This window comes from Mus musculus (genome assembly GCF_000001635.26).
Source record: "Mus musculus strain C57BL/6J chromosome 1 unlocalized genomic contig, GRCm38.p6 C57BL/6J MMCHR1_RANDOM_CTG3".
NCBI lineage: Eukaryota > Metazoa > Chordata > Mammalia > Rodentia > Muridae > Mus > Mus musculus.
Window position 1 is genome coordinate 4195 of NT_166282.1, and position 112411 is coordinate 116605.

The window sequence follows — 112411 nt, forward strand, 5'->3', positions numbered from 1 at the left end:
CTCTTCCTCATAGTCACCCAGAAGAAATCCTATCTTCCTGCTCCCTCTGTGTTCCACACCCATAGGTACCACCTTAAATAAGTATTGCTTTCACATGGAAATCCCCCCCAACTCCCAGCCCTCCTCCCCCCCCCTCCTCCCCCCTTCTCACCCCTCCCCCTCCACCCGCACCCCCACCTGCCCCAGTCCAGGGGCAGGAGCATAGATAGGTCTCTGGATGTGGCTTGCCCCAGGGACTTCTCTTCAAGGCTCTTTCAGACTTTTGGTCAATTGTCTGTGTGCCTTCTGTTTACTTTGTGGGTGGCACTGGAGGTCAGAAGTGGATCAGTCTTGTTTTCTGTTTTGTGTCTGGCTACCTTGTGCCTCTGTTTATACCTAAACAACTAACAAATCAGGACAGTGGCCAGGACACGATGAATGCCCATACCAGGGCCTATGCTTCCCTCTGCTGGACGGTCCTTGTACTGCGCATTGCGTGGATTGTTTCTCTGGGACCTTATGCAGAGGCTTGATTGGACTGGGTAAATCCATGCCCTTGCCCATCATGCTGTCATTTGATTGTCATGATGGAACTCAAGAAAAAGGTAAAAGACTCAGAGGAGCTAAAATCCACTTAGGTGCTTCTGAATGCTTTTTTTTTCCCTTTACAATGAAAAAGCGAATATTCCCAGATGCCTCTTTAGTCTTTTTTTATGAAACACTTAAGGAAGCAGGAGCCCAGATCCATGCTGACTGTTGTCGTCCTACAGCTTCCCCTGACTTCCAGCACATGCCCCTCCCATATTCATATCTCAGTGAATCCAGTTGATTCTGGGTGTGGAGCCATCTGCTGGAGCACGGGCAACCTAGGAGGTACCATACACCCCATCAGCTGGCAAGTTCCTCCTGCAGAGACGATACAGAGATAGCTCTGATCTGTCTGCATCCCAGGGCCAGCTCCCTGTCACTGTAAGGGTTCCTCACTCTCCCCATGTCTGAGCCACTCACTCCATCTATTAAGTGGATGATGCTTGCCTTCTTTTTGTTGGAATGAATGATGCAATTCTTGATGGTCTTGATCTGTCTGGGACGTCTCCAGCCACCCTACTTCAGCCCTTCCCCCTCACCCAGGCCCTTGGTCCACCGGTCATCCCTGGACATGCCACCTTCTCAGGTGTAGCCATCACCTTAGCATTTCCCCCTGTATTCTGGAAGCATCCACAAGCTGCTCTTTGGATTGCTAATTAGGTTTTTTCCATCCCATCTCTCCCCTTCCTTATCAGGCTTCCTCCATAGAAGCTCCTTCACATCAGGAAATTGTTTTTTATCTTTAATTGCTTACTTACAGGCTCCCGGTTGTTTGCTCACGCTAATGAGGGGCTACACCAGCTGTTGCAGCTCCTTAGACTAGGGCTTGATTAGCCCTGGCCCTCCAGCTCTGTTGCCCGAAGCCATTGTAGTTCCTCTCGTGGGCCATTTCCACCCAGTGACTGCAGCTTGCCTTGGCAAACTTCCTGGATTTCTGATCTCCATTGTAATATAGGCTTCACCTTACAGCTTCATGCACAGCAGACTCGGATATCCCATGAAGAGAATATGGCCTGGTGTTAGTGTGTAAAGGAATGTGCTAGGGGTTTCTTTTTTTTTTAATTTTTATTAGGTATTTTCCTCATTTACATTTCCAATGCTATCCCAAAAGTCCCCCATACCCTCCCCCCCCACACACTCCCCTACCCACCCACTCGCAATTTTTGGCCCTGGCATTCCCCTGCATATAAAGTTTGCAAGTCCAATGGGCTGCTCTTTCCATTGATGGCGACTAGGCCATCTTTTGATACATATGCAGATAGAGTCAAGTGCTCTGGGGTACTGGTTTGTTCCTAATGTTGTTAGGGGTTTCTGTTGTCATGGTTGTTGTTGTTTTCAGATTGTGTCTTGCCTTCTGGAGGGTGAGAGGTAGGTTTTGGGTTTTGGTTTGTTTGGATTTTTTAAGACAGGGTTTCTTTATGTGGCCTTAGTTGTCCTGGAACTTGCTCTGTAGACCAGGCTGGCCTCGAACTCAGAGACCCACTGGTGCTGGGATGAAAGGTGTTCACCTCACTGCCGGGCTGAGAGACTTCTTTTTACAAGAGGCTTGAGATTCTGTTTGCAGATGTAGGATGACTCTGCCTGGCTGGAAGTATGAACAGCACCATCTGCTTAACCCTGACTACACAACACAGATGATAAATTACTTACTCCTGGGTATAGAGAAGGTCCTCTCTATAAACTTGTTAGAGTGAACTGGGACTATATGTAGATTCCTATAAGCAAATTAAAATCATATCAGAAAAACCAAACCAAAGATACCAGTCTGAGAAAGCACGTGGCTCCCTCATCTATGCCCTTTAAAGAGAACACCTGGCACTGTGATGGTGATGGTCCCCACCAACCTATCATCTGACCACTCCGTAGGTGCATCGAGGGTCTAATGGGTGAAGAATTCCTGAAGTCCCAATGCCTTCGATTCAGCCTGGTCCCCAGTTTGCCACAGATTACTCAAGTTGCCATCTACCATCCTCTTATTGATCCATCTTGCGCTGCCATCCAGTGCAATTGCTCATCCATTCATCTGGACCCAGTCTTGCCTTTTAGACTCTGCAGTGGAACTCAACTCTACAGCTCAAACATGACCCTGCAGTCAAATCCAACCATGACTTCAGTGCCTGTCCAGAGGGCTCAGGGTCCTTTGTTATCTCACCCTACAGACTCCTATGACTTTCCAGCTGTCTCCCAACTCTGGCTTGTCAAGTGTTTGCCACCTTAACTCTTGGTAGCTAGCCTGTAATATATAGATATAGGGATAGAGGTAGATAGAGACATGTTACATATGACTTATGTTGTTAGTAAGTTATAAACTTATGTTTAATGTATCAGCTAAGAGTTACTAATTATGTTGGAATGGCCTGTTTGCCTTGGTCATTAAGGAAAGCAGAGCTATCTGACAGATGACTACCAGTGAAACCACTGCTTGTGGATTTGTTATTATTCAATAAAATGTTTTAGAAAGACATAAATACGTTTACCTCTGTTTGTGACACAGCACGCTCACGACACCCTGCTACGCATTGCTTGGCTCCAGTGGCCTCCTGGAACCGTGTTGCAAGCTTTCATGACTCCCTCACTCTGGCATTTTGAACCTTGCAACATCAGTACCATGCAGATGGTACCCAGCTGCTGTCAGCTCAAGATGCGGCCTGTCCCCCTTGAACAACTACCACAGCCTTTCTGTGACTTCATAACTGAACTAAAAAGACACTTACTTAGTTAAGCAGCCATTTTTCAACAGGGCTCCCTTGAGGCTCTGTCATTGTTAGACGCGCTCTCATTGCAAATGAATTTACACTGCTATATTCTGGAGCTTTCCATGAGTGGGTTCTTGCCCTCAAAGCACCTTTCCTGTTGTTCTTGTGCAAAGTCGGAGGTTATCTCTTTAATGTTGCTAATCTTTTAACAATTGCATGTACTTTACCTACACCTACTCTGTCCCCAACGTTAACAAGCGTCGGGGCCCTTTGCTCATCAAACTTCATATTAGTGTCACAACTTCAACCAGTTTATAGTCCTTCTCTCCAAATTACACATTTTGCCTGTCTTCTCACCTTCCCTCACTGTAAATCTGGGTAAATACAGTAGGCAGTAACCATTCTATAGCCCAGGTGATACACTGCCTTGAAATTTTCCTCACTAAACAAATTATTTTATTTTTATATTTTAAATATTTTAAATTTAAATTAAATGTAAATATTTTAACATTCAGTCTCACTCAAATTTTTAGAATGCAGGCAGACTCTATGCCAACTGTAACATAATTGACCACTACCCCAGTTCCTGTTAGAGTCTTTCTGAAACTTCATGAACCTGGTTGACAGTCTCAACCTTAAATCTCCCACTAGAACAGCCCATTGAACTTTAGGGCTGCTCTAGCCTACAAGGCCAACTCTTTCTATTTCTCCCACAGAGCTCTTCCTAATGTCTATAAACCACCTGTCAAGTAATGACATCAGGGACTCACTTCCTAGTGTCTGGTTTCTGTGGTGACACACCTGACAAGAAGCAGTGTAAAGGACACACATTTGCTTTGCCTCTTGGTTTGAGGGTACAGTGCATCACGGCAGGGTGGGCATGGCCTAGGGGCAGCTCATCACTGTAAATACTTTTTTACATCTCGGTGAATCAGGAAGTAATATTAAACTACAAACTGTAAGGTCCTGTGACCTGAAGTTAAAGCTGCACCTGTGTTAAGGATTCTATAATGGTGACTGACTGGTAGAATCTTCATGGGAATGAAGAGCTGGAATGTTTCAAGTCTAGGAAAAACTTATCTTAGACTATTTTATGCCCTTTTCAGAGCCAAACATCACCTACCTCTGTGGTTGACCTAGTAGCCCATGACTATAAGATTAAAACCCTTTCAGAATATACTAATAGTCCCCTGGCTTCCACCAACCCAAAGGGTAAGATTATCATCAGATAGAGGGGTCCCCCCACTTTGCTATAGCCACCTATCCAGCATTCCCACCAATGTATTAGAAAATTGCCTTAATTTATGATTTTATTTTCTTACCATAGAAATCATGAAACTGTTGCCACATTGGTACATGGCTTTTGGGGTAACCTAAGTCTGTGCTCCCAGGTTGTTCAATCATATTTTGCTCCAGACTAAACTATCTGATATTCCTCTTGAGATGAAAGGTGTGCTTTTTGCAACCAGCACCCTTCTCCCAGTGACTATTTCCCTCAGTCAGATCCACATCTCAGGGGTTACACAATACCCCACCAACTAGCATCCAAGTATTCCAGTACATGAGCCTGCAGGGAATACTAAATCTCTTGTCTATGGGGAATAATGCTTCAGTGGAGAGTTTGCTGAGATTTCTTTAATGTTCTGCTTCTGACTCTTTTGGATCTAGGTCCAGAAGTGAAATTGCTAAATCATTTTGGCAGTTCTAAGATTTATTTATTTATTTATTTATTTATTTATTTATTTATTTATTTATACACTGTAGCTGTCTTCAGACACTCCAGACGAGGGCATCAGATTTTTGTTACAGATGGTTGTGAGCTACCATGTGGTTGCTGGGATTTGAACTCGGGACCTTAGGAAGAGTAGTAGGTGCTCTTACCTGGCAAGCCATCTCACCAGCCCGAAAAACTATCTAGCGTACTACAATGGTTCCACTGGGGCACGATAATTTTTGGTTTTGGTTGGTTTTGGTTTTGGTTTTGGTTTTGGTTTTGGTTTTGGTTTTGGTTTTGGTTTTGGTTTTTTCGAGACAGGGTTTCTCTGTGTAGCCCTGGCTGTCCTGCAACTCACTCTGTAGACCAGGCTGGCCTTGAACTCAGAAATCTGCCTGCCTCTGCCTCCCAAGTGCTGGGATTAAAGGCATGTGCCACCATGCCCGGCTCAAGTTTTTAAAGGAAACTCCGTGCTTCTTTCTATATTCTCACACATTTTACAATGCTACTAACAATGGACCAATGCTCCATTTTCTCTAAAACTTTGCCAACATGTTGTCTTCTATTTGGTTTGTTGGTTTTGGTAGTAGTCAACCTGATGGATATAATGTGATATCTTTGTGTCTAGTCACTCTCCAATAACACAAAGTCTTTTGGTCGTTTTCACCTCTAAAGAACAATCTCAGGGGGTGGCACATGGTCCCCTGAGCTACATTGTCTAGCTCTGGACTCACTCTTCGGTCCAGAGGAGTCTTGTGGGAAACCAAGAGAATCCTACTTCCTCGTGGAAACCTTCAAGAACCCCAAAACTTGGAACCCTGCCCAACCAATCCCATTCCAGTAAGAGTTGCCCACTATCCCAATTGATCCATCTGGGACAGCCTAAAGAGGTGAGTTGTGCGCAGCTATCCTTCTACAACAAACCCTGGATATCCTAATGAAACTGAAGCACAAGAAGAGGATTTTAAATTCAATCTAATAAAGCTAATAAGAGCCTTTAAAGAAGAAATGAATAAATTTCTTAAGGAAATACATGAAAATACATTCAAGCAAGCAAAAGCATTAATGAGGAAGCAAATAAACATAAAGAAATACAAGAAAATATAGTCAAACAGGTGAAGGATATGAATAAAACTGTCTCATAGACTGAGTTTGGCAACATGAGTTCAATATATTCTCAACTATGCAAAATATAAGGATGCAGTATGAATTACATGAAGGGGGCTTCATGGACCTAAAAAACAGAGGCTGCTGCAGTGTGAGCCACCTTGTCAGAAAGATATTAAGGAAGGAAATAACAAGATTTAGAGAGTGGTGATTTCATGGCAAGATCCCTCCAGCTAAGTTTATTGTTTGCACTATTCAGGCAGATTCCTGAATTCAAGGTTATCCTGGGACAGAGCTAGTTGAAGCCCAGGAGTGGTGGGGATCCCACCCAGCTAGCTTATTGTCTTTACTTATAGCAAGCAGATATCTGAATTCATTTGCCATGTTTTGTTTTATTTTGTTTTTTAAGAATTTGCTGTTCTTTTCTTAGAATCAAGTTGCTACAGTCATAAAATGCTGACTCGTGGGATAACCAAAAAAGAACCTCAAGAAAATGACTGAATTGATATGCAAATGAAAGACTGGGCTTTGGTCTGCAAGAGCTAAACAACCTGGATGAGCTGTCTGGAGAGAAAACAGAGTTCTTTTAGAATTTTTTTCTAGCAGCTACCCAGAGAGAACTGCTTGGAGAGCAAATACAGGTCTTTTACAATCTTTTTCCTGCAAGAGAGCAAAAGAGAGCTGTCTGAGGCAGAGGAAACTGTCTCATGCAGAAAGCTGTCTTGAGCAGAAAGCTATCTTGAGCATACTACAGATCCAAGAGCTATCTAGAGAGAGCTGCTTAGGGAGCCATCTTGAGCAGATTACAAGGCTAATCAGCTTGTACCCATGATTTGACTTTTAGTCATTTTTTTGGTTGGTGGTGAACACTCTCCTTCCTCAGAACCCTCTCCAAGCTGAGGTTGATCCTTAGCAGAACTCAAGAAGTTAGATACCAATAATCCAAATAACCCAATTAAAAAATGAGGTACAGAGCTAAATAGAGAGTTTTCAACAAAGGAATATTGAATGGCTGAAAAACACCTAAAGAAATGTTCAACATCCTTAGTCATCAGGGAAATGCAAATCAAAACAACTCTGAGATTCCACCTTACACCTATCAGAATGGCTAAGATCAAAAACTCAAAGAACAACACATGCTGACAAGGTTGGGGAGCAAGAGAAATACTCCTACACTGCTGGGGGAGGACAATCTTGTACAACCACTCTGGAAGTCAACTTGGCAGTTGCTCAGAAAATTGGGAATATTTCTACCTCAAGACCCAGCTATACCACACCTGAGCATGTACCCAGAAGATGTGCCACCATCCCACAAGGACATTTGCTCAACTATGCTCAGCAGTTTTATTCATAATAAACAGAAACTGGAAACAACCCAGATTCCCTCAACTAAAGAATGGAGACAGAAAATGTGGCTCATTTACACGCGGACTACTACTCACCCATTAAAAACAAGAATATCAAGAATTTCTCATGCAAATGGATAGAACTTTAAAATATCATCCTAAGTGAGGTAACCCAGACACAAAAGGACATGCGTAATATGTACTCTCTTATAAGTGGATGTTAGCCATAGAGTACAGGATAACCATGCTATCTATAACCAACAGACCCAAAGAAGTCAAATAACAAGGAGGGTCCAAGGAAGGATGGTTGAATCTTTCGCAGAAGGGGAAACAAAATAGATATTGGACATTAATGGAAGGAGGGAACTGGTTGGAAAAGGGGATGGGAAGGGGAGAGGGCTGGTAGGTGGAGATCATACATGAGGAGAGCAGGGGAGAGAGAAGGAGATCAGAAATGGGAGTGGCCAATCTTTAGAACATGCCAGAGACCTGGGATAGGGGGCAACCCCAGAGGGTCTAATGGATGCAACTCTAGTTGAGAATTCTAGCAGTGAGGGATATGGATCCTGAAGTGGTCACTTCCTATAGCCAGGCAGGACTCCCACTGGAGAGATAAGGATAGCCACCCACCCAAAAGCCTTCGACTCAAAATGTGTCCTGCCTACAAAATATGCAGGGACAAAGATGGAGCAGAGACTGCAGGAATGTCCAACAATAACTGGCCCAACATGAGACCCATCCCATGAGCAAGAACCAGTCCCTCACACTATTAATGATACTTTGTTATGCTTGCAGACAGGAAGCTAGTATAACTGTCCTCTGAGAGGCTTCACACAGCCAACAATGGAAAAAGATGTAGAGACTCATACCCAAACATGAGATGGAGCTCAGGGAGGCTTATGGAAGATTTAAGAGAAGGATTGAGGGATCCAAAGAATACAGGGACTCCACAGGAAGACAAACAGAGTCAACTAACCTGTACCTTCAGGGACTCCCAGAGACTGAACCACCAACCAAAGAGCAAGCACAGGCTGGACTTTGGCCCCTGCACATATATAGTAGATGAACAGCTTGATCTTCATACAGGTCCCCCAAAACTGGAACAAAGGCTGTCCTTGAGTCTGTTGCCTGCCTGCCTGTGGATCCCGTGCCCCTAAATGAATGCCTTGTCTGGCCTCAGTGGGAGAGGATCCACCTAGTCACTCAGTGGCTTGATATGGGTGGGGGGGGGGGTTACACCTTCCTCTTCTCAAAAGATAAGGAGAAGGTAGAATGAAATGGGGGAGGGAGGACTTGTGTGATGTGGTCCTGGGAGGACAGAAAGGGCGATATTAGTTTGTAAAATGAATAAATTTAAAAAAAAAGAAGAAGAATCTCAGTTTAGTAAATATGAGAGATAGGATAATATCCCACACTCCCCAAAATATGTCCTTTTTATAACAGTCAGAACTTAGGATTTATGACTTTCTTTTGATTTCTTACTACAAAAAAAGTCTTGAACTAGTAGTTGTTTGTTTGTTTGCTTGCTTGCTTTGGTAGTGCTTGAAGTCAAATCTAGGGCCCTAAGCATGCAAGGCAAGTCTATCTGTGTTCTCAGCTCATGAGCATGTTACATGGCTATGTCAGCTATGTTAGGATAATTACATTATTAAGATTGCAGATGGTATTAAGTTTGCTAGCAGGTTTATTTCTCGTTATATTAGGTTGGTTTCATCATAGCATCTTGATACCTATCCTAGCTTATTGGGATAATATTTTTTTCACATTGTGTAATGGTGTGTCTCTGTGTTTTCAATTGTTAATTCTGTAGGGCAAAGGACTAAATGCTGGCAGGATATTGGTTTTGTCATTTCTATGGCCCATCACCAGCCTTATATTTGTAAATACTTGTCCTTCCACACCTGCTCAGATAGCTGAAGTTCAGACAGCTCTCTATGCCTAGAGGCAATCTAGAAATGTACCAGAGATTGTCTCGATGCTGATTAGTCGCAATAAAGATCTGACAGCCAGTAGTCAGAGAAGAAAATGGAGGGCAGAACTTGCAGGCAGAGAATGATTTAAGGGGAGATTCAAGCAGAGGTGGGAGATTCAAGAAGGACATGGAGGGAGCAGAGAAACGTATAGAGCTGGCCATATGGTGGGTCACTGGCTAGTTAGGTTAAGTTTAGAGTAGCCAGGAGACTGTCCAAGTCAAAGGCCTGAGCTTTCAACTATTATAGAAGCCTCCTTGTCATTATTTATCCCTCCTAGCAAGTCCCCATATACTGGCTATTTTTATGTCAACTTGACACAAGCTCGAATCTTCAGAGAGGAGAAAACCTCATTTGAGAAAATGCCTCCATAAGATCAGGCTGCAGGTAAGTCTGTAGGGTATTTTCTTAATTAGTCATTGAAACTGAAAAGCCCAGCCCATTGTAGGTGGTGCCATCCCTGGTCTGGTGGTTTTGGGTTCTATGAGAAAAGACTGAGCAAAGCTAAGAGGAGCAAGCCAGAAAGCAGCACCCCTCCATGCCACCTCCCCTGTATCCTCATAGCCTTTCTTTTCCACTACCTCTGGTGGGTGGAGGGCTAGAAGAGGGAGTTAAAGTATTTAAGAACCCATTTTAAAAGTAAGGTTTTGAAAAAAATTCTAAGCTACACATTTGTGTGTTGGGTAGGAAAATTGGTGCTTACTCATTCTTTCTTACAGAACTCAGTCAGAGTTCACCTCTCTGGTGAGTTCTCCAGGGTTGGAAGGTGAGAAAAGACTGTCCATAGCAAAGGCCAGGGTTTGTGGAGACTTACGGTTTTTCAGGAAAGTCAGTTATATTACAGGATGTTTTCCTGAAACAGACATGGGTGAAAGGATGTTTTGCTAAAGCAAGCACGTGAATGGATTTTTGATGAAAAACACTTTACTAAATGACACCCATGTATTGGCTCATCTGACAGTGTGTTACTGAGCTCTGTTTGTTGTGACTCCAATGACAGAAATGCACCAAAAAACTTCTGCTTCTTGTCACTTCCTCGGACTCAGGCTGATGGGCATAGTGATGTCATCTGATACAGACTCACATGGAGTTTTGCTAAACAGACTCACATGGTGAGTCTCATCTGTGTAAGGACTTGTGTTTGCTATCCTGACACCACTGAGCTGGACTGCTACTATATTCGTGAAGTGTTTTCAAGTGGATGGAGCAGCCTCTGCTGATTCCTGTGAACTGAACTGCTGAGTTCCTGACAACACAGATGGGATTTGCTCCAAATAACTATTTCTAAACATGTCCAACTCCCCTGTATTCTCATAACCTTTCTTTTCCACTACCTCTGGTGGGTGGAGGGCTAGAAGGGGGAGTTAAAGTATTTAAGAACCCATTTTAAAAATAAGGTTTTGAAAAAATAAAGTCTGAGCTACACGTTTGTGTGTTGGGTAGGAAAATTGGTGCTTACTCATTCTTTCTTACAGAACTCAATCAGAGTTCACCTCTCTGGATGCTTGCCTCTGGTAGATGGTTCTTACTCCACCTCCACCCTCTCCTTCAGCAGCGCCCTCTATAGTATCCTCCAACCTTTTATCAGAGAGCTCCTCACTTGGAGGCAGGAAGCCTTATGGCTCAGTCTTTTCCAATGTCCTCAAGGCCAGACCCGTCATCACATGGTCCTCTTATCCCTTAGAAATACGCTGGTGGTACAGGAGAGATACCTCAGTGATTAAGAGCACTGGCTATTCTTACAGAGAACCCAGGTTCAATTCCCAGCATCTACAGTACAACCATATATAACTGCAGTCCTATGGGATCCAATGTCCTCTCCTGGTCTCCTGGGTTACTGCACACACATGATGCATATATGCATGCAGCAAAATCACACACTAAATAATAAAAATAATTTTTTAAATAATTTCTCTCCACCAGTGTAAGTACATGTCATTACTTAGATACCCAGCAGACATTCCCAGCCATAATCTTTGACCTTCTCAGAGGAAAAGAATAATTCAGGTTTCTAACTGTGGTTTGAATTTCTGAAACTTCTAAATGGCCAGAATTCACTCAGTATTCTCTTACAAGGATAAAAATGTCAACTTTTTCCCTCTTGCTTTTAAAGAGTTTCCAAGTTTGGTCTGACTTCAGCCAGTGTCTGTTCCCAAGCTAAACAGAGTCAGCAAAGTCCCACACAATAGTGACATGGCTGCAGTTAGGGTAAATGGAACATGCATATGAGGTCGGGAATTTTTAGGTAAGTTGCATTTTCTTTCTTGAGTGACTTAATTTCTTAGGGATATTTGCAGTCCAACTTCTCTGACTATTTGTCCAACTTCCCACGCTTTCTGTCTCATTAACAGCACATCATGTGGGAAGGGTAGGTTTTACAGGGAACCCGGTTAGTTACAAGTGACTTTAACCACCACTTCCTCCCTCTCCTTCCTCTGTATCTTATCCGAGCTTAAATTTGGAGTATGAAGGATTTCACAACTCTCCCTATTTTCCCTCTCCCCCTCTCCCTCCCTCCTTTCTCTTTTCCCCTTCTCTGTCTTCCTGTTTGCATGGCAATTTCCTTGGCCTCCTTCCTTGGGGCCAATGAACTTGCCAAGGTAAACCTGCCCTTTTCAACTCTTAATTCGGTTTGAATTGGCTTATTCCATCTAAGGAGAAAACCTATTTTTTGAAACTGTAAACAAGCCCCAATTAAATGTTTTCTTTTGTAAGAGTTGTCAGGGTCATAGTGTCTCCTCATAGCAATATAGTACTGACTAATACATTCACATACATGTACGTATGTATATGTCCATGTATACATATATGAATGTATATGTTCAAATACATTTAAATACAGTTTGCTGAGTCTTTATTGTTTGTGTGTATATGGTTTCAAGACTGACCTATTTGTTTGTTTGTTTATTTGTTTATTTTATTTTTTATTGATTTAGCTTTTCAAGACAGGATTTTTCTGTGTAAAAAGCCCTGGCTGTTCTAGAACTCACTTTGTAGACCAGGTTGACCCAGAGATATACAGGTTGTCTCTGTATTATAATAATGCTGATTTCTGAACTGGCAGAGATCCAGTTACAGGTGGGACTTTGAAATTGTTAAGCATCTCCTGTCTCAGTGTTTTGTAAATACTCCCTCTCTCACCTTCTGATTGTGTTATTAAAAAGCTGACCGACAAGATATGGAGAGGTGGACCAGTGTTTAACAGCACTGACTACTCTTCCAGAAGTCCTGAATTCAATTTCCAGCAACCAAATGGTGACTCCCAACTACCTGTAATGGGATCTGATGCCCTCTTCTGGTGTGTCTGAAGACAGTGTCAGTGTACTCATATACATAAAATAAATAATTCTTTTTAAAAAAAGAAAAAGGAAAAAAAGCTTGTGGCCTATAGCAAAGGCAGAAAGTAGAAGGAAGAACTTCTGGGAAGAGATAAGAACTCTGAGAGAGAGAAAACCGGCCACCTTCCTGGTGAGAGCACAGGGGTCCGCCCAGCCCGAGAGGTTTCTGCCTCAGGCTCCGGCAGGAGCCACCTTGGCTCCGGGACTCCGAGGAGGGCAGGCTGCACGGGTGAGGGTGTGGAATACAGAGGCCAGCAGTTTCTGGAACAGGCGAGAGCCACAGAGCTTCTGAGGCGGCGCCATCTTCACCTCCAGACAACCGGCCACCTTCCTGGCCAAAGCAACACAGCTTCTGGGAAAGATCCTGTTTTGGGCCTTCATCTTCGGCCAGGAGGAGGTCCAAACACCAGATAACTGTGCACCTTCCCTGAAAGAGGAGAGCTTGCCTGCAGAGACTGTGCTGACCACTGAAACTCAGAGGAGAGAGCTAATCTCCCACGTCTGCTGCTAGAGGGTAACAAAATCACCAGAGGAACAATCCCTAAACAAAGAAAACTATAACAACTAACTCCAGAAATTGCCAGATGGCGAAAGGTAAACGTAAGAATCCTACTAACAGAAACCAGGACCACTCACCATCATCAGAACCCAGAACGCCCACTTCGCCCAGTCCAGGGCACCCTAACACACCTGAAAAGGTAGACCTGGATTTAAAAGCATATCTCATGATGATGGTAGAGGACATAAAGAAGGAATTTAATAACTCACTTAAAGAAATACAGGAGAACACTGCTAAAGAGTTACAAGTCCTTAAAGAAAAACAGGAAAACAAACCAAACAGGTAGAAGCCCTTATAGATAAACAGGAAAACAAATCCAAACAGGTGATGGAAATGAACAAAACCATACTAGTCCTAAAAAGGGAAGTAGAAACAATAAATAAAACCCAAAGTGAGGCAACGCTGAAGATAGAAACCCTAGGAAAGAAATCTGGAACCATAGATGCCAGCATCAGCAACAGAATACAAGAGATGGAAGAGAGAATCTCAGGTGCAGAAGATTCCATAGAGAACATCGGCACAACAATCAAAGAAAATGGAAAATGCAAAAAGATCCTAACTCAAAACATTCAGGAAATCCAGGACACAATGAGAAGACCAAACCTACGGATAATAGGAGTGGATGAGAATGAAGATTTTCAACTCAAAGGACCAGCAAACATCTTCAACAAAATTATTGAAGAAAACTTCCCAAATCTAAAGAAAGAGATGCCCATGAACATACAAGAAGCCTACAGAACTCCAAATAGACTGGAACAGAAAAGAAATTCCTCCCGACACATAATAATCAGAACATCAAATGCACTAAATAAAGATAGAATACTAAAAGCAGTAAGTGAAAAAGGTCAAGTAACATATAAATGCAAGCCTATCAGAATTACACCAGATTTTTCACCAGAGACTATGAAAGCCAGAAGAGCCTGGACAGATCTTATACAGACACTAAGAGAACACAAATTCCAGCCCAGGCTACTATACCCAGCCAAACTCTCAATTACCATAGATGGAGAAACCAAAGTATTCCATGACAAAACTAAATTCACCCATTATCTCTCCACGAATCCAGCCCTTCAAAGGATAATAACAGAAAAAAACCAATACAAGGACGGGAACCACACCCTAGAAAAAACAAGAAGATAATCCCTCAACAAAACTAAAAGAAGACAGCCACAAGAACAGAATGCCAACTTTAACAACAAAAATAACAGGAAGCAACAATTACTTTTCCTTAATATCTCTTAATATCAATGGTCTCAACTCCCCAATAAAAAGACATAGTCTAACAAACTGGCTATACAAACAAGACCCAACATTTTGCTGCTTACAGGAAACTCATCTCAGAGAAAAAGACACTACCTCAAAATGAAAGGCTGGAAAACAATTTTCCAAGCAAATGGTATGAAGAAACAAGCTGGAGTAGCCATCCTAATATCTGATAAGATTGACTTCCAACCCAAAGTCATCAAAAAAGACAAGGAGGGGCACTTCATACTCATCAAAGGTAAAATTCTCCAAGAGGAACTCTCAATTCTGAATATCTATGCTCCAAATACAAGGGCAGCCACATTCATTAAAGAAACTTTAGTAAAGCTCAAAGCACACATTGCACCTCACACAATAATAGTGAGAGACTTCAACACACCACTTTCACCAATGGACAGATCATGGAAACAGAAACTAAACAGGGACACAGTGAAACTAACAGAAGTGATGAAACAAATGGACTTAACAGATATCTACAGAACATTTTATCCTAAAACAAAAGGATATACCTTCTTCTCAGCACCTCATGGTACCTTCTCTAAAATTGACCACATAATTGGTCACAAAACAAGCCTCAACATACACAAAAATATTGAAATTGTCCCATGCATCCTATCAGATCACCATGGACTAAGGCTGATCTTCAATAACATAATAAATAATAGAAAGCCAACATTCACATGGAAACTGAACAACACTCTTCTTAATGATACCTTGGTCAAGGAAGGAATAAAGAAAGAAATTAAGGACTTTTTGGAGTTTAATGAAAATGAAGCCACAACATTCCCAAACCTATGGGACACAATGAAAGCATTCCTAAGAGGAAAACTCATAGCTCTGAGTGCCTCCAAAAAGAAACTAGAGAGAGCACACATTAGCAGCTTGACAACACACCTAAAAGGTCTAGAAGAAAAGGAAGCAAATTCACCCAAGAGGAGTAGAAGGCAGGAAATAATCAAACTCAGGGGTGAAATCAACCAAGTGGAAACAAGAAGAACTATTCAAAGAATCAACCAATCAAGGAGCTGGTTCTTTGAGAAAATCAACAAGATAGATAAACCCTTAGCCAGACTCATTAGAGGGCACAGGGAAAGCATCCTAATTAACAAAATCAGAAATGAAAAGGGAGACATAACAACAGATCCTGAAGAAATCCAAAACATCATCAGATCCTTCTACAAAAGGCTATACTCAACAAAACTGGAAAACCTGGATGAAATGGACAAGTTTCTAGACAGGTACCGGGTACCAAAGCTAAATCAAGATCGGGTTAAAGATCTCAACAGTCCTATAACCCCTAAAGAAATAGAAGCAGTCATTAATAGTCTCCCAGCCAATAAAAGCCCAGGACCAGACAGGTTTAGTGCAGAGTTCTATCAGACCTTCAAAGAAGACCCAATTCCAGTTCTTCACAAACTATTCCACAAAATAGAAACGGAAGGTACTCTACCCAACTCATTCTATGAAGGCACATTTACTCTGATACCTAAACCACAAAAAGACCCAACAAAGATAGAGAACTTCAGACCAAGTTCCCTTATGAATATCGATGCAAAAATCCTCAATAAAGTTCTTGCTAACCGAATCCAAGAACACATCAAAACAATCATCCATCCTGACCAAGTAGGTTTCATCCCAGGGATGCAGGGATGGTTCAATGTATGGAAATCCATCAATGTAATCCAGTATATAAACAAACTCAAAGACAAAAACCACATGATCGTCTCGTTAGATGCTGAGAAAGCATTTGACAAAATCCAACATCCATTCATGATAAAAGTCTTGGAAAGATCAGGAATTCAAGGCCCATACCTAAACATGATAAAAGCAATCTACAGCAAACCAATAGCCAAAATCAAAGTAAATGGTGAGAAGCTGGAAGCAATCCCACTAAAATCAGGGACTAGACAAGGCTGTCCACTCTCGCCCTATCTATTCAACATTGTACTTGAAGTCCTAGCCAGAGCAATTAGACAACAAAAGGAGATCAAGGGGATACAAATTGGAAAGGAAAAAGTCAAAATATCACTTTTTGCAGATGATATGATAGTATATATAAGTGACCCTAAAAATTCCACCAGAGAACTCCTAAGCCTGATAAACAGCTTCAATAAAGTAGCTGGATATAAAATTAACTCAAACAAGTCAATGGCCTTTCTGTACACAAAGGATAAACAGGCTGAGAAAGAAATTAGGGAAACAATACCCTTCTCAATAGTCACAAATAATATAAAATACCTTGGTGTGACTCTAACTAAGGAAGTGAAAGATCTGTATGATAAGAACTTCAAGTCTCTAAAGAAAGAAATTAAAGAGGATCTCAGAAGATGGAAAGATCTCCCATGCTCATGGATTGGCAGGATCAACATTGTAAAAATGGCCATCTTGCCAAAAGCAATCTACAGATTCAATGCAATCCCCATCAAAATTCCAACTCAATTCTTCAACGAATTAGAAAGGGCAATCGGCAGATTCATCTGGAATAACAAAAAACCGAGGATAGCAAAAACTCTTCTCAAGGTTAAAAGAACATCTGGTGGAATCACCATGCCGGACCTAAAACTGTACTACAGAGCAATTGTGATCAAAACTGCATGGTACTGGTATAGTGACAGACAAGTAGACCAATGGAACAGAATTGAAGACCCAGAGATGAATCCACACACCTATGGTCACTTGATCTTTGACAAAGGAGCTAAAACCATCCAGTGGAAAAAAGACAGCATTTTCAACAAATGGTGCTGGCACAACTGGCGGTTATCATGTAGAAGAATGCGAATTGATCCATTTCTATCTCCTTATACTAAGGTCAAATCTAAGTGGATTCAGGAACTCCACATAAAACCAGAGACACTGAAACTTATAGAGGAGAAAGTAGGGAAAAGCCTCGAAGATATGGGTACAGGGGAAAAATTCCTGAATAGAACAGCAATGGCTTGTGCTGTAAGATCAAGAATCGATAAATGGGACCTCATAAAATTGCAAAGCTTCTACAAAGCAAAAGACACCGTCAATAAGACAAAAAGGCCACCAAAAGATTGGGAAAGGATCTTTACCTATCCCAAATCGGATAGGGGACTAATATCCAATATATATATAAAGAACTCAAGAAGGTGGACTCCAGAAAATCAAATAACCCCATTAAAAAATGGGGCTCAGAGTCCACAGTGCAATCTTTTTTTACCGTCAGTTTTTCTCAGAAGGTGTCTAACTGTGACTGGTAGCCAGTATAACTGCAGATCTCAGCTGGTAAACTAAGTGCTTTTATATTTGAAGTTGACTTCAGAAAGCCAATAATCAGTCCTCCTGTGAGATAGAGGCCTGGGGCTGCAGGTGGACCTCGGTTAACAGAGTGCTCACCTAGTACATACAAAGTCCTAGGTTTGATCCCAGCACGGCACACGCACCGGGGCTCACCATAGCTGGGGATACCCCATTCTCTGTATTTGATCCTACTTGCCACCCTTCATTTTACCTAGAATCCCAGACAGTCCCCCAAATTTCCTCCATCCCTACTCAGCAGACCTCTCTGTCCCTGCCTGGGGTATCCCATAATGGGCACACACCTGCTCCATTCCCTGTGAGCCAAGCAGTCAGTCATGATCAGGGCTCTAGTCAAGTGTGTTCCAAGACTCCAAGCCCAGTCACTGTACACTCCATAGAATGAAATTCTAAAGAGCGGTTCTTCCACGCCCTGCCCAAATGAAGGCAGTTGCAGCTGCTGTCAGGACTGAGCTGCCCATCTCCCCACCCCTAATCCAAAATAGCTTCTGGGAAATTGTTGGTGAGACCAAGTGGTGGCAGGTTTCTTCACTTGTCTGATACGTTTAGCGCATGAATCAACAGGACGAACTGTTTTGTCATTGTTCCCAACCGGCCTTTACTGAGCACAGACACAAACAATGCCTAATCCTGCACAGTGCAGGGGACAGATGGTAAAACAGTCACTGGGCCAACAGAAACTTATTGTTCAATGGCTGATGCAGATTTCAGTTTAATCAAATAATGAGGTACCAAAGGCACCGTGTGTAGCTTTATTTATTTACTCAATCAGAAAGATAATCAGGTGCAGCGTGGGAAATCAAAGCAAGCTGCCCTGATTGGCTGCAGTCAGAGAACACTTCTGGACTTGAAGGGGGGCTTGAATGGAGCCTCTCAAGATGTCGCGAGTGACGCAGGGTAGTAGGGTGGGCAAACCAGGGAAAACAATGCGGTTCCAAGCAACATGGGAACATGGGAACAGCTGTGTGGACCCCACTGCCCGAGCAACTACTTAGCACACTTCAGGCGATTGGAGTTCGAAATCTGCAGCAGAAAGGAAGGAAGGCTTTATTGCTCTTCCTATGAGGGGGGGGGGAGATGGTGGACCCCGCCTTGATTTGCATACCTTCTCCGAGGTACATTTGCATATCAAGAGCTCTGGCAACCAGGCCCAAATAAATAATCAGCTTCATCTTTTAACCTTAGAGCAGGTCTTAGGGCTTTGTCATTTTTCTGAAATTTTAAAATAAGGAACACCTGCTGTCTTCCAGCCCAAAGCTTCAGTTTTGAAATAAGCCTTTGGAGCTAAAAGATGAACGAATTCTTATAGCTACAAATTCCCTGACTAAATCAGAACCAGTCACTCTTCTGCAAAAAAACCCACTGAACATCTGGCCACAGATGTCTGTCTGTCCAGACTATAATAAAGAACTGAAAGGGGGGCTGGTGAGATGGCTCAGTGGGTAAGAGCACTGACTGCTCTTCTGAAGGTCCTGAGTTCAAACCCCAGCAAGCACATGGTGGCTCACAACCACCTGTAATGAGATCTGGTGCCCTCTTCTGAAGACAGCTACAGTGTACTTACATATAGTAATAAATAAATCTTTGGGCTGAACCGGAGCAAGTGGGGCCAACTAGAGTGAGCAGAGGACCTAAATTCAATTCCCAACAACCACATGAAGGTCCACAACCATATGAACAGCTACAGTGTACTCATATACATAAAATAAATAAATAAATATTTTTTAAAAAAGAAGAAGAACTGAAAGACTGAGTGTGTAGTTCAGTTAGTAGAGCTGAGTCTGCCGGGTAGGCACAAAATCCTGGGCTCCATCCCTGTGCTAGATAAAACCCATTTGACATGTAATTGTAACCCCAGCACCTAGGAGATAAGAGGCAGGAAGTTCTTATGTTCAAGGTTGTCCTCAGCTATACAGTAAGTTGGAAGCCAACCTGGGTTACATAAAATTCTGCCTCAAAAAAAAAAAAAAAAAAAAAAAAAAGAAAAAGAAAAAGAAAAGAAAACAAGCAAATATAGCTGCAAATGGCCCCTATGTCAGCAGCATATGGCAGAGATGCCTGAGCCCCTGTGTTTATTGCACCATGACTTGAAGCAGCTAAGTTAAGACATTGGATGGAGAGGAGTATGGATTCCCTCTAAGGAGCATCCTAGGGATGTGACTCAGAGCACCTGTCCTGGGACAGAGCAACCAGCACCCTCAACCTTAGGTGCCCATCACCTAAGGAATGGATAAAGAGAGAGATGCATAGATGACACAGGTCCTTCCTTCACAGACAGCAGCCACTGCCTTCTTCTTCTCATAGGCCCTGGACATTGAGCTGAGAGGATTCCCCAATTCTCTGACCTCTGAGCAGACAGCTAGTCCCCACCTCAGCCATGCATGACAGTGCACACCTGTAACTCAAGCCATGCATGACAGCACACCTGCAACCTCAGCCATGTATGACAGTGCACACCTGTAACTCAAGCCATGCATGACAGCGCACACCTGTAGCTTCAGCCCTGGGAGGTAGGGGAAGGGAAGAGTGGCCAGATGCAGGTGAGTTCTAGGCTAGCTTGATTTTCACCTTGAGAGTTCCAGGCCAGCATGGGCTACATAGTGAGGTTCTATCTCAAAGCAAATAGAAAATTAATTAATTAATTAATTAATTGCAATTTCCACAACTATACAGTCTTCCAGGGAAGGGGTTGGAGAGAAGAGGGAAAGCATCAATGTAGTGGGTGCCTCTCAACTCAAGTGCTTCGAAACCTCAGCAGAGGGACCTAATCTTCTAAGAGAGTCAGAAGAGAATTCCTGCTGGGAAGGCAGCACGAGCTTGGGTGGTACAGTGCTTGCCTACCGTGTGCAAAATTGTGGGGTCAATAACTGGCAGCATATAAAAACAGACAGGGTAGGACAAGTCTGTAATCTCAGCAGGCTGATGATTGGGGGTTCAAGGTCATCCTCAGCTGCACGATAAGTTCAAGGCCAACGTGGGCTACCTGAACCCCTGTCTCAAATAAATAAAATGAAACAACAAAAAAAGGGATGTAGGATGGCTCAGTAGGTGGAGGCACTGGCTGCCATGCCTGACAGCCAGGCCCACTTGGTAAAAGGAAAGGACTGATTCGCAAACACTATAGCACAGACAGATAGATAAATATAAGAATTACTTTCTTAAAAATTTTAAAGAAATCCCAAGAATGTGACCCTAGGAAACGATAAGGATTTATTTATCCAGCTAGCTAGCCTTCTGTTTATCAAGTATATGAATACTTTTGACTATTTTTTTTTTATTTTGATTTAGCTTGGTTCAGTTTTCAAGACAGGGTTTCTCTGTGTAGCCCTGGCTGTCCTGGACCTCACGTGGTAGACCAGGCTGGCCTCGAACTCAGAGACCTGCATGTCTCTGCCTCTGCCAAGTGCTGGGATTAAAAATGTATACTACCAGTGCCCGGCACTTTTGACTATTTTGGATGCTACAAATACAGTATCTAACGAGGCTGGCAAGGTCTTTGCTCTGGTGGGATTTCCACTTGGGGGTGGTGGATACGTTAACAGGAAACATAAAATGATCCTTTGTCTTTTGCCTTATTTCCTCCCCAACATGGATTTCCCCCTGACACCAGTGTGCCTTAACTGTTCAGCTCAGAGTATTCCAATCCTTTTGGTAAGTATGACTTTCAAAATGACAGTAAAATGTCAGTTCATCTCAGCGAGATGACTGCAAAAGGGTCTGGTCAGCTCTGAACATCTTAGAGCTGAGACTCAGAAATCAGACTAAGACATCCAGGACAGGTCAGACAGGAGACACCTTACCTTGCCAACAGAGATCCTTTCTGATCCAACCACCAGTGAGTGAGTGTGTTTTCTAGGAAGAGGTATTGGAAATGGTAGCAAGTCCTAGGAAGAGCCCCTGATGGCCAGTGCCTCACAGCTGGAACCAAGTTCCCTGAGCCATCAAACTCAGGAGCTACTTCCACGGGTCTGCAGCCAGTGTCACACAGAGGCATCTGAGAAAGCAAAGAACACTCAGCACCTTCTGCCCAAAGAAGTGGAGGACCAAGCCGCTCCTTCACTTCTGCATTCGTGTCCCTCTGATGATGCGCATGGTCTCAGTCTCCTTTCCAGGCTCCCGACACACACTGTGGTCTATAAAGAGGACTAAGACAGGTATCTCTGGAGAAAGCAGAAATGACTTCCCCACACTAGTACAGGGGAAATATAACAGAGATGATGTAACAGGGGCACAAGAGAGGCAGTTCTGAGCTTCTGTAAAGCTTGGCCAGTACTTCCCGTTTGCCACCACCTCTACTTGAAACCCACAAGCATTTGTTACCAGCTTTCGCTCAGAGCCATAGCCTTTCTCTTTGAAGTTGTTCAAGTAACAGGCTGTTGTCCAAAAAGAAAATGTAAAATACAGATGATAAGTATTTTTTAAAGAAAAGAATTTCTGGCCGGGCGGTGGTGGCGCACGCCTTTAATCCCAGCACTTGGGGGGCAGAGGCAGGTGGATTTCTGAGTTTGAGGCCAGCCTGGTCTACAAAGTGAGTTCCAGGACAGCCAGGGCTACACAGAGAAACCCTGTCTCAAAAAAAACAAAAAAAACAAAAAAAACAAAAGAAAAAAAAAAAAAAAAGGATTTCCCCTTAGAGTCCCCATTTGTCAATGAGCACTGAGGACAAGTGAGATAACATCCTGTGGTACTTGCTCTCTCTCTCTCTCTCTCTCTCTCTCTCTCTCTCTCTCTCTCTCTCTCTCTCTTTCTCTCTCTCTCTCTCTCTCTCTCAGATAAGCAAATAAGAGTCTCAGCATCCTTTGCATCCTACCCCATCAGGAATCTTGCTATAATTTTCCCATCCCCATCCCCAGTAAAGGATACAGTAAAGAAATGTTGTTTGTTTGGGGGACCAGAATGCACTAGACCTAAGCCAATCTATAAATGATGTTAAAACACACATGATTAACCAGCTACAGTCATGTAATCGATAATCCTAGGAGTCTGAGCAATAATGTAAGGAATCATGGAACTGGCCTGGTCTAGTCCACTTGAGGTACAAGCGTCATAAGTTGTTCAGGTTGAAGTCTGTACCTCCTGGGGCACTGTGTGGCTTTCAGTTCCTGAAACAGGGGCATTTCCTCAAACAGTGATGTATTCAGGCCACCTCGGTTTCTCTATTGTGCTGGTTTGATCAAGTGGTATGACTAATAGGTTTGAATGCTTGGCCCATAGGAAGTGACATTACTAGGAGGTGTGGCCTGGTTGGAGTATGTGTGGCCTCGTTGGAGGAAGTATGTCACTGTTGGGGGGGTGGTCTTTGAGGTCTCCCATACTCTAGCTATGCCCAGTGTGGCACAAAGACTCTCCTGCAGATTAAGATATAGAACTCTCAGCTCTATCTCCAGCACCATGTCTGCCTGCACATTGCTGCTTCCTGACATGATGAAAATGGACTGAGCCTCTGAAACTGTGAGCCAGCCCCCAATGACTTGCCATAGTCATGGTGTCTCTTCATAGCAACACAACCCAAACTAAGATATTTGTGTTCCTTAGAAGTCAATGAAGCATATAGACCAATTGGCAGGGCAATTGGTCTCAGATACTAATCTCTTGTGCCCTGTATAGTTTGAAAATGTTATTGTTTCTTAGCAACTACCTTTGTATTCTGCCTCTCAGCTGCCATTATATTTTGTTTCTGATAACAGTATAAAGAGTCTGATTACTTGTAATAAACTTGTCACAGCCTCGGTCTTGCTGTGACTCCCCCAACCTGTGCCTAGTCAAGATTCATTTCTCACTGGCCATATCAGGCAACATTGGCCTGGTAAGTAAGCACTGGTGCTCATACAAGAGGATCATAAATTCAAGGTCAGCCTGATCTAAGCTGTACGGTGTGATTCTGACTCAAATAAGAAAGAGGAAGAGCCGGTGGCGGTGGCACAGGCCTTTAATCCCAGTACTCGGGAGGCAAAAGCCAGCCTGGTGGTCTACAGAGAGAGAGAGAGTTCCAGGACAGTCAGGATTACACAAAGAAAATCCTGTCTCAACACACACACACACATACACAAGGAAAAAGGAAGAAGGAAGGAGAGGCTGGAGAGGGGAGGGACCTGACTCTAAGAATTAGCTTTCATAATGACTGGGTTTGATCCCAAATTCAGTAAAACAAGCAAGCACATGACCAAGGTGGTCATATCAGAGGACTTGCTGGATGAGGACAGCCATCCCTCTAGGTCTGGAAAAGACTGTCCTCAACACTATTGGTCAGCATCTTGCCACCACTGAGGAACTAGCTTTAGGCAGTAAGGGAGAGAGGAAGAGAAGAAGAGAGGGAAGGAAGGAGGGAGGGAGAGAGAGAGAGAGAGAGAGAGAGAGAGAGAGAGAGAGAGAGAGAGAGAGAGAGAGAGAGGTTGAGAGAGAGAGAGAAGATGGAATTAAGACCTTAAGAAACATTCTTAAGGGGGCTGGAGAGATGTCTCCATTGATAAGAACACTGGCTGCTGTTCTAGAGGATTCAGGTTTGATTTCCAATGCCTACATGACAGCACGTCTGTTATTCTAGTTCCAGGGCATTCAGCCCTGTCTTCTCCAGTACTGCACATTCAAGAAGCACATACATATATGCAGACAAAACACTCATACACATGAAATAAAAATAAATAAATCTAAAACAAGGGGAAGGGAGTATTTTCTCCAGCTAGGCACAGTGGCACATATCTGAGCATCTCAAGAAGCTGAAGCAGCAGAATCATCCGCTCGAAGCAAGTGTAAGCCAATAAGAAGACTCTGTCTCAGAAGAAACTGAAACGAAGAGAGACAAAAACAACTTCTGGGGCTGAAGAGATGGCTCAGCAATTAAAAGCCCATTCTGCTCACTCAGAGGCCCTCTGTGAGCTGTCTCCAGATGTTTAACAAGCACAGCTAACATTTGGCATGCACACACACACATGCAAGCCTGTATACACACATGTGAACCTTCACACATACTGGGCGGGCAAACGTTATGTTTTAAGTTTACATTAATGTGGTTAAAAGATCTATAAAACGGGCTGGAGAGATGGCTCAGCGGTTAAGGGCACTGACTGCTCTTCTGAAGGTCCTGAGTTCAAATCCCAGCAACCACATGGTGGCTCACAACCATCTATAACAAGATCTGGTGCCCTCTTCTGGGGTGTCTGAAGACAGCTACAGTGTACTTTCATAAAATAAATAAATAAATAAATAAATAAATAAATAAATCTTTAAAAAAAAAAAAAAAGATCTATAAAACAGAAATGCCTCTAACCTGTTAGCCCCACTTGCCTGGGGACAGATAACTCCCTGGAATGCTGGGAGCCATTGTTCGTGTGAGGTAACAAGCCGCATGTTTTCACTTCTGTAAACAAGGTTGGTTGCACAAACTGCACAGGCTGTGCTTGATCACACATAGGCAGGAAATATGTCGGAACATATGCCTGCCCCCTACTGGATGAAGGCAGAAAGTATGGACCCTTGTGGGCTGTGCCTTTATAAGCACCTAACTAATGTAATTCTTGGCCATTCTGTGGGAATCCTGAGTATGGACCTGGCCACTATCCTTCTTCCTAGTCAATATTTAATAACGCTTGCATCGAATTTGGCTAAAAAATGGTGGTAGTCATTTTAGTCTCATTCTGTGGGATTAACTGTATAAGCTATGGCACAAAGAGACTACCAAACTATAATGCTTGTGTGGGGGTGGGGATCAAACTGCCAAGGTCTCCTCAGGGGAGGTGGTGGGTGGGAGTAGGCAGAAAGAAGAGCAAATGAGAGAAAAGCAAGCAGATTTTACATGGCTGTCAGGAGGGTGGGGATCTGAGTGGATGCAGGCTGTCCAGACTGACTGAGAACTCGGTGCCCTGACCTAAGGTAGCTGAGCTTTGAGGGAAGGAGGATTAGGGATGCTTCCTGGCAAACAGAAACCCACTTTAGGAAACTTGCTTTTCTGATAAACAGAAACCAGCCTTTAGGATTATGTACCAATCAAAATCCTTCTGTTTACCTGGCTGAAGTCTTTCTATTTCCCACCAACACTGCCGTGTGGGGCTGGGAGAAGAGCTTTGGAACTAACAGTGTAATTGGCTGATACAAATCAGATTCCATGGGGGTTTTGTGGGGTAGGTATGTTGAGGGGTTAAGATAGAAAAAGAACAATAAGTTGGGTAAGTAGGGAGGCCGGGAAGGAGTTGGGAAATGGGAAAGAATATGATCAAAATAGTATGAAAACATCTTTAAAAAGAAAGAAAGCAGGGAGGGAGGGAGGGAGGAGAAAGGAGAGAGAAGATAGGGTGATCGGCAGGTAAAGGCACTGGCTGCCAAGCCTGAAGACCTGAGTGCCACATGATAGGAGAGAACCAAGTGTTGGAAATTATCCTCTGACCTCCACATGGATACAGTGACACATGTGTGAACATGAGTTTGGCATACATGCACACACACACACACACACACACACACACACACACACACATCAGCAAATAATGCAATCTTATAAAGAAAAGAAGATAAAGGGGAAGGGAGGGAGGGAGAGAGGGAGGGAGGGAGGGAGGGAGGGAGGGAGGGAGGGAAGAGAGAGGGGTTGGGAAGCAGGGACTGAGCTCCAGAGCTCTTGGAAACTAAACCCGTCCAGCCTCATTGGCTAGAATGAGCACAGCCTTTTTCTGAGCCAGCCATGGCAGGAGATAAAGGAGCTAGCACATTTGACTTAAACCAAAGTGTCAACTATGAGGGGGAAGAAAAAAAAAACCTAGGAACTAAGCCAAACAATTGTGTGGGTTTAGTCTTCTACACTGACTTCACAACTGTTACCAGGTTTATAATTATTGATCTACTGATTGCTTTCAAACCAACTACTGAAAGACTGTGAAAAGCCCTGGTAAGCATAGATAGATAGATAGATAGATAGATAGATAGATAGATAGATAGATAGATAGATAGATAGATAGATAGATGATAGGTAGATAGATGGATAGAAAGAGAGAGAAAGAGAGAGAGATGTATATATACACGTATATATAACCCTGATAACTTTGCCTTCACTATGTATGTGACGAAGAGAGTTGATCTATTTTTAGACTTTAAATAAAGAAGTCCAAGATCATTTTTTTAAAAAATTGGAAGCAAGAAATGCTAGGCTCCTGCACAGCTGCAGATCAAACATCAGGAGCTTGCTGCTCACTTTGTCTTGGTGGCAATGAATCAACCTTCAGAAAGGCTGTTGGTCAGCCAGGCAGTCACAGGAAGCTGAGACAGGAGTGGCACGAATTTAAGGCTAGGCTCAGCTATATAGTAACAAGCTAAGTTGGGTTACAGAGTAAGATTCTGTCAATAATAATTATTATTATAATCATAAATGACATGAAGTTCAAGATGAAAAACTGGAATAATGAGAAGTGTGTTTTGAGTTTTAAGTGGATCACCTGAGCATGTGGCTTACGCCTTTAGTCCCAGCACTCAGAAGGCAGAGGCAGGCAGATCTGGAGCTGGAGGCTAGCCTGGTCTATACAATGAGTTCCAGGATAGCCAAAGTCGCATAGAGAAACCCTGTCTCAAAAAAGGGGGGAGGGGGAGTCAGAAGACATCCCTCACCTCCCTAGCTGGGGAGACAAGAGCACTCTCACCATGTAAGAATGCCCACTGAGAGACACAACAGTGCTACCCTACTGACAATCAGCACTTCTAATCCTACCCTCTTCTACATAGCCTGATGATGGTATGCCTCCTATTGTCCTGAGAGCCTAAATGCCCAGCGGCAGAGCTCGGGAGGGTGTCAGCCATTAGTCATAAGTTTTCATATGATTCATGACACAGTAGTCTTGTTAACTGTTATATCCTCAATTGCTCTGCATGATATATGGCACATGATAAAAGCTTAATATACATTTGTTGACAACAAAAAGGACTGTGCTCTCAAGGAGCGATATAAAACCCAATACCACATTCAAAGCTTCTACGAATGAGATTCAAATTGGGGTACTTCTCCATGTTGACCTCATTGAACAATTCGCACAGTACCGTCATGTCAAATTTCTTCTCCAGTTCCTCCAGGGCTCTGTAGATCACTTTGTCCACAGGGACCAGCGATCTACAGGAATCTAGCAAATCCTTAAATAAAAATATTGAATAGAGAAAATTTCAGTGCAGGCTTCCATGTCACAGAAGAGCCCTAGAAAAATAATTATAGTTAGGGTACCTCAATCCCCTCCAAACATATCTTCTAAGGGGAAGCTTTATATTTGCATGACTACTTCATGAAACAAGTAAATATTGTCTTTTGAAAGTAATCACTGGTGACTTTGGGATACCATACTCATTTATATTACATGTAAGAAGGGCCAACTTTGAAAGGGAAATATGGGCTAAAGGTCAACTATGGGGCTATCTCTCAGTGGGTGGAGGCACTTGCCATTAATCCTGGTAGTCTGAGTTCCATCCCTGGGACTCAGATCATCATCTGAATCTGAAGAAGAAACCAACTAGCCACATTTGGTCTCTTACTTCTCCATATGCACAGCACCTGACTCATACAAATATGCCCACACAATACAAAGATACACACACAGCTCATAAGTAGATAAACAACATATTTAATTGTTTTTAGATGTGTAGAGGGGCTGAAGAGATGGCTCGGTGGGGTGAGAGTGCTTGCTACTCTGGCAGAGGACCCAAGTTCAGTTCCCAGCACCAACGCAAGAGCTCACGAACATCTGTAACTCCAGTTCCATGTGATGATTCAGTGTTCCTTTCTGGCCTCCATGGGCACCAGACACACAAGTGCTATGCACACAGAGATGCAGGCAGAATAGGTGAACACAAAAGAATAAAAATAAATATGTTCTTTTTAAAAGACTTATGTATTTATTTTATGTATGTGAGCACACTGTAGCTGTACAGGTGGCTGTGAGTCTTCATGTGGTTGTTGGGAATTGAATTTAGGACTTCTGCTCGCTACGGTTGGCCCCACTCACTCCAGTCAACCCTGCTCAGTCCCTGCTCGATCTGGCCCAAAGATTTATTTATTATTATAAATAGGTATACTGTAGCTGTCTTCAGACGCTCCAGAAGAGGGTGTCAGATCTCATTATGGGTGGTTGTGAGCCACAGTGTGGTTGCTGGGATTTGAACTCAGGACCTTTGGAAGAACAGTCAGTGCTCTTACCCGCTGAGCCATCTCACCAGCCCACTTTTTTTTAAAGGAAGGTAAACTGATATATATCTCATAGCAAGACTACTTTTGAAATAGACTTGGCAATCTATTTTGTTGTTGTTGTTGTTGTTGTTTGTTTGTTTTTTGGTTTTCGAGACAAGGTTTCTCTGTATAGCCCTGGCTGTCCTGGAACTCACTTTGTAGACCAGGCTGGCCTCGAACTCAGAAATCTGCCTGCCTCTGCCTCCTGAGTGCTGGGATTAAAGGCGTGCACCACCATGCCCGGCTGGCAGTCTATTTTATTAACAGGACTCGTTCTGGCCTCCTGGTTAACCCTGATTTGTCATGAAGGAAATAAGAGGTCCATTCCCTCTAATTTCGAACCCTACTGGAGAGTGGCATATTCATAAGGCAAAAGAAACACTAGAGGGGCTAGAGAGATGACTTAGTGATTAAGAGCAGTGGCTGCTCTTCCAGAGGTCCTGAGTTTGATTCCCAGTACCCATATGGTGGTTCATAACCATTTGTATAACTATAGTCCAGAGGATCTGGTGCATTCTCTTTTGATTGCCAAAGGCACCAGGGGCACAAGTGGTACACAGATATACATGCAGACAAAACACTTACACCTGTAAAATAAAAACAGTGTTTTTAAAATTTTTGTCTGAATTAAACACTCTGTACGTCTTATTGTTCTCAAAGCTAGGTTTTTAAAATAAACATTTACTAAACTAAAATGTACTAACTGAAATCTCATGAAGTCAGTTTGATAAAATAATTGGACAGTTCATTAAAATCACCTTTGATTTTTAGTTTATTTCTTTAGTTTAGATTGATTTAGTTTTAATTGCATATATTACATGGTATGAAATGCATGAGACATTGCTCATCCATGGAGAACCCCTATTCTGACCTAGCTCATCTTCAGCAATATTCACTGATGGCAGAAGTTGACATGGAACGCCATTCCCTCAGATAGAAGCAGTACCATCTCCTGAGGCCTTGGCTTCTCATCTCCCTTAATCCCTAGAGAGAACACTTCCAGAAATATCTTCATGATAAGTATCAGTTATAGGAAACCCAGATTTTAATTTTAATTCATAGTTGATGAATTTATTATTGTAACTGATACCTCTACAAAATGCTATGAAAATCCATGAGCTTTCTTGGTCAAAATTTAGTCCGGGGGCTGGAGAGATGGCTAAGTGTTTCAGAGCATGTGTAGCTCTTGCAGAGGACCTGGATTCCATTCCTAGCACCCACATCAGGTGGCTCACAACTACCTGTAACTCCAGTTCCAGGGAATCTGGAGCCCTTTTCAGGGCTCTGTGGGTATCAGCTCCTATGTAAACATGCACACATGCACACATGCACACACACACACACACACAGGAACACATAAACACACACATGCATGTAAGAAACGAAATCTTTTTTAAAAATTAAGTCCAACCTTAAAACGGTGTCCGTCATCTGATTTGAAGTTTGAATTGGGATATCAAAGTGTAACTTAATTTGGAGCTTGTTTACCAGGTTATGATGAAGTAAATTTACTTACTTCATACATTTTACCAGTGATGAATTCACGGTCTCGGAGGCTCTCAAGAAAAGGAAATGTACTTCTTATCGCATTAGAAATGGCCACTTTCTGTGTCTTGAAGTGCTTTAACATACATTCAATGAGATGCATCTCTGTGTTCTCCTGTTCAGTGGACATCCTAGAGGAGAAAATACCATGGGAAAATGGTTGTCAGTACAATAGATGATTGTGGAAACTATAAGGTTTTATATATGAAAGAAAGACTTCAAAGAACAAACATACATAAGATAAATGTCTTGAATTAACCCCAATGCATCAACAGCTGAACTGGAAGCTATGGGTTCAATCGAGGGAGACCCTGCCTCAATGTACAAGATGGAGACCGATGGAAGAGGAAGCTCTGCATGGACCTCTGACTTCCTCACACATGTGTACACACATATATGTGCATCTGCACAGACATGAGCTCTCACACACGTGAATGTTTGTATATACATGCATATATACTGCAGACCACAGACATACAAAAAATAAAGTTAAACACAAAGATAATTATGATTTTAAAATTCTACTACTTGTTGTCCTCATATAGAATTAGTGAAAAGTAATATTCCCACCGAAATATATAGAAATATTTCTGGAGGTATTGTTGATAGCTGAAAAATAGAAGCCATTGAAATGGCCTTTAATTGGTGAGTAGAAAAATAATAGTAGACAATTTATGCAATGAAATATTATGGAATAAAAAGGGACAAAATGCTAATACATTCTACAATGTGGATGAATTTCAAAAACATTTATTCCTTAATGAAAGAAAACAAACACAGAAGGCTAAATAATGTATAATTCCATTTGCAAGAAACGCCAATAAATGAAATCTATGCAGAAAGATGTATTAGTGGTTGCTTGACTTAGGGGAACAAGAATGGACTGCACATAGCTGCAAGGGATTCTTTTAGGGATGGGGGAGGTCTACATCCTAAACTAATACTGTGGTGCTGGGTGTACAGCTCTGTAGAAAGTCATTGCATTTATATTCAAATACATAAAATGAAAGTGGACACTCAAAATGCTGCACAGAGTGAGAAAGGCTGCACTGTTTTCTCTGGTGTACAAGCAAAAGAGGAAATATGACTAACACACAGTATGTCCTGTTTAGTTTGGATTATTAAATTGCGTTTGTTTGGTTTTTGTCAACTTGACACAAGCTAAAGTTCTTTGAAAAGAGGAACTTCAATTGAAAAAGAATACCTCCATAATGGTTGCCTGTTAGGCATGTCTGTGTGGCATTTTCTTGATTGATGATTGATGTGAGTGGGCACAGCTAACTGTAGGCACCACCACCTCAGGACAGGTTGTTCTGGGATATGTAAGAAAGCAAGTTGACCAAACCAGTAAGCTATGCCACGGTGTCTGCTTCAATTCCTGCCTCCAGGATTCTGCTTGAGTTCCTGCCCTGACTTCCATGATGGACTATGATGTGGAACTATAAGCCAGTTAAACCCTTTCCTTCCCAAATTGTATTTAGTCAGAGTGTTGTATCACTGCCACAGAAACCACGCTAAGAGACTACCTGAGTGATGTTTCCACAGTCTGACTAGGAATGCCAGGAAGTGACAGACAGCATTAAGTAGAACAAAACAACAACAACAACAACAAATCTTGTTGATGTCAGGATGTCTATGACTAAGTCCCCAATACAGAATGACCAACCAGCAACTACCACCCACCCACAATCAAATACAACAACTGGAAGATGAAACTAACCTTACCCACAGGCCACCAAAGCCATGTGTGAAGGGCAAGAGAAGCATTGGCTTTGGCTGCATTGTCCCTCCTCAGTCTCCTCCTTAGCCTTACCAAGATTGTGACCCTGGACCTAAGGTCTCTCTATACTGGGAACCAGTATAGAAACAAACATAGAGCTCCCCAGAACTCTGTCCCTGTGGATGTCTCCATCTGTCTTGCTCAATGAACACTGAATGGCTCAATAGACCACTGGAAAACAACAAACAGAGCAGAATGATAAGATGGGGGGGGGGTAGTTTTGCAGCTGTGTCTCCACTATCAGTGGCACTCTTGGTGGGAGAGCCCAGTCAGCTGTTCTGCTCTGCCAAGGCAGCCCATCTGTCCAAGGAACATACTTACCATTCCTGCCTAGCCAGCAGGTCAGTCTGGACACACTGCATGTCTGCCTGTCTACTCCCCAAGACAGTGTGTTGTCTCTATCTCATAGCAGAGTGTTATTTGGCTCTACCTAACTAAGCAGCAAGTAACCCCATCTGGCTCAGAGCCTACCTATGGCCTCAGCTAGCAAATAGCCAAACAGGCAACCTGGCTAACTTCATAGCATAGCTTCTAGACTTAGTAGACCAAGGATCCCAAGTAATCACCAATTCCAGGCTCAGAAGAAGCCAGCTGGTGTCAGAGATATAATGGGTAACACAACTGACAGCCTTTCCTTCCGGTGAAGGATAGCTTTTGGCACTTGTGTCTAAGGAGCATAAACTATCAACTTGTCTGGCTACTGAGCCTCCTTTATATAATTCATGAACAGAAAACCAAGCCAGAAGACATTCCACAAGTGTCAGGTACTTCCTGTCACTCCATGTCTTAGTCAGGGTTTGTATTCTTGCACAAAACATCATGACCATGTAGCAAGTTGGGGAGGAAAGGGTATATTCAGCTTCTACTTCCACATAGGCCTTAATCACCAAAGGAAGTCAAGACAGGAACTCACACTGGAGGAACTCACACATGGAGGGATGCTGCTTACTGGCTTGTTTCCCCTGGCTTTCTCAGCTTGCTTTCTTATAGAACCCAGTACTACCAGCCCAGGGATGGCACCACTCACAATGGGCCCTTCCCCCTTGATCACTAATTGAGAAAATGCCTTACAGCTGGATCTCATGGAGGTATTTCCTCAAGGGAGGTTCCTTTCTCTGTGATAACTCTAGCTTGTGTTAAGTTGACACACAAAATCAGGCTTTACACCCCCACTTAGGTGAAGCAAAGCAAAAATTTCAACATTTGCAAATGGATAACTGGAGTACATCTCATGAATAGAATGCAGGACATATCACCCCCAAAGGACGCAGAAAAAGCTTTTGGCAAACTCAGGATGCTTTCATGATAGAAATCAACCTCACAAAAGGTTTTGTTTTAATTCATCCCATTTAGACTTTCCTAAGTTTAGGAGCTGATGTCATTTATCCATTTGAAAAATCCCATTAACTTTTCTTTACAAATTACTCTTCTGTTCCTTCTATTTCTATGTCTTTGTTTCTCCTTTCCTCCATCCTTCTTCCTTCCTTCCTTCCTTCCTTCCTTCCTTCCTTCCTTGTATTGCAGAACATCTGGTTTCTTTTCTTCTAAAAAAGACATTGTTTTTCATTTATGTATATGAATATAATAACTGCATGTATATTAGTGTACTACATGTGTGCTTGGTGTCCATGGATGTCAGATTTTCCTGGAACTTCAGTTATAGGTCTCTGCAAACTACCATGTTGGTGCCTGAAATTCAACCAGCATCCACTTAACCGCTAAACTATCTCTCTAGCCCGGAGAGTAATAGACTTCCTTGGCATAGGCAGACAGATCTCTGGGTTCAAGAGTAGCCTGGTCTATAGAGCAGGTTCCAGTATAGCCAGGGATACACAGAGAAACCCTTTCTTGCCAATTCCTCTACCCCACAAATAAAACAAGAAGAGGAAATAAAAATACAATAGATGACAAAGGGACTGGAGACGGGGTAACATAAGACTTAAGGGTCAAGACATTTGAGTCAGGGGCTGTTGAGATGGCTCCATGCAGAGGGCGTGGGTTGGACTCCCATTACTCACATGGTGGTTCATAACCACACATAACTTCTGTTGCTGGGCATCTGATGCCCTCTTCTGACATCTATGGGCAACAAGCATATATGGTGTACACTGCACATAAGTGATGCACAAATGCAGGCAAAACACTAATACAGAAAACCAAAATTAATAAATCTCATTTTAAAACACACTTTATACTTTTAAAAGAAATAAAAGATGAGCCATTTTCAGGGCCAGAAACTTGAGTCTAACCACTTTTACAGATATTTGGGACAGAAACCAGCAACCACACAGGGTGACAGTCAACAGGAGTCCAGTCCTACCACACTCAGAGACCACATACCATCTTCACAATGAACAAGAGGAAGGGACAGACCCATGCTGGAAATGCTCCAAGCTTAGGTCTGTGCTTTCCTCTATGTTATGTGAGCTCTGCCTGTTTTGAATTGTTCTGTGCTGCTGTAGCTTGGGAACAGCAAATGAGGTCTCACAAATACAGTGTGTCTCGGTTAGTGTTCTCTTGCTGTGATGACATACCATGACCGTAGCAACTCTTAAAAAAGAACGTATTTAATTGTGGCTTGCTTACAGTTTCAGAGGTTTAATTTGACTTGTCAATTTGAATTGTCATCAGGTCAGAGAGCATGGCCAGATGTAGAAAGATATGGTGATGGAGAAGTAGCTGAGAGTTCTAGATCTGGACCAGCTGGAAGCAGGAAGAGGGAGACTCTGGGATTAGAATGGGCTTTTTGAAACCTCTAAGCCAACTCCCAGTGACACACTTTCTCCAACATGACTATACCTCCTAATCCTTACAAGTAGTACCACTCCCTGGTGACTAAATATTCAAATCTGTGGCCCTATGGGAGCCATTCTCATCCAAACCCATTCACACAGTGCATTCACTGATCAGGACCCACTGTGATGACACCTCAGGCTTTATGGCAGAGGGGCCACCATAGCCAATGGCAGAGAAGAGAGTGCCCAGAACCAAAGGAATATAGGATCCCTTGGTGATTGATTGATCAATGATGTCCTTAGAAACTGACCTCAGATAGAAAACAAAAACAACACCCAGGTTACACCTTGTGGTAATCTAAGTGTGGTGTGAGCAGCCCAATGTCCAACCATAGTGATGGGGTATAACCACAGCAACCATATAATAAACAAAGGACAGTGGAATGGAAGACCCCGTCTAGAAGAATGATCCAGAAGCTATAAGGAAAGTCTTCTCAAAGCACTTAGCAGAGCAGAAGAACCAATGTAGACACATGGTGAAGATGGGCAGGGAGTTAACAAGGTTGCAGAGATGTAGGTTACAGAGGAGCTTACAAAACCATGGAGATGAGCTAGGACCCCTTGTAAAATTTATATTATCCTTCACCACAATGTATTTCTTTAAAAATTAGAAATTAGGAGACGGAGAGATTGCTCAGTGGTTAAGAACACTGGCTGCCTTTCCAGAGGACCCAGATTCAGTTCCCAGCACCCACATGGTAGGTCACACCTGTCTGGAACTCCTGGGAATCTAATACACTCTTCTGACTTCCTGGGACACCAGACATGATATGCTGCACAGACATGAATGCAGGCAAAGCCCTCATACACATAAAACAATGAAATAATATTTAAGATTCAGTTAGAAATCAGGACTAGCTAGGTGGCTCAGTGACTTGATCCCCAAGTGTACAGACTTGAGCTCAGCTTCCCAGAATTCACATAAACGCTGGATGCTACAGCAGATGCCTGAAGTTCCAGCACACCTGCAGCTCCATAGGTGGTGGAGGCAGGGGACTCCCTGGGAACCTCAACTTCCAACTAACCTAGTGGACACAGGCAAACAGGAGACCCTGCCTCAAACTCAAACAAGGTGCAAGGGGAGCACGATTCCCCACATTGTCCTCTGATCTCCACACATGTGATATATAGATATATATATACACACACATATATAGTGTGTGTATGTATATGTATATATTGCGTTAATACACAGATACACACACATAATATATATATGTATATATATGTGAATATATATATATATATATATATATATATATATATATATATATTGGGTTAATACACAGATACACACAGACACACATATCCCGAGCTTATCCCCGTCCCGCGGGAAATAAACACAGGACACACCAGATTCTTCCAAGGTTAACTTTTACTTCTATATCATATTGAGGTAGACAAAGAAAGCTCAGAAAGTGTGTGGCTTAAATACTTTTGGTGACGTGTCTAAACTAGGACTGGTAGCAACACCCATGATCCTCATGCACCCTGGGGATAGGTTAAAGCCCCCAGAGGTTGGGCAAAAGCCCCGGAGATGGACTGGTGACTTTGGCTGGCTGTGCTCTCGCAGCTGCGCACAAAGAGGTTTAGCACCATCTAGTGGCGGCACATATATTGCAGCCCTTTACACACACACACTGCATTCACACACACACATACTCACATATACCCAACACCCATACACATACACATAGACTGCATCCACACACGCACATATAAACAACATTCACACACATACACATACAGTGCATTTATATACATATACATACACCCACATACTCACTGTCTTAGTTAGGATTTTACTGCTGTGAACAGACACCATAACCAAGGCAAGTCTTATTAAAAAAACAACATTTACTTGGGGCTGGCTTACAGGTTCAGAGGTTCAGTCCATTATCATCAAGGTGGGAGCATGGCAATATCCAGGAAGGCATGGCGCAGGCAGAGCTGAGAGTTCTATGTCTTCATCCAAAGGCTGCTAGTGGAAGACTGACTTCCAGGCAACTAAGGTGAGGATCTTATGCCCACACCCACAGTGACACACCTACTTCAACAAGGCCACACCTCCAAAGGGTGCTACTCCCTGGTCCAAGAATATACAAACCATCACACTCACACACTGCATTTACACACACATGCTCATGTAAGCACAGTATTCACACACACACACACACACACACACACACACACACACACACACACACACACACACACATACACAATACTGCATTCGCACACACTCGCTCACACAAACACACACTACATTCACACACAGAGATTTTTTTTAAGCTGTAAAGGAAAGAAACCAAGCTACTAAACATTAAGTCATTGTCATGGGGGAAGACCAGGAGACAGCCTTACACATAAAAAGATTAAAATCCTAACAAAGATAGCACAGGAGCAGTGAGAACTGGGGGGCTAATGTGTCTCCAGGGTAGAATCCTTTTGTCTAAAAAAAGAGACAGACGAAAAGAAACAAACTTTCCCTGAATAAAGATAGATTCCCACATGTTACCTGAAGAACACAGAACTGTGATCCAAACAAAACAAACAAAAACTCATGCCAGGCCAGTTAGGGCAGGCCTTTAAGCCGAAGGACTCAGGAAGCTGAAACAGGAAAATTACAGTTTCAAGGCTATCCTGGGCAACTGAATGAGATTGTGTCTCAAATCAAAAAGTAAAGGGAGGGCTGGAGATATAGTTCAGAGGTAGAGAACTTGCTCGGCAAGCACAAAGCTCTAGGTTCAAAGGCAGCCACGGCAAGCAGAAACACAAAAGCCCCAACACCCCAAGGGTGCTTGATTTTCTCAGTGGCTTCCATTATCACTTTATTTATGGATGTGTCTTTCTTACAAGATCAATACTACAATTCAAATTTAACTTTGTATAAGAGGAAACCCACTATACACAGTGCCAAAAGACAAGGGAGAATATAGCTACGGTTTCTCAAGACATTTAGCCAGTGCATAGAAGAAGTGCATATAAAAACCACATAGGGGTTTTTATACAAGAAAAATAAATGAATTAAATCTGTTAAAAAATAAATGAACACCTGACTAAAGATATCGAAAACAGACCAGTGCTGGAGAGGGAGCTGAAGGGCCAGTGCATAAGAAACGCAACCCATTTCCTGCTTAATAGAGAGACTGCAAAACAGCACACATCTCTATTGCCTTTGTGTACTTGGGCTGAGAGAGGAAGACGCCTCATCTCAGTAGCTACTGGCATGGAAATGCATAGACTTTGCCTCCTCAGCAGCCCTTTGGCAGCGTCTATAAAGCAAGTAACGCCCTTTGTCTCGGTAGTCCCCTGATTATATCTTTGATTCAAGACAAAATACTAGTCAATAAGCATAATGCATTATATGGCCAACGTTCCCACAGCTTGTGGGTGACAGTCAACAATGGTAGTGAGCGAAAGTTCATCAAAAGGAGACTGGTTTAAACTGGTTTAAAACTCGTGGAAAGGACTGGCAAGCTGGCACAGTGGAAAAGGAGCCAGCAACCCAGCCTGATGACTTGGCTCAGATCCCAGAAGCCACACGGAAGAAGGGAGGTACCACCTCCTCTATTTTGCCCCCTGACTCCATGACACACGCAAAGCTGCCGCACGTGTGCACACATAAATAAGCATTACATTGAATGATACATTTCTTGGTTCATATACAAGTGCTCTGAACGGCAGGGAGCTGTGAAAAAGAGTAAAGTAAGTGTACCCTCATTACATGGAGGACCTCGCCAAGGCTTCTACTCTTTAAAACAGGCTAAGGCTGAAAACACCGCACACCATTACAAAATGAAAATACGCATTAACGAAAACAAATTATACATGAAATGCATTGGGAAAGATAAAGGGGCTGGAGAGATAGGTCAGCAGTTAAGAGCAATGATTGTTCTTCAAAAGGACTGGAGTTCAGCTCCCAGTCTGTCAGCTCATAGCCATCTATAACTCCAACTACAGGGGACCTGACATCCTCTTCTGTCCTCCAAAGGCACATTCCCTAATAGTGTACACACTCTTCTCTCTCTCTCTCTCTTACACACACACACACACACACACACACACACACACACACACACACACACGCACACATGCACGCGCCCAATAAATATTTTGTAGACAATAAGAAAGACCCAGGTATGGTATTGTACACCTTTAATCCCTGTACTTGGGAGGCAGAGGCAGATGGATCTCTATTGTAAGTCCAAGTCCAGGCAGGTTTACATAGCAAGTTTCAGGTCAGCCTGGACAACATAATAAAAAAGACCAAGAGACCATGCCTTAAAATTAAAAATAAATAATATAAGGAAGATTGAGCCCAAGGAGTGGGCTAAGTATATGGGGGCAGCTGAGGGGTCTTATCCTTTCTATATTTCCACAAGTTTGAAAGCTTATAAACCACATTTTATTATGAAATGGTCCTGGTGGTCTAGGCCTGTAACCTCAGTCACTCAGAGGCTCACAAGTTCAAGGTCAGCCTAACCTATACACTGAGTTCCACACTGGTGTGAGTAACTTAGCAAAACCTTGAGTCAAAGTTCTAAAAAATAAATAGAGATATATAATCAGGCATATTCAAAGCCCGAGGTTCATCTGCAGTACTGAAAAAAAATGTATTACTTCCTTTGTACTAACAAAAACACTGCCCAACATTATTTATGCATAGTAGCGCATCTGAGTTACTGGAGCAAACAGAATTCTACTGTTTCCTGCCAGAGCTAACATCCACCTAGAACAGAAAACTAAAGGGAAATAGAAATATGTGGCTTGCCCTGACCTTTGCAATCAAGGCCCTTTCTTGTCTTTTGTCTTCCTTGGATCGAGGTCTGACAGTAAGAGCTTAAACTATGAGTGAGCCTGGGCACAGCTTTCTTGGTGACAAGTCCTGCCAGACAGGTAAGAGAAACAGGGCAGCGGGTGCCAACTGTTTACCCAGCATCGTCTGCTATTTGGACTTCTTCCCTGAGGTGACTTTCCTGCAGGAGTCCTGCTCTAATGCAGAGAGAGGCAGAGGGACTGAGACCGCTTGGGTCACAAGATAATAACAGAACCATGCCACAGGAGTCCCTGTCAGCTGTGGCCAAAGTCTCCCTCTGACAGCTGAGCAGTGGTCATAAAGACAGTTATGACTTGTGTACAATCTGGCAAGCTTGTCTCTCTCGGCAGCGGATATCAAACTCAAGTGTTCAGGTATGCTGATGTTCTCTCTCTTTCTCTCTCTGTGTCTGTCTGTCTGTCTGTCTGTCTGTCTGTCTGTCTGTCTCTGTCTCTGTCTCTCACTCTGCCTCTCTCTCTGTCTCTCTCTCTGTCTCTGTCTCTGTCTCTCTCTCTTTCTCTCTCTCTCTCTCTCTCTCTCTCTCTCTCTCTCTCTCTCTCTCTCTCTCTGTCTGACTCTTCGCCTCATCACCCCCAAATCTATCCCCTCTCATTATAGGCCAAAGCTACTTCATGTCAGGCGGTTTGGACTGACTGAAGCTTGGGTCACTAATTCAAGACATAAAATCAACAGTGTTGTCAGAGGGAAAGGTTACAGAGGGAAAAAGACCCACCTGGGGCTGCCCTTGCTCCCTTCCATCTTCCACAGCTGCCTGGGGCCTGGGACAGTGAGCTCTGATCCCTTGGTGTCTGCACAGGCTTCTGTGTGTTTGCTGTGGGCCACAGCTGAGAGCAGGAAGTGAGCCCAAGCACTAAGAAACCAGAGAGGGCTCCGCCCTGATGGGGAAAAGAAAAACGAAAGTAATTCTCTAATCTCAAGGGTGCTGCTGTGAGATCCTGTCCCATCCATCATTTTTGGAATGTTGTAGCAGGGAGGAGAAAGGGGACCTAGAGGATTGCAGAAGGGTACACCAGGACAAGCTGAGCCAGTTCCTGACAGTGCCTTCTTTATGGAAAGATGGGACAAACAAACAAAACAAAACAATTCAAAGCCCTCCACAGAAACTCAAACTGTTCTCTCTTGCTCCTGTGTCTAGGAGGGGAGCAGGGATCCCCCCAGGGTTGGTTGTCATGTCCCTGGCTGAAGTGAATTGGGTAAGGAGACAGCAGGGAAGGAGGATCAAACACTTGCAAGGTATCTCTCAGGCCAGCAGGAGACCCAGGAATGTGGCCAGGACAAGATTTCTCAGACCCAGGATTGAGGACATCCCCCAACTCCATAGACATTGGGTCAGAGCAAGACTTGGGTCTCTGAAGACTTGTCATCCCAGCCTAGAAGTCAAAGGCAGGAGGAAGCTGCAGCAGTGGCCACCAGGGCATGAGGACAAAGATGTGGTCCTCCCTTCTGAGGTGCAGATATGATAAGTAGTGATGAGCTGTCACCTCCAGTGAGTCTTTCTAGGAGGCCCCTCATGGATCATTAGGATATATCAAGTTCTCTCTGTTCCTCCTTCTGGGAGCACTTTCTCTGAGGGACTTGGTGACCTGAGGTGAGCCTGTACCCTGACAGGTCTCCCAGCAGAGAGTCTGCTTGCCTCTTTCTCATCCTTTAGTTCACATGCACAGGGATAGGCTGGTATGAAGCTGGGGTGGGTATGACTCACAAGAGTAGTGTGAGGCCATGCCTGAGGTTAGCCTTTGGGGTCTTTTAGTGCCCCACATTTTAGCCATGTCTCCATTTCTACTTCGATCTAGAATAAGAAACTTTGGGATGATTTTACAGGACTCTAAGTAACAAGACTTTGCAGAAGCACCTCAAAGCTAATGTGTGCATGGGAATCCAATGTCTATATGTTGCTGGTTCAGTTCCTTCTTGGAGACCCAGAGGAGTGCACACAGGGAGAGCTGAACTATCACTATACTGTCCAGTGTCTGACTGGCACTCCTGAGACCTGAAGGCCCAGCTCTACAGTCAAGTGTAACTCTTGGGAGGTGAGGTGCACAGGGAACAGAACGTTGCTACACCTACTTACCCCAAAGCAGCTCTGGAAGAATGCTATTAAAGGGTACCCCCTTCCCTGAATACTCCGCACCCCAGTTTCCAGCTATAATATTGGCAGAATTGTTCATACAGAAATCTAGAACATTCTGGCCTTGTGTTACTCTACCTGGGTGAGAATAAGATGGCTATCATAACTTTGAATCAAATTGGAAGCAAGCTTTGATACTGTCAGGATGAACTCTGGCCAGGTCTATTCCTGGATGCACAAAAGAATGGCAAATTTCACAGAAGCTTAAATGAGTAGCCCCATAAGGCCACCATATTTCCCTTTGTGTCCAATCAGGGGGAATTATGCTTCCTGATATAATTCCTGCCTGCATCCAATCAGGCAAGCATACATGTTGACATGTTTCCCACATACGTACCTCCTGCCTACATGTGAACAAGCACATCCTATGTAGTTGGGGCAAACAAATCTGTGTAGGGAAGTGAAAACATGTGTCTTGTTTCACAGAGGCATTCTTGTTTCACAGATCTCTTTGACACAGTAATTAAAATTCAAAGCATAACTTTGGCTGTCATGCTTTGGAAAACCACACAACACGGCTTCAAAACAAGGTAGAATAAAGGTTTCAGGAGGGGAAACTTCAGTTTTCAGGCCATCCTGGAAGAGGTTGCATGTCAGATGAAAGACTGAAGATACTTACAGAAACATCATGGGACACATGGTTTGGAAGGCACTTGGCAAAGTAAAAGGGTTCTTGGGTTCTGAGGGCCCATTCTTGTACAAGAGTGATTGGAGTGGCAGCTACCGACCAACTCCTGCTTAGGCCAGAATTTAGGCTTTTGTTGCAGCAGAGGGGACATATGATTGTAATGGCTCAGATTGCAAGCAATCTGTTTATGAAAGGCAACGCTCAGCTTTCAGTTCAGAGAGCATTAGACAAGCCCTGGACTTTCATTTTTTGGAGATCTGCTCTTCACTCTCCAGACCCTGGTTGTTTTGTGTTTTGTTTTTTTGTTTTTTCATAACTATACTCACCACAGAGCCTCCTGCCAAAGGTTTTGTTTTGTTTTTTCCTGCCCTAATCAGGGCGGTGTTTGCTCCCAAGTTCAAACAAAGGGAAGCAGGAAGTTAATTCTGGGCTAGCTGCCTCCCAACTTTTGACATCTCTCCCAAATCCTGTCTGAGTTCATCCTTTTGTAGAAACCTCAGGTTGTTTGGGGTTTTTGCTTCCAAAGTCACTGCCTGAGTAACAGTTTGTAGGCAGGAGCTTCTTCACCAACAGTTAAGACAAGCTTCTTTATTTCTCACCAAATAGCAGCAAAGGAGTTCTGGTCACTCCCGTAGCCAGCTTGACTCTGGAGGCACGAGAGGATCCAGACAAAGCCCCCTGAGCTTTCTACCCACTCAGAAGGTGGCATGGTCCTTACTGATCAGCACAGCCATGAAGAATGCCTTTTAAAAGAGAGACACAGCTCAAAACCACACACTCCTGTGCTTTTCCTGCTCACAGGAATGAGCCAGTTCCAGCAAAGACACACCTGTGGCAAACACACGGCTGTTCTACACATTCTGCTGGAGTTAGTTGCAGCCTTATTGACAGGAATGATGTAGGCGATGTTCTAAGAAGCCTGAAAATCCCTTTTCTTTGCTGAAGGAGGTGGAGGGATAGCATCAGATCTGGGTTTTGTTTTAGACACTTGTTAAGTAGTCTTTACTTTCTAAGGGACTCTGGTTACAGCCCTCCCTCTACCTCTGGCTTTTAATAGGATAGCTGACTTCCACCATGTGCCCTCTTTGCCCACCACTCTTTTGATAGGTATAAAGCAGTAACTTTATAGGTTGCCCTGTTGTCCTGCCTTCAGTAGCATTAGGTCTCTACCTGTCTCTCTACAGAAAGCACTTAGTCTGGCTGCGACAGTTGAGTGATTCTGGTTATCTGGAACCGAATCTTTCTATTGTTACTATAGAAATAGGAATTGAGAGATGGTCTCACCATTGTTCCATCCTTCAGAGAGCAGCCAGTGCTGAGCTGATCAAGGATGCTCATAATCCCAGCAGTGTTCCTGATCACCTCATTAAGTTCATGTCTCTGAGTGACCCTAAGGAACACGGTCATCTATCTCATGGGCTATTCTCCAGTACTAGAGAGTAGAGTCATCTCACTACTTCAGTTAGATTTGTAACCCTGAGTCTGTGGTCATGGTTCCAATAATGAAGCAGCACTTCATCAATGTGTGCTGAAAATAGGAGGAGCATACAGGAGCTGCCCAGGGACAGCCTAGACCGATGACCCTTGCCATCACCAGACTGATTAGCTTCTACAGCACAGAAGAACACTTAAGTGTTGATAACTCATGGGTGCCAGGCTAACCAACTCAGCTACCACCAGGCCCAGATACAGGGCTTTGACCTGACCAACCCCATCATCTACCCCAGCTATGAACTGCTGGAGCAGGTGAATGGATCAGTGCTGCTCTTCCAAAGCTGCAGGATCTCCATGACACAAGGCAACAACAGGATATCTGAGATGCATCCTGGGGAGGATCCAGTATTGATGGTAGAGCAGAGCCAGAGGCTACGAATCAAACCAATGACCAAATGTTCATTGCAATGAACATTTGCAAGAAGAGCTGTTTGGATAGTGTGTAAACTGTGTGACACACTGCAGCTTTCATGGCAAGATTGTTTTTGTTGTCATTGTTTTCTTTTCTTTGGGGGCGGGGGAGGTTGCCAGGGTAGAGGGGGATAGGACAGGACTGGAAGATGAGTGGGAATTGTAGTGCATGATGGGAAATTCACCAAGAATCAGTTTTTTTAAAAATTTAAACTATTGATAACTCTGTCAGCCAGTTTAGTTTTCCAGCTTTCTTTATCCAGTATCTAAACCCAAACACAATCTCCATGCCTCTCCTGTAGGTTGGGCTTGTCACTCCTTTAATGTGAGGCCCCTTTCACATGGCTTCCAGCCCTAACCTTGGTTTGTCTACTGAGCTATGCTGGGAATCCCCTGTGTAGTCTTTATTCAAGCTAGATGGGGGACATAGATGGCTCTTCATTGCAAGGAAGAGTAAAGGGATCCTCTCATAGACAAATAGGTTCAGGGAAACAGGTTCAAAGTCCTCACTCTGATTCTCAGGACCCTGACATTGGCACAAGACACTTCCTGAACCTAGAATGCAGTCTTCTTGGGAGTTCTGACTTTGTGAACACAAGGGCCCAGCACATACATGCTTTTGCTGCAGTCTGACTTATGGCTGCAGATATGAGTGACTCTTTCCTCATGATTACTTGGGATTGCTCGATCTAAGGAACTCATATCCATCTATTAGTGCAATGCAGCAAGTGTCACCAGACCCCATCTTTCTTACAGTGACCTTTTCTCCATCCACTATCAAATATGCCACTTTGTGTCAAATATGCCACTTTATGTGTAGCTCACATAGTCTGTAATGCCTTTCTGCAGGTTAAAATTTGGCCCCAGTGCTGGTTTAACACCTGAGAACCTTTGGTTAGACAGTGACATACCTTGAGAACCCCACCCGAAGGCTTTGCCTCTGGGACATTATCTTATAGTGAGTCTTCCTAGACACAGGCCCTGAGTTGAGAGCCTTTTTCTGTCTTATTTGATGAGTGGTTTGTTTTTTCCAGAAACCTTTATAAGCCAGGGTAGCTGAGAGTCACTATGTAGCCCAGGCTCGCATTGCATTTGCAGCTATCCTCCTGCCTCAGCCTCTCAAGGATTGAAGCTACAGGAATGAGCCACCACATGGTTTGAAGTCTTGGAAGCTTATGGTTTATTGTGGATTGCTCTCAGGAGAGTAAGAGACAAGAAAAGCAACATATATGTGGGGGGAGGGGTTGCAGTGGTGGTGGAGCAAAGCCAGCTGGAGACAGGCTCCAGCCTAGACCCTTGAAGACCAGAGAGCAGCAATGCACCATACTCTTGATTTCATGGGGAGAAAAGGGGATGGACCCCCAGGCCAGGAGGTGTAACTCCTAGCTGCACCTGTTTCCATATGACCAAGAGTAATCATCCGGGAATGATAGAGTCTATAAAGAACACTCATTGCTGCTGCAGGTGAGCCAGACATGGCCAGGTGACACCAGCCATGTCTCTGATTTCAGTCAACTCTTTTCATTTGTTTCCTGAATAGCAAACACTTCCTTGAAACCCTTCTCAAATTTGGACTCCAGTCTAAGTCCCATTTCGCCAAACTTAGGGTCCTAAAAAAAAAAAAAAAAAAAAAAAAAAAAAAAAAAAAAAAAAAAAAAAAAAAAAACATAATGTAGACAAGAATGATGGTACTCATTATCAGTGACAGAAACACATCCTCCCTCTTGGTACTTCTATTCTCTGAGGGACTCCATTAGGTGCATGGTTCATTCACATGTAAAGGACCTTAGAGTTTGGTATTTCTGAGAATCTTGCCTACGGGGAGTAAGAAGCAATCTCGGGCTGGGGAGTTGCCTCAGTGGGTCAGTGTTTGCCACACAAGTGAGAGGACTTGAGTTCAGATCCCCTCAAGCCTGTGGAAAGCTACATGCACTCCACTCTGGTCGACAGTTGCCTTGTCTCAAAGAAGCTGAGATGGAAAAAAAACACACATGGTTGCCCTCTACTTTGACTTTCGTGAATATTATGACACACACATCTGAATTCTCACATAAACATGCACACACTCATGAGTACATACACATCACATATATTCATATACTCACACAAAGATTTAAGCTAGGATCTAGAGAGATGGAGTGGTGATTAAGAGCATATAGTACTCTTGCTAAAGACCCAATTCAATTAACTGTACTGATGCCTCTGGACTCCACAGACTTCTACACTCAAATGCACACACACTGTGTCTTCCCCCAAACACACACACACACACATGGGGGGGGCGGTTCCAGATAGGATTTCTCTGTGTAGTCCTGGATATCCTTGAACTTGCTCTATATATAGACTGGGCTAGCCTCAGACTCAGAGATCTGCCTACATCTGCCTCCCATATGCTGGGTTTAAAATCCTGTGCCACCATGCCCACCTTTGACATACATATATTTTAAAAATTATTCTCCTGTGTGTGTGTGTGTGTGTGTGTGTGTGTGTGTGTGTGTGTGTGTGTGTGTGTTGGGGGTGTTGGCTTAATTTTCCTCTTTGTGGCCCAATAGCTTTGTAGACCAGGAAAGAAGTTAGGTCTCTTGTGCTGGGAACCTTCCTGTTAGTGAAACACATTCTAGATCTTAAACCAAAAAGAAAATCCACTTCCAAATCTCTTTTTCTTTTTTGAGATAAAGTCTCATACCAGGAAGGCTTTGAACACAAGACATTCTTCCTCCATCGGCCTTTTTTTTTTCCATTTTTTATTAGGTATTTAGCTCATTTACATTTCCAATGCTATACCAAAAGTCCCCCATATCCACCCACCCCCACTCCCCTGCCCACCCACTCCCCCTTTTTGGCCCTGGTGTTCCCCTGTACTGGGGCATATAAAGTTTGCAAGTCCAATGGGCCTCTCTTTCCAGTGATGGCCGACTAGGCCATCTTTTGATATATATGTAGCTAGAGTCAAGAGCTCCGGGGTACTGGTTAGTTCATAATGTTGTTCCATCTATAGGGTTGCAGATCCCTTTAGCTCCTTGGCTACTTTCTCTAGCTCCTCCATTGGGAGCCCTATGATCCATCCATTAGCTGACTGTGAGCATCCACTTTTGTGTTTGCTAGGCCCCGACATAGTCTCACAAGAGACAGCTACATCTGGGTCCTTTCAATAAAATCTTGCTAGTGTATGCAATGGTGTCAGCGTTTGGATGCTGATTATGGGGTGGATCCCTGGATATGGCAGTCTCTACATGGTCCATCCTTTCATCTCAGCTCCAAACTTTGTCTCTGTAACTCCTTCCATGGGTGTTTGGTTCCCAAATCTAAAGAGGGGCATAGTGTCCACACTTCAGTCTTCATTCTTCTTGAGTTTCATGTGTTTAGCAAATTGTACCTTATATCTTGGGAATCCTAGGTTTGGGGCTAATATCCACTTATCAGTGAGTACATATTGTGTGAGTTCCTTTGTGAATGTGTTACCTCACCAGGATGATGCCCTCCAGGTCCATCCATTTGGCTAGGAATTTCATAAATTCATTCTTTTTAATAGCTGAGTAGTACTCCATTGTGTAGATGTACCACATTTTCTGTATCCATTCCTCTGTTGAGGGGCATCTGGGTTCTTTCCAGCTTCTGGCTATTATAAATAAGGCTGCTATGAACATAGTGGAGCATGTGTCCTTCTTACCAGTTGGGGCATCTTCTGGATATATGCCCAGGAGAGGTATTGCTGGATCCTCTGCTAGTACTATGTCCAATTTTCTGAGGAAACGCCAGACTGATTTCCAGAGTGGTTGTACAAGCCTGCAATCCCACCAACAATGGAGGAGTGTTCCTCTTTCTCCACATCCACGCCAGCATCTGCTGTCACCTGAATTTTTGAACTTAGCCATTCTGACTGGTGTGAGGTGGAATCTCAGGGTTGTTTTGATTTGCATTTCCCTGATGATTAAGGATGTTGAACATTTTTTCAGGTGCTTCTCTGCCATTCGGTATTCCTCAGGTGAGAATTCTTTGTTCAGTTCTGAGCCCCATTTTTTAATGGGGTTATTTGATTTTCTGAAGTCCACCTTCTTGAGTTCTTTATATATGTTGGATATTAGTCCCCTATCTGATTTAGGATAGGTAAAGATCCTTTCCCAATCTGTTGGTGGTCTTTTTGTCTTATTGACGGTGTCTTTTGCCTTGCAGAAACTTTGGAGTTTCATTAGGTCCCATTTGTCAATTCTCGATCTTACAGCACATGCCATTGCTGTTCTGTTCAGGAATTTTTCCCCTGTGCCCATATCTTCAAGGCTTTTCCCCACTTTCTCCTCTATAAGTTTCAGTGTCTCTGGTTTTATGTGAAGTTCCTTGATCCACTTAGATTTGACCTTAGTACAAGGAGATAAGTATGGATCAATTCGCATTCTTCTACACGATAACAACCAGTTGTGCCAGCACCAATTGTTGAAAATGCTGTCTTTCTTCCACTGGATGGTTTTAGCTCCCTTGTCAAAGATCAAGTGACCATAGGTGTGTGGGTTCATTTCTGGGTCTTCAATTCTATTCCATTGACTACTTGTCTGTCTCTATACCAGCACCATGCAGTTTTTATCACAATTGCTCTGTAGTACAGTTTTAGGTCTGGCATGGTGATTCCGCCAGAAGTTCTTTTATCCTTGAGAAGACTTTTTGCTATCCTAGGTTTTTTGTTATTCTAGACAAATTTGCAAATTGCTCCCTCTAATTCGTTGAAGAATTGAGTTGGAATTTTGATGGGGATTGCATTGAATCTGTAGATTGCTTTTGGCAAGATAGCCATTTTTACAATGTTGATCCTGCCAATCCATGAACATGGGAGATCTTTCCATCTTCTGAGATCTTCTTTAATTTCTTTCTTCAGAGATTTGAAGTTTTATCATACAGATCTTTCACTTCCTTAATTAGAGTCACGCCGAGATATTTTATACTATTTGTGACTATTGACAAGGGCGTTGTTTCCCTAATTTCTTTCTCAGCCTGTTTATTCTTTGTATAGAGAAAGGCCATTGACTTGTTTGAGTTTATTTTATATCCAGCTACTTCACCGAAGCTGTTTATCAGGTTTAGGGGTTCTCTGGTAGAATTTTTAGGATCACTTATATATACTATCATATCATCTGCAAAAAGTGATATTTTGACTTCCTCTTTTCCAATTTGTATCCCCTTGATCTCCTTTTGTTGTCGAATTGCTCTGGCTAATACTTCAAGTACTATGTTGAAAAGGTAGGGAGAAAGTGGGCAGCCTTGTCTACTCCCTGATTTTAGTGGGATTGCTTCCAGCTTCTCTCCATTTACTTTGATGTTGGCTCCTGGTTTGCTGTATATTGCTTTTATCATGTTTAGGTATGGGCCTTGAATTCCTGATCTTTCCAAAACTTTTATCATGAATGGGTGTTGGATCTTGTCAAATGCTTTTTCTGCATCTAACGAGATGATCATGTGGTTTTTGTCTTTGAGTTTGTTTATATAATGGATTACATTGATGGATTTTCGTATATTAAACCATCCCAGCATCCCTGGAATAAAACCTACTTGGTCAGGATGGATGATTGCTTTAATGTGTTCTTGGATTCGGTTAGCGAGAATTTTATTGAGGATTTTTGCATCGATATTCATAAGAGAAATTGGTCTGAAGTTCTCTATCTTTGTTGGGTCTTTCTGTGGTTTAGGTATCAGAGTAATAGTGGCTTCATAAAATGAGTTGGGTAGAGTACCTTCTACTTCTATTTTGTGAAATAGTTTGTGCAGAACTGGAATTAGATCTTCTTTGAAGGTCTGATAGAACTCTGCACTAAACCCATCTGGTCCTGGGCTTTCTTTGGTTGGGAGACTATTAATAACTGCTTCTATTTCTTTAGGTGATATGGGACTGTTTAGATGGTCAACTTGATCCTGATTCAACTTTGGTACCTGGTATCTGTCCAGAAATTTGTCCATTTAGTCCAGGTTTTCCAGTTTTGTTGAGTATAGCCTTTTGTAGAAGGATCTGATGGTGTTTTGGATTTCTTCAGGATCTGTTGTTATGTCTCCCTTTTCATTTCTGATTTTGTTAATTAGGATTTTGTCCCTGTGCCCTTTAGTGAGTCTAGCTAAGGGTTTATCTATCTTGTTGATTTTCTCAAAGAACCAACTCCTCGTTTGGTTAATTCTTTGAATAGTTCTTCTTGTTTCCACTTGGTTGATTTCACCCCTGAGTTTGATTATTTCCTGCCGTCTACTCCTCTTGGGTGAATTTGCTTCCTTTTTTTCTAGGGCTTTTAGATGTGTTGTCAAGCTGCTAGTATGTGCTTTCTCCCGTTTCATCTGGGAGGCACTCAGAGCTATGAGTTTCCCTCTTAGAAATGCTTTCATTGTGTCCCATAGGTTTGGGTACCTTGTGGCTTCATTTTCATTAAACTCTAAAAAGTCTTTAATTTCTTTCTTTATTCCTTCCTTGACCAAGGTATCATTGAGAAGAGTGTTATTCAGTTTCCACGTGAATGTTGGCTTTCCATTATTTATGTTTTTATTGAAGATCAGTCTTAGGCCATGGTGGTCTGATAGGATACATGGGACAATTTCAATATTTTTGTATATATTGAGGCCTGTTTTGTGACCAATTATATGGTCAATTTTGGAGAAGGTCCAGTGAGGTGCTGAGAAGAAGGTATATCCTTTTGTTTTAGGATAAAATGTTCTGTAGATATCTGTTAGGTCCATTTGTTTCATCACTTCTGTTAGTTTCACTGTGTCCCTGTTTAGTTTCTGTTTCCACGATCTGTCCATTGAAGAAAGTGGTGTGTTGACGTCTCCCACTATTATTGTGTGAGGTGCAATGTATGCTTTGAGCTTTACTAACGTGTCTCTAATGAATGTGGCTGCCCTTGCATTTGGTGCATAGATATTCAGAATTGAGAGTTCCTCTTGGAGGATTTTACCTTTGATGAGTATGAAGTGTCCCTCCTTGTCCTTTTTGATAACTTTGGGTTGGAAGTCGATTTTATCCGATATTAAAATGGCTACTCCAGCTTGTTTCTTCAGTCCATTTGCTTGGAAAATTGTTTTCCAGCCTTTCACTCTGAAGTAGTGTCTGTCTTTTTCCCTGAGATGGGTTTCCCGTAAGCAGCAGAATGTTGGGTCCTGTTTGTGTAGCCAGTCTGTTAGTCTATGTCTTTTTATTGGGGAATTGAGTCCATTGATATTAAGAGATATTAAGGAAAAGTAATTGTTGCTTCCTTTTATTTTTGTTGTTAGAGTTGGCATTCTGTTCTTGTGGCTGTCTTCTTGTTGGTTTGTTGAATGATTACTTTCTTGGTTGTTCTAGGGCGTGATTTCTGTCCTTGTATTGCTTCTTTTCTGTTATTATCCTTTGAAGGGCTGGATTCGTGGAAAGATATTGTGTGAATTTGTTTTTGTCGTGGAATACTTTGGTTTCTCCATCTATGGTAATTGAGAGTTTGGCCAGGTAGAGTAGCCTAGGCTGGCATTTGTGTTCTCTTAGTGTCTGTATAACATCTGTCCAGGCTCTTCTGGCTTTCATAGTCTCTGGTGAAAAGTCTGGTGTAATTCTGATAGGCCTTCCTTTATATGTTACTTGACCTTTCTCCCTTACTGCTTTTAATATTCTATCTTTATTTAGTGCATTTGTTGTTCTGATTATTATGTGTCGGGAGGAATTTTTTTTCTGGTCCAGTCTATTTGGAGTTCTGTAGGCTTCTTGTATGATCATGGGCATCTCTTTCTTTATGTTTGGGAAGTTTTCTTCAATTATTTTGTTGAAGATATTAGCTGGCCCTTTAAGTTGAAAATCTTCATTCTCATCAATTCCTATTATCCGTAGGTTTGGTTTTCTCATTGTGTCCTGGATTACCTGGATGTTTTGAGTTAGGATCCTTTTGCATTTTGTATTTTCTTTGACTGTTGTGTCGATGTTCTCTATGGAATCTTCTGCACCTGAGATTCTCTCTTCCATTTCTTGTATTCTGTTGCTGATGCTCGCATCTATGGTTCCAGATCTCTTTCCTAGGGTTTCTATCTCCAGCGTTGCCTCGCTTTGGGTTTTCTTTATTGTGTCTACTTCCCCTTTTAGTTCTAGTATGGTTTTGTTCATTTCCATCACCTGTTTGGCTGTGTTTTCCTGCTTTTCTTTAAGGGCCTGCAACTCTTTAGCAGTGCTCTCCTGTATTTCTTTAAGTGACTTATGAAAGTCCTTCTTGATGTCCTCTATCATCATCATGAGAAATGTTTTTAAATCTGTGTCTAGATTTTCGGTTGTGTTGGGGTGCCCAGGACTAGGTGGGGTGGGAGTGCTGCGTTCTGATGATGGTGAGTGGTCTTGATTTCTGTTAGTAGGATTCTTACGTTTGCCTTTCGCCATCTGGTAATCTCGGAAGCTTGCTGTTTTAGTTGTCACTGTTAAGAGCTTGTTCTTCAGGTGACTCTGTTAGCCTCTATAAGCAGACCTGGAGGGTAGCACTCTCCTTAGTTTCAGTGGGCAGAGTATTCTCTGCAGGCAAGCTCTCTTCTTGCAGGGCAGCTACCCAGATATCTGGTGTTCGAACCAGACTCCTGGCAGAAGTTGTGTTCCACTCACTAGAGGTCTTAGGATCCCATGTGGAATCCTGTGTGGGCCCTTGCGGGTGTCAGGCGACTCTGCTGGCAAGGTAGCCCGGGACTCGAGTGGAGCGGAAGGGGCTAGTGCCCCAGATCAGGCCCGGGTAGCCTGCTTCCCTATATACCGCAGTCTCAGGTTCCGCGCGATTGGATTGGGGCAGGTGCTGTGTTCCACTCACCAGAGGTCTTAGGATCCCTTGGGGAGACCTGTGTGGGCCCTTGCGGGTGTTGGGCAAGATTCTGCTGGCAAGGTAGCCCGGGGCTCGAGTGGAGCGGAAGGGCTCCATCGGCCTTTTGAATGCTACCATCCCATGCTTGTATCACTGTGTCTGGCGCTTCCAGATCTCTTATTTATTGATCCTTATTACAGGAAGATGTATGACACTAAACTTTCCAGCATGCAGAAAATGGGTGCAGAGTAACCCTGAAGATGAGATGCAGGCACAAAGGGATGCTGACCTTGAACGTGATTTTGTGATTCTGGAAGATGAGCCTCATGTCTTGCACAAAGTCTTCTACTTGGCAGTAAGCCTGGTCACTCAGCCTTTTCTTGATTATGTCCAACCACATAGGCTCTTGCACACCCACAGTCATCTCTCTAAACTGGTGAGGGAAATAGCCACAGAAGAGTGAATGCCACGGTTCTGCATTTACCTTCCATCGGGTCCCAGAAAGTCTACAGAAACAACAGAGCCTGTGCCCCTCAGGGATTAAGATCACAAATCCCACAATGGCCCTCTCAGTCATGAGACATCAGGAAGCCAGGGATCAGGGGTTCACCACCGTTACTTACATAATAATAATATGGCATCTTGGAAAAAAAAAGGAGCTCTCAGAACAGCAATAGACTCTCAAGAGAACATACTCACACTTCTGCAAGAAAAAGGGACTCAGTCAAAGTGACTTAGAAAGGCAGAGTCTATACATGTACCCAGGGGGAAGGCGCCGCTCAAACCCATCTGCAAATCTGCCCAACATGAGTGCCTCTTGGTTATAAACTTGTTTGACTGAGTTTTTATACCAAGGAGTTATGCTGCGACAGCTCTATGATGGAGTGCGGCTTGGGAGAGCAGGCTCTCTGTGAATGCTATTCTTCTGGCTCCAAGCCTGTCTGTCCTTATCCAGGAAAAAGGAGAAAAGATTGGTTCACAGTGACTCACCAACTGTTCCTGGGGAGCCATCTCCCTCTGCAGTATCTCAGATTCTGGAAGACTCGGTTGACTTCCTAAGGACTGCATTCTACAAAAGATGCAACTCCATGGTGTTCTGAAAGGTTGGACAGGAAGTGAGCAGAGGACATGACCAGTGAAAACAGCCACTGATCCTATGCCTGCTATTATGCTTTCGTGAATGGCTGACAGTCTATCTGGGGCAAGGGTTCTCAGACACTGAAGGACCCCACTTAGAATCTTAGGTTGCCAGCCCCCTGTCAATGTCATGGCAGGAGGCAGCCCTTGGAAAGTGGGCTTTGTAATGAGTGGTAGGTCCCCATTTCCTGACAGAGGTTGCTGGGAGCACAAGGAAACTAGGCACAGTAAAATGGTCTTCAAAAAAATTCTGGGAATCTTGAACTTCCAAGAGTCCATTGCAAGGTGGTGAAATGTGGGAAGTAGTCAGTCATGCTTATTTTTCTTTCATAAGTACATAGAAAGCAAAAGTAGTGTATTCTACCCCCAATCTTTTGGACAAGAGGCTTTAGTATACAACTTTGAGAAAAGGCAGTAGTGGTGTGTAGGCAAAGGACCCAGCCTTTATATCAGGAGAGATGGCTCCCTAACAGAGAGAACATTAACCTTTTGCTGACAGCATCTTGAGACAGCTCTCTGGGTCTTCCTGTTTGGTATCTGTTAAGAGCCCTTGTTTTTCCCACCTCAAGACCCACACTACCACTCCATAAGGATGATGCATATGACAAGGCGGGGGTACTAGGAGACAGAGAAGGGATCCCATCCCACTCACATCTCAGCTTCCACTGTTGGGATATGACAGTCCTCATGGAAGGCTCTGAAACAAGTATCACAGCAGAAGAGTGTTCCTCCATCCCGGCACACCTCACATTCATCTGAGTTCTGAATCTAGAAAATAGAACATCTTCACCATTGGCAATCCTCCACAAGGTGGCCTTTGCACGAATCTATAAGGAAATTGATGCTTCTGCCTGGTAGATTTAGGAAAAACATGGAACACAATTTGCAAAACAAGGCTTCCTGGTCTTCAGTGAAGTCTGGGAGAAGGGAGGCATGAACCAGACCCCATCTTCCCTGTGAAACCAAAGATCCTGACCCCCAATCTTAGGGTGCTGGTTTGAATAAAAATGGCCCCCATAGGGAGTGGTGCTATTAGGAGTTGTGGCCTTGTTGAAACCAGCATGACTTTGTTGGAGGAATTCCATCACTAGGGGGCAGACTTTGAGGTCTAGGTAGTTCAAACCAGACCTAGAGGTTCACAGTCAACTTTCTGCTGCCTTCTAATCCAGTTGTAAAACTCTCAGCTACTGCTCCAGCACCATGTCAGCCAGCATGCTGCCATGCTTCCTGCCATGATGATAATGGACTAGACCTCTGAACCGTAAGCCAGACCCAATGAAAACAAATTTTTTTTATAAGAGTTGCCCTGGTCATGTTATATCTTCCCAGCAATAAAACCCTAACTAAGACAACTAGCCATAAAACAAGATTTTTACATAATCTGACTAATATTCCTAGCATGTAGATAAAAGAAGTTCCTGAAATAAAATATTTAGTCCACTTGCCTCTATAACAATAATGACATTGACTCATCTAAGGGATAATGTAGTAGGGATTGAATTGAATTGAATAAACTAAGAGAATGCCACATCCTGTAAATTAAGCAGTGAGCATACCATGAACTGAAGAATCTGGAGAGATTTCTGTCTAGAGGGCCCAGAGCCTGTGGTAGGGCCTCTGAAATGGCAGGATATGACTACAGATGACCAGGCAAGTGGGTTCATGGAAGAAAACAAAAAACAAAAAATAATCTGTAGCTTTTGGAACCCTGTAGAAAATCCCACAAGACCAAAGAGATGGTGTCTTAGTCAGGGTTTCTATTCCTGCACAAACATCATGACCAAGAAGCAAGTTGGGGAGGAAAGGGTTTATTCGGCTTACACTTCCATACTGCTGTTCATCACCAAGGAAGCCAGGACTGGAACTCAAGCAGGTCAGGAAGCAGGAGCTGATGCAGAGGCCATGGAGGGATGTCCTTTACTGGCTTGCCTCCCCTGGCTTGCTCAGCCTGCTCTCTTTTAAAACCCAAGACTACCAGCCCAGAGATGGTCCCACCCACAAGGGGCCTTTCCCCCTTGATCACTAATTGAGAAAATGCCTTAGAGTTGGATCTCATGGAGGCATTTCCTCAACTGAAGCTCCTTTCTCTGTGATAACCCCAGCTGTGTCAAGTTGACACAAAACTAACCAGTACAATTGACCCCTTGTCAACTTGACACACAAAAACATCACTAGTAAGCCTCAACCCTTACAATCTTATTCATTCCCATTCTAAATAACTTTAAAAGTCCCACAGTCTTTACATATTCTTAAATTTTCAATCTCTTTAAAATATCCATCTCTTTTAAAATCTAAAGTCTTTTTTACAATTAAAAGTCTCTTAACTGTGGGCTCCACTAAAACAGTTTCTTCCTTCAAGAGGGAAAATATCAGGGCACAGTCACAATCAAAAGCAAAAGTCAATCTCCAACCATCCAATGTCTGGGATCCAACTCACGATCTTCTGGGTTCCTCCAAGGGCTTGGGTCACTTCTCCAGCCATGCCCTTTGTAGCACACGCATCATCCTCTAGGCTCCAGATGCCTGTACTCCACTACTGCTGCTGCTCTTGGTGGTCATCTCATGGTACTGGCATCTCCAAAACACTACATGACCCCTTCAGTCCTGGGCCATCAATTGCAACTGAGGCTGCACTTTCACCAATGGCCTTCCATGGCCTCTCACAGTGCCAAGCCTCAGCTGCTCTGCTCAACTCCTTCATGCCTTCAAAACCAGTACCACCTGGGTGACCCTTACACATTACCAAGTCCAGCCACAGCACAATGTACAACTTTGGCTATATCTGGAACACAGCCACTGTGCTCTCAGAAAACACTTCCCAGAAGATGTCACCTCAATGATGCTGGTCTCTTCTTAATCACCGCTAATTTCTTAGCTCCAGCTAACCAGCATCAATAGTCCCAGTAATGCAAAGTTTTTGCTTTAGTAGTTCTGGTATCTTGTTAATCACAGCTGATTCTTCAGCCCCAGCTAACCAGAACTACAGAATCTTCACAATCAAAACAGGAATGGCCCTGAAAAGAGTCTTTAATTTTCCCTCTGAAATTTCACAAACCAGACCTCCATCTTCTGCAGTGTTCTCAACATTATCTTCCAAGCTCCTACACAACATCCGACAGAGCTCTTAACAATGGATGGATCTTCAAGCCCAAAGTTCCAAAGTCCTTCCACAGTCCTCCCCAAAACATGGTCAGATTGTCACAGGAATACCCCACTCTGCTGGTACCAATTTGTCTTAGTCAGGGTTTCTATTCCTGCACAAACATCATGACCAAGAAGCAAGTTGGGGAGGAAAGGGTTTATTCGGCTTACACTTCCATACTGCTGTTCATCACCAAGGAAGCCAGGACTGGAACTCAAGCAGGTCAGGAAGCAGGAGCTGATGCAGAGGCCATGGAGGGATGTTCTTTACTGGCTTGCCTCCCCTGGCTTGCTCAGCCTGCTCTCTTTTAAAACCCAAGACTACCAGCCCAGAGATGGTCCCACCCACAAGGGGCCTTTCCCCCTTGATCACTAATTGAGAAAATGCCTTAGAGTTGGATCTCATGGAGGCATTTCCTCAACTGAAGCTCCTTTCTCTGTGATAACCCCAGCTGTGTCAAGTTGACACAAAACTAACCAGTACAGATGGGCATGTTGAGACATGAGTCACTGTCACTAAAATCCAAGGACTGTAGTCATGTCAGTCACTCAGGGTTGGAGATTGGTATGGTAAGTTTATTCTTGAACTTGATATAATCTAGAATTGTAGGGGTTTGAGTAGATATGGCTCTCCATAGGCTAATAATGTGTTTGAATGCTTGGCTCATAGGAAGTAGCACTATTAGGAGATGTGACCTTGTTGGAGTGGGTATGGCCTTGTTGGAGGTGGGGTTTTATTGTGAAGATGGATTTTGAGGTTATACATGCTCAAGCTACACCCACTATGACACATAAGCTCCTTCTGCTGCCTGCACATCAAGATGTAGAACTCTCAGCTTCTTCTCCAGCACCATATCTGCCTGGATGCTGCCATGCTTCCCACTATGATGATAAAGGACTAATCTGCTGAAACTGTAAGCCAGCCCCAATTAAATGTTTTCTTTATAAGAGTTGCTTTAGTCATGGTGTCTCTTCACAGCAATAAAACCCCAACAGAAGAATCATCTGAGAAGAGAACCTCTTCAGATGTGTATTCTAGGTTGGGGGCATTATAGTTAGACCCAGCCACTGTGGCTTCCTGGGTATGAGAGCAGAGAAAGTAAGAGGAGCATGAACATGCATTTGTTGATGCATTGCTCTCTGCAGGCATAAAAGATACTTTGTACTATGAAAGGGAAAAGAATCCCTCAAGTCAACAGAGGTTTGAACATCTTACCAAGACTAACACAGACTGCCTGGAGTCAAAGTTAATTTCCATCTAGAAAAGCTAATCTTTGACATTATTTGTTCTTTGTTACTATAGAGTAAGATCTATTTATCAAAACCAATGTACAAATACATGTGTGTTCAAGGGGCAGCAGAAGTGGACTATGACCAAACCGCTGCTGCATGTGGGAAGCCTGGCATAACACCAAAATTAAGGCTCAATGTTATATACTGCCTAAACATCTGGAAAAGTCAAAAACGGGGTGGGTACACGGATTAAGGCACCCCACTGAGGAGATTAAGGCAGTACAGTCATGGTTTTGAAAACAGCTTGAAGCCTTGTAACAACAACAACAATGAAACACACACACACACACACACACACACACACACACACACACACACACACAGACAAAAACCATAAAGAGAGAGAGAGAGCCTAGGATGGTCTATTAGTTTCCTGCCCCACTCTGTCCTCATGGGAGAGTTTTAGTGGGTTTTGTTTCTGCCATTCAGAAAGGTATTCAAATGAGTTCCTCACAACCTCCCTTGGTATGTTGCTGGGGTTTCCTATGACTACTGTTAACACGGGAACCAGGAAGAATCAGAATAACATGTGGAGAGGAACACATGCATTCCTGGTCCCAACTTCAAGGAGAATGGTGACAGTTTGAGAAATGAGAGGTGGTTCTATAGGAACACAGAAAAATCACAATTCAGGTATGGTGGCACATAGTAGGAAAGTCAAGACAGGAAGGTCAGGACCCTTGGCTACATAGTGAGTTTGTGGTTATTTTGGTCTACATGAGACCCTATCTCAAAAATATCAGGGAAAGAAGAGAGGAAGAGAAGGAAGAAGATATGGTGTAAAAGAGGGGAAGAAACACCTCTACGTAGTCCATGGGCTGTTGGAAATTTTCTACTTTCCTGTGATTGTCTAAGGGACAAATACAAGCGTGGCTTGAGGTCTGGGCCACCACTGGGTGAGTGAGTGGGAGAAGGGAAGTAGCCAAGGTGACAGGGCCAACCATTCTGTGACCAGGGCCATCTCTGCCCTCAGGAGAAGTTGGTCCTTCTGCATCAGTCTTGGTGGTTTGCGCTATCACCTGACTGCTGGACCACTTTCCTTCCCTGGTCCTTCTCTTCCTCCACATGCAAAGGATGGAATTCCCCAGTTTTCCATCCTTATCTACAGTCTGTCCAGATGATCAGAGTCACTCTCCTGCTGCAGTTTCCACCTGTGTCCTCAGCTTCATGGTGTCTCATCTCTCCTCAGCTCCTTGTGTTTTAATGCCCAGCCATGTCTCTTCTAGGGCTCCCTGGATGCAGCTCAAACTCATCCTGCTAAACTCTGGGCCATGTTCCTACTGTACCCTGATCTTTTCTTTGTCTCTACCATTTATAACATGCTCCATACATGACAAACCTATCCTGCTTCAAACCTCTCACTTCCCAAATGCACCCAGCTCTTTGTCTTCTGAACACTAACTTTTAAGCTTATTTAAAATGTTTCTTTGTTCTAGCAAGATCCACAAAGTCCAAGGATACTGGCAAACAGAGAATGGACAGGACCTTAGGTGTTAGGATGGTTTGCCTATGCCCAAACACCAGCCAAGCGGACACAGAAAAAACAGTGATTTGCTCAGTGTGATGGTTTTGCTTCCGATCAGCAGTGAACCCCCATGGCTCTCTTCAGACTGGTCCCAGGGTTTCTGTGAAAACCCATTCAGTCTGTAGGCAACTTTCTGCAGGACAAGGAGAGGCCCAGACCTAAAACTTACACAGGAGGCCTGGCATTCTGAGTTCTACCTGAAAACTGGATACATGCTAGGATGTTTTCATTCCATACACTGCCCTTTGCAAATGCTGTCTCCTCCTGTATTTGCTCTTACCCTTCATCCAAAGCCAGCCAGGCCCACTGCCATGTCAGGTTTTGTACCAGGGACCCCAGTGATCTAAAACTCTATCTCCCACCTCTAGGGTAAATGAGGATATGAGAACCCATGCTGGCCATGTAGTAGGATGTTTCTGACCCAAACACCCAGTGTGGCTCCTCCTGCCTTGGTTGTGGGACAGGTCTGGTAATGATGGCACTTCACCCATACAGCATACCTAAATTGAGAGTTGAGTCTCTTTAAGGGAGAGGCAACCAAGTCACAGGCAAAGAACCAATGAGACGGGGCCTTTCAGGGATTGTAGCTAGGAGTCAGTACTTACACTAGGGTCAGCTGGGGAACGATGCAAGTTCTGTGTTCTCTGCTGAAAGAGAAGATTTGAGTGAGTATAAGATCTGATTATTCATTCAAACAGTCAAATGACAGTTGCTTAAATTTGTTTTATCATCACCAGCATTAATCTTACTTCTGAGATATATCTCACTTTAGCCCAGGCTAGCCTTGGACTCCCTATATAGCCAAGGCTGAACTTGAACTCCTGATCCTTCTGCTTCTGCATTCCATGTGCTAAGATTCCAGCCTTGCGTCATCTTGCCTATAAAATTTGCTTAATTATTTAGAGGCTCTTAGGTAGGAACAGCTCAAGTGTTGAGCTTGTTTAGTTCCCATCTAAACAAATTAGAGGATAAAGCAAACAAGATCAAAAGAGACACTGTAGTCACATAAAGCCTCTCCCTAATCTCTCACTAGGGATTTTCCATCCTGACCAGTCACACGTGTTTCTCAATCTTACGTTGACCCAAATCTGTAGAAGTTGTGGCCTCGTGCACCTTCAGGGGGTTCCCAGGAACTGTTAACAGAGTGTATTCACTCTTGAACTCATTGATTGAAAATACTGGTTTAATTCATTCTACCTAAAGTGTTTCTCTTAAAGTAGCTACTCCCCACATCTATTTTTATGGACTTGTGCATCTACTAGGAGAAAAAGAGGATCATCAAACTATTGTTTGAATTAAAGCAAGGTCCCCTTGCTGGCTTTAGTCCCCAAGGAGCCTTTGTGAAGCCATGCAAGGAAGCAGGGTCTGGTTTCTAAATGAATAATTCTACTTAGCCTCGAACATTCAAGGCTCTAGGCTATTTTCTTTCTCTTTGCCATCCCAGGATGTGTCCACCATGGCCAACAGCCCCCCGCTACAGAGTAGCTGCCATGAGAATGAGGCTGAAGATGTGCCAATCATAGTCAAGGACCCATAAGGCTCAGAATCCTAGAGTCCAAGTAACCCCAGAGAGAAAAATCCATCACCTCTATAGCTCCTCCTGAAAATCAAATAAAACCAAGGCTCCCAGGTCCCTCCTCTGTATTCAAAACTCAAAGGGATGCCATGCTGGCTGCAATGTTAAGAGGCAACAGTAGAATTCACATTGCTTAGCTCATCTGCTGTAGTGACTTTTCATCCTTCCCTTCTGTGATACAGGGAGTCACAGCTCTTACTTAACTCTAGTCCTGAGCTGAGAGCTAGAGACAAGCATGACGTAAGATATACTCACCTGAGAGGTGGTCCTGCTACTGCCTACTGTGCTAGAATTCCCTACTTCACCCTATTGGTCAATGTTTAATGTAGATAGCAACTTTGACAAAATACTTGGGGTCAGTCAGGGCTACTGTTACAATCTTCTCTTCCAGTCATTGGGCATTCTGTGTATACTTTGTAATTAAGCATCACACAGAGGAGAAAATAAGGCTTTGCTTGGGAAAAGAGACTCTGGGTATCTCAATGCAGACGTGATGGTTGTAATGAGAATCCAAGACTTTCTGACACAAACCAGTCATCACCAGCAAGTTTAAACAGTCCTATCATAAGTTGAGAAGCTGGCATGTGATGCTGACTGTGACACAGAAATTTCCAGAGTCCACACTTCTGAGCAGATGAAGCTGGGAGTCTTGTAAAAATGGAAATGGATCTTGGATTCTGTTTCTCTGGGAATTCTGTTCTTACAAACAGAAACACAAAATAAGAGTCAACTGCCTCTTGTTGCTATGAAATACTGCACCCAAGAATTAAGGATGGTTTCATCGGCTGAACAGTTCTAGCTTGTTTGAGAGACCCAGACTGAGATGCTCTTAGCATGCTGGGGAAGGTAGAGGTACAGGCCTTTAAAGTAATTGTTGGACAGGTTATATCGTAGCTTCCTTCTAGAAAATGCAGTGGGCAAAACATCCTGGGGATTCAGAATTCAAGCAAGCTAGACAATAATGCCAAGGACAAATTATACGATAGCCTGGAGTTCAGATTTTTAGTGAGCTTTGAAGCCAGAGTTCAGTGATATGTGGCCTGTTGAAGTCTATGCTAATAGCATACTAACTTCTCCAACTTAAAGCAGTCAACATTCAAGAAGGATGTAGCTCTACACACAATACAAGAGCATGGGGGAAGGAAGACACAGGCTGAAAACCAGAAAAGAAGGCAGTAGAGGAGGAAATGAGAGGTGACATTAAGGATAACAACCCAATTTAGGTGCCATCAGTAAGATACTGTGTGTAACACTCACATTGTGAGCACTCACCTCTTTTCTTTTGTGATGTATCCGTGGAGGATTGGGTAGAAAATTTCTCTGCAAGATAAAAGGACCTGAGCATGTAGGTATCCGTATTTCAGTGGTATGAGTCTTGCATTTCCAACCTCCTTCCAAAAGTTCTGCCTGGTTCAGACCCAGGTTGTCTGACTCCATTTCCCTCTTGTTACCTATGGACTCTAGCCTGTGACAGCTAGAAAGATCCACCTTATATCCATCTTTCTCTGCTGCATCTTCCTTAAGTCCTGAGAATGTTTTCCTACAATCACTGATTCAACCTTTAAATCAGTCTGACCCACTTCAGCTTGACTTTCCACCAGGACTAGCCAGTCAACAGCCAGTCGTTGCTTGCTTATAGAGTGTCACAGACTCTGATGAATTTAGAGCACACAAAGACAAAAAACCTGGTTTAGGAAGGGGGATGAGGAAAAAGCTCGTGAAAGAAAAAGGATCTCTTTCCTTGTCTCCTCCTCCTCTTCCTCCTCCTCTTTCTTCTTCTTCCTTCTTCCTCCTTCTCTTCCTCCTCCTCCTTCTTCTCCTCTCCTGTCCTTCTTCTTCCTCCTTCTCCTCCTCCTCCTCCTTCTCCTTCCTCCTTCTCCTCCTCCCTCCTCCTCTCCTCCTCCTCCTCCTCCTCCTCCTTTATTTCCTGCTCCTGTATCCTGGCCATTTTACTGTAGAGGTCTTGAACTCAGAGATTCACCTCCGTCTGCCTCAGAAATGTTTGGATTAAAGGCATGTGCTGTGGTTGCCAGCATATAGAACCAATCTCATACAGTTTAAGAAGGATCTCTGGGAGCTGAGGGACTAGGACAGTCAGGGAGGGAAGAGATATTTGAGCTAAGAATTCTAGAATAAATACTCAGGCTTGCTAAATAGACAGATGATAAAATCATGTCTGAGACCACCTGTTTCAAATAGCATTGTAGATGTGTCCTGGCTAGTTTGGCTGTCAATTTGACATGCATAAGAAGAGCAAACATCAATTGAAGAATTATGTATCTCAGATAAACTATAGGCAATTCCATGGGAGCATTTTCTTGATTATGGATTCATATAGGAAATCTAAGCCCCCTGTGGGTGGTACCATCCCTAGAAATGGTATACCGAAGTTGAATAATAATGGAAGTTGAATATGAGCCAAGGAGCAAGCATTAAGCAATGGTTTCTGCTTCAGTTCATGCCTCCTTATTTCTGTCTTGAGTACCTGCCTTGGCTTCCCACTGTAATGGATTGTACGCTGCAAGCCAAATAATCCTTTCCTTCAACAGGTTGATTTTGGTCATGGTGTTCATCATAGCAGCACAGGAACAAAGTAAAACAAGAAGGCTGGGCTTAGCTTAGAGCTGAAGTTTTCTTTAGTTCACTTGAAGCCCTAGGTTCAACTTTGTACACCAAATAATGATGGCAATGATAATCATATATTTGAACTTCCATTTCTTTTTTCCTTTTTTTCTTTTGAAACAGGATCTTTCTGCCTAGCCCTGGTTGTCTTGAAACTTGCTATTTAGATCAGGCTAGCCGTGAAAACACAGAAATCTTCCTATCTCTGAATCCGAAGTTCTGAGATTAAAGCTTTTGCCAAGATGTTTTGTCTTCAACTGCCATTTCTAACTTCAAGGATATAACTGATTTCTTGTCTGAATTTTGGATTTGGGGTAATTACAGTGGCATTAATTAAATCCTGCACCAACAACCTCTGTTGCAGGATATTTGTTAACACTGTGAACCCTGGGATTGTGTTATTTACTGAAAAAACTTGTTTCTAGTTCTAGTGTGGCTCAGCTCTTAGGACACACTTTAATCCCTCTGGCTAGAATACAGATATACCCTTAGTATGCACCTTTAATCCCAAACAGTGAAGGTGAAGTTAGATTGTAGAAGGAAGCACCAGTGTTTGAAAGTGATGTCTAATTGAGTGGCAGATAAAGTGACAAATCAGAAAAAGATGTGACAGAATAGGATCTGCCCAGCTCTCAGGAGAAGAGAGAGGGAAGGGGAGCTACTTAAGGGGCAGTGCAGTGAGAAGAAAACAAAAGAGAAGGAGGCAGTTCTACCAGGAGAGCTTTACAGACACCAGTTGAAGAGAGAACAAGCCAGACACAGGTGAGGACAGAATGCGCCAGAGAATGAGAAGGAGCAAGATTAGAACAGATTGCCAAAGTTAGCATGAGGCCAAGCAGAACAATTCAGGAGAAACTGAGATAAGCCAGATTGAATCAGCCAGCTTGAACAGGACTTTGAGCCAGAACAGCTGAGTTGAACCAGCCACAGTTCAGAAAGCAGTAGAAAGGATGAGCTTAATCAGCAGTAAGCCTCAGAGGCTGAACACATTCCAGGCCTAGACAAGATTGTACAGAGGCTAGAAGTTTCTAGGCCTAGGCTTAGGTTAGCATCAGAGGCAGTAAACCTCGGAGATGACAATTACTTCAAGCAAATAAAAGCTACATTTACAAACCTTAAAGGATGGGTTATGCCAAACACACAGCGCACTCCCTATATCCTCACAGGGGCCCTCGTTGGAACTCTGTTTGAATGTCCTTATTCTTTCTTTTTTTTAAGATTTATTAGTTATATTTATATGAGCACACTGTAGCTGTTTTCAGACACACCAGAAGAGGGCATCAGATTCTATTACAGATGATTGTGAGCCACCATGTGGTTGCTGGGAATTGAACTTATGACCTCTGGAAGAGCAGTCAGTGCTCTTAACCACTGAGCCATCTCTCCAGCTCTTGAAGGTCCTCTTTGCCCTAGACTGTCTCCCACTTGTTTGACAGTCAACTCTTACTTGGGCTTCAGGCAGAAATTTCTCTGCAAACACCCCTATTCAAAATGACCATTCCCACCTCAGAGGTTCTGTATCTCTCATTTCTCAATACCACCAAGGGTGTACCTTCCATGAGGCTGTGAATGAGGGGTGTCTCTCTCCTGAAGTCTCAGAACTTCCCCATAACTCCCCCATAACTCAATGGCTATTTGATCTGAAGCACTGACCTTCCTCTCCTCATTTGAAATACCTGGATCAGGAGTTTCAGGGGCCAATTATGGCAGCCCAGGCTCAGTTTCCAGTTCTTTGACTTTCCATAGCCTCCCATCATTTCAAATTCCGAGGGTGTGAACCAGTTTCCATTCTGACACTGTATGGACTTCACAGATATCCCTGTAAGACCACAATAGGTTAGTTCTGAGCCTGCTTTGTACCTAGGGCTCAGATTCATGATCTCCCACCACACTGGATCTAGAGCCACCAAAGCTGTGCTGAAAGTCAATAGCCTCCTGCCTGCCTTCGGGAGTCCCAGCTCAACCCTGGGGTTCTCTAAAGAGCTTCATGAAACTTTGCATATTTCTTTCATGTTCATGTGTGAAAAAAAGATGATAATCACCACCTTTTAAAACTACTTCAAGGTCACCAAGAAACAGACAAGCCATCGAGCAACTCCACAGTGTGACTGGGGTCCACAGTGTGACTGGGGTCTAGCCTGATGCTGAGCTCTCAAGCTGGAGAACAACCAGAGTCTCAGGTGCCCCAGGCAAGTTGGAGGTAGAATCTGCAGCTATGACTAAGACTGCCACTGGTTTCTGCAACTCAGGATTAGGTGACATCGCTTTCTATCCAATTTAAAGGGAATACTGAACAGATGTTTGTCCATCCCTGCAGTCATAGGTAGACAGCATCAGACATAAATCTTATCCCGTGGAAATAGAGATTATGATTTTTTAAAAAGCTAATGACATGTTTGGCATCACCATTATTATGAAAATGAGAACAAAATTCCTACCACACCATTTTACACCCACCAGGATAACCATTAGAGAAGACGAAAGGAAACAGCAGCTTTTGACATAGGGAAGTGGGAGGCCCCCTGCATTGCTGGTGGGAAAACAAACCGTGTAGCCACCACCAAAAACATTTTGGTGATTCCTTACTGAGTTCAACATATAATCTTTCACCACATGACCCAGAATCTTCCCTTCCGTGTGTCTCAAACTGAGTATGTATATTCCTACACATGTTGTCCTCCTCGAATTCTCCAAACATTATTTATTACATCCCAAAACAGAAATAATCCAAACTGAGGAAGGAATGATGAAAATGTAATATGTACATACAGTGGAATATCACGTTATTCCTAAATGAAAACTATATCTTGCATAAACTACACAGGTGTGATTTGAAATCAACATGGTAAATGAAAGCAGGCAGTCACAAGTGGTGTATATTATAGGATGTTGTTTGTATGAAATGGGTACAGTGGGCAGATTTATAGAACAGAAATTAGGTGGGCAATTGATTAGTAGAGTGACAAAGGGAGGAAAATATATTCTCATGGTAATTGTTTCAGATGTTCCAAAAAAGAAAATCCCATTTATCTACAGACTCTAATTGCTGAATCATACAGTGTATGAATTATAACTCACTAAAACTCTTAAAAATAGAGACAATGTAATCTTTTCTGTTAACTGTCATCCACAGCCTCCTATTAAGAGACCTCTGAGATGAAGACCATCATACTGAGGCTTTATTTCTTGCACACTTTTATGGCATATTATTGAAGAATATGCTATACCAATGATATACATTAATCCCCATGGATCAGGCTTTAAATTATTGTCCTCTATTTCAAAATGAAAAAAATTCAGGCTCAGAAAGCCCCCCTCTCTATAGAATGAGAACATCTTGTTTGGCCAATCTGAGGCTGGAAATTGGGTTCTCTGATTCTCAGTCCTGTGATGGCCTTCCCATGACTGCCATGCCCTGGTTCTAATGACACAGGGATCTGAAGACAGATGTTTATATCCTCTTCCCATTTGTGTCTGACCAGAATAAAACTACACAATAGTTTCCATCTATGGACGGAAGTTCATGGACTTCTTTCTGGTTCTCTGGGCATCTCGTGTCTATATTCACGTTGTTGTGAGCATCTATTATGTATTGTTTCTTCAAGTGTGAAAATAGCACATCAGGATCCCTTCCTGTGTCAAGCCGTGCTTACCCCACAGTTCCTTAAGTAATAGTTCCATTATTACATGTGATTTCAAAATTTAGCATTTGCAAAACAAAAACCATGAAGCCCACCTTGTTTGAATTTATCCTTGTGTAACACTCCCTTCAAGTTACCACATGTCACGGGAAGCAACTCAGCACTAAAATTGGAATTTTCTTTTCTGCGTCTTCTTAGACCTGGAAAGAGGATTTCTTCTTGTGTGTCACTTTTCAATTGCTCAATTCCTCCTTCTCCCTCTTGGGGCCATTCCTTTAACACTTGGGACATTTTGACCCTTACATCTCCAGCTTCTAAATCTTTCTTGCAAGTGGCATATTAGATACATAGTGACAAAATACCCCTAATTTATAAAATGATAATAATAATAAGGCTTTAGCAGAGAAATCTGGATTCAATAAAACTGTCCTGACTCCCACTCACTCTGGTTAGCCCCACTGATTGCTTCATGAAACATACAGCTGTTGCTGGGTTATGGCAGGAGCTGTCCAGATGTGCTATTTACTAAAGATGGTAGCCAGATATGGTCCTCTTATCTCCCCATTTTAGTACTAACTTGGTGAGCAGGGAGAGGAGATGATAGGCAGAGCTGGGTGGATCAATTCGAATTTATCTGTATGTCTGCCCTGCTTTATTTCTCCCTGACAAGAGTGATTTGTGCTGATAGAAAAGCCCAGATAGCTCTAGAACAATCTGAAAACAATACAGGAGGTGGAGAGATGCAACTCCACAGAAGTAGAGATGAAAATACCTCAAGGAAGAGAAGATAAGTTTGCTCTCCCTGCCATCAGTGCAGAGACTTTGATGGAGTGGGACTGGGAGGGAGCCTGCAGTGAACTGTCCATGGTGCTGAGACTAAGTTTGTGATCAAGCCTGCAATGGACTGAAGGGGTTGATGTACATGACCCTCTTAACGTTAGAAATGAGTCTGAGGTGAGAGACAAAGGACTTGTCCAAGTCCATTTTGGTCAAAAGAAGAGAAAACTTGGACTCAGGTCTTTGCCCAACACTCTGGGTCACCTTCTTGTACAATCACTGCTGGGTGACACCCTGTGTGTGGCAGAGATTGTATCCACTCTGGAGCGTCTGCAGGTCAAGGCTGGCAGTCTTGTAGTGGCCCAGGGCTCTGGACCTTGTTTCAGCTGCAGCATCAAAATTCTTGTTACTCTCTCAGACACAGTGAGTAAATAGGAAGCATCTTGGTAGGTAATTCAGCTGTTCTAGAAATTAAAACTCTTGCTTCCTCTCTGTGGATGGCGGGACCACCAGGCAACATAAGGTCGTCCACTCAAAGTGGCTTTCAAAGGAACTCTCCTCCTCCTGGTTCGAGATGCCACTGAGACTCTATAAAGCTGAGTCATGCTTGGGACTAGCCCATTCCTCCTCCTCCTTAAGTCCCATGTTCATAGCCTACTGGGAAGATTTCTACCTGATTCATCCCGGCAACTATCCCTCCTCTATTCCAGCCTGGCTTGGTGTCAAAGTTTTGGCAGCAGGATCAGCCAGCACAGCAAATTGAGATATCTTGCCTCCCTACTGCTGTGTGGTATTTTTCATTGTGGGACTATAAGGTCTGCTGGATTACCTTTTATTGAACATGTTTAAGGCTTGTATTTTGAAGAGATAAAGAAAACACTGATGTCTATTTTAGCCAACAGAGAAGTTGGTATAGGGAAATTGGGTTTTAGGTCTAGATACATGTTAGATCCTACAACATTTTATTTCCAAACAGAATACCTGAGCAAGGCAACACCGAGTTCTTGTTGCATCCAGAGTCATTTTTGCCCATGTACTAAATTGAAATCCATCACTAACCCCATAAATGCAATTGTGGTCAGAACACAGTTTAATGTTATTTAAAAACAGTTGTTATGGTCAGTCTTAAACTTTAGAATAACAGATTTATCAATTCTCTGCTGTTTTTTCAAAAACTTTATAGAAGACTCAATAGTTGTGATCAATTTAGTAAATGGCAAATAAAGTAACCTGCTAGTCTGCTCATGTCACTAATGACATAGGAGTTTCTGTAGGGGGAAAAAATGAAAAGTCATTTTTTCCAGTTGAGTTGGTTGAGGTAGTCCCCTGGGATACTAAACATCCTAAGGCAAAGGGCCAAACCACAGTGTGACCACAGAACACATCAGTGGGATCATATCATGCCAGCGGGGCTTACACCAGACCCCCAAAGGAAAGCAAAATTTCTTTAATGAAGTGAACCTGATGTCTGGCCCCTCATCTTTCCCTACTGTGGAAGTGACGGCAGCATATCATGGAAGAGAGAGCATCCTATACTTCCAACATCTTCCACCAGACAAAACACCTGGTCAAGCACCCAGTCACCTCTGTTCTCTTCAATCTCCCCAACCCAATGGCTGCACACCAGCTGCTAGGGAATAGAGGCAGAGCTCCAAGAGAGCTAAAAACGGGGTGGTGCCAGCCCTACTTGCATGTTCTAGTCTGGGGTTTGCCCAGGCTAACAGAGAGGAAGTGCTTTAAATTGGAGAAAGCATGAAGGTTCATTCCTTTGCTCTTTGTTCTCTCAGACATGGTCTGCCTGTCTCAAAAATTGGGTACCAGGTCAGAAAGGGCTCTCAGCTTCTCCTGTGGAAAACTGCTGCTGCAGAAATGGACCCGGAAAGCTACAGGGCCTATCCAAGATGAGAAAGAACTCATCAAAAGAGGGGAAGGAAAGGACTGAGAGTAAATCTTCTTTCCTCTTCCAGATCTGGCCATTTTAATAACCAATATATAAGAGAAAAGTATTTCCATAAAAATACGGTTCAACTAAGAAGAAATTAGGAGAGACACATTGGTGGTATAAATACAATTTATGCTCTTGCTCCTAACAGCTTTACTCTCAAATTGATAAGTAAGCTTGAGTAGTGTTTTTGGTTTTGCTTTCTTTTGTGTTTAATCTTCAGATAACCCCAACCTTACCAGACAAAGGTGAAGGGAAAGACCCACAGAAGCTGTCTTACCCCTGATCTTAGCAGTGCGTCCTGGGTTCTTTTTCATTTTCTTTCTCTTGAAAGCTGCCTGGACAACAGCTATTCTGCCACCTAGGAGGGACACAGGCAAACTCGGAGTTGAGCCAAACCACAGGGGAAATGGAAGGAGAGAGGGAGGCATCTTGCTACTTCAGGGTGCTTTCTCCGCACACTGTGGATAAGAGCTCACAACAAGGAGCTGTGGTCTTCCAGGCAGAAGTCAGGGTTAAAGCACATGCAGGATTCAGTTGTATTAATATGTTGGAAAGAAATCTATTTGCCTACACATGAAGATAATTAATGGAAGGGTTTTCAAAAACCTCAGCCCAAATAGTGTGGTTTTCATTATACGCATTCAAAAAGATGGATGCAGCCCCCTTTTCTCCTTTTCAAACAAAAATGTACACATTCGTCAACAGCACAGCCAGGACATTGTCAAGAGCATAAGACTCTTAGTTGGTGAAATTAATATCAAGTTGGATTCCAATGCCAACTTCATAGACCTGATGCAAAATTGATAATCATTTGAAAAACAGCATTTAGCTTTTGTTTAGGAGAAAGGAATCCTTTAGACCATCACTAAAATCAGACAGCAGGGATGTTTGTAAATATATACACAATATAGGTATAAGATTATAGGAAACCACCATGTAGATATATTTGTGGTTAAATTGTTCAAAACATTCTAAGGTCAATTGTGTGCTCTCTCTTTCTCTTTCTCTCTCTCTCTCTCTCTCTCTCTCTCTCTCTCTCTCTCTCTCTCTCTCTGTGTGTGTGTGTGTGTGTGTGTGTGTTTGTATGTATCCCTAAAGAATACCTTTCATGACAAAGGCTGATCATATTCAATATTTTAAAAAACAAATAAAAATATAGACATCACATCTATTCCAATAACCAATGTATGTATCTTTGCATATGTGTGCATGTGTGTACATGAATGTGTTCCTATGTATGTGCATGTGTGTGTGCCTGAACATGCATGGAGGCCAGAGATCAAAGTTTGGTGTCTTCCTCAATAGCTCTCCACCTTGCTGTTGCCACAGGTCTGACAGTCAATTTGGGACTCACTGATCTGACTAGACTTACCAATCAAGCACTGTGAGGGGTCTACCTGGATGTGCCTCCCCAGTGAGGGGTTACAGATATGTACATTATGCCCACACTCTAATGTGGGTATTAGGGATCCAAACTCTGGGCCTCGTGCTTACACCCACAGAGCCATCCCATCAGTCCTTCAATGAGCACATTTACAATCATGGACTGTCAGTTATTTTTCTGTCGAGTATATCTTTCTCTCTCTAGACAGATAAATAATTAAAAGACCTGAATTTAGGCAAAAATTAATGCTTTGGCAGGTTTCTCTCTGTGTGTCTCCCTGTCTCTGTCTCTCTGTTTCTCTCTGTCTCTGTCTCTGTCTCTCTCTGTCTCTCTCTCTGTCTCTGTCTCTCTCTCTCTCTCTCTCTCTCTCTCACACACACACACACACACACACACACACACACACACATATTTTTACATATGAACATGCAGCCTGGTTGCTTCATTCATCCTTCTTCTAGACATTTTTATAAATCAATAAAAAATTTTATTCTGAGGATGACAGCACTTCCCTTTCAACTTTGGACCACCACATGTACCAGAAACAAACTGTTGGTAAAAGACTTTGTTACAGCATCATAATCCATATCTTAATGTAGCTATAAAATGTTTGTGGGAGGGTGGAGATTGCACAGAGCAATAAATAGGTAAGCATGAGGCTATGAGTTCAGATACCAGCTTCTACGTAAAAAGTACATAGGTATGTACCTATAGGACTAATGTTAAGGGTCTAGAGACAGGCTCATGGGGGCTTGCTGACTGACAATTATCAAGGGAATATGGTAGAGAATGAGAGAGCAGGATATTTGACATCCTCCTCAGGTCCACACATGTGGGGGCAAGAATGTGCACCCATATGTACCTGTGTGAATACAACACACACACACATACACACACAAAATCATGGCTCAGCAACTCACGAGCCCCCAAGTGTGCAATGGACAACACCTTAATAAACACAAGAGCTGTACCCTTCCCTCGGTTTGCTTACGTTTTCTCTGTACACTCATTGGCTTTCTCCATTTCGGTTTTGACCAGTTGTGGCCTTTCTTTTTTCCTTCAAAACAAAACAAAAGAACAGAATCAATATTCAGAGATATAACGTAATTCTCTGGGCCTTAAATAAAAGCAGCATTCAGATACTGTTTTCAAACTTCAGATCTTAGAAATGGGCACAATTCTTAACAGTTTAGTCATATGCAATTTGATGCCAGAGTTGAATTTCAGTTCTTCATGTGTCTTGGGCTGTGGCCATGGAGAGCACCTCCCTTTGAACACCTGTGAAAGCTAATTCCTGCTAATGGAATGATAAATGTTGGGGCATGTATCTACCGTGCAAATCCAACCCAGAGAATGCTACACTGGAAGTCAAGGAATGCTCTCCACTTCCATGTGGAGAGTTTTCTTAGTCTCTATTCTCTTCAAGTTGTAGCATGAACCCTCTCACATGTTTCATATACCACCAGAAGGGCCAGGGTTGGGGTGGAGGGACTTTAAGGAAGCCTAGTAGAATCTTTTGTTGGGTTTTCTCTTTAATTATCCAAACTCATGGGCCCACAGCTCTGGAGAAGTAGAAGGTCTGTCTAGTGGTGCAGTGATGGATTGTTACTATTTGTTTATCTGTGTGTGCTGAAATATAGGATGTATGTATGTTCATGTTCATGTGTGTGTATGAATGCAGGCAAGTCTGTTCCAGTGCACACGTGCAAAGGTCAGAAGACAATGACACATGTCTATCCTTGCCTAGCACTTTGTTTGGGACAGGGTCCCTCTGGATGTTCACTGATTGTTAGTGGCTGGGAACAATAGCTTTATTGGTGGAAGTGAAGGTCTGATGCACAGAGGGAGGCTTTGTGAATTTTCCCAAATAAGACATCCATCTTGAGTAGAGTCAACAACAGACCCGAAACTGACAACAGGGGAAGCACCAAAACTGTTGTGGTCTTCCAAAGAGAACAGCATACTAAAGGACATTCCAACCCCATGATACTCCTGGGGTCCAGGGTACTTCAAGCTAGAACCAGTTTCTGAAAAATTCCATCAAGACTCACCTGGGCATGGTTCGTGAGCTCAGTTAAGCTGGCGCCCACTGCTCAAGCCAGTTACATGAAACTGAAAGCAGATATGGCCATTGCTCAAGCTGGCAACTCAACCAACTGGGTTGAATACTTGCTCAGTCCTGTGAGAAGTCAAGACTAGCATGTTATACTACCCTTCCCAGGGGCTATGGAAATATGCTGTGACTGAGTAGTGCCTGCCTCTACTAATGGTTGCTGGCACTGGGACTCTCCTACAGAGGCTACTGCGCATGATAGCCTGATACCTCATGCTGGGCAATGGCCTACCTTCTCTCAGGGACTGAGACCTACTACAAAGCAGTTTTCCCTGGCATCTGGCTTAGAACTTTGAAACCATCTTGAGGGTTTAGTTGATGCCTTAAGTCTGCTGAGCCACATTTGGGTTACAGATCAGCTAAGACTGGCAGCACCATTGTAATGCTAGGAACATCACTGTCACACACTTGGCTGTTGGGACCATTTGCAGTATGATAATAACACCCTATTTTTTTTAAATGGAAAGCACATATCAGTGCTAATCCTTTGACCTTCATGTCTTGTGCACACACACACACACCTGGATAGGGCAGTTTACTCACTGCAGAGAACAGTCCCCAGAAAGGAACTCTAGACCTTCCTGGATAATGGTCAGGATTGAAGTAGGGAGGGAGCTACAGGTGACACATAGACCTACTCTGAAACTCAGGCTTCTATTCTGGTATCCAGGGCTTCCAGTCTAATTCTGGTTCCTTCTATGGAAATTCTTTGCCTTACTTTCAGGCCCTGATGGCCTGGAACTGGGTGAGAAAAGGAATGGTCTGAATGAAAGATGAGTGAAGTGGAAATTTGTGATTTCTTTGGAGACTCAGTTGTGTGATGTCATGTTTTTCTGGAAGCTCTCTTCTGAGAGGATGTTTTGTTGAAGCAGACATGTGAGAGGATGCTTTGCAGAGAATAGACATATGGTGTTTTTCTGGACGCTGTCTTGAGAAGAAGGGGCATGTGATGTTTTACTGGAGCAGATCCTTGAGAGGTCACATGATATTTGGAAAGTATATAAGTATAACCCAACAGACAGTGGATAACGCTCTTGCATTGGTTAGCCTTGCTTTCCTTGTCGATCTTCACTTGTCACAAAGTGATTTCATAGAGAAAAATGCACCAAAGAACTTCTCATGATATTCTGGTGGTTTCTGACGCCTTCTGCAGCCTCCTGCAGATTGACCAGCAGAGACTCGTGGTTTCTTCTGGATCGAGCCTTTGCTGCCGATCCATGTTTGGTGTTCTGCTAGTGGACTGGACTGCTGACAACAAAGACTGCAGTCTCCCCAAAGAACTACTTCTAAACAAGTCCAGGTCCCCCTGCTCCTATTAACTTCTCTTCCTCCCCTACCTTTGTTCAGTGGGCTGTAAGAAATGTTGGAGTGTTTAAGAACCCTTATGAACATAGGTTTTGAAAAATATAAGCCCACAGGTGAGGGTGCAGCATCTGGAATGACATGGCATGATATCAGAGCAGAACCTCAGGCACCTGAGGGTATACCTCTCACTTAGGAGGTATGGGTTGGCCCAGAGTAGCTTTGATGACACCCACCTTTATTGCCAGACCCTCACTCTGGTGGGCTCTGCCCCACTGAGACGGCTAAGCTGATGCCACTCTGTTAAAACCATGGTCAGAGAATGGATAGAATGCAGGAACCAAAGCTAGCAAACGGAGCAGGAAAAGGTCCATTTGCCAGCATTGCCTTGTAAAACAGGGACATTCCTGTTTACTCCTCTTTAGTCCCCACATAGGCCTGTGTGTGCAGCATCTTCCTGGCTTGGTCCTCATCATAGTCTTTGTGGATCTTGGCAGAGGAACAAGAAAAAATCTACCCTATGTACCAGCATGTCACCCCTAGATGTTTCTGTAAGAATTTGAAAGCACAGAGCCACAGAGAGATGTCTCCATGGGCACTCCTAACACCTTTGTCATGTCCCAAAGTGGGAATGTTGAGGATCTAGCATTTGGAGAGCATACAAAAAAATTGGGGTACTCAGACAAAGTAGACTACATAGCAATAAAAAGGAGCCAACTGCCGCTGCATTCTTCAACAAAAGTTCACAGCAGAATCATTCTTTGGAGAAAGCAACCTTTACACTAAAGAACATGCTGGGAAATCTTACTCATAAAGCACTTAAAAACAACCTAAACTAAGTATCCTTGGACAATAAGTGTCTGCCTTGATGAATAAGGGGCAACGAAAGGCACAGAAAATCTTGTCAGCTTCAAGGTCATGTTCTGTGTCTCCACAAGATTTTATTGTTAAGACATACAATTAGCAGGATCCTTCAAAGGCTGTGCTTAGGATTTGTGCTTTCCACTATACATTTAATGTAAAATAAGAATTGCAAAGACACTGAAACCTCCTTTATGGTCATATGTTCAAATAGAAGGGTGTAGACTGAAGAAACATAGGTTTTCTCCAGAATGCTCTTCACTTCCTGCTGAGTCCTCACTGAGTCTTTCAAATCCCGTCACAGCACACCATGCCTTTTCCACATTAGTATTTGAAATTCCTCCTCAAAGGTCCCAAAGGCTGGATGAAACATGCCTCTAATCCCACTATTCAGGAAACAAGAGGCAAGCAGATCTCTGTGGGTTCCAGGCTACCATGGTCTACAAAGCAGACTCCAGACCTGCCAGGACTACACAGTGAGAGATAGTCTCAGAAATAAAATGAAATATAATATAATAAAATACAGCAATGACAAACAAATCTTCAGTCTCTCCTCATTGGGTAATTTCAAAGCTACTTCTGAATGTTTAAGAACATGCTGAAACTGCATGCTACTTTCAGCAAACTCATACATTGCTTACCAGTGGGGTATGTTCTGAGAAATGTGTCAGTAGGTGATTTTGAAACCCTATAGAGAAATACCATCTTATGAGGACACACTCAGATATGTGGGATGTCATTGTCATGGTCACGGTTATGCAGTTCCTGACTATTCCAAAATATGCACCAGTCTTTATTGTTCTCAGGGCAAGTTACCCAAAGTTCAGTAGCTTAAAACAGCACAAGTTTATGTAAGCATTATGTCAGTTAGAAGTCTGATGTGGCTGAAGTCCAGCTGTCCACCACCCTTCACCTGTTCCTGGGGTCTCTAGGAGACAACCTATTTCCTTACCTGACCCATAAAATCAGATTAGTCACCCCTACACCAATGGTCAAAAACAATCATACTTCCCGCCAAGGTTTCTAGCTTAATCACTCATGTAGAGAGTGTCCTTGTCATTAAAATAACAGGTTCAAGGTCACCAAAGTCTACTCTATTATCATACACAATAACAATAGTAATTCTGGGATTAGTTATTAGGAATATCAAAAGCATGTAAACAGCCACTGTTTCCTTACTACTCTGCTTTCTGGGTTTTCTTGCAGGAATGTTCTTCCTGGTGCCCACACCTTCTAGAAGACAGAAAGTGGCAATGGGGAAAGAAATAACAAATAGAAGTTACAACCCTTAGGACCATTCACACTGCAGAGGCCTTGCCTACAGCAAAGCTTGGATTGCCATTTCTTTCCTCCCTCTTAGTAGAATCTAAACCCAGTGAACTGACAACTGGGAATCCAGGGAGGGCCTTAGACATTGTTGCCCCACCACCACCACTACTACCTCCCTATGAGACATTTTATATGTTAACACATTTTTGTACAAATAAAATGAGAATTTGGTAGGAAGTGTTGTAGGCAAGCCCTAACTGGTTCTCTGACATGCTTGAGGGCTTTGGTTGGGAATGCACCCCAGATTGGCCTGAACTCTCTCCTCCTCCAAAGCAGAGGTTCACACAGTAGGGATGGCCTTATCATAGCATGGCAGCTAAAAAATATCTAGCTGCAAAAGGTGACTCAGCAGTCCTGGGTGGCAGGGAAGAATGGGTGTGACTCAGTACCTAGAGCACCAGACAAGATAAGTGATGGCTTGAAGAGTTTAATTTTTCAGGTGACCTTATCTAAGACACCTAACACTGTAGATATGGAACCAGAAGATGCTACCTCCTGTAGCCAGGTAGAAACTCCACTGGGAAGATAAGGATACTAAATCACCTACAAAACTTTCTACCCCAAATATGTTCTGGTTAAAAGAAATGTAGGGATAAAGATGGGGCAGAAACTGCCAGAATGGCCAACCTGTAACTGGCCCAACTTGAGATTCATCCCATGAGCAAGAACCAATCCCTGATACTATTAATGATACTCTGTTATGCTCACACACAGGACCCTAGTATAACTGTCCTCTGAGCTCTAACCAGCAGCTGACTGAAACAGATGCAGATATCTACAGCTAAACATTGGACATAGCTCAGGGATCCTTATGGAAGTGTTTGGGGAAGGATTGGAGGCCCTGAAGGGGGTAGAAACTCCACAGGAAGACCAACAGTAAACCAGAGCCCTGGGAGCTCTCAGAGACTGAGCTACCAACCAAAGAGCCTATAGGAGCTGGACCAGGGCTCCCAGGACAAATGTACCAGAGGACTGCCTTGTCTGGCCTCAGGGGGAGAAGATGTGCCTAATCCTGTAGAGACTTGATACACTACAGTGGGAGGGATACTCATAAGGGGGAGATCTTCACTCTCTCAGAGGCGAAGGAGAAGGGGATGAAGGAAGGACTCTAAGGGGGTAGGGGACTGGGACTGGGAGTGCAGTATTTGGGGTGTGAATGAATGCATTAATGAATGAATTAAAAAAGAGTACATTTCTTCTACTTCATCTACATGTGACCAACTGACTCCATCTCCTCCCACATGGCTCTGTAAAAGTTTCTTGCTTCTCTCCAGCTCCCAACAAGAAAATGCAGAGGACTGGATTCTTGGATGGACTGGACTAGACCGGACTAGAAGCTATGGGTTCTCACTGAGCCATCCCTAACCCAGGACCGCTGGGCAGACTTATCTACTCCTTACCTCCTTGGCTGCTTCCCATCCTTGCTTCCAGGTCTTCTGGCACATATGTTGGGGAACACATGACACAGGAACACTTCTTTTCACGTGTGGGTTGCTGTGCTCCTGGGCCAAAATTGTGGGTGTACATAGGTTTGTTATCTAATTTTGTAATACTGGGGACCAAGCTCAGGATCTCATTTGTGCAAGGCAAGCAGTCTACCAGTGAGCTACACTTTCAGTTTTGTTTTGTTTAATGTTTCAGTTTTAGACAGGATATCACCTAATTTTCCAGGTTGACCTTGAATTTACTCAAGCCCAAGGTAGCCTTGAACGTTGATCTTCTACTGCCCCTCCCCCCAGCGGTGACACATGACCTTCCTGTAAATGCATAGATCCCACCCCTTCTCTTGTTCCTCCAAAATATTTTTACATTTCCCTTCTTTCAGTTCCTGTTTTTAATTTTTCCTCTCCTGTCTTGCCCCCTTTGTCAGAACTATATCTGTTCGATTATTTTAGGGCACAAGTCACCTTGTCTCTCATAGAACAGCAGGTCAGAAGCAAGCCTTTCCAACCCCTCTCTTGGTACCATCGTAATCTAGCACCCTGTATACTTGTCCTAACTAAGAAAATGGCTGTGCATGGATCCTGAGACAGAGACAGAGGAGAGCCCCCACTGCTGACTGCACAGATAGTCTGAACTAAAGAGGAGCTGCTTTTTGGAAAAATAAAAACAACAACAGTAAAGATTAAGAAGTGAACAGAAGGCCGGGCATGGTGGCACACGCCTTTAATCACAGCACTCGGGAGGCAGAGGCAGGCAGATTTCTGAGTTTGAGGCCAGCCTGGTCTACAAAGTGAGTTTCAGGATAGCCAGGGCTACACAGAGAAACCCTGTCTCGGAAAAACAAAAACAAAAACAAAAAAAAAAAAAAAAAAAAAAAAAAAAAGATGTGAACAGAATGCCTGCTCCAGCAATCACACCCGAGATCAAATGGAGCCATTTTCTTTCCACATCTACATTACTTCTCATTTCCCACCTTTAATTTACTACAGGTAGTCATAAAGAAAGATTTAACGTTCTTATCTTCCACGAGGAAGATTAAAACTCTGCTTTGAAAACAGTCAAAGGTAACCTTTGCTGATGTTACCAATTCCCAACCCTTCCCATTTAACCATCGACTACCTGCTTGCTAACCATGCATCTGAAATCTACCCAATCAGAAGCGGTGGTACAAATTTTAAATCCAGCCAATCAGCAGTAGTCACCTTCCAACTGCTTGGATGATTGGTTCAGGGTAGCCTGTGCATAACCACTTCTGCTTTGCAAAGTCTACAGACCCTGAACTACCTGCTTCTCGAAGTTCTAGGCACAACCAACTGTGGCCTTTTCTGTAGAAGCCATATGCTTTGAGTGCAGTGTCTCCTCCCACCCCTACCAGGACCTTCACTCAACAAGCTTTCAGCTTCAGGTATGGGAGTGATAGTCTCCAGCTTTCATATATGCTGTTATCCATAAGATCATCTGAAGGCTTGCTGGGAGTGTCCTACAGATGCAAATTCCAGACTGCTTGTGCACAATTCAGATAGTGTTCCTGAACCACCACACCAAGTGACTCAGTCTCAACTGGAACTTGTTTCATTGTGCTTTTATTTCTGAGTCAGGTTAGTTAAAGATGCATGTAGAAATCAACATAGAGAAATTTCTATCTTAATTTGTAGGTACAGTATGTAGCAAATATTCTATCTCTATGTTTATTCTTGCTACATTCAGTCTCGGGAACTTTTAAAAAGTGTTTTTCCTTGTGTCTGCCCCTGATTCGCCCATCTTTCTGAATAGCAGAAAATAACGGAACAAAACAGACAGATGGACGTGAAGGTCTGACAAGTTCCCAAGCCAAACCAGCCTCACAAATTAATGAATGTGGACCCACCCACCAGACAGAAGCCAAAGTACAAAGAACCTTGGTCCTACTCTACCATGGAACGTTCACAAAGGCACATGATGGCTTGCCAGTCTGAGAATAAGTCATTTTTCTCACTGTGGATGTAAGCTTGAGTCAACTACTATCAGGTCATTGATGTCCCCCTTTTAGCCCGTGCTTCTCTTGAGAGCCTGGTAGTCCACCCATGGCAACACACTGTTCACACTGAGAACCACACATCCTTCTTCCATTCATCATGGGGTTGCTGTTTCAAAGCCAGTCTCCCACGGCAGAACCCGGGCTCCTCCTTGTGTTCTCACAACCACTATGCGTTTTGTACTTAATAATCAGCAGGACTTAACTAATGGTTCCACTTCACAATGGAATGCCGGGAGGGGGGTGGCGCAGGACGGGGGCTTTACATGTTTGTCAAGTAGCTCTATATAACAAGGGAGGAGGTTCTCTAGTGGCTCCACGTCCCCACCAGTACTTGTCATTCTAGACTATTCTCTGGGGAATGATGCTTTCTTTGACAAAGCCCCTCAACTGTGAAGTTGAGATCTTTTTGAAAATGGAACTTCCAGATTATGTGGTCACAGATGTATTTCAGAGGTCCTGAAAGATTCATCTGTGCTTGTCTCTATAATCAACCATTCTAAGCCACCAGGACTTGACTAGATGTGATAAAAGCCCTTGTCCCTTCCCTGGAATGCCTCGCCTAATCACAGTAGCTTCTCCCATCTCTCCTAAGCTCATTATCTTAGTACTTTCATGTTCTACTTTTGCTTGATGAGCAATGTAATGTTATATGCTTGAGAAGATCAGTGCCTCATCTAGACGTTTATTTTCTATGGGGTGTCAAGCTCTAGAGCACCACTGGGTATGTCAACCCCATCCAGGGTGGGCTCCACACTCAGGAGTAGTTGATCACACAAACTTTGTGGTTTTGGGGGGTGGAGGCTTCTCTTGTTTGAGTATTTTTTTTTGTTCTTTCGCTTTGTTTTGATTTTTTAAGAGAGAGCAAGAGACACACAAATACAGGCAAGAGACAGAATTTGGAGAGGATCGGGGATGAGTTGGTGATGGGAAAAGAATACTATCAAAACCCATTGTATAGCATTATATTACACCAGTAATTTATTAAAATACTATAACTTCCCTTTTCTCTCCCTATCCACAGACACAATTCTCTCAAACCATTGTTCTATAACCCTTACTTAGTGAAGTAGGATTAGGAGTTTAGATTCAGTGTCCTCTAACAGAAAAGACATTTTCAATACAGACACTACTTAATTGTCTCTCTTGTAAGCTTCAAACGATGGACTTCCCAAAAGAGAAACCAAAAATGGAAAGTTCCTGTACTGGATCTGGGGAGATGGCTTAGTGTAGAGCTTCCATTGATCTTCCAGAGGACCTTAGTTTGGTTCCCAGCACCAGTATCAGATGGATCACAACCACCTGCAACTCTACTCTGGTTACAACATCCTCTCCTGGCCTCTAGGATTTCCTCATATGCACATGCACAAACCACACTTAGACACACATACATACACAGAATTAAAAACAAATCTTTAAAAGTTCCTATACTCCTAAGGAAATACATTAATCTATGATTCTTTAAAGAAGCAGCAACCAGAATAATCCTAATTAATCATTAAGTTTAATGATTAATCATCCAGCAATGAACTTCTACAAGCCAACTGATGATTTGTATAGTCATACTTCTGGACAGCCACCAATCAGGAACAGCCACATTCTACTTGCCTACTAGAAATCAACCAGCAGCCCCCCAACACACAAACATAGCCACTTATGAAGATCCACCAATTGGCTCAGTTCAATTCTTGCACATTTCCTCTACAATTCTGAGAGAATTGGACTCACAAGCATAGTTCTTCATTAGTTTAAAATAACTTGGTTAGTACCAGTTAAAGATGGTACTTGGGAAGGTCTTTGCAACTCTCGCTAGCATTAGATTTTCTCTCCCAGGAATCTGCTGTCTTCTTCATCATCCACCTTTACCTCTGTAGTACGTACTACATTTTACATGGCCTCTGTGTTAATATTTCCTAGCTCTATTCTTCTGGGGCTCCCCACTCTTATGTAATACTACATTCTACATTCACATGCTTTCTAATTCTCTGAGATATTTTTTTCTTCTTCTTCTTCTCTTCCTAAGCATTCCTATTTGGTAAGTAAAACCTCTTTACAATGGGCCCTTGCAGGCTCCCTTAAGTGTCAGAAGACCCTTGAACGTCCATGTTGGGTTCAGACCACAAGAACCTAACCATCTGTATCAGAGAACGTGGAGCCCATGTTGAATCATCTGGAAACTTGATCTCTGATCTCCTTGTCCTTTTCAAGTTCTGAAACATGCCAGCATCTTATTCACTTCTATGTACCTAGAGCCTTAAGTTTGTAACAATTTCCCCTGACTAAGTCTTAAGAGCTTTAGGAATGAAGGGATGACATATGTATCAAAGAATGCATAGAAAGTATATGGTCCAGATAACATGAAGTATATGTGTCAAATAGTTTTGGGTTTTATTGAATTGTATCAGACAAATGAAACAATAGTTCCCTTTAAGAATTTTGACAGGTTCTTGGAAAAAAGATAAGGAAATAAATGATTAATCAACGTTACTTGGTTTCCATGGAGATCAAGAAATTAGGACACCAAATTGTCCTATAGTTTCAATATATTACGACCTTAGTGACTGTGAAAAGACAAAAGCAACGAGTGTTCTCCCACCCAGCAGATTCCTAAAAAAGTGACCTGTGAGCACCTAATAAAATATATTCTTTCATGATGTTCTCAAGACTTTTTACCACCCTGAAATTACCCAGAATGCCATAGGCAAATAAAAGAACAGCCAGTGCATGACCCTCTCTTCATGGTGATGTGCATACAGAGCAAACACAGCAGGAAACCCCAGCTCAAAATTCAGCCTCCACAACCCTGCAGACCACACCGTGCTCCCCTCACTCACCTGCTTCTTGTCTCAGGGATGAGGGCAGGTCATCCTGGGGCTCTTGTTCATCACACGTTTGTTCACAAGAACTACTTCCCTCTGTAGGAAACAATTACTCAGTTGACTCAGAATGGCCAAGGAAAATGGCCGCAGGAGAGTGGCCTCTGACAAACAGAAAGTTATAAGGGGACTTAGTGTCTCCTGCATTGAATGGCCATGTTTTGAGACTCTGAAGAGGAGCCTGATAAGGCTTCTTCTCTGTCACCAAAGGATTGACCACCCATCTGTTCCTTCATTACACATCTCATTCCCCATTATTTTGATCCTTGGTTCTGCCTCTATGACTTCGCCTGAGTATGTAAAGAACAGGGTCAGATGGGAAAAGGGGTGGGGTCTTTCTCTCTAGCAGACTCACAAATGAAGACTCACCTCCTCCATTGCATTGTGGGAGGCTAAGCATCTCCTCTGCTTGTTCATCATTCGTTTTGGATGCTGAAGAGAAACAAGAAGTCAATCAACCATGCAGAGGTACCAGATAATCAACCAGGCAGAGGTACCAGACAATCAACCATGCAGAGGTACCAGATAAAGTGTGCTCAAGTGGAACCAGGAAGTTCAGGGAATATAAGAAAATCAGGGGGCTGGAGAGATGACTCAGAGGTTAAGAGCACTGACTGCTCTCACATAGGTCCTGAGTTCAATTCCCAGCAACCACATGGTGGATCACAACCATCTGTAATGGGATCTGATGCACACTCTACTGGTGTGTGTCTGAAGACAGCTACAGTGTACTCATATAAAGAAAATCAGGAGTACAAGGAATCCAAATGACAACATTGACTGTGTATCACAAATAGTCAGAAGACCAAGACACAGTACTTCTCCATTAACCAATACTTTGACATGAATAAAGGACCCACATATTCTACCCATAAGCATTAGGTTGTTCGAAGCAACAATCACAAGTATTTCTCCCTATTTCCCACAACAGGCAATAGATCAAAGAAGAACCAAGAAACCAAAATAACTAAGAAAGTTTCATACACTGTTCTCTAGGACAAGAGAGGCAGACAGGAAGTTGCAGTATTCAGGGAGGAAAGGAGCCAATGCTGCTGACACCAGGAAGTTGCTGAACCCATGGAGAGAGGAAACTTTGCCAACTGCATTTCCCTGAGTGTCTGGTTGAGTTCTAGAGAGTACGTTTGATGGGGAAAGATGAAATGAGAAAAGGCATTTGAGATCAAGGGCTGTTTGTTGAAATAAGAGATCTGATTTGTGGGGCTGAAAAGATGGCTCCGCAGTTAAGAGCACTTTTTGCTCTTCCAGGGGATCCAGAGTCAATTCCCAGCACCACGTGCCAGCTCACAATGCTCTGCAGTTTGGGTTCCCAAAACTGTGACACCCTACTGGGACTTCTTTGGATGCCAGGCAAGCATGTGGTGTATATATTTATACTTGCAAGCAAAATGGTCATATATATAAAATAAAATAAATTGGAATTAGGGAGATCTGATTTGCCTTTTCTGTTGGAAAAAAAATGGACAGATGTAGTAAGTAGAAGATGGTTTTACATTAGGGAGGAGCAGTCAGTATCAACCCTGCTTCAAGAATGGAGAAATAGTGTCCCGGGCTGAAACAGAGACAGCAGAGGAGGCAGGTCCTCTGTCAATTCAGATATAATATGGAATTGTGCCAGCGCCTCATAATGAAGTTTTTGAAGCATCCAGATAGAGAAGTCTGTGGAGGAGGTGAAGGAAGATAGCCAGGCCTGCAGATGAGGAAGCTGACAGGTGTGAAGTTCATGTTTGGGGATCATTAACTTACAGATGGGAACAGATAAGAATGACTGGGAGAGACTGATTGTCCCTGCATGTTTTCCAATGCCACTTTGAGAGTTGGGGGCACCACAGTCTGAAAACCCACAGCTGATGTAATCGCCTTGGGCCAGAAGTTGCTTTCAGCTCCTAGCTCCTTCCCTCCAAAGTCTCAAACTGTTTCCTCCCTTCCCAGAAGATAAGATTTGCTCTCAACTTATTGTTATTTTTACTGTTGTTGCTGCTGCTGCTTGTTGATATATTCATTTTGGGGTGGGAGAGTTTCTCACATACCATGACACACATGTAGAGGTCAGAAGAAAACTTACAGGAATCAGCCCTCTCCTGTATAAATGTGAGTCCCAGGGAGCAGACTCAGGCCAACAGGCTTGGCAGCAAGTGTCATTTAACTGGCTTCCTACTGGTTTTTAATTCCCTCTTCTTCACTTTTTTCTCTGTGTGTAGGGCTCATGAGTGCTTTACACTGTCTATTAGCATCTCTGTTTTATATAATCTTCTCCACATATTCTACTCTGCACCTCGTGGTGTAAGTGAGCCTAGCCCTTTCCCCCATAGCACTCATTTCCCCAGCTCAGTCCGGTCTCTTTGGTAAGCTTGCTGTTCCTGGTTTTCCCAGGAAGTTGAATCTAAATGTCTCCTCTTCTCCCTTTCTGTGTGTTCTGCTCATCATCCTTTCCTATCATAGATGTCTCTGTTCACTGTGGATAAAGAGGACATCCCCTTCCCAGGTTCTCCTCAGAAGTCTTTCCCAGGCTCAGCTTCCATTTTATTCATCATGTCCACACTCCTGTCCCAACCATGGAAAAGTGGCTGAAGGGGACCAGTGCTCTTTGGTAGTGTACCCCAAATGCTGACATTAGGACTCCATGTCTAGTTAGGTGAAACACTGTCACTCATAACTCAATATCCTTGGCTGCATCTAGAGTTCTCAGCTTCCTTCTCTTGGTGTATGGTCTACACTCAAGACAGATCTCAAACACCCTGACGTGAAGCTTCAATACTGCTTGTGTCTCCTGAGAAAATTCAAATATTGAACATCATCTATCCATCTATGGGGAGGATCAGGAGGAGTGAAGTGAATGGGTGGTTAGATTGATGGATAGTTGGGTGAATGCATGGATCGATGATATATTAGATAGATAGATAGATAGATAGATAGATAGATAGATAGATAGATAGATAGATAGATAGATAGATAGATATAGATAGATAGATGCATAGATAGATACATAGATAGATACATAGATAGATACATAGATAGATACATAGATAGATACATCGATAGATACATAGATAGACACATAGATAGACACATAGATAGATACATAGATAGATGAATAGCATAGACTGGCAGGTATATGGATAGCTAGATGTTTGTATTGGTATGTGGGTGAGTAAGTGGATGGGTATATATAGTTGGATAGATTGGTAGATATATGGATAGCTATATGCTTTCGCGCAGGCGTGTGTGTGTGTGTGTGTGTGTGTGTGTGTGTGTGTGTGTATGTGTTAGAAATGGTCATTAGAGAAGGATTAAGGCAGGAAAATAGTATCAGTGAGTTATTTTGTGTTCTAAAAACATAATCACCTTCCCTAAAAACTGATGGCAGTCTGGGCCTCTCTTCAACATTTCTTCCATTTATCCTCTGATGAATCCTGTGACTGTCAGAAACTGAGGAGAGGCAAGAAAATGACCAAATCAGACAGTTATGAAGCAGAGACTTCCAAGCACTCTCTCTGGGTTCTAGCACCCAGGAAATAGGTGAGTTACTTCACCTCATCTGAGATGCTCGCCCCCACTCACCCAGAGCCTTACTCTGTCTCTTTCTGCTCACCCTTATTACTTTCTTCTCAACTTTGGTCCCCAGTGATCTTCCTCTACAGCATAAAGAAAGGAGTTGTCTTAGTCAGGGTTTCTATTCCTGCACAAACATCATGACCAAAAAGCAAGTTGGGGAGGAAAGGGTTTATTCGGCTTACACTTCCATGCTGCTGTTCATCACCAAAGGAAGTCAGGACTGGAACTCAAACAGGTCAGGGAACAGGAGCTGATGCAGAGGCCATGGAGGGATGTTCTTTACTGGCTTGCCTCTCCTGGCTTGCTCAGCCTGCTCTCTTATAGAACCCAAGACTACCAGCCCAGAGATGGTCCCACCCACAAGGGGCCTTTCCCCCTTGATCACTAATTGAGAAAATGCCTTAGAGTTGGTTCTCATGGAGGCATTTCCTCAACTGAAGCTCCTTTCTCTGTGATAACCCCAGCTGTTTCAAGTTGACACAAAACTAGCCAGTACAATTGACCCCTTGTCAACTTGACACACAAACACATCACTAGTAAGCCTCAACCCTTACATTCTTATTCATCCCCAAGATCTAAATAACTTTAAAAGTCCCACAGTCTTTACATATTCTTAAAATTTCAATCTCTTTAAAATATCCATCTCTTTTAAAATCCAAAGTCTTTTTACAATTAAAAGTCTCTTAACTGTGGGCTCCACTAAAACAGTTTCTTCCTTCAAGAGGGAAAATATCAGGGCACAGCCACAATCAAAAGCAAAAGTCAATCTCCAACCGTCCAATATCTGGGTCCAACTTAAGATCTTCTGGGCTCCTCCAAGGGCTTGGGTCACTTCTTCAGCCATGCCCTTTGTAGCACACGCATCATCCTCTAGGCTCCAGATGCCTGTACTCCACTGCTGTTGCTGCTGCTCTTGGTGGTCATCTCATTGTACTGGCATCTCCAAAACACTGCATGACCCCTTCAGTCCTGGGCCATCAATTGCAACTGAGGCTGGACTTTCACCAATGGCCTTCCTTGGCCTCTCACAGTGCCAAGCCTCAGCTGCTCTGCTCAACTCCTTCATGCCTTCAAAACCAGTACCACCTGGGTGACCCTTACACATTACCAAGTCCAGCCACAGCACAAGGTACAACTTTGGCTATATCTGGAACACAGCCACTGTGCTCTCAGAAAACACTTCCCAGAAGATGTCACCTCAATGATGCTGGTCTCTTCTTAATCACCACTAATTTCTTAGCTCCAGATAACCAGCATCAATAGTCCCAGTAATGCAAAGTTTTTGCTTTAGTAGTTCTAGTATCTTGTTAATCACAGCTGATTCTTCAGCCCCAGCTAAACAGAACTACAGAATCTTCACAATCAAAACAGCAATGGCCCTGAAAAGAGTCTTTAATTTTCCCTCTGAAATTTCACAAGCCAGGCCTCCATCTTCTGCACTGTTCTCAACATTATCTTCCAAGCTCCCACACAACATTCCACAGAGCTCTTAACAACGAATGGATCTTCAAGACCAAAGTCCCAAAGTCCTTCCACAGACCTCCCCAAAACATGATCAGGTTGTAACAGGAATACCCCACTCTGCTGGTACCAATTTGTCTTAGGCAGGGTTTCTATTCCTGCACAAACATCATGACCAAGAAGCAAGTTGGGGAGGAAAGGGTTTATTCGGCTTACACATCCATGCTGCTGTTCATCACCAAAGGAAGTCAGGACTGGAACTCAAACAGGTCAGGGGGCAGGAGCTGACGCAGAGGCCATGGAGGGATGTTCTTTACTGGCTTGCCTCTCCTGGCTTGCTCAGCCTGCTCTCTTATAGAACCCAAGACTACCAGCCCAGAGATGGTCCCACCCACAAGGGGCCTTTCCCCCTTGATCACTAATTGAGAAAATGCCTTACAGTTGGATCTCATGGAGACATTTCCTCAACTGAAGCTCCTTTCTCTGTGATAACCCCCAGCTGTGTCAAGTTGACACAAAACTAGCCAGTACAGGAGTGTACAGTGACTGGGCTTGGAGTCTTGGAACACACTTGACTAGATCCCTGATCATGACTGACTGCTTGGCTCACAGGGAATGGAGCAGGTGTGTACCCATCATGGGATACCCCAGGCAGGGACAGAGAGGTCTGCTGAGTAGGGATGGAGGAAATTTGGGGGACTGTCTGGGATTCTAGGTAAAATGAAGGGTGGCAAGTAGGATCAAATACAGAGAATGGGGTATCCCAAGCTATTGTGAGCCCCGGTGCGTGTGCCGTGCTGGGATCAAACCTAGGACTTTGTATGTGCTAGGTGAGCACTCTGTTAACCGAGCTCCACCTGCAGCCTCAGGCCTCTATCTCACAGATTTCACCATCTCCCAGTAGGGCTATCCTGGGGTTAAGCTGAGAGAACATGGGCCTCTGAAGGACTCTCAAGCCTGTAGCGTTCCTAAGCCTCGTTTTCTCATCTGGAAAAGATGCATAGTAAAACCACGTTATGAGACATGAAACACCTACCAGGGAACTGAGAGAAATACTATGAGGATAGTTTGCTTCCTAGAAATTACCCAGGAAGTGTCACCTGTTACTGCAGTCCACCACAGTTAGCCTCCTCATGTCTTAGGGACCTACAGATGAGTGATGGCCCTGGCCTAATAAGTTGCTTACCTTCCCCAGCCCTGACCTTAACTGCTACCTCGGAACTTTGTATGTCCTATCTTAACACATGCCTAACACAAAGTCATTTGACTATGTTCCTGATGGAAAAGGACACACGGCCATTAGCTCTCTGTGTTAGATCTTGGCCCAAACTTGAGCCATTTGATTGCTCAGGCTGATACATCTTCCAGCCTTCCTTTTTGGACTTACCTAGATGCCCCTTCCCTAATTAAAGAAAGACCTGCATGATGCTATGTAAAGTCATCATCCCTTGCAGAACACTGTCTAGTCCTTGAGCCTGAACACAGATCAGAGCCAGAAGGCGCACAAGAAGCTTCAGGCAGAGTCACCCATTTTGGTCTTTCTCTCTTTCAGGAGCCAAGCCAGCCCTGAAGACCATGAACTCGTCTTCTGAGCATTGCAACATATCTGACTGGCTGAGACTAGAGGCAACCGTGAAGGCCTCTGTGTACGTGGTGGCTTTCTCAATCACCACATCTCTCACCTTTGTCATTATCGCAATAGTGTCACAGAGTCTGCAGCTGAGGAAAGAGGTGCGGCTGGTCCTCCTCTGCCATCACCTGCTTTGTATCTCCTCCTACTGTGGCCTGGGGGTCGTCTTCCAAGGAATGCGGGCCTTACTGGCCAACAGCCCCCTCCTGCTGTGTTGGCTGGTATTTGGGGCGCAGCTAAGTGTGGGAGAAGGGATCCTCCTTACTCTGACCTTGATGGCTCTCAATACTTACCTCGCTATTTGTTATCCATTGAACTCTCCATCCTTTGTGGATTCTGCTAAGTACAGGATTCTAGCTGGGACTTGGACCACGGTTATACTCAAGAATGTTGGCTTATTCCTCATAGAGGGTACTAGCCCTACTCCGGCCTCTGTTTTCCAGTCTGCCCCGCTCTGTCCTGTGATTTTGAATGGTATGCCTGCCAGAGTCATTGGCATGTTTTCCCTTGCCTTTCTTTTATCCGTCATTCTTGTGAGTTACTGTCTGATATACCGAGAAGGGAAGCGGGCTGGCCATTTTAACAAGTCAAACATCAAGGCCCAGAGAACTGTCCTTGTTCATCTACTGCAAATAAGCTTACATGTGATACCTACCCTGATAATCATAGGTTTGGGAAAGCAGTGTGGGGTGTTTTTCTTTGCTCTAAATCTGGCCCTTTTTGGTATCTTTACTTTTGCACAGTGTTTCAACCCTTTGGTCTATGGGCTCCACAACAGAGATCTGCAGAGCAAACTGTACCCTTGGTTGTGCTGTCAGAAGAAGCTGCTGCCTTAAAAAAGAAGGGGCTGGCTTAAACAAAAATTCATCTATTTGGAATAATTCCAGACTTAATGGGTGTGCTAGCTAGGGCTGGGGACTTGATCTGTGTAAACTGTTGCCTTGATTTGGTTTTGAGAGCACTGCAGACTTCTCTGCTGTACCTCACTAAGACTAGCTAGTGCTTTTAACTCTAAACCCAGATGAGCATTTCTGATGGCCTGATCTACTGTAGCCATAGCACAAAGAACAGGAATCACGTGGTTATGAAGTCACTGGAAAGGCTAGAGGAAACAGAAGTCAGGGACCCCATTGATTGGTGTGAAAGACAGACCCAGCAACCATGGACTGCGGAGGTTGCGTGGGCTGAGTAGCTATAGGCATTGGACACTCACATCTTGACAACTTTGTTTGTTAGGAGAAACAGCAGCACAATGTCTTCTGCCTCCTTCCATCTTCTGTGTGTCATAAAGAAGCCTGTAATTGGTGGAACCTAACTGTCCAATGAGACCCTAAAAGCAAAGGCATCTGGGAAATGTAGTTCTTAGTGTTACTTATTTGGCAGTGTGGGAAGTTACCTCACACATGGGTTGGAAGGAGCCAACCCATGGGCCACTCTTACTACACATAGTTTTATTTACTATATAATAATGATTCAGTGAGGATATATGATTAATATAATGATATCAGCAATGGCAGGCATTACATTCCCCACACTATGCAAGCCATTAACACTACATCATACCCTCACAACAATTTTGTAATTGTTCTTGATTTACAAATGAGAAAAACTGGGGTTGAGAGAGGACTTACACGAGCCTGGGAGGCTTTAAATCTTGCAATTCTCATAACTTTTTTTGCATATTTTTTTGGCACAGAGTAATCACTTATCTTAAAAAATTAAAAAGAATTTATAGTTTTAGATTTTTCAAATCTTACTTTTAATATGGGTTCTTAAATGCTTTAACCCTCCTTCTATCCCATCACCCACCAGAGGTAGGAGAAAAGAAGAGTTGTTAGGATATGGGGGCAGTGGACCTGTTTAGAAACTGTTCTTTGGAGCAAATCTCATTTGTATTATCAGGAGATCAGCAGTTCATTTACAGGAATCATCAGTTGCAGCTTGATCCATTTGCAAACACTTCACGAACTATCAATCGGTAGTTTTGGGATAGCAAACATGAATCAGCAGTGGAATGACCTAGCAGAGACATCCAGGTCTTAGATGAATCAGCATGAATCAGCAGGAGGAACCAGGACTACCAGGGACATCAGGAGAAGTTCTTTGCCTTGCCTCTCTCAAAGAAACAATGATCACTGAAGACTGGCGACCAAGAAGCCTTCTTTGCAGAGCTAGCTATGCAAGCAAGCCCCCCTCACAGTCTGTTGAGTCCTATTTATACTCCCTCCAAACATCTCGTGTCCTCCATGGGTCTTACCTCACCACGTGTCTTGCCTCAGCACGTGCGTCTGTATCAACTGCCATCATTCTGCCAATTGGCTCGAGTCTGCAGAAGTGGCAAAAAGCATCAGGCACACCACCTTTGATGTGTCTGTCTCTATGGAGTCCCTACAAACAATGACCAATAAACAATGGTAAGGCGTACCAATAACAACCAGCATCATCTATTGTCTGTTGGGTCCTTCTTAACGTCATTCATCCTGCATCCTTTCACATGCTTGCTTTAGCAAAACATCCTTCCACCTGTGTCCACTTCAAGAAAATGCTCGTTCATGTGTGTGCCCCAGCAAAACACCATCTGACACAACTGACTTTCCAAAGAAACCAGAAGTTTCCACTTCAAGAAGACTGCTCTTCCAAAGGTTCTGAGTTCAAATCCCAGCAACCACATCATGCCTCACAACCATCTGTAATGGGGTCTGAAGCCGTCTTCTAGTGTGTCTGAAGATAGCTACAGTGTACTCTGTGATCAAGTAAGATTTAAGAAGTTTAGCCAGGCATGGTGGTGCACGCCTTTAATCCCAGCACTCAGGAGGCAGAGGCAGGCAGATTTCTGAGTTCGAGGCCAGCCAGGGCTATAAAGAGAAAAATAAAAAAACAAAACCCCAAAAAACCCAAAACACAAAACCAAAACCAAACCAAACCAAACCAAAAAAGAAAATTATTTGTGTGTGTGTGTATGTGTGTGTGTGTGTGTGTGTGTGTGTGTGTGTGTGTGTGTGTGTAGACCAGAGGACAACTTTTAGGACTTGGTTCAGTCTTCCTTTTATGTAGCTTTCTTTACGTGGTCATCAGGCTTTTAAGGCAAATACTATACTTGCTGAGCTATCTTGCCAGCTCAACTTTTTCATTTTTAAGAGCCAAACCAATTACTTCAGAAAGCCAGATCTTGACTCTCCACTTTGCTTTGGGTCTGGACACTGGGATATGGAGGAGATCCTCTTTCTTGTCCATCACTCTGACCATATTCTATGGTCCTTGGACCATCCTTCCTATCAGATGCTAGAGTGTCTGTGTCCTGCCTACACTCTTCAATGGTTCCAAGTTCCCCTCCTTCCTCCTCAATCTTCTCTCAGACTGAGAGATAGAGCACTTGTACATGCTAAGCAGGTATTCTGAACTACAGCCCCAGTCCTCAGTTGCTTGTCTCTTCTCTAGGTATTTACACTAAGTTTGCCTCTTCCTGCAACCCCAATCCTAAGAAACAAAGCTTCATCACGTCTTTAAGGGCAGGCTCTAGGTCTTATTTCCTTTGCCTAAGGCAGCAGGTGCTTAGTAGCACTTAGCAGTGCTTAGCAGTACTCAGCAATGCTTAGCAGTACTCAGCAGTGCTTAGCAGTACTGAGCAGTGCTTAGCAGTACTCAGCAGTATTTAACTCAGAGTCCCGTAGACTTTAGAGAACCACAGACTGGAAAGAGGCGTCTTTCTGCAAACTCTTGCACCACAAAGCCAGGCTCTTTGCATTGATATAGTAAACACCTAGAAAATAAAGAATCCTTCAGGGCTGGAGAAATGGCTCAGCAGTTTAAGAGTACATACAAATCACTCTTGCAGAGGAACCAAGGGTTCAACTCCCAACATTCACATTAGGCAGCTCTAGAGGACCCAATGCCATCCCCTGGACACCATACACTCACAGGTGCACATATCCATTTACACACACTTATAATTATTTTAAACATAATTAAAAATTGTTTATGGATTTTCTTTGCAACCATCAACTCCCAAATAATGACATGGAGACTTATATTTATTATGAATGCCTAGGCCTTATAGCTAGGCTTGTTCCCAGGTGGCTCATAACTTATTTATTCTATTCTAAGTTCTGCCACATAGTTTGTTAGTTACCCCTCTTTCTTAGTCTCAGCCTGCTTCTTCCTGTGTCTCCCTAGTGAGTCCTCCCTGATTCTCTCCCAGAGTTCTTTTTTTTTGTGGTCATTTTTTTTAAATTAGATATTTTCCTCGTTTACATTTTCAATGCTATCCCAAAGGTCCCCCATACCCACCCCCCCAATCCCCTACCCACCCACTCCCCCTTTTTGGCCCTGGTGTTCCCCTGTACTGGGGCATATAAAGTTTGCAAGTCCAATGGGCCTCTCTTTGCAGTGATGGCCAACTAGGCCATCTTTTGATACATATGCAGCTAAAGACAAGAGCTCCCGGGTACTGGTTAGTTCATATTGTTGTTCCACCTATAGGGTTGCAGTTCCCTTTAGTTCTTTGGGTAATTTCTCTAGCTCCTCCATTGGGGGCCGTGTGACCCATCCAATAGCTGACTGTGATCATCCACTTCTGTGTTTGCTAGGCCCCGGCATAGTCTCACAAGAGAGAGCTATATCTGGGTCCTTTCAGCAAAATCTTGCTAGTGTATGCAATGGTGTCAGCATTTGGAAGCTGATTATGGGATGGATCCCTGCATATGGCAATCACTAGATGGTCCATCCTTTCATCACAGCTCCAAATTTTGTCTCTGTAACTCCTTCTATGGGTGTTTTGTTCCCATTTCTAAGAAAGGGTAAAGTGTCCACACTTTGGTCTTTGTTCTTCTTGAATTTCATGCGTTTGGCAAGTTGTATCTTATATCTTCGGTATCCTAAGTTTCTGGGCTAATATCCACTTATCAGTGAGTACATATTGTGCGAGTTCCTTTGTGATTGGGTTACTTCACTCGGGATGATACCCTCCAGGTCCATCCATTTGCCTAGGAATTTCATAAATTCATTTTTTTAATAGCTGAGTAGTATTCCATTGTGTAAATGTACCACATTTTCTGTATCCATTCCTCTGTTGAGGGGCATCTGGGTTCTTTCCAGCTTCTAGCTATTATAAACAAGGCTGCTATGAACATAGTGGAGCATGTGTTCTTCTTACCGGTTGGGACATCTTCTGGATATATGCCCAGGAGAGGTATTGCGGGATCCTCCGGTAGTACTATGTCCAATTTTCTGAGGAACCGCCAGACTGATTTCCAGAGTGGTTGTACAAGCTTGCAATCCCACCAACAATGGAGGAGTGTTCCCCTTTCTCCACATCCTCGCCAACATCTGCTGTCACCTGAGTTTTGATCTTAGCCATTCTGACTGGAGTGAAGTGGAATCTCAGTGTTGTTTTGATTTGCATTTCCCTGATGATTAAGGATGTTGAACATTTTTTCAGGTGCTTCTCTGCCATTCGGTATTCCTCAGGTGAGAATTCTTTGTTCAGCTCTGAGCCCCATTTTTTTTGTTTTCATTTTCATTTATTCTGTGCAGTTTAAAGAGGCAGTTAAAACATACAAACCATGGAAGCTTTAGATATTCTAAGACAGGAACACCATTCATTTGCATGTCTCTCATCTGTATTTTACATCTTGTCATACACAGGTACTATTAACACACACAGTTCCAATTCCTCACAAAGGACCTGTCAAGCAGCAAGATGATCATGCATCGCAGCACACGGCAGAAAGGCTCCTGTAAGAAACCACAGCAGCAGTATCTGGCGAATGGTTATGAATAGAACTGGCGTGGAGCTTAATGCTAGGAAGTCTTCAACAGGTAGCATGTGTGGTAACAAATGGAGATGCAGCTTCTACTGATACAGGATAAAATGGAAATTGTTAGAAGTTTCAAACTCTGGGACACTTTAACAGAAGACAATACAAGTTTCCTTAATTCTATATTCTATAACCCAGTGCCATTCTACAGTCACCTGAGCATATCTCCATGCTCTGAGGACTGCTTATTGGCTTTCTGAAGTCAACTTCAAATATAAAAGCACTTAGTTTACCAGCTGAGATCTGCAGTTATACTGGCTACCAGTCACAGTTAGACACCTTCTGAGAAAAACTGAGGGTAAAAAAAGATTGCACTGTGGACTCTGAGCCCCATTTTTTTTCCATTTTTTATTAGGTATTTAGCTCATTTACATTTCCAATGCTATACCAAAAGTCCCCCATACCCACCCACCCCCACTCCCCTACACACCCACTCCCCCTTTTTGGCCCTGGCGTTCCCCTGTATTGGGGCATACAAAGTTTACGTGTCCAATGGGCCTCTCTTTCCAGTGATGGCCGATTAGGCCATCTTTTGATACATATGCAGCTAGAGTCAAGAGCTCCGGGGTACTGGTTAGTTCATAATGTTGTTCCACCTATAGGGTTGCAGATCCCTTTAGCTCCTTGGGTTCTTTCTCTAGCTCCTCCATTGGGAGCCCTGTGATCCATCCATTACCTGACTGTGAGCATCCACTTCTGTGTTTGCTAGGCCCCGGCATAGTCTCAGAAGAGATAGCTACATCTGGGTCCTTTCAATAAAATCTTGCTAGGGTATGCAATGGTGTCAGCGTTTGGATGCTGATTATGGGGTGGATCCCTGGATATGGCAGTCTCTACATGGTCCATCCTTTCATCTCAGCTCCAAACTTTGTCTCTGTAACTCCTTCCATGGGTGTTTTGTTTCCAATTCTAAGGAGGGGCATAGTGTCCACACTTCAGTCTTCATTCTTCTTGAGTTTCATGTGTTTAGCAAATTGTACCTTATATCTTGGGAATCCTAGGTTTGGGGCTAATATCCACTTATCAGTGAGTACATATTGTGTGAGTTCCTTTGTGAATGTGTTACCTCACTCAGGATGATGCCCTCCAGGTCCATCCATTTGGCTAGGAATTTCATAAATTCATTTTTTTAATAGCTGAGTAGTACTCCATTGTGTAGATGTACCACATTTTCTGTATCCATTCCTCTGTTGAGGGGCATCTGGGTTCTTTCCAGCTTCTGGCTATTATAAACAAGGCTGCTATGAACATAGTGGAGCACGTGTCCTTCTTACCAGATGGGGCATCTTCTGGATAAATGCCGAGGAGAGGTATTGCTGGATCCTCCGGTAGTACTATGTCCAATTTTCTGAGGAACCGCCAGACTGATTTCCAGAGTGGTTGTACAAGCCTGCAATCCCACCAACAATGGAGGAGTGTTCCTCTTTCTCCACATCCACGCCAGCATCTGCTGTCACCTGAATTTTTGAACTTAGCCATTCTGACTGGTGTGAGGTGGAATCTCAGGGTTGTTTTGATTTGCATTTCCCTGATGATTAAGGATGTTGAACATTTTTTCAGGTGCTTCTCTGCCATTCGGTATTCCTCAGGTGAGAATTCTTTGTTCAGTTCTGAGCCCCATTTTTTAATGGGGGTTGTTCGATTTTCTGAAGTCCACCTTCTTGAATTCTTTATATATGTTGGATATTAGCCCCCTATCTGATTTAGGATAGGTAAAGATCCTTTCCCAATCTGTTGGTGGTCTTTTTGTCTTATTGACGGTGTCTTTTGCCTTGCAGAAACTTTGGAGTTTCATTAGGTCCCATTTGTCAATTCTCGATCTTATAGCACATGCCATTGCTGTTCCGTTCAGGGATTTTTCCCCTGTGCCCATATCTTCAAGGCTTTTCCCCACTTTCTCCTCTATAAGTTTCAGTGTCTCTGGTTTTATGTGAAGTTCTTTGATCCACTTAGATTTGACCTTAGTACAAGGAGATAAGTATGGATCGATTCGCATTCTTCTACATGATAACAACCAGTTGTGCCAGCACCAATTGTTGAAAATGCTGTCTTTCTTCCACTGGATGGTTTTAGCTCCCTTGTCAAAGATCAAGTGACCATAGGTGTGTGGGTTCATTTCTGGGTCTTCAATTCTATTCCATTTGTCTACTTGTCTGTTTCTATACCAGTACCATGCAGTTTTTATCACAATTGCTCTGTAGTAAAGCTTTAGGGCAGGAATGGTGATTCCACCAGAGGTTCTTTTATCCTTGAGAAGACTTTTTGCTATCCTAGGTTTTTTGTTATTCCAGATGAATTTGCAAATTGCTCCCTCTAATTCGTTGAAGAATTGAGTTGGAATTTTGATGGGGATTGCATTGAATCTGTAGATTGCTTTTGGCAAGATAGCCATTTTTACAATGTTGATCCTGCCAATCCATGAGCATGGGAGATCTTTCCATCTTCTGAGATCTTCTTTAATTTCTTTCTTCAGAGATTTGAAGTTTTTATCATACAGGTCTTTCACCTCCTTAGTTAGCGTTACGCCAAGATATTTTATACTATTTGTGACTATTGACAAGGGCGTTGTTTCCCTAATTTCTTTCTCAGCCTGTTTATTCTTTGTATAGAGAAAGGCCATTGACTTGTTTGAGTTTATTTTATATCCAGCTACTTCACCAAAGCTGCTTATCAGGTTTATGAGTTCTCTGGTAGAATTTTTAGGGTCACTTATATATCATCTGCAAAAAGTGATATTTTGACTTCCTCTTTTCCAATTTGTATCCCCTTGATCTCCTTTTGTTGTCGAATTGCTCTGGCTAATACTTCAAGTACTATGTTGAAAAGGTAGGGAGAAAGTGGGCAGCCTTGTCTAGTCCCTGATTTTAGTGGGATTGCTTCCAGCTTCTCTCCATTTACTTTGATGTTGGCTACTGGTTTGCTGTAGATTGCTTTTATCATGTTTAGGTATGGGCCTTGAATTCCTGATCTTTCCAAAACTTTTATCATGAATGGGTGTTGAATCTTGTCAAATGCTTTTTCTGCATCTAACGAGATGATCATGTGGTTTTTGTCTTTGAGTTTGTTTATATACTGGATTACATTGATGGATTTTCGTATATTAAACCATCCCTGCATTCCTGGAATAAAACCTACTTGGTCAGGATGGATGATTGCTTTAATATGTTCTTGGATTCGGTTAGCGAGAATTTTATTGAGGATTTTTGCATCGATATTCATAAGAGAAATTGGTCTGAAGTTCTCTATCTTTGTTGAATCTTTCTGTGGTTTAGGTATCAGAGTAATAGTGGCTTCATAAAATGAGTTGGGTAGAGTACCTTCTACTTCTATTTTGTGAAATAGTTTGTGCAGAATTGGAATTAGATCTTCTTTGAAGGTCTGATAGAACTCTGCACTAAACCCGTCTGGTCCTGGGCTTTTTTTTGGCTGGGAGACTATTAATAACTGCTTCTATTTCTTTAGGTGATATGGGACTGTTTAGATGGTCAACTTGATCCTGACTCAACTTTGGTACCTGGTATCTGTCCAGAAATTTGTCCATTTCGTCCAGGTTTTCCAGTTTTGTTGAGTATAACCTTTTGTAGAAGGATCTGATGGTGTTTTGGATTTCTTCAGGATCTGTTGTTACGTCTCCCTTTTCATTTCTGATTTTGTTAATTAGGATTTTGTCCCTGTGCCCTTTAGTAAGTCTAGCTAAGGGTTTATCTATCTTGTTGATTTTCTCAAAGAACCAACTCCTTGTTTGGTTAATTCTTTGAATAGTTCTTTGTGTTTCCACTTGGTTGATTTCACCCCTGAGTTTGATTATTTCCTGCCGTTTACTCTTCTTGGGTGAATTTGCTTCCTTTTTTTCTAGAGCTTTTAGATGTGTTGTCAAGCTGCTAGTATGTGCTCTCTCCCGTTTCTTCTTGGAGGCACTCAGAGCTATGAGTTTCCCTCTTAGAAATGCTTTTATTGTGTCCCAAAGGTTTGGGTACGTTGTGGCTTCATTTTCATTAAACTCTAAAAAGTCTTTAATTTCTTTCTTTATTCCTTCCTTGACCAAGGTATCATTGAGAAGAGTGTTGTTCAGTTTCCACGTGAATGTTGGCTTTCCATTATTTATGTTGTTATTGAAGATCAGTCTTAGGCCATGGTGGTCTGATAGGATACATGGGACAATTTCAATATTTTTGTATCTGTTGAGGCTTATTTTGTGACCAATTATATGGTCAATTTTGCAGAAGGTCCCGTGAGGTGCTGAGAAGAAGGTATATCCTTTTGTTTTAGGATAAAATGTTCTGTAGATATCTGTCAGGTCCATTTGTTTCATAACTTCTGTTAGTTTCACTGTGTCCCTGTTTAGTTTCTGTTTCCACGATCTGTCCCTTGATGAAAGTGGTGTGTTGAAGTCTCCCACTATTATTGTGTGAGGTGCAATGTGTGCTTTGAGCTTTACTAAAATGTCTTTAATGAATGTGGCTGCCCTTGCATTTGGAGCGTAGATATTCAGAATTGAGAGTTCCTCTTGGAGGATTTTACCTTTGATGAGTATGAAGTGTCCCTCCTTGTCCTTTTTGATAACTTTGGGTTGGAAATCGATTTTATCCGATATTAGAATGGCTACTCCAGCTTGTTTCTTCAGACCATTTGCTTGGAAAATTGTTTTCCAGCCTTTCACTCTGAGGTAGTGTCTGTCTTTTTCCCTGAGATGGGTTTCCTGTAAGCAGCAGAATGTTGGGTCCTGTTTGTGTAGCCAGTCTGTTAGTCTATGTCTTTTTATTGGGGAATTGAGTCCATTAATATTAAGAGATATTAAGGAAAAGTAATTGTTGCTTCCTTTTATTTTTGTTGTTAGAGTTGGCATTCTGTTCTTGTGGCTGTCTTATTTTTGGTTTGTTGAGGGATTACTTTCTTGTTTGTTCTAGGGCGTGATTTCCGTCCTTGTATTGCTTCTTTTCTGTTATTATCCTTTGAAGGGCTGGATTCGTGGAAAGATATTGTGTGAATTTGGTTTTGTCGTGGAATACTTTGGTTTCTCCATCTATGGTAATTGAGAGTTTGGCCGGGTATAGTAGCCTGGGCTGGCATTTGTGTTCTCTTAGTGTCTGTATAACATCTGTCCAGGCTCTTCTGGCTTTCATAGTCTCTGGTGAAAAGTCTGCTGTAATTCTGATAGGCCTTCCTTTATATGTTACTTGACCTTTCTCCCTTACTGCTTTTAATATTCTATCTTTATTTAGTGCAGTTGTTGTTCTGATTATTATGTGTCGGGAGGAATTTCTTTTCTGGTCCAGTCTATTTGGAGTTCTGTAGGCTTCTTGTATGATCATGGGCATCTCTTTCTTTATGTTTGGGAAGTTTTCTTCAATTATTTTGTTGAAGATATTAGCTGGCCCTTTAAGTTGAAAATCTTCATTCTCATCAATTCCTATTATCCGTAGGTTTGGTCTTCTCATTGTGTCCTGGATTTCCTGGATGTTTTGAGTTAGGATCCTTTTGCATTTTGTATTTTCTTTGACTGTTGTGTCGATGTTCTCTATGGAATCTTCTGCACCTGAGACTCTCTCTTCCATTTCTTGTATTCTGTTGCTGATGCTCGCATCTATGGTTCCAGATCTCTTTCCTAGGGTTTCTATCTCCACCGTTGCCTCGCTTTGGGTTTTCTTTACTGTGTCTACTTCCCTTTTTAGTTCTATTATGGTTTTGTTCATTTCCATTACTTGTTTGGATGTGTTTTCCTGTTTTTCTTTAAGGACTTCTACCTGTTTGGCTGTGTTTTCCTGCTTTTCTTTAAGGGCCTGTAACTCTTTAGCAGTGCTCTCCTGTAATTCTTTAAAAGTGACTTATGAAAGTCCTTCTTGATGTCCTCTATCATCATCATGAAAAATGTTTTTAAGTCTGAGTCTAGATTTTCAGTTGTGTTGGGGTGCCCAGGACTAGGTGGGGTGGGAGTGCTGCGTTCTGATGATGGTGAGTGGTCCTGATTTCTGTTAGTAGGATTCTTACGTTTGCCTTTCGCCATCTGGTAATCTCTGAAGCTAGCTGTTATAGTTGTCTCTGTTAAGAGCTTGTACTTCAGGTGACTCTGTTAGCCTCTATAAGCAGACCTGGGAGGATAGCACTCTCCTTGGTTTCAGTGGGTAGAGTATTCTCTCCAGGAAAGCTCTCTTCTTGCAGGGAAGGTACCCAGATATCTGGTGTTCAAACCGGACTCCTGGCAGAAGTGGTGTTCCACTCACTAGAGGTCTTAGGATCCCGTGGGGAATCCTGTGTGGGCCCTTTCGGGTGTCAGGCAACTCCGCTGGCCAGGAAGCCCTGGGCTCGAGTGGAGCGGAAGGGGCTTTTGTCCCGGGTCAGGCCCCGGGCAGTCTGCTTCCCTATGTACCGCAGTCTCAGGTTCCGCGCGATTGGATTGGGGCAGGCGCTGTGTTCCACTCACCAGAGGTCTTAGGATCCCGTGGGGAGTCCTGTGTGGGCCCTTGCGGGTGTCAGGCAACTCCGCTGGCCAAGAAGCCCTGGGCACGAGTGGAGCGGAAGGGGCTTTTGTTCCGGGTCAGGCCCGGGCAGTCTGCTTCCCTATGTACCTTAGTCTCAGGTTCCGCGCGATTGGATTGGGGCCGGCGCTGAGCCCCATTTTTTAATGGGGTTATTTGATTTTCTGGAGTCCACCTTCTTGAGTTCTTTATATATATTGGATATTAGTCCCCTATCCGATTTGGGATAGGTAAAGATCCTTTCCCAATCTTTTGGTGGCCTTTTTGTCTAATTGACGGTGTCTTTTGCTTTGCAGAAGCTTTGCAATTTTATGAGGTCCCATTTATCAATTCTTGATCTTACAGCACAAGCCATTGCTGTTCTATTCAGGAATTTTTCCCCTGTACCCATATCTTCGAGGCTTTTCCCTACTTTCTCCTCTATAAGTTTCAGTGTCTCTGGTTTTATGTGGAGTTCCTTAATCCACTTAGATTTGACCTTAGTACAAGGAGATAGAAATGGATCAATTCGCATTCTTCTACATGATAACCGCCAGTTGTGCCAGCACAATTTGTTGAAAATGCTGTCTTTTTTCCACTGGATGGTTTTAGCTCCCTTGTCAAAGATCAAGTGACCATAGGTGTGTGGGTTCATCTCTGGGTCTTCAATTCTGTTCCATTGGTCTACTTTTCTGTCACTATACCAGTACCATGCAGTTTTGATCACAATTGCTCTGTAGTACAGTTTTAGGTCCAGCATGGTGATTCCACCAGAGGTTCTTTTATCCTTGAGAAGAGTTTTTGCTATCCTCGATTTTTTGTTATTCCAGATGAATCTGCCGATTGCCCTTTCTAATTCATTGAAGAATTGAGTTGGAATTTTGATGGGGATTGCATTAAATCTGTAGATTGCTTTTGGCAAGATGGCCATTTTACAATGTTGATCCTGCCAATCCATGAGCATGGGAGATCTTTCTATCTTCTGAGATCCTCTTTAATTTCTTTCTTTAGAGACTTGAAGTTTTTATCATACAGATTTTTCACTTCCTTAGTTAGAGTAACGCCAAGGTATTTTATATTATTTGTGACTATTGAGAAGTGTATTGTTTCCCTAATTTCTTTCTCAGCCTGTTTATCCTTTGTGTACAGAAAGGCCATTGACTTGTTTGAGTTAATTTTATATCCAGCTACTTTATTGAAGCTGTTTATCAGGCTTAGGAGTTCTCTGGTGGAATTTTTAGGGTCACTTATATATACTATCATATCATCTGCAAAAAGTGATAATTTGACTTTTTCCTTTTCAATTTGTATCCCCTTGATCTCCTTTTGTTGTCTAATTGCTCTGGCTAGGACTTCAAGTACAATGTTGAATAGGTAGGGCGAGAGTGGACAGCCTTGTCTAGTCCCTGATTTTAGTGGGATTGCTTCCAGCTTCTCACCATTTACTTTGATGTTGGCTATTGGTTTGCTGTAGATTGCTTTTATCAAGTTTAGGTATGGGCCTTGAATTCCTGATCTTTCCAAGACTTTTATCATGAATGGATGTTGGATTTTGTCAAATGCTTTCTCAGCATCTAACGAGATGATCATGTGGTTTTTGTCTTTGAGTTTGTTTATATACTGGATTACATTGATGGATTTCCGTATATTGAACCATCCCTGCATCCCTGGGATGAAAACTACTTGGTCAGGATGGATGATTGTTTTGATGTGTTCTTGGATTCGGCTAGCAAGAACTTTATTGAGGATTTTTGCATTGATATTCATAAGGGAAATTGGTCTGAAGTTCTCTATCTTTGTTGGGTCTTTTTGTGGTTTAGGTATCAGAGTAATTGTGGCTTCATAGAATGAGTTGGGTAGAGTACCTTCCGTTTCTGTTTTGTGGAATAGTTTGTGAAGAACTGGAATTGGGTCTTCTTTGAAGGTCTGATAGAACTCTGCACTAAACCCGTCTGGTCCTGGGCTTTTTTTGGCTGGGAGACTATTAATGACTGCTTCTATTTCTCTAGGGGATATAGGACTGTTGAGATCATTAACCCGATCTTGATTTAGCTTTGGTACCTGGCATCTGTCTAGAAACCTGTCCATCTCATGCAGGTTTTCCAGTTTTGTTGAGTATAGCCTTTTGTAGAAGGATCTGATGGTGTTTTGGATTTCTTCAGGATCTGTTGTTATGTCTCCCTTTTCATTTCTGATTTTGTTAATTAGGATGCTTTCCCTGTGCCCTCTAGTGAGTCTGGCTAAGGGTTTATCTATCTTGTTGATTTTCTCAAAGAACCAGCTCCTTGATTGGTTGATTCTTTGAATAGTTCTTGTTTCCACTTGGTTGATTTCACCCCTGAGTTTGATTATTTCCTGCCTTCTACTCCTCTTGGGAGAATTTGCTTCCTTTTCTTCTCAACCTTTTAGGTGTGCTGTCAAGCTGCTAATGTGTGCTCTCTCTATTTTCTTTTTGGAGGCACTCAGAGCTATGAGTTTTCCTCTTAGGAATGCTTTCATTGTGTCCCATAAGTTTGGGAATGTTGTGGCTTCATTTTCATTAAACTCCAAAAATCCTTAATTTCTTTCTTTATTCCTTCCTTGACCAAGGTATCATTGAGAAGAGTGTTGTTCAGTTTCCATGTGAATGTTGGCTTTCTATTATTTATTTTGTTATTGAAGATCAGCCTTAGTCCATGGTGGTCTGATAGGATGCATGGGACAATTTCAATATTTTTGTGTATGTTGAGGCTTGTTTTGTGACCAATTATGTGGTCAGTTTTAGAGAAGGTACCATGAGGTGCTGAGAAGAAGGTATATCCTTTTGTTTTAGGATAAAATGTTCTGTAGATATCTGTTAAGTCCATTTGTTTCATCACTTCTGTTAGTTTCACTGTGTCCCTGTTTAGTTTCTGTTTCCATGATCTGTCCATTGGTGAAAGTGGTGTGTTGAAGTCTCTCACTATTATTGTGTGAGGTGCAATGTGTGCTTTGAGCTTTACTAAAGTTTCTTTAATGAATGTGGCTGCCCTTGTATTTGGAGCATAGATATTCAGAATTGAGAGTTCCTCTTGGAGAATTTTACCTTTGATGAGTATGAAGTGCCCCTCCTTGTCTTTTTTGATGACTTTGGGTTGGAAGTCAATCTTATCAGATATTAGGATGGCTACTCCAGCTTGTTTCTTCATACCATTTGCTTGGAAAATTGTTTTCCAGCCTTTCATTCTGAGGTAGTGTCTATCTTTTTCTCTGAGATGAGTTTCCTGTAAGCAGCAAAATGTTGGGGCTTGTTTGTGTAGCCAGTTTGTTAGTCTATGTCTTTTTATTGGGGAGTTGAGACCATTGATATTAAGAGATATTAAGGAAAAGTAATTGTTGCTTCCTGTTATTTTTGTTGTTAAAGTTGGCATTTTGTTCTTGTGGCTGTCATCTTTTAGTTTTGTTGAGGGATTATCTTCTTGTTTTTTCTAGGGCTTGGTTCCTGTCCTTGTATTGTTTTTTTTTTTTTTCTGTTATTATCCTTTGAAGGGCTGGATTCGAGGAGAGATAATGGGTGAATTTAGTTTTTTCGTGGAATACTTTGGTTTCTCCATCTATGGTAATTGAGAGTTTGGCTGGGTATAGTAGCCTAGTCTGGAATTTGTGTTCTCTTAGTGTCTGTATAACATCTGTCCAGGCTCTTCTGGCTTTCATAGTCTCTGGTGAAAAATCTGGTGTAATTCTGATAGGCTTGCATTTATATGTTACTTGACCTTTTTCCCTTACTGCTTTTAGTATTCTATCTTTATTTAGTGCATTTGATGTTCTGATTATTATGTGTCAGGAGGAATTTCTTTTCTGTTCCACTCTATTTGGAGTTCTGTAGGCTTCTTGTATGTTCATGGGCATCTCTTTCTTTAGATTTGGGAAGTTTTCTTCAATAATTTTGTTGAAGATGTTTGCTGGTCCTTTGAGTTGAAAAATCTTCATTCTCATCCACTCCTATTATCCGTAGGTTTGGTCTTCTCATTGTGTCCTGGATTTCCTGTATGTTTTGACTTAGGATCTTTTTGCATTTTCCATTTTCTTTGATTGTTGTGCCGATGTTCTCTATGGAATCTTCTGCACCTGAGATTCTCTCTTCCATCTCTTGTATTCTGTTGCTGATGCTGGCATCTATGGTTCCAGATTTCTTTCCTAGGGTTTCTATCTTCAGCGTTGCCTCACTTTGGGTTTTATTTATTGTGTCTACTTCCCTTTTTAGTTCTATTATGGTTTTGTTCATTTCCATCACCTGTTTGGATGTGTTTTCCTGTTTTTCTATAAGGGTTTCTACCTGTTTGGTTGTTTTTTCCTGTTTTTCTTTAATGACTTGTAACTCTTTAGCAGTGTTCTCCTGTATTTCTTTAAGTGAGTTATTAAATTCCTTCTTTATGTCCTCTACCATCATCATGAGATATGCTCTTAAATCCAGGTCTACCTTTTCAGGTGTGTTAGGGTGCCCTGGACTGGGCGAAGTGGGCGTTCTGGGTTCTGATGATGGTGAGTGGTCCTGGTTTCTGTTAGTAGGATTCTTATGTTTAACTTTCGCCATCTGGCAATTTCTGGAGTTAGTTGTTATAGTTGTCTTTGTTTAGGGATTGTTCCTCTGGTGATTTTGTTACCCTCTAGCAGCAGACGTGGGAGACTAGCTCTCTCCTCTGAGTTTCAGTGGTCAGAGCAGTCTCTGCAGGCAAGCTCTCTTCTTTCAGGGAAAGTTTCAGTGGTCAGAGCAGTCTCTGCAGGCAAGCTCTCCTTTTTCAGTGCACAGTTATCTGGTGTTTGGACCTCCTCCTGGCCGAAGATGAAGGCCCAAAACAGGATCTTTCCCAGAAGCTGTGTTGCTTTGGCCAGGAAGGTGGCCGGTTGTCTGGAGCTTAAGATGGCGCCGCCTCAGAAGCTCTGTGGCTCTCGCCTGACCCAGAAACTGATGGCCTCTGTATTCCACACCCTCACCCATGCAGCCTGCCCTCTGCGGAGTCCCAGGACCAAGGTGGCTCCCACTGGAGCCTGAGGCAGAAACCTCTCGGGCCGGGCGGACCCCTGTGCTCTCACCAGGAAGGTGGCCGGTTGTCTCTCTCCCAGAGTTCTTATCTCTTCCCAGAAGTTCTTCCTTCTACTTTCTGCCTTTGCTATAGGCCACTAGCTTTTTTTCCTTTTTCTTTTTTTAAAAAGAATTATTTATTTTATGTATATGAGTACACTGACACTGTCTTCAGATACACCAGAAGAGGGCATCAGATCCCATTACAGGTAGTTGGGAGTCACCATGTGGTTGCTGGGAATTGAAATCAGGACTTCTGGAAGAGTAGTCAGTGTTCTTAAACACTGGTCCACCTCTCCAGCTCTTGTCGGTCAACTTTTTAATAACACAATCAGAAGGTGAGAGAGGGAGTATTTACAAAACACTGAGACAGGAGATGCTTAACAATTTCAAAGTCCCACCTGTAACTGGATCTCTGCCAGTTCAGAAATCAGCATTATTATAATACAGAGACAACCTGTATATTTCTGGGTCAACCTGGTCTACAAAGTGAGTTCTAGAACAGCCAGGGCTTTTTACACAGAAAAATCCTGTCTTGAAAAGCTAAATCAATAAAAAATAAAATAAACAAACAAATAAACAAACAAACAAATAGGTCAGTCTTGAAACCATATACACACAAACAATAAAGACTCAGCAAACTGTATTTAAATGTATTTGAACATATACATTCATATATGTATACATGGACATATACATACGTACATGTATGTGAATGTATTAGTCAGTACTATATTGCTATGAGGAGACACTATGACCCTGGCAACTCTTACAAAAGAAAACATTTAATTGGGGCTTGTTTACAGTTTCAAAAAATAGGTTTTCTCCATAAATGGAATAAGCCAATTCAAACCGAATTAAGAGTTGAAAAGGGCAGGTTTACCTTGGCAAGTTCATTGGCCCCAAGGAAGGAGGCCAAGGAAATGGCCATGCAAACAGGAAGGCAGAGAAGGGGCAAAGAGAAAGGAGGGAGGGAGAGGGGGAGGGGGGAAGGATAGGGAGAGGTGTGAAATCCTTCATACTCCAAATTTAAGCTTGGATAAGATACAGAGGAAGGAGAGGGAGGAAGTGGTGATTAAAGTCACTTGTATCTAACCGGGTTCCCCATAAAACCTACCCTTCCCACATGATGTGCTGTTAATGAGACAGAAAGCGTGGGAAGTTGGACAAATAGTCAGAGAAGTTGGACTGCAAATATCCCTAAGAAATTAAGTCACTCAAGAAAGAAAATGCAACTTACCTAAAAATTCCAGACCTCATATGCATGTTCCATTTACCCTAACTGCAGCCATGTCACTATTGTGTGGGACTTTGCTGACTCTGTTTAGCTTGGGAGCAGACACTGGCTGAAGTCAGACCAAACTTGGAAACTCTTTAAAAGCAAGAGGGAAAAAGTTGACATTTTTATCCTTGTAAGAGAATACTGAGTGAATTCTGGCCATTTAGATGTTTCAGAAATTCAAACCACAGTTAGAAACCTGAATTATTCTTTTCCTCTGAGAAGGTCAAAGATTATGGCTGGGAATGTCTGCTGGGTAGCTAAGTAATGACATGTACTTACACTGGTGGAGAGAAATTATTTAAAAAATTATTTTTATTATTTAGTGTGTGATTTTGCTGCATGCATATATGCATCATGTGTGTGCAGTAACCCAGGAGACCAGGAGAGGACATTGGATCCCATAGGACTGCAGTTATATATGGTTGTACTGTAGATGCTGGGAATTGAACCTGGGTTCTCTGTAAGAATAGCCAGTGCTCTTAATCACTGAGGTATCTCTCCTGTACCACCAGAGTATTCGTAAGGGATAAGAGGACCATGTGATGACGGGTCTGGCCTTGAGGACATTGGAAAAGACTGAGCCATAAGGCTTCCTGCCTCCAAGTGAGGAGCTCTCTGATAAAAGGTTGGAGGATACTATAGAGGGCGCTGCTGAAGGAGAGGGTGGAGGTGGAGTAAGAACCATCTACCAGAGGCAAGCATCCAGAGAGGTGAACTCTGATTGAGTTCTGTAAGAAAGAATCAGTAAGCACCAATTTTCCTACCCAACACACAAACGTGTAGCTCAGACTTTATTTTTTCAAAACCTTACTTTTAAAATGGGTTCTTAAATACTTTAACTCCCCCTTCTAGCCCTCCACCCACCAGAGGTAGTGGAAAAGAAAGGTTATGAGGATACAGGGGAGTTGGACCTGTTTAGAAATAGTTCTTTGGAGCAAATCCCATCTGCGTTGTCAGGAACTCAGCAGTTCAGTTCACAGGAATCAGCAGAGGCTGCTCCATCCACTTGAAAACACTTCACGAATATACTAGCAGTCCAGCTCAGTGGTGTCAGGATAGCAAACACAAGTCCTCACACAGATGAGACTCACCATGTGAGTCTGTTTTAGCAAAACTCCATGTGAGTCTGTATCAGATGACATCACTATGCCCATCAGCCTGAGTCCGAGGAAGTGACAAGAAGCAGAAGTTTTTTGGTGCATTTCTGTCAATAGAGTCACAACAAACAGAGCTCAGTAACACACTGTCAGATGAGCCAATACATGGGTGTCGTTTAGTAAAGAGTCCTTCATCAAACATCCATTCACGTGCTTGCTTTAGCAAAACATCCTTTCACCCATGTCTGTTTCAGGAAAACATCCTGTGATATAACTGACTTTCCTGAAAAACCGTAAGTCTCCACAAACACTGGCCTTTGCTACGGACAGTCTTTTCTCATCTTCCAACCCTGGAGGACTCACCAGAGAGGTGAACTCTGACTGAGTTCTGTAAGAAAGAATGAGTAAGCACCAATTTTCCTACCCAACACACAAATGTGTAGCTTAGAATTTTTTTCAAAACCTTACTTTTAAAATGGGTTCTTAAATACTTTAACGCCCTCTTCTAGCCCTCCACCCACCAGAGGTAGTGGAAAAGAAAGGCTATGAGGATACAGGGGAGGTGGAATGGAGGGGTGCTGCTTTCTGGCTTGCTCCTCTTGGCTTTGCTCAGTCTGTTTTCTCATATAACCCAAAACCACCAGACCAGGGATGGCACCACCTACAATGGGCTGGGCTTTTCAGTTTCAATGACTAATTAAGAAAATTCCCTACAGACTTACCTGCAGCCTGATCTCATGGAGGCATTTTCTCAAATGAGGTTTTCTCCTCTCTGAAGATTCGAGCTTGTGTCAAGTTGACATAAAAATGGCCAGTATATGGGGACTTGCTAGGCGGCATAAATAATGACTAGGAGGCTTCTATAATAGTTGAAATCTCAGGCCTTTGGCTTGGACAGTCTCCTGGCTACTCTAAACTTAACCTAACTAGCCAGTGACCCACCATATGGCTAGCTCTATACCTTTCTCTGCTCCCTCCATGTCCTTCTTGAATCTCCCACCTCTGCTTGAATCTCCCCTTAAATCATTCTCTGCCTGCAAGTTCTGCCCTCCATTTTCTTCTCTGACTATTGGCTGTCAGATCTTTATTGGGACTAATCAGCATCAAGACAATCTCTGGTACATTTCTAGATTGCCTCTAGGTATAGAGAGCTGTCTGAGCTTCAGGTATCTGAGCAGGTGTGGAAGGACAAGTATTTACAAACATAAGGCTGGTGATGGGCCATAGAAATGACAAAACCAATTCCTCCCAGCATTTAGTCCTTTGCCCTACAGAATTAACAATTGAAAACACAGAGACACACCATTACACAATGTGAAAAAAATATTATCCCAACAAGCTAGGATAGGTATCAAGATGCTATGATGAAACCAACCTAATATAACGAGAAATAAACCTGCTAGCAAGCTTAATACCATCTGCAATCTTAATAATGTAATTATCCTAACATAGCTGACATAGCCATGTAACATGCTCATCAGCTGAGAACACAGATAGACTTGCCTTGCATGCTTAGGGCCCTAGATTTGACTTCAAGCACTACCAAAGCAAGCAAGCCAACAAACAAACACCTACTAGTTCAAGACTTTTTTTGTAGTAAGAAATCAAAAGAAAGTCATAAATCCTAAGTTCTGACTGTTATAAAAAGGACATATTTT

The 112411-nt window shown here is 43.0% G+C and overlaps 2 protein-coding genes and 4 long non-coding RNA genes across 6 annotated transcripts; 1 reads left to right on the forward strand and 5 right to left on the reverse strand.

Annotated features, from left to right (window-relative positions):
* Positions 1 to 18582: 18582 nt before the first annotated feature.
* LOC105247076 lies at positions 18583 to 22440 on the reverse strand. The gene is made up of 2 exons (XR_880938.2): positions 21643 to 22440; positions 18583 to 18865 (listed from the first exon to the last, which is right to left on the reverse strand). It is a non-coding gene; the product is annotated as an uncharacterized LOC105247076 (long non-coding RNA).
* Positions 22441 to 26817: 4377 nt separating this feature from the next.
* Positions 26818 to 30743, reverse strand: LOC671917 (component of Sp100-rs-like). The gene is made up of 2 exons (XM_006535878.3): positions 30547 to 30743; positions 26818 to 27946 (listed from the first exon to the last, which is right to left on the reverse strand). Exons 1-2 carry the CDS (start codon positions 30703 to 30705, stop codon positions 27752 to 27754), a joined length of 354 nt encoding a protein of 117 aa, XP_006535941.1. The 5' UTR covers positions 30706 to 30743; the 3' UTR covers positions 26818 to 27751.
* A 9322-nt stretch (positions 30744 to 40065) lies between these two features.
* Positions 40066 to 91898, forward strand: LOC100041903 (odorant receptor 131-2-like). The gene is made up of 2 exons (XM_001477711.5): positions 40066 to 40343; positions 90985 to 91898. The coding sequence occupies exon 2, from the start codon at positions 91008 to 91010 to the stop codon at positions 91896 to 91898; it is 891 nt and encodes a 296-aa protein (XP_001477761.1). The 5' UTR covers positions 40066 to 40343; positions 90985 to 91007.
* Positions 53903 to 61240, reverse strand: LOC108168676. Its single transcript, XR_001782936.2, has 4 exons — positions 61121 to 61240; positions 55209 to 55324; positions 54410 to 54515; positions 53903 to 54122 (listed from the first exon to the last, which is right to left on the reverse strand). It is a non-coding gene; the product is annotated as an uncharacterized LOC108168676 (long non-coding RNA).
* Positions 63364 to 68554, reverse strand: LOC100041877 (uncharacterized). Its single transcript, NR_169182.1, has 3 exons — positions 68450 to 68554; positions 66390 to 66532; positions 63364 to 63411 (listed from the first exon to the last, which is right to left on the reverse strand). It is a non-coding gene; the product is annotated as an uncharacterized LOC100041877 (long non-coding RNA).
* Positions 84357 to 84871, reverse strand: LOC102637495. Its single transcript, XR_389827.3, has 2 exons — positions 84768 to 84871; positions 84357 to 84437 (listed from the first exon to the last, which is right to left on the reverse strand). It is a non-coding gene; the product is annotated as an uncharacterized LOC102637495 (long non-coding RNA).
* Positions 91899 to 112411: the final 20513 nt, after the last annotated feature.

Coding starts and splice junctions, on each gene's coding strand:
- LOC671917 (XM_006535878.3), bottom strand. CDS start 30,705: ATGTCCACTGAACAGGAGAACACAGAGATGCATCTCATTGAATGTATG. Junction 27,947..30,546: donor TCACTGGTAAAATGTATGAA/GTAAGTAAATTT, acceptor TTTTTATTTAAG/GATTTGCTAGATTCCTGTAG.
- LOC100041903 (XM_001477711.5), top strand. CDS start 91,008: ATGAACTCGTCTTCTGAGCATTGCAACATATCTGACTGGCTGAGACTA.